The sequence below is a fragment of the Natrix helvetica genome (assembly GCF_964273705.1).
Source record: "Natrix helvetica genome assembly, chromosome: Z".
In the NCBI taxonomy this organism is placed as follows: Eukaryota; Metazoa; Chordata; class Lepidosauria; order Squamata; family Natricidae; genus Natrix; species Natrix helvetica.
Window position 1 is genome coordinate 121,523,015 of NC_138554.1, and position 144,179 is coordinate 121,667,193.

General features: G+C 38.7%; 2 protein-coding genes and 1 long non-coding RNA gene across 7 annotated transcripts; 1 reads left to right on the top strand and 2 right to left on the bottom strand.

Annotated features, from left to right (window-relative positions):
- Window positions 1-1,812: 1,812 nt before the first annotated feature.
- Window positions 1,813-27,549, bottom strand: LOC309402022 (uncharacterized protein). The gene is made up of 6 exons (XM_081971497.1): window positions 27,438-27,549; window positions 25,321-25,455; window positions 21,783-21,896; window positions 5,194-5,359; window positions 3,420-3,677; window positions 1,813-2,190 (listed from the first exon to the last, which is right to left on the bottom strand). The coding sequence occupies exons 2-4, from the start codon at window positions 25,425-25,427 to the stop codon at window positions 5,227-5,229; spliced, it is 354 nt and encodes a 117-aa protein (XP_081827623.1). The 5' UTR covers window positions 25,428-25,455; window positions 27,438-27,549; the 3' UTR covers window positions 1,813-2,190; window positions 3,420-3,677; window positions 5,194-5,226.
- Window positions 27,550-27,710: 161 nt separating this feature from the next.
- Window positions 27,711-115,738, top strand: ZEB1 (zinc finger E-box binding homeobox 1). 5 transcript variants are annotated; one of them, XM_081971492.1, is made up of 9 exons: window positions 27,711-27,805; window positions 80,700-80,900; window positions 85,029-85,091; window positions 87,528-87,686; window positions 90,762-90,964; window positions 99,920-100,025; window positions 100,988-102,789; window positions 105,201-105,381; window positions 106,649-115,738. In XM_081971492.1, exons 1-9 carry the CDS (start codon window positions 27,748-27,750, stop codon window positions 107,191-107,193), a joined length of 3,318 nt encoding a protein of 1,105 aa, XP_081827618.1. In that variant the 5' UTR covers window positions 27,711-27,747; the 3' UTR covers window positions 107,194-115,738. The 5 variants fall into 5 exon arrangements, with proteins under 5 accessions (XP_081827618.1, XP_081827619.1, XP_081827621.1 ...); XM_081971493.1 differs by having other exon boundaries at window positions 87,555-87,686; XM_081971495.1 differs by lacking the exon at window positions 27,711-27,805 and adding an exon at window positions 29,472-29,533.
- On the bottom strand, window positions 35,720-77,652 carry LOC309381240. Its single transcript, XR_014173526.1, has 3 exons — window positions 77,452-77,652; window positions 75,932-76,032; window positions 35,720-38,265 (listed from the first exon to the last, which is right to left on the bottom strand). It is a non-coding gene; the product is annotated as an uncharacterized lncRNA (long non-coding RNA).
- Window positions 115,739-144,179: the final 28,441 nt, after the last annotated feature.

Genomic DNA, 144,179 nt, shown 5'->3' on the forward strand with positions numbered 1-144,179 from the left:
TACCATATTTTTAGACAAATGGCCTTAATTGGAAACTGTACGTGCTGCAGCCCAATACACTCATAGGACACAGTTTATGGAAAGTTATATTAAATTAATTCTCAAATTCTGTTATAATTTTAAACGATCACAGAAATTATCCTAATTGATAGAAGTTAGGAATCCTTAGCCATTAAAAATTAATTGTCAAATCCTTTAATAATTTGAAATAGTTACATAAAATAATTTTGGAAATTTAGGGATTCTTTGCAATATATTTTTTAAAAAACCCTCAACCATTAATCTGTCTGGAGATAGATATAACTTATCTAAAGCAGACTGACGATGTTGTGGGCCAGTGTTCCACTTAGATCAAGTTGTGGACACTTACAGTAAATCATTGCCTATTCATATAGTGTCTAACACTTTGAGTATGACCAGTAATAAAAAACCTATTTTACTACTAGTGACAGAAGACGAACATGTTATTGTTCTCCCGTCCAATATTCCTTACCAACCTGAAAAAGGTGTATCCCATGTCAAGTTTTTCAACTGAAAACAAAGTCAGGTGAAACAGGAGCCTCGATGGCTTATAAGGAGGGATATATTGGTGCCCATAAGTATCAGTTTGTATACTTTTGATATAAGTGCCATATTTCTGAATTCTAGTTTATGACTTATATGCTACTTCTTTCAGAGATTATATGCTATTAACATCTTTTCAAGCTATTTTTACAAACAGCTCAATATGCACTGAAATCCCAAGAGTAAATGCAGGTAGTTTTTGACTTATGACCACAATTGAGCCCCAAATTATTGTTGCTAAGTGAAACATTTGTTAAGTGAGTTTTGCCCCATTTTACTATCTTTCTTGTCACAGTTGTTAAGTGATTTACTGTAGTTGTTAAGTTAGTAACACAGTTGTTAAGTGAATGTGGTTTCCCCATTGACTTGGCTTGTCAAAAAACAGCAAAAGCTGATCACATGAATATGTCAGTTGCCAAGCATCTGAATTTTGATCACATGAGCATGGGGATGCTGCAATGGTCGTAAGTGTGAAAAGTGGTCATAAGTCACATTTTTCAGTGCCATTGTAACTTCAGTCACTATATGAACTGTTGAGGACTACCTGTATATGACATGAGATATTTTTCATTCTGTTCAGCATTCTGTGCCTTCTGAGCATGTTCAGGGTTCTTCTGGACAATTTCCAGAAGCTTTTAGGGAATTTGTAACTTTAGGCTGTTACACAGGTTGAACTATGACTTTCCCCCCCAACATATAGTTTGACATATGTAGTTCATTATTAACAGACAATAATTTTGCACAACTCCTAACTTGATGATATAATAATTGAGATGATGAGAAATGAAGTCCAGCTTATCTGCTAGGCAGTTGGATTAGATGACCTCCAAAATCCCTCCCAACTCTGTTGTTTTTTTATTCTATGTGCTATGTTCATCTAGAATGGTCCAGATTGGGGAAAGATGATATAATGGAATTTCACAAACCCCCTCAAAGGATTTTTCCAGTTAAAAAATGAAGAAATGAAAAAAAGAAATTATGAATCTGTATTCACTCCTACTGTGAAATAATCTACACATTTGTCCAGCTAAGATGAGGCAGAGGCTTAGCAAGAACAAACTTTTGTGACAAGGTCCCAATGCTATGGAAGGTCTCTCTACTCCCATCATCCTTTTGGTTTCATCATGTAGATAACATATGATTTGTGGGAGGCAACCTTTTTCCAAGGGAGTTGATTACCATTTGTGAAATTATACTATATTTATAATATCATTTATTTCATTTTCTGTACTTCTCTCCTTTATTGTGATAGGTTATTTTATTGTGATCTTTCTTTCTTTGCTATTAACATAATTCTGCTTGTTGGTAATGAATAAAATAAAGCACATGGGAAAACTTTTACCAGGATGTACTTATTTGTTTTAACAGCACCATAACCACCATACATTTTCAAGTTATCCTGTTTTTCATGCAGACAAAGCTACAAAGAATTCATTTACCTCCTACTGAAAGTATTTGTTTTTCCTACAGGAAGTTACCTGGTCCAATAGTTCTAAGCAATCACGGATAAGCACTAGCATTCTAATTTTCATTTTTGCTTTGTTAAGATTTTCCTTTCATACGATCTTATTTTTGCTCAATACACTATTATTTCCATTATGCTATGCCGTTGTGGATCAATAAATCCTGGTAGAAAGAAATGGAAAGAAGCATATAAGATTTTATAGCAAGTTATAGAACTTTAATTTAGAACAAACTGGTCTTGCCAAGAGTTGTCTCCAATAGATGTTTACTGAAAAGCAGTGTCTATTTCCTGTTCTTAGAGCCTATTCTCCAGAGATTCCTGTACTTGGACACAAACTTTTGAAAGTAACATTTTTATTCCTCTATTGGTGTTGCAATTTTAGAAACTAGCACTGACATTATGGTTGTCCCAAAAATTGTTGTGAAAGCAGTCAGCTGAATAGACTATACCTTTCTTTCACCTAAGCCCCTTTGACAGTGCTGACAGTAGTATACCACTTCTCGGTGGCTCCTGGCTGGCAGCTATTATTTTCATTTCCCAAAATTGTGTCTGAATAATATGTGGAACATCACTCTCCTAATGAATGACACTATACTGCACATAAAGCTATTCCTAGAATACTGGAATACTCTCTACTCATTTCTACCATCTTTACAAGCACAGGATATCTCTGACAAACATAACTACTGAAAGTGCTACCACTGGAGTAGACATTCCAATGTTCCAAATAAATTGCATTATATTTATTAATTAAATGATCATGAGTGGCATTCAGGCAAGTGCATGGAATTCCCTAGAGATTACAGGTAGTTGTTAGGTTACCACCACAATTGATATCAGAATTTTGGTGGCTAAGCAAGGAGGTTGGTTAAGTAAATCACACTCAATTTTACCCCTTTTTTCTCACAGTTATTAAACAAATCACTACAGATAAGTGAATCATATGGTTGTTAAGCAAGCTTGGCTTCCCCCATTGACTTTGCTGGCTGGAAGCCATCCGGGAAGATCGCAAATAGCAATCACACAACTCCAGGATGCTGCAACCATTATAAATACATGCTGGTTGCCAAGCTCTCAAATTTTGATCATGGGGATGCTGTGATGGTCATAAGTGTGAGGAACAGTTGTAAGTCACTTTTTCAAGCGCTGTTGTAACTTCAAATGGTCAGGAAACAATTAGTTGTAAATTGATGACTACTTGCATGAGAAAAAAAGTCAGTTGCTATAATAGAAAAGGCACATGGTGAATAGAAATTATGCTCCCATCAGTTCCCTGCTTATTCCCCAGGTGAGCCTCATCTTAAAGATAGCTGTTGGGAACACACTTAATTTTTAATCCATACATTTTTAAATACAGAATCAATGATTAAGTTTTCACAAAGCGACTCACCTTTTAACCATAGTGATTCAGTAACCATAACCCTGTCCTGGGTTATGACTTGAGCCACTGCCACTACTGCTGAGAAAGAGCCCTGGCAGCTTCCAGTGCAGGGCTGGCAATTTGACAAACAGTTTGAGAAACCACATCACAGAAGGTGGTATGTCTGCCATGGAGGATGCAATCTTTATCAATCTGGATAAGGGAGGCTGATGGACTGTCAATCACTTGCCAGGGAGGCAACAGGTGGGGCATATCCATTATAATTTGCTGTTTAATAATAACATAATACAACAGAGAGAGAGAGAGATACATATACACATACTATTAGTCTATGTGTGAATTTTCAGACTTTGTGAAAATTACTTTCCAAAATTCTTTTACGAATTGCTAGCAAACTATGATTATGTGACAGACTTACCAACCAAAGATTCTCTTAACAAAGAATTCTATAATGAATAATTCTGAGTAAATATTTTCTGAAATATTTTAGAACTATTGAATAAAACTATTTTATTACTTGAGCCAATGGTTAAATAAATCATGGGCTAAGAAATGGATAGAGGCAACTGTCAAGGGGAGATTTCCACCTTGAATTAAGGAGGCGAGGATCTTGGCATTCCTTGTAGCATATTTCTGAAGACAAGCAAAATAAAACCAGAAGCATGATCTAATAAAAACACTTTAATATAAAAGAAAATAAAAATACAAAAGTTGCTAACTCAATTAACTACATTTTGGGAGAGTTATGTGCCTGCGTCCTTCGGCAGGCGAAGGAAGATCAGAAAAGAAAGTAAAGAATGTGTGACGTATTATGTGACATGCGCACTAATCATTGTCAGATAAGAAATAGTTCATTCTGCTGCATAGCTCAGAATATAAGCACAAGCTGGCAAACCAACTAACGCAGTGACAGCAACAAACACTGCTTCTGACAATATTAAATAACTTTAAAGTGACTGTCCATTCCAACCTACTTTGGTGGGGGGGAGATATTTTGCTCAATATTTTCTAATTCTCCAACTCTTGGAAGAAAAACAAACAACCTAGATTATTCTTTTTTGAAACAGGAGTTCATTTGAGTGTTGGATTTTTTCCCTATATATATGCTAGATTTTTCAAGTCACTTACTAAACTGAAACAGTGTAGTATCTCAAGCAAGCTAGCTCATCATTTAAGTAGCATTAACCCATTTCAGGTACTATTCAAATGAAATATCCATAATGTAATGTAACCACTTCTTACAGATGTTCATATATGAATTTTAACTAAATTAAAAACCTCTGGCAGCAAAGAGATGGCAGCAAAGAGATGGCGAAAACTGAAGCTGAAATTTGGTAGCCCCACAGCAGATGTGTGCATCACTGCCCACATTAACTGGATCTTACAGAAATTATGATCTAAAGGGATTCAGACAGCCTATACATGGCCCTTAGGCAAGATTCCCAAGAGATGCCCAGACAAAGCTTCTCCAAGCTTAAAGAGGGTGGGGAAGCCTGGAAGCTAGGCTGCCTTTAAGAAAACAATATATAATTAATTTACAGTATTTGAACACAGAACAAGCTTTCATAATTGGCTTCAGTCAATAGTTTTGCCACAGCAACTAAATCTGGTGCTGGAACCAAATGCTTGAAGGCTTTAGCCATATTTATTTCAAGAATCCTTAACTTGAACTTAATGAGGAGATGAAAGGTCAGTTGCCATCCTGTGCATGTTTACATGATAGTAAACCCAAATGAACTTTTAATACGTAAACATATATAGGATTTCATACCGTAATCCATACCTTACAAAGCAGCAATTCATTTTTTTATTCTATTCATCTAGTCACTTCAGAGGCAAATAAGTTGCTGATGTTCTGATCTGATTGCCTTCTTTGCCGAGAAGAAAAATAAGTGATTCTTCTCATAGCCTTGACCAAAGGAGCATATTTCTTTTGATCCCACTTGTGGCTGAAAGGCAAGTTAGAAATCTGTTTGATAAATAAAACAAAATGAACAGTTTCTGTCTAAGAAAGTGAAACAGTTGTTCCTTAGTTCGGAAATATTGAATTGTCTCTTTTGGAAATGTTGGATGAAATAGTAGTAAATTACTGTTAGATTTCCCTAGCAGGAATTAAACACCTTGTTGTCGCAGAATGACAAGGTAAAAAGAAAAAAATAGGTTATCAATTAAAAGCTGTTCTACAGATAGTCCTTGACTTATGACAGAATTTCCATTGATAAGCAAGGGGTTGTTAAATTAGTGGTGTCTGATCTTACGACTTTTGCCATGGTTGTTAAGTAAATACAAGATTAAGCAAATCTAGCTTCCCCATTGACTTTGCTCATCAGAAGCCGACAGGGAAAGTCACAAATGAAGATCATATGATCCTGGGATGCTGCAATCATTGTAAATATATGCCATTGGCTAAGTTCCTGAATTTTGATCATGTGACGGGGTGGTGTCACATGATCAAAATTTGGACTCCTGGCAACTGGCATTTAAAACAGTTGTAAGTGTGAGAATTTAGACCATTGTAGCTTTGAACAGTTGCTAAATGAATTATTGTAAATCAAGGACTACCTGTATATTACTAATATTTCACCCACTGACTCTGTCAGGTTTCTCAATTTTTTGGTTGCATTCAGACCTTGGAGACACAACATTTATATTTTAAAAAATACACAGAGATAATAATACACATGGACTCTTTAAAAAGCAGGCAATATTATTTCAAAAGTGAGCATTTTCAAGCCAATTTCCTGAATTAGCCATCTAGTAATTTCTATCCTTGGAACTTTTCCTAGGCAACTCAATTTAATAGTCATAAACAAGGAGTGAATAACCATAATGAGAAGAGTTTTTATTTAACTGTCGAGCTCTCACAATATGCCATATCACAGTTAAGCATGGTCTACTGAATAAACCATGCAGTTTATAGTTGGTCAGAACTCCTGATTTGTAAAACATAGTGGCTAGGGTATCACAATACAGTAACCCAAAGTCAAATAAGCAAAAGGATATGGCATGATATATGAATTTAGCCATTCTTTTCATTGTTCTCACTACTTGAAAATAATGATAATTTTACTGTATTGGTTGAAGCTACACCACACGTTTATATAGGATGACAATGGAATTGGGAATGAGATGGTTCAGAGGAATCTATATAAGCAAGGGTTTGCACTTAATACAATTCAATACAATAGCAGAGTTGGAAGGTACCTTGGAGATCTTCTAGTCCAACCCCTTGCCTAGGCAGGAAATCCTATACTGTTTCAAACAAGTAGCTATCCAACATCTTCTTAAAGACTTCCAGTGTTGGGGCATTCACAACTTCTGGAGGCAAGCTGTTCCACTGATTAATTGTTCTAACTGTCAGGAAATTTCTCCTTAATTCTAAGTTGCTTCTCTCCTTGATTAGTTTCCACCCATTGCTTCTTGTCCTATCTTCAGGTGCTTTGGAGAATAGCTTGTCTCCCTCTTCTTTGTGGCACCCCTGAGATATTGGAACACTGCTATCATGGTTCTTCTAGTCCTTCTTTTCATTAAACTAGACATACCCAATTCCTGCAACCGTTCTTTATGTTTTAGCCTCCAGGCCCCTAATCATCTTTGTTGCTCTTCTCTACTCTTCTCTTTGTAATCACATCTTCTGCCATCTAATCTCTAAGCCATTTGGCATCAGCAAAATTGTACCATTAACATTTTATAGATGTTATTATTTCTGCCCCCAAAGTCTTTCCTCTCCTTTTTACTTTACAATTTCAAGCTTCCTCTATAATTTACAAACTTACAAATTTACAGGATTTAGAGCTAGACTGTGATATAGTTCAAAACTGATGGTTCAAAAAAATATTGAAAGGTCTGTTCTATTCTGTGCTATTCTGTTTCACTCCATTCCATTCCATTTCTGCATGAAAGTGTATTGCTATCTTCTAAGAAGTACTTCCTAAAAGTACAATTGATGCTCTGAAAATCCAAAATACTTTTGCAGTGTAAAACAATAGAGCCAAATTGACTAGAACAGATGAATGACATCTTCAGTGACATGTGGTTACAATAAAACTATAAACATGAAAAAGAATCCTGTTTGCTAAAATAATTAAAGAAATCTTGTTAAGAGTTACAGAGCAGAGTGAGCCAGCTGTATAGAGACTGTTACTAAGAGAAAAATCTCCAAATGAACACGAAATGAGCAAGAACAAAATATTCAGGGAAAGCATAAAGTGTACGAGAGCAAACTTAAAACAGCACATACACTACCAAAGGCAACAAAATACACCATATGGAAGAAAACAGCCATTCTCAACAAATTAGTGTTTAATAACAAGGAAATAGCAATCATAGCAAACAAAAAAACAAAAACATTTGTTATGCATCAGGAAACCTATTTGGATAATAATTTGTCTCAGGCGTATTAAGGTATTTGTTATAATATACAGTTTTAATCCATGAGAAGGCTTACTCTGAGGTATGGGACATCAGACGCTCTTTTGCACTGTGGAAAAATAAAACCAAGAAGGCTGGAAGGGAAACATTATTTTCATTCCTAAACTATGATACATTAAAGACTCATTATTTTCTTCTGGCATGATTTTTTTGTAGGCAAAACCCTATTTCAGAGCTGAACAATCTGCACTCCCAGGGTTCCAGGATTCCAATATAAATTCTACATACACAGAAGCAACATTGGTAGTGTTCTTGCCATAAGTAAATGCTGAAATAGGGTGCACTGAGGGTAAAGGGGATGGCTTTAGCAATCCTGGACTCAAAACCATTCTACTTCTCCTATAACTTTTCGGATGGTCTTTCTCATTTAAGTCAGCCTGGAAGGCAGGTTGTTTATTACCAAGTTCACACATGACACTACACTGTATGTGATTTGTTTTGTTTAGGCTGGTCATCATCAACTGTGGTTTAACATAATGAACCAGATCATTTCCTCTCTCATTCAATTAAAGTAGAAGAGAAAGGAGGGGAAAAAAACCCTGCTGGGGTCAAGGGGCTCGGACATGCCACCTGTCTACTTTGAGCTAGCAAAGCCCTGGATCTTTATAGCTGCTCTACTATTTCCCTAGTTGCAATGCTCCATGGACTCCCATAGCTTACTTTTCACTGAACTAAATGGGGATAACGTAGTAGGTATATATGGATCACATTGTATAAAATTTAAAATGTTCTTCAAGTTATTTTTAGCACTTGTATTTTTATAATAGAGAAAGGTGATAGGAATCTAGGAGCAGACCATACACAGCACGAAGTATTTTATACCAATTCTACTTTCTCATTCTCAGTCTCATCCCTGCTGCAAAGTCACCAGATCCTCAGTGGCCTTTATCTCCAGCAGGTATTGTCAAATGACACATTGCTTTGTAGCAAGACAAAGATCCATGATCTTATTATGGATGATACAGTCAACCTGGCAAGTGTTACTGAGACTTATCCATATATGCACTCCTGGATTCTATTCATCAGCTATAATTTCAGAACAAGAGAATGTGTTGGCAATTGTCATTTGGGAAACCTTAGCAGGTTCCTGAAAACCAGATATGAGACCATACGGTGAAAGTTGAATTCTAAGGAGTAGTTGATCGATGTATAAGCTGACCAATTCCATCATATAGCTGGTAGTGAAGTCTCCAAAACTGATAGTTCTGGGAGAGTTACAGTTGCCCAGTTGTAAAGTATTGTGGAGCTCAGAAGATCACAACCATCAAGTCAAGTGTCAGCCCCACTGGGTAGACCAGATCAGGAAAACAACTCTATAGCTCCATCAAAGTAATATTATTTACTCTCAACATCAGGAATGGATGTGACCCAGATTATAGAAGGTCCAATACATATATGGCATCAGATATAAAACAGATTTTATATCTGTTTTCTGTTTAAATCTCAGGGACGTTGAAATATAAACTAAAGGCAGAGAACATTACCATTATGTCATGATAAAGTCACTCTCTGGTTGCTTTTTGGCTTGTTGACACTATCTTTGTACTTCCCCCACCCCCAACAGTTCTATTTGATCAATCTGCTGTAGCACCTTGATGAATTTGAATTGATTTCAGAGTGTTTGAGGTTTTTCTTGGGATCTGGTAAACATCAATCCCTGCCTGAATGAGTGCATAATCAGATCCCCTCCCCCCCCCCCATGCAGCCTCTCTTGTTCATTGATCCCACACAGGATTCTGATTTTTCATGGCACTTCAGAAGATGAAGCAGCAAAAATACACCATTGGAGAAATCCAAACAGCCAATTCAACCAAGCACAGGTAAGAGTCCATATCAATGATTGTACTGTAGCAATAAGAACAGCTAAACATAGCTTCTCATCCACTCTTATCACATACACAAATAGCTAGCAGCCCTATTTAAAGTGATCCATTCTCAAGCTGGGGAGAGATAGGTCACAATAATATTTACAGGGCTGCTATGAATAATACTCTAGGAATCTTGATTTTATTTATTGTTAAAGTTTTTAATAGATTTGACATTTTTATTATTAATTGTACACTGCTCAGAATCATATTCAGTGAAATGAGCAGCCTTGTTTATTTGTTAAATAAAAAATAAAATAAATTCGATGAATCAACTTATTTAGATCACTTTTGAATTAGAGCAGGCACTGTTGAATCAGCAGGATCATGTGCTGTTTACTTGATAAATGCTTGATACTCTAACTCCTGAGAAAATTGACAGGCTCTTTGTATAACTCAGTTAGTTGCTCATTAGATTTATGTATCTATAGGTGAACTGTGCAAAATCCATCTGGTGGATTTTCACTCCACTTAAGGTAAATTCATCCATGAGCGGAGATGGGTCTGTCTATCTCAAAGGAGAGGATAGTATACCCTCTGCTTGTGAAATCATTGCTGAAACCAACAATTCTGGGCAATTTTTATCTAGTTTTCAACCTTCTCCTTTAGGATACATTTATTGAGAGGATGATTAAACTACAGCTCCAGCAGAGCCCGGAAACAAATCATCTGTATCCCTTTAGTACTGTTTCATGCCACGTTGCAGTATACAAAGAACCATTTTTATATTTATTTATGTCCTTTGCAGAATCAGGATGTGGCTCATGAAATTGTCCTGGTTCTTCTTGCCAGTAGCTTTCAATATTATTGATTATGATATCCTTCTAGACTGTCTGTAGGATTTGGGAGGGTTCTCTTCATGATCAGCTTTAGCCAATGTTGGCAAATGAAGAAAAGCCCATATCAAAAAAACCCAGTTTGAAGAGTGTCTCACAAGACACTGCCAACCAAGTGCTGCTGCCAAAGTCTGGTCCTAGTGCTTGGAGACTGTCTGTATCTAAATGTAAAGGATCAAGCTTAAACTCAATCCTGACCAGACCAAGTCACTACGCATTCATGGTTCTCCATCTCTGGTTTTTATGGGATGGCACTTACCCATACAGTATTTTGTAGTTTTGGCAGTGGGGGTGGAGTCCTTCTTGATTACAGCTTCTGTAATCAAGAAGGCGTTTGCACAGGTTATTTAATGCACCAATTGTTCTCCTTCCAGGACTATCTCTTTAAATCACTCATACCTTAGCCACCTTGAGTGAGGATGACTGCAATGTGCTCTGCATGGTGTCAAACCTGAAGAACACTCAGAATGCAGTGACACAAGCCATAATGGCCACACTTTAGTACACCCATGTAACCCATCTGCTATATGAGATGTACTGGTTACTAGAAATTTAAGATGCTGATTATCATCTATGAAGCCATTTGTGGCAAAAGGGCTGAGGGACTGCCTCTTCCTATTATCTCTGCCTACCCCAGAAGATCAAACAGAATTTGGCATGCCTCATGCCCCACCCATTAGGCTTGATCATTCTCCCTGCTTGAAAGGGCACATTGGTACAATCCCAATGTGTAAGGACAATCTATCAAGCACCCTTCTGCATCTCTATGATGTGATGTGTCATGAAGCCAGTTTATCTAACTGGAATATATTATTGGATACATTTTTCCTATTGGATTAAGTTACTATTCTTTCCAGCCAGTCTGGCTCCTCTAATCGTTGTGGAAAACTAATTCTTTTTGAAGTCAGTTATTTTACAAGAAATTACAAATCGTCAGCTTTTTTAGGGCTGCAGTGTCCCTGATGGTCTATGAATGCTGTACTTATTGCTATCAACTAACATGTCTTGCCTAGAAACATTTTCTTGAGTACCACATAAGAACAACACAGTGTCCTACTAAATCGGATCCTGCCGCATCTATTCCACTAGTCTATATTTGCAGTGGCCAACTAATGGCACAAGGAAGTCTGTTAGTCTCCCTGGAAATGCCCTTCAGAAGCAGTCACATTGTTGTCAAGACTAATAGCTATCGATCCCCATGACTTCCATGAATTGATTCAAATCTTCTTTGAAGAAGCTGTTAGCTCTTCTCACCCATTTCAATCAGCAAGGTATCTCAACCAAAATGTAAAAGGGCCTTAGGTTTGGCTAGACTCAACGCTTCCCAACCTGTTACTGAGGAGAGATATCAATTTCCTCTGTGTGTGTATGTGTGTGTGTGTGTTGTGCATGTGTGCACATCCTGTGACCTGATTTTTTGGACTTTTTTTTGTGGAAATCGTTAAATGAATCATTTTTTTCTATGAGCTATTTGTTTTGTGCCAGAAACTGGAAGTACACGCTGAAAACCGGCAAAAATGTCACAAATCATGGTCATGTGACCGCAAGTCACCACAAATGGCCATAAAGAACCCAGGTGCTAAGTGCCCAAAAAGCAATCACATGACTGCAGGGGTGTATGCCGCTATTATAACATTGAAAATGGCCATTCTATAATTTTAAAGATTTTAATAACAATTAAAATACTTGTATATTTTGTATACTTGTACTTGTGATTGGCAGTGGTTAGTACTGCAGGCTCCTTGTGCTGCCTGCCGGCTGCCTGCCAGCTGCCTGCAATTTGGCAGTTTGATTCTGACCGGCTAAATACTGACTCAGGCTTTCATCCTGTGTAAAATGAGGGCCCAGATTGTTGGGAGCAATTGTTGCTGTCTCTGTAAATGGCTTAGAGACGGCTGTAAAACACTGTGAAGTGGTCTATGAAATCTATGGAGATTCTCTGTCAGCCAGGTCATGGTTGTCCCAAAGGTGTTTTTTCAAGAGGCAACTGGACTTTCTGGTTTTTCTTTGAAGACACTTTGAAGAAACAGAAAGTCCAGTTGCCTCTTGAAAAAAGCACCTTTGGGATAAATCTAAGTGATATTGCTACATTTTGTTTTTAACTTTGTTTTATGCCATCCAGAATCAATTGTCTACGAAATGAATGACCACATAAATATGACAAATAAAATGTAATTTATTTTTTTAAAATCTATAAGTAGAGATAATGTTCCTGCAATGGACAGGCCGCCCGTAACATGTTGACATTTAGCAAGAACTGCTCTCTCATTTCTAGCTAAAATTTGGTTGCTTTAACTCCTATCTTAAGTTCTGTTATCAGATCAATCTGACCATATTTCTGAGAATGTTGCTAAATATTACTCTAAAAATACGTTGTAAAATAAAATCTAGCAACTTATATTTCTACTCCAGTTTTTCTGATGACCACATCCAGATAAAGTTCTTATCTACCTGATTATCTATAATATGTAGCTGCAACTTAATGTATATTTCAATTGTGTACCTTGTGTGTACAGATCTTGGAGATATGATAAATCAGGATAATTTTATATCAAAAAAGGAATCTCATATACAACAGTAAAACTTATTTACTTCCTTTTTACTACTTTGGGTGTTGAGTAAAACTGTTATAACTAAAGTCTAGGATAATACTTACAATTATGTTATATATTAAACTATTTGTGAATGTTGTTCATTTACCACATAATCTAATCCACACAAATAGAATTCATGGGCTAAGAAAATATTTCTCTATTTAAGTCTTTAAAAATGAAGGGGAGGAAACAAACAACAGATATGAAATATTTCAAGCAATTTTTTCTGTATTCATTTTTTCATTATTTTCATTAAAATGTTAATTTTACATACAGGCAGACATATCTATTTACTAAAATACAAGCAATAGCAATAGCATTTAGACTTATATATCGCTTTACAGTGCTTTCCAGTCATCTCTAAGCAGTTTATAAAGTCAGCATATTGTCCCCAACAATTTGGGTTCTCATTTTACCCACCTCGGAAGGATGGAAGGATGAGTCAACTTTCAGCCTGGTGAGATTCAAATTGCCAAATTGCAGGCAGCTGACAGTCATTTGAAGTAGCCTGCAGTACTGACTCTAACCATAGTGCCGCCCCAACTCAAGTAAGATTCCATACTTCCATACATGCCTATAAAGTTAAATTTCAATTTTGCGCTGAATGAAAGTAGGTGAACAAGAAAAACTAAGGTCGCTGTTGTTGCCAAAGGAAAGTTATATTTAACATACAAAATAATATTTTAATAGTTCTTTTCTCACTTAGTTCTATTAACAAAATATCTAGGTAAGTGCATGATCAGGATAGAACCAAATGATTATTATATTAATTCCCTGCTATTCTAGAGGGTTTGTGATAGTCTCCTACAGAAGTTTCTTCATTAGTTTCAAAATTCCACATCATTTACTGAGCCACTTATTAAGTAGAAGACATAACCTAAAGTTGCCCAAGCCCTATTTATTGGTAAATATGTTCCATGAAAGTATATATTTCTTTTTTGTTTGCATTACTCTTTTAAATTACCATGTACACATTTTCTCAGCACAACTCACTTGACAGGATAGCTGTTATGGGGATAATAGGAGGAAGAAGGAGCATTAGGAATGTTTATTATCTTGAGTTACTTATAAAAATAAAGATGGTATATAAATAAATTAGTGTACTAATGCTATTCATGCTTTATCTATCTTTTTAAAGACCTGTTTAAATTTAACTACATATTATAACATTAAACAATTCCAAGAGTATAAATGTAGGTATGCCTAAGGCATTAATTTTACATTTGGGCCAATGTAATTTACATTTTATTTCACGTGTATTGCTTTTCGCAAAGAATATTCCTACATATATATTTGTGTTCATTGCACTTGTGTATATTAAAGCCCAGAGCTTGCTCCTTTCTTAGGTTGTATAGCACATTTTGGAAAATGCATTTGAGTGTAATCCAGCTAATGCACAAGATGAGCATCAGATTTACATTACAGATTTTCATTTACATGGGCTCTATTAAAATGTAAAAACATAGGATAGACAGATTGATCTCTAGCTTTTTCTAGGATCATACTTGAAGAGACAAGGTGGGAATAGTGGACATGGCTGTAAAGATCTAGAACTTCAAAATTTCCTTGAAAACAGGCAGAGCTTATTTTCAGAAAAGAATTGTCCTTATTTATTTATTTATTTATTTAAACTTATTAGTCGCCCCCTCTCCCCACAGGGACTCGGGGCGACGTACACAAGCAACAGTTAGCACAGTGTCATACAGAGGAGGTAAAAAATAAATAAATAATTACAATAAATAACATTAATAGTTTAAAAACTAAAATTGACAATTAAAAATGACCTAGGGGTGGAAAAGTTGTCGAATTATGCCAGGCCGGCTAGCCGAAACAGGTGGGTCTTCAGTTTACTGTGGAAGGAGCGGAGATCGGTTGTTGTTCTAATGTCTGGGGGGAGGTCGTTCCAAAGGGTGGGGCCCGCCACAGAGAAGGACCTACTCCTGGGCACCGCCCTCTGACAATCTCTAGAGGATGGCACCCGGAGACCCTCTCTGTGTGAGCGAATGGGTCGCAGGGATGTATGGGGCAGGACACGATCCTGCAGGTAACTAGGCCCTGTGCCATGGAGCGCTTTGAAGATGGTAACTAACACCTTGAAGCGCACCCGGTAGGCCACAGGAAGCCAGTGCAGCTCGCGCAGGAGCGGTGTTATATGGGAGAACCGCGATCTCCCCATAATTACCCACGCGGCTGCATTCTGGACCAACTGCAGTCTCCGGGTGCACCTCAAGGGGAGCCCCATGTAGAGAGCATTACAGTAGTCCAGGCGAGACGTCACCAGCGCGTCAGTGACTGTGTGCAGGGCCTCCCGGTCCAAAAGGGGTCGCAATTGGCGCACCAGGCGAACCTGGTGGAATGTCCCCCTTGCCACGGCTGCCACATGATCTTCCATAGCCAGCCGGGCATCAAGGAGGACACCCAAATTGCGTGCCCGTTCCACCGGGGCTAATTGTTCATCCCCGATGGCCAGCGATGGAATGTGCTGGTTGTACCGGGGTGCCGGAAGCCACAGCTACTCTGTCTTGGAGGGGTTGAGCTTGAGCCTGTTGTCACCCATCCAGATCCGCACGGCTTCCAGACAACGGGACATCACTTCAACAGCCTCGTTGGGGTGGTTTGGGGTGGGAAAATACAGCTGAGTGTCATCAGCGTACAGATGATATCTCACCCCAAAACCACGGATGATCTCGCCCAGCGGTTTCATATATGTGTTGAACAGGAGAGGCGAGAGGATCGACCCCTGTGGGACCCCACAAGTGAGGGGCCTCGGGGTCGACCTCTGCTCCCCTGTCAACACACATTGCGTCCGGCCAGAGAGGTAGGAGCGGAACCACCGCAATACGGTACCCCCGATCCCCAACCCCTCCAGACGGCGCAATAGGATACCATGGTCGATGGTATCGAAAGCCGCCGAGAGGTCTAATAGGACAAGGATGGAGGAACAACCCCCATCCTTTGCCCTCCAGAGATCATCCACCAACGCGACCAAGGCCGTCTCCGTGCTGTGGCCGGGTCGGAAGCCGGACTGGCGCGGGTCTAGATAATCATCTTCCTCCAGGTGACGCGGGAACTGCTGAGCCACCACACTCTCAACAACCTTCGCTAAAAAAGGAAGGTTGGAGACAGGATGATAATTTGTTAGCTCCATTGGGTCCAGAGAAGGCTTCTTGAGCAGGGGTCTCACCACCGCCTCTTTCAAGGCGGTTGGTAAAAGGCCCTCACCCAACGAAGCGTTCACCAGTCCCAGTAGCCAGCCACGTGAACCCTCCCAGGAAGCCAGTACCAACCAGGAGGGGCACGGGTCCAATAAACATGTGGTGGCTCGCAGTCGCCCGTGCAACCTGTCCAAATCTTCGGTGACAACAGGGTCAAACTCCTCCCAGCGTGGAATCTCAAGACTAGCCTCGGACGCCCCCCCTGGAGCACTGGAGTGGGTCCACCCCCTCCGGATCTGATCAATTTTATCCTGCAGGTATTCCCCAAACTCCTCTGCCCTGCCCTGCAATGGGGAGTCCCATTGTCCCTGCGACAGCAGGGAGCGGGTCACCCGAAACAGGGCGGCAGGGCGGTTCTCTGCGGACGCTATAAGGGTGTCACAATATTGACGTTTGGCGTCCTTCCTGTTCTCAGGAAATAACAATATCATGAAGCTTTGGCATTTGTCCATTTCCAAAGTTAAGTATTCACAGGCATTTCCAAGTTGCAATTGTATCACCCCCAAATTTACCAAAAGCAATTTGAAAATCATCCATAATCATCTTCACTTCTCCCAACTTTGAAATATAGAGAACAGGAAATACAGAATATTGTGAAATCATTGCCCTGTCTAAGCTGCCATTGGTCCTAGAATTAAAAAGAAAAAGAAAAAAGAACCACCTTATGTCCTTCAACATGAAAAAAGAAAATAAATTACTTGCACTTTCATGTCCTCACTTAATGTTATGTGCATTTCTCTGATCACATGCAAAAAAGAAAGTTTCCTGAACCATGAGATACTGTGAGGTTCTTAACTCACTTTAGGGAGTCTATAGCTCAGAAGGTGGAAATCATAGAGAAGCAAAGGTTATTCCAAATGGGGAAGTCACGAGTTTCAGACTAGTTGTTCTGCACTCTACTGCAGCTGAGCCAGAAATAAATCAATTCAACTGCCAAATAGAAGAGATGACAGTGTAAGATCATACAGGCAGAACTGATTCAGCAGCAGTACAGTGATTCAGAGCACATGGGGGATCGTATAGCACCTGTTGACAACTATTTAAACCAGTAGGGTCTTTGCTTGAGATCGTATGGTTACCCTCCGCAGCTATTGCGGTTCATATCATTTGAACCTTCCTGAAGCTGGGATTGGAGCTGCTGGATAGAAGGGGGGTGAGTCAGAGAGACAAAGCGACTGAGGTGGGGGCCCTTAAACTCCATATCATTTGAACCTTCCTGAAGCTGGGATTGGAGCTGCTGGATAGAAGGGGGGTGAGTCAGAGAGACAAAGAGACTGAGGTGGGGGCCCTTAAACTCCATATCATTTGAACCTTCCTGAAGCTGGGATTGGAGCTGCTGGATAGAAGGGGGGTGAGTCAGAGAGACAAAGAAACTGAGGTGGGGGCCCGTAAACTCCATATCATTTGAACCTTCCTGAAGCTGGGATTGGAGCTGCTGGATAGAAGGGGGGTGAGTCAGAGAGACAAAGAGACTGAGGTGGGGGCCCTTAAACTCCATATCATTTGAACCTTCCTGAAGCTGGGATTGGAACTGCTGGATAGAAGGGGGGTGAGTCAGAGAGACAAAGAGACTGAGGTGGGGGCCCTTAAACTCCATATCATTTGAACCTTCCTGAAGCTGGGATTGGAGCTGCTGGATAGAAGGGGGGTGAGTCAGAGAGACAAAGAGACTGAGGTGGGGGCCCTTAAACTCCATATCATTTGAAGCTTTCTGAAGCTGGGATTGGAGCTGCTGGATAGAAGGGGGGTGAGTCAGAGAGACAAAGAGACTGAGGTGGGGGCCCTTAAACTCCATATCATTTGAACCTTCCTGAAGCTGGGATTGGAGCTGCTGGATAGAAGGGGGGTGAGTCAGAGAGACAAAGAAACTGAGGTGGGGGCCCGTAAACTCCATATCATTTGAACCTTCCTGAAGCTGGGATTGGAGCTGCTGGATAGAAGGGGGGTGAGTCAGAGAGACAAAGAGACTGAGGTGGGGGCCCTTAAACTCCATATCATTTGAACCCTCCTGAAGCTGGGATTGGAACTGCTGGATAGAAGGTGGGTGAGTCAGAGAGAGAAAGAGACTGAGGTGGGGGCCCGCGCTGAAACAAAACTCAAAGACAAAAAAGATAAGTATAAAAAGTGGAAGGAGGGGGACATAACTAAGGCAGAATATCAGCAAATAGCCCGAGCCTGTAAAGATGAAGTGAGGAAAGCTAAGGCTCACAATGAAGAAAGGCTTGCCACAAAAGTAAAAATTAACAAAAAAAGCTTCTTCCAACATGTTAAAAACAAGAAAAAAGTTAAGGAAACAATTGGTCCATTGCTAGGAGAAAGTGGCAAGAAGGTGACAAGCAACAGGGAGAAAGCAGAACTATTTAACTAAAGTTTTGCATCTGTCTTTACACAAAGGGATAAAACAGTCCAATCTATCAAAAGCAGCACCACAAAAATCAGATTAGGAACACAAATTGAAATAGGGAAGAAAATGGTAAGTGAGCACCTGTCTACCCTAGACGAGTTCAAATCACCAGGACCGGATGGATTACACCCCAGGGTTCTGAAAGAACCAGCAGATGAGATCTCAGAACCACTGAATTATATCTTTCAGAGATCCTGGAACTCCGGGGAACTACCAGAGGACTGGAAAAGAGCTGATGTGGTTCCCATCTTCAAAAAAGGGAAAAAATAGATCCAGGAAACTACAGACCCATCAGCCTGACCTCAATACCAGGAAAGATTCTGGAAAAAATAATCAAGCAACGAATTTGCGAACACCTAGAAGCAAACAAAGTAATAGCCAAAAGCCAACATGGATTTGTCAAAAACAGATCATGCCAGACTAATCTTATTGCATTCTTTGATAATGTGACAAAATTAGTGGACCAGAGGAATGCCGTCGATATAGTTTACTTGGACTTCAGTAAGGCTTTTGATAAGGTAGACCATAACCTACTACTAGATAAAGTAGAAGAATGTGGGTTAGACAGCATCACCACCAGATGGATTCGTAACTGGCTGACCAACCGCACTCAACGTGTAGTCCTCAATGGAACTGCATCTACATGGAGGGAAGTATGCAGTGGAGTACCCCAAGGCTCTGTTTTAGGCCCAGTACTCTTCAACATCTTCATCAATGATTTGGATGAGGGAATAAATGGGGAACTCATCAAATTTGCAGATGACACCAAGCTGGCAGGAATAGCCAACACTCCAGAAGATAGGCTTAAGATACAGAAGGATCTTGACAAACTTGAACATTGGGCACTATCTAATGAAATGAAATTCAATGGTGAAAAGAGTAGGGTTCTGCATTTAGGCACCAAAAACGGAATGCATAGGTACAGTATAGATGATATCTTGCTCAGTAGTAGTAACTTTGAAAGGGATCTTGGAGTCCTAGTGGACAACCATTTAAATATGAGCCAGCAGTGTGCAGCAGCTGCCAAAAAAGCCAACACAGTTCTAGGCTGCATAAATAGAGGGATAGAATCAAGATCACGTGAAGTGTTAATACCACTTTATAATGCCTTGGTAAGGCCACACTTGGAATACTGCATTCATTTCTGGTCGCCACGATGTAAAAAAGATGTGGAGACTCTAGAAAGAATGCAGAGAAGAGCAACAAAGATGATTAGGGGACTGGAGACTAAAACATATGAAGAACGGTTGCAGGAACTGGGTATGTTTAGCTTAAGAGAAAGAAGGACTAGGGGAGACATGATAGCAGTGTTCCAATATCTCAGGGGTTGCCACAAAGAAGAGGGATTCAAACTATTCTCCAAGGCACCTGAGGGTAGAACAAGAAGCAATGGGTGGAAATTAATCAAGGAGAGAAGCAACTTAGAACTGAGGAGAAATTTCCTGACAGTTAGAACAATTAATCAGTGGAACAGCTTGCCTCCAGAAGTTGTGAATGCCCCAACACTGGAAGTCTTTAAGATGTTGAAACGGTATAGGGTTTCCTCCCTAGGCAGGGGGTTGGACTAGAAGACCTCCAAGGTCCCTTCCAAATCTACTATTGTATTGTATTATTGCTCTCTAGAAAAGACACATGTGATTTAAGGAAATACTGACAAGTGCCTCATGGGTTGCCTATGTTCAAAGCACTGCCCACAAAATAACCCTTTGGCAATACTTACAGCATCTATCCTATAATATAGTGAGAAATATTTTGCAGTCTTGTCTAATCCAAAAATTGTGGGTTTTACTTGTGTTGCCATAATTTGTAGTATTTGTCATCTCCAAATGCTATATTTATATGATTACCAGATTATTTTTAAGATGTGATTTCAAGTATTATACATACATTAACAAATCTACATAGCAGTATTCTGTAATCCCATGCAATATCATTTTATGTGTATTCTTACAATAGCAAAAATATTTTATCTATAGTGCACCACAGATGGGATTAATTTAGTTTGTGTTATAAACAAGTATATTTGTTATTGAGGATTCCCAAACTCCCAAATGGTACTTGAAATTTTTCAGAAGTCTGAGTCAAAAGGCTAATTTAGCCTTTTATTCAAATGAACAAAATGCTTCATGTATAGTATTTTTTTTCTTCTGTTCAATCATGTCTGATTCTCAGAGGCAAAATTTGGACAAAAATTTTCAGAAGTGGTTTGCCACTGTCTTCTTCCTAGGCTAGGAAAAGGTCCCTGGCGCAAAATCACTCAGTTGACATTGTGCCCAAGGCAGGAGCAGAACTCACAATCCCTGGTTTGTAACCTTATATTTTAACCACTATACCAAACTGACTTTCAACCAGGAGAGTATACTTCAAGAGCAGCAAACATTATTCAAGAGCTTTGAATGATAGTCACTCTATTATTTTTTAACTGTGAAGTGTAACCTTTAGATAGTGTCCGCTATAGAACTTTTCCAATAGATAGCCCTACTATTTTGTCAGGAGCCATGACTGAGAATTCTAGGAAATCACACATTTAACACATCTGATGCCAGAAGAAATTGAGAAAGATAGTTCTATAACTTGCATTGAAATCCTCTATTCATTCACCTGGGAATACATTTAGTAAACTTGTGTTCAGAGTATACTACTGTATAAGGCTGCATTTGACTTATGGTAAAACATTTAGTAGAAATTTTTCAAATTTGAAGTCAAATTTAACCATAATCCTATACTTTTTAAAAATATATTACAGAATTAATGTTTCACTGTATTGAAAATGTCTAAGGCTAGTTACAGCATCTGTATAAGTGGAGGAAGTGATTATACCAGTCAGCAGTTCATCCATTTAGGTAATCGACATATAACATCCTCTCCTTAATAATACATTTTTTAAAACAATCTAAAGAAAACTAAACATATATACTGTACATTATAAATGAGGTTTTTAGGAACGAGGTTGTTTTGAAGTAAATAAAATATTTTATGTTTTTCTGTGTGTGTGTGTGTGTGTGTGTTTGTGTGTATCTAACATACCTGCAGTTTTCATTTAGTGACTCTTCACGCTTATGATGGTGATGAAAAAGTAACTTTGCGATCAATCCTCGCATGTACTGTACAATCTCTGCAGGTATATAAAACCAAGGAAAGCTGAAGATAGTAAACATAGTCATAGGTTCACTTAGTGACTGCTATACTTAATGACTAAGTTGCTAGTTACATATGAGATCGCCAAACCCAACGTGGTTTGTCATTATACAATAAACATTAGATAGACAGATAAAGAATATGTAAAAAGCCCTCTCTGAGGATGTGCCAACCATCACCCCAACCAAATGCCACCGTGCATGAGCGCACACCTCCTGCCGTCAGCTGGTCTTCAAATTATCTGTCATGCATGTGTGGAGGCACAAGTGGGGATGCGCGCACATGGGCAGGAGGAGGGGCACATGCACAGCGTACTCACATTGCATTTTGGGGCCTTGCACAGCACTCCCGCTCCCCGTTTTGGCTTACAGGTTGGTGCAGGAGGCAACCTGGAACCAAATCAGGGCGCGGTGGCAGGCACATATGCAGCGGGGGGAAGGGGAGTGCGTGGGCATTACTTGTGCATGTGCGGAGCACGCAGATGGGAGACACATGCACATTGCATTATGGGTGCGGGCATGTGCCCATGCTTTTGGTACACAATGACAAAAAGGTTAGCCATCACTGGCATAGGTGATTGAAATCCTCTTTAGATTGTATGTGTTGTTTTCGTTATTGTTACCCTGATTTCTCATCAATACTTTATTTTTTCTCTCTTTATTGTTTTAACAATGTTTTTCCCTTTATTGTTTTAACAATTTGTAATCTGCTCAAATATTTTTCTTGACCCCAAACTTTGTTTATATAGATTATTGGGTTTTTCAATATTATTTTGTTTTAGTTCTTCTATGCTGCTGTCAGCCCCAAAAATAGAACAGATGAGTGTCCCCCAGAGAGCTTTTTTTAAGCAAAGAAATGGTGCGAAGCTAGACTGATGGACTTATATTAAATAATAACTTTTAGTGTTCCTATCTTCAAGTTTAAGGAAGAGGTAGAATCAGAAAGACATGTCTGCCACTGGTCTACATATTTACAACTAGAAGAAAGATTTAAATTAGACAAAAATAGCTATGGGTTTTACTCTGTTAAAAATGAATTGACAATCTTACTGTGTGGTAGTGATGAACATATTATTGCTAAAGTCTACAAAATGTTACTGAATTTGAATTTGGAAAGTAAATATGTAAAGCATTGTGTGATTCAATGAGCAAGGAACTTTGGGTGCAATGTAAAGCTTGAACAATGGGAGAATATGTGGACAAAAGGTTTAAATTTACATTAAATTACGATTTAAAAGAAATTTTTTATAAGATGACATATCAATGGAATTTAACTTATTAAGAATGTATAATTTCAAATGAATGTTGGAAATGCAAATATAAAGAAGGGACTTTTTATAATTTATGGTGGATATGTGATAAAGCAAAGAAATAATAGAGTAGGATTCATATTCTACGGTAAAAGTCCTTGTGCGCCAAGGCACCCTTGAATCCAAATGCAGCTGAGTGGGCTTGTCTGGGCCAGTGGTCTGCAGCTTCCTTCTCATGGCAGAAATGGCTCTTTGGGCAGCAAAGATTTTTGCTATACCGAGGAAAGCCCTTGCACAGATAGCAAACAGTAGAACCATAGAGCAAATGGTTTAGGGTTTCCTGCTCGAGCAGGGGGCTGGACTAGAAGACCTAACATCCTATGATTCAATGTTCTATGTAATACAGAAGATTCTAAAATTGAATATAAAGATAAAGCCAGAAACTTTTCTCTTGGGTTTAATGGAAAAAGACCTGGAAAAAAATGGAACATTGATGTTGTATATGTTGATGGCAGCAAGATTACTTTATGAACAAACATGGAAGGACACTTTGATTCCACAAATGGATGCATGGTTGCGAAAGCTGATTGAGTTAGCAGAGATGGCTAAATTGATAAAAGAAAAAAAACACATACTTTTGTTTCCACTTGGAAAGAGCTTCTGAACATTGCGCTTGAGGTGGGTGGAAAAAATGAAACCTTGATTTTTGGATTTTACTGATTAGATTTGTTGTTACAGAAATAGCTAATTAATACTGTTATGTAAAAATAAAAAGTTGAGATTCGATGTCACTTCTTATTCTACTGCCCCAAAGTGAGTCAGAGGTCAATGTCTTTTCTTTCTTTTTCCCTTCTTCTCTACACTTTTTCTTGCCTTTTCTTTCCACTATTTTCCTATTATTTGCTTTTGTATTTTATATTATAAACTAATAAAAAGGATACGAAAGAAAAAATAGGCAGAATCCCGAGTTTCATTTTCTACAGTAACTTGAGATCCTTTACCTATGAATATATAGTATATATGTTTATATCATCTGTTACTTATGCATTAGTTTCTCCCATCTTTCTGAGATTCTTTGGAGACAGTTCCACCAGCAGATGCTGTCTAATATATACTGCAGTAAGCCATGATTATTTGCTTTGGGTCCTATGTTTGATTACACAATAGGTAGGCTAAAGTATGCTTACTGAGATTGGCTATAATCACAGACTTTTGCAAATCTGATTGTGCTCTACCTCCTCCTCTTCCTCCCCATCATACTTCAGAGAATTATCGAGGGACTAAGCTGTTCTCAAATGTTATCTTGCTGTTCAGGACTCAAAAAGCTTTTGGAATTGTTCCTGCATGTTTCCATGAAGGTCATCTTTCCCATTCTCTACAATCATTGCATTAGTTAGGGTTGCAATTAGATGGGTGGCCCTGTAAATTGCTTAAATGAATAAGTAAAAGGTCATTGTGACACAAACTCTGCTTCTTACATCTGACCCAAAAGCAAGAGTGCAGAGCTCATATCATCAAATGACAGTGCATATTTATTGTTTTGAAAAAGAAATGCGTTATTTTGACATAATCAAGGTTAACTGTCTGTGAGTCTGGCAAAAATAACGAATAATCAGATTTACTAAAGACACAGAAATATGTAGAATAATAAAATACTAGGGGAAAGAACACTGTCTTTAAAGAAATTGAAGAACATGGACTTAAATGTATATGAGCTTTTATATTCAGCTACTAAACTATATTATAATTCATTTCAAAACTCTTGTAGGGTAATAATTAGTATTGACTATGCAAATTATTCTGTGGTATAACCTATTTTTAAGTACATGAAAAATAAATTGCTGTCACTAATCTGTAGAGGGGCTGGAGCTAACTATTATAATTAGACAAAATGAAGATGTAAAGTATTACAGATCTGGAAAAGGAATTGCATTCTAATGCATAGCTTTTTAATCTGAACTCTATTATCATTCTTGTAAATAGATGAATTTCATTACCCTTGTACATTATAATTTTACCAGTTTATTCTGAACTACTTCAGTAGAATTTAAGTTTTCAAAGTGTGTTTTCTGTTTAAGATCTCAATTTCCAAAATTCCAGGTAATCTAGCAACCATAGTTTTCAATACCATTCAAGCATGAAAACAGTGGCTGTCTCTTTTGGTAAAGATATACTTACTTATACATTAGTGTTTGGAAATCTGTAATAATTGATGTCCTAGACAGAAGTATGCCAGCTTTTTTTTTAATTCGAAGATTTCGGTAATCTCCGAAAATGTTCTCCATTTTCTTTTCTTGGGCCCAAAGACTCTCACTGTAAAAAAAAGATTATTTTTCACTACTAGGAATTTAATAGTTTTCTTTAATATTAAGATCATTATCATATTCAGCATTATTTTGCATTATATTGGTCACCGCAAATAAAGAAAAGGGAAAAATAACTTCATACAGGTTCAAGTTAGTTGTGTGTGTGTGTGTGTGTGTGTGTACATCTTAACATTCATCTTGAAAAATAGCTTGAAAAAGCAAACCATCCCACTTTCACCTAGAATATCTGACATGCTACTTCCTGTATCAATCTCTTCATAGTTTGGGATCCATTCTAGATAATTTTTGTATCTTTTACCAGCAAGAAACTGGTTGACAGGGAAAGATCTTTTCAGTATATTTTCCTGATTGCAAACTTTTCTCATTCAAAAGATTAAAGCTGGCTAATTCTTTTTTTAGTTTTAGATAATTTAGTAGACTTTTAAAAAAATTCTTCTATTTAAAGTGAATTTTACTTGGTTTAATCTCTTATGTCTTTAACTGCAATTAAATCGTAATTGTAAATTTCTATTGTTATTAAAATTTATTGTAGATGCCCACTCCTGTAGACTCTGGGTAGCTTATAATACAATAACATAACACAATAATAAAAGCAGTTAAATTGTTGTACTCTTTTAAATTCATATGCATTTAATACTTGTATACTTGCATAAAACATATACAACTTTTAATTTATAGGAACTCATTTGAAGAATTTGTGCAACTGCAACTAGTCCTAGTTATGACAATAGAGCCCAAAAGTCTCTGTTGCTAAGTGAGGTAGTTAATTGAAGTTTTCCCTATTTTATGACCTTTCTTCCACAATTGTTAAGTAAATCACTGCAATTGGTAAGTTAATAACATGGTTGTTAAGTGAATCTGACTCCCCAATTGACTTTGTTTGTCAGGTCATAAAGGGGGATCACATGACCATGGGATATTGCAGTCACCATAAATATTGTCAAGCATCTGAATTTTGATCACATGACCATGGAGATGCTGTAATGGTCATGTGAAAAACAGTCATAAATTGCTTTTTTCAGTGTTCCTGTAACTTTAAGCCATCAGTAAATTAATGGTTGAGTCAAGGAAAACTTGTATTATCCATATTAATTAGAATTAAAACCCATTACTTCAGAAAGATTTTCTTCTAAATTTGTATGTATTATCAGAAGAAATTGACCAATCATATAAAATTATTTGATAGTATTAAATATTAATAATATTAAACATATTATGATAGTATATACCAGGGCACTGACTGAAATTGCACCACAGGTAAGACTTGGATCCACTGCTAATACTGGATAGTGATGGTCTGGGAAGTGAATTCTATTTACCTGCAGGAAATACTATTTTCCCTTTCCTTTATCATTTCAAACACCAGAATCCACCCTGTTGATGACATGACAAAAGAAACAGGTAAAAGGTTATGTGTGTTTTTCCTTCAGGAAAAACTTCACTCTATACATTTTTACTAATATGTAGTAATTGGTATACTATACTAATATAGGGGGCCGTGGTGATGTTGGTATTTTGGCAGGGTAAACGCATCCCATGGCTGGAAGTTGTGGCATAGGGCAGTTCGTGCCGTTATAAATCTTCGCAAGAGCGCTCTTTTAGAATGTGTTTCTTTTCATTTTTGCCTTCCTTTTAACTTTTTCCCGCGTTCTTTTCCGTCACGCGCTAGAGTTCCGTATTATTACAAAAAGAAAATAAAGTGAGAAAAGAAGGAAAACTTCGATAACGGAGTTTCGGGTGGCCGTCTGCCGCCTCCCCCCCCCCCTTTTCGGTCCGTCCTGCTCGGCGGCAACGCCACACGGGCCATTCCCGCGCGGAGCCTGGCTTGGTGCGCCTGAGGAGACTCTCCGTTCTTCGCCCCTCCCCTTGGGTATCCCTCCTGTGAAAGGAAACTCCTCTGTGTCCCTTCGATCCCACCCCACTCCCTGAGGGGTGTCCCGCCCCCTCCCCCCCCGCAATAAACAGTACCTGCCTACTGGCGAGCTGAGAGAAACTTTTCCCTCCTGCCGGTTCAAACGCGCTGCCGTAAAGCGGGCGTCTCCCCTGGCAACAAGGTTCCGGCGGCCGAGCACTAGGTGTAGGAAGGTGATGTAAAAAAGTAAAAAAAAAAAAAGCACCACGCGCGCACGCATACACACACACACACAGACAGACACACTCACACCAAACCTCCCAGTGTCGTAAACCAGGTCCGGGCGGGGGCTGAGGGGGGGGGGGAAGAGAGCAGGGGGAGGGGGGGAGGTGGTGACTGGAGCATTTAGACACAAGCGAGAGGATCATGGCGGATGGCCCCAGGTGTAAGCGCAGGAAGCAGGCGAACCCGAGGCGCAATAACGGTCAGTCAGCTTCGCCGGGCAGCGGCCCGAGCTTGGCTGGGGCCGCTCAAGGCGCCGGGCCGGATCGGGCTGAGCTGGGGTGGAATGGGAAAGAAGGAGGGAAGAGAGAAGGGAAGGAGGCGAGAAGTAGAAAGTAATTGCCCGGGAGCTCGTCCCTAGGAGCCCGGTCCCTCTGCACCGTTAGATCCGCTACCTGCTGCCTGCCCGGCCGCCTGTCTCTCTGCGCTCCTTCCCCGCCTGGCTGCTGTTTCTTCTCCGCCTAGCGGTGCCTCCTCGCTCAGCCGGCTGCTGCTGCCCGGATGCCTCTCTTCTGCCCGGGGACCGTTATTCGCCGTCCGCAGCCACCTTGCCTCCCCTTCCTCTGCTTCGCAGGCTCCCCTCGCCCCGCTTTTCCCTCTTCCCGGGGCCAGAACTGAAGGGCTGCCCGGGGAGCTCCGATCTCCCACGAGGGGCGGCCGAGGCCGCTGCTTCTCCTCCCGTTCACCTTCGCAGCCCCAAACTTGCAAACTTATTACCTGGGCTGAGGCGGGTCTCGGCGGCTCCGAAAAAAAGGGGGAGGCCGCGCCGCCCCGCTCCCCAAACTTTTCCGGGCGAGGGCTGCTGGAGGAAAAGGGGGGAGTCGCTCCCGACTCTTCCTCTCACCCCGGGAAAGTCGGGGGGAGAGGCGCAGTGCTTTGTATGGGGGGGCGATCGCCCCCTTTAGCACTGCCCTTGCTCTCCCTCCCTCCCCCAACGCCCCTTCCTCTCACATTTTGGGGTGCTTGGGAGGGGACGGGGAGGACCGGTGGGTTTTGGGCACTTTTTGAGCGGAAGGTGGGAAGGAGTGCGCGCTTAACTAAGCAGAAACTCTTCGGGGCAGCGAAACGTCGGAGGAGGCAGGAGGACTGTGTAATGGGGATTCGGGTGTCCGGGAGGGTGGCGTGTTTTGGCCCCGGCGGAGGAGGAGCAGGAGATGGAAGCACTGTTGCTTGCTGCAGTGTGTATCGATTTTATTTTATTTTATTTTTCTCTTTGCAAGGGAAACGCGCCACATGCGCACCCCCTGACATCGCCTTGAAAGGGGGACCCCCCTCCCCCTTCGCTCTCACTTTCTTCCCCCTCCCTCTTCTGCTTTTTTCTCTTCCCCCCCCACCCCGCCACTCTTTCGCCTCCGCCTCTTTTAGTGCCTGCAGTGCATGTTGATTTATCTCCGTGGCCATTGAACATATTGTTTCTCCTCTTTACACCCCGCCAACCTCCGAGATCTTGGCAGAACTATTAGAAGTGGGCTCCCCCTCCCTCTCCCCTCTTCTTCCTTTTCTCCCCCCCCCCTTTTTTTTGCCTAATATCTCCTTTATCAACGCGATGGGAAAGAAAAAGCTCTCTTCGCTGTGGGTTAGGGAGGGAGCGTGAATCAGCCAAGTTTCTCTTTCACTCGCCCTCTTCTTGGATTTCGAGGTACCTGTTTGTATAATAATCATAATAACGGGTGGTAACGATTTGGCCGATGCGAGCCCTCCCCCTCTCCCTTTCTCCTTCCCCCGCTTCTTCGCAATGAACTGTTAACAGCCTATATAAGGAATGGGGCTTTACTTCTCCCATTTGTCTCTTTTTGTTTCTTTTCTTTTAAGAAACGACTTGAAAAGGGGGAAATAAGCACACCAAAGTTCCGCGTTGTTTGATCCACTCCTTTATTTCTTCTAGAAAATAACGGGAAAGCTGGTGATTTCATAGGATGTCAAACGGGAGGTTTTGTAACCTTTCTTGGCAGTTTTTTTTGTGTGTGTGTGTTCGTCTGGCATTTCCTGTATACGGTTATGGATAGGAAGGTTTTTAGCGGTTGGTCCAAGATCATGACGTTTAGCATGGGATTTTGATATCCCGGAGAAGGAATTATCGTTCCCTGGGCGGGAGGGCGCCATTGGTTATGAATCTTAACGTGCGAAATGCACATATAAACACCGGCCTTCCAACCGACTAGCAAGTTGACCTGGTGTTGGTTCTGAAGTAGTAGTTTCTTGCTCCGTTGTGGGTGGGTTTATTTATAGCACAAGTGTATATGTATGTGTGTGTAGCTATTTTCCTGTTTTAGACCTGTGTATATTTCATGTTGAGTCTATATTATAGGTAAGTTTGGAAAGAGCCGCTCTGTTGTTACCTTATTTAAAATGTTAATGATAGAGAAAAGGGGGGTTTTCTTGCTGACGACATGCCTGTGACATGCAAGTCTGAACCACCCAGTCTCTGGGCAGGATCTGTAAACATGTTTACCTGAGCAGGAAAGAAAATGCATTTTCTATTAAAAATAGTCTTGTTGGAATATTATACTTGTAAAGCTTATCAACAGATGCCTTGAGAAGTGCCTGAATATTTTGCTTTTGAGACCAGCTGGGAAAAAACGATTCTGAGGGCTGCAGCAAATGGCAACTTGTGCAGGTAGAAAAAAATGGTGTGTGAGGTTTCTCTTGCATGCATGTCAGCCCTCTTCTGTCTGCTGCTTTCATTCTCAAGGGAGGGATTTATTTACCATGCTTGTTGTCAGTGTTTTTCCTTTGTGCTTAATACTAGAAAACCAGATTTGAGGTTGTTTAGCGCAAATGATTTGTCTGCAGCATGCATGATTTGTAGAAAACAAAAGATGTGTAGGATATGTGCTATTCCAGGTATTTTAAATGTGATTTTGATTGAAAACCTCTCACCTGGTGTTCAGGAGCAAAACCTTTGATCTATCGTTGCTTCTAATTATAATATTTTAAAATAAATAACTTAAGCTTCTATACATTAATCATCACTGGAAAAGACTAGATAATAGATGCTGGATACTAGAGATTTCTCAGCAGTAGAATCCTGTTTGACTTGCAAATGTTTACTGATCAAAATTACTGGGAGAAGTTAACCCTTAATCCTTTCTTTAAAATAGGCAGTTGAAATTATTTCCATTCTTTGTGTCTTTTATAAAGATGCCATTAATGGGTACTTTGTCTATTGCTAATCTTGTGTTTTATTTTTCTTTCATTCGTATTAAGGCATACAGACTTACCAAAGTACATTTATTAGCTGCATCACAGATTAAAAATAATCATTGTTTAATGGACTTGAGTGTTATTTTAAAGATGATGTTCATCATTGCCTCTATTGATGATAAATTGATGCTTCAACTTTTTTATTACTCCTTCCTTGACAGTTAAGAGAGTATAACCTTTTGTGCATTAACTTAAGTATATATTCACTACCTTCCATTTTAATTTCTAAATATAATTGCTGTAATATTTTCTTCTTGATTGGTATGCAGAGCATGTTAATAAAATACTTTAATACCACCAGAGGTCAATTAAATTGTCTGATTTTTTCTATCAAAGTAAATTAATTACATATTCTTGATAAAAAATATAACTCCTTATAGTTATAATATAAGACCATAACTATATGCAATGTAGAAAGTTCTTAACCAAACTTGTTTTGAAAGTCATAAATTTCATTCAGATGGAAGAAATTCTGTAGAAGTTTCAATGAAATTTTAACAAATTTGTTTGCTTGCTTGAATTTCTCTCACATTGTAGCTTGATGTGTTGTTTAATAGAATATGTACCTGTAGTTGTATATTTAAGTACTAAAATATTAAATAGATTTTTATAGACTATATATAAGAATGGATAAATTCTTTAGATATTGCTGACTAACTAAAAGTTGCTTTATGTAATTTTTTCTAACAGATATAGTGTATGCATAACTAAAGAAAAAGATCTGAAATTGCTGAACCAAATTTGTTATCTACATTTTTCTTTAATAATTCCAAATACTTATAAATAGTAGTCTTAAATATGAACATTGGAAATGTGACCACTTGAATTAGAAAATTTGCATAATCTGAGAAGTGGGTTTCATATTAGACTTTATATGTACCTCGACGAAATAAAAATAGCATCAAAGTATGACTTTTTAATTCATTTGATAAGAAAGTCACTTTTATAAAATATTAAACTTTATCTCCTGTTGAGTCCTTGATCTTTCTAATAGGGATGGACTAGAATCACTTTATTCATCTAGTACAAGTTCAGATATGTTGTTATGGTCATTAAACTTCCAAATATAGCTATATTGCTCTTGTCCCCAAGGGAGCTGTCTAATGTCTACAGAGGTTCTAGTCAGACTGTCTTGGCCTTAGTAATGGAGCAAGGCATGTCCTCCTTTTAGACTTATCTCACTTTTCTCAGCCAAATTTAGTACTAGAACTGATGCCGTGTTTAAATTTGTACTACTTCTAACAGAAAGTTCTTTCTATAGATAGCTTTATAGCAGTAATGTTTATTATTTATTTTATTATATTTTTATCCTGCATTTATTACTAAGCAACCCAAGTGATGAACATATATGTCTGCATATATGTTTATTAATCATAATAGAAATCTAAATAACAACTTCAGCCATAATGTCGGACCTGATGTCATAGTATAGTTTATATAAACCATCTGGAGTATTTGAGTACTTAATTAGCATGTACTAGGCCCACATAGAAGATGAAGTCTTGGGGTCTGAGTAAACTTCAACAAGATTTTAGGAGACTTCCTAGGCCAAAGGAGAAACAACTATATATTTATTTGCATGTAAATCAGTATAATTTTTACTCTACCTGACCTCCCTGAGTCCTTATCAAATGACTACTCGCCTATCTCAACTATGCATTTTGATATGATCTATATAACAGTAAAAACTTATTTTGTACCATATATTCACTATCTAATCTCAAGCAAATCGCAAGTCACTCTAATTCCTCTTATCTGAATTTGGCCCAAGGGGAATTTCAGTTTGACTCAGTTTATATGGGAAATAATATTAACAAATACATTAATAATAATCTGGTATAATACTGAAGGTACAAAAATGAGTGCTTTAATTTGGGCAACTATAACATTAACACCTCACAGCCAAGTATTCAGATGAAAGAATGTTATGAGCCTAAAAACAAATGACAAGGAGTCAAGAACTCCTTTCCAAAAGAGATCTTATTCTACTGAAAATCTTTGCCTTTTATCTTCATCTATCTCACTGTTGATTGCTACAGGGCTCCAAGGGAGAATTTTAAGATTATGACTACATTTATTATGAGAAGGTGTTTTAAAGACTGAGGCTAAAGTCACGGGAACCAGCGGTTCTCAGGTTGTAAATGGCTTTTATATAAGCATGTTGCAACAGCCTGGCTTCAAGGCCACCAAGCAATGTGTCAATTATAGTTAATTTGAAAGTATGGGAGGAAAAATCCAAGCTTGCAAAAGATATAGAAGTTTCTGATGGCATTGCATTGCAGTGGAGTGCCAGTTTGTAGCTTCATTCTTGTCTGCAGTAATGATTCTAATCTAGCCAGGATGTGTCTGTGAATCTTTTGCCAGGACAAGCTGAGAAGTTGAGCTAAGGATGAAGTGTTAGGAGATTGATCTTTTATTGTCAAGCCCATGGGTACAATGTGGCAGGCAACATTGACAGCATAGGGTATTAAGTAATGGGGGGAAATATCAAAATGATGTTTGGTAGGATTAACTGTATTACCTAAAGAATTTTTGCTGATTAAATTCTTTAGCTATTATTAATATACATGACTTAATATGTTACAATTTGCTCATATGTAAGATTTTGGAGGCATTCAGCTGTTCTGTGGATATGGCCTAATATGCATACACAGTAATTTGGGATTGACTTTCTGTGGTTATGTTCACCCTCACATTACATCATTATATATGGAAACACAATCAATCATCATGGTTTATAAGTTATGGTTTATGGCTTAGTGCTGCAAATTCTGGCAACAATATCTTGTTAGAGAAACCAAAGCTTAGCACATTATTTGGGATCAGGCAGATCTATGGAAATGAACTGTTTATTTGAGAGCGTTGAACAGCTGGGTTACTAGACCACACTAATAATTACAATTGTCCTTCAGAACTTAAATTGATAACCTTCAGTGGGATAGTAATTTCTTAGGTAGTAATTTTCTAGGTAGATAAATAGATGACACTCTTAGGAATTCTTTAAAAAAATCATTACATGTAGTCTTTCACTTACAACATTTCGTTTAGTGACCTTTTGAAGTTACAACAGCACTGAAAAAAGTGACGTGCCCATTTTTCACACTTACAACTATTGCAGCAACACCCTGGTCATGTGATCAAAATGCAGATGCTTAGTAATTGACATGTATTTATGTGGGGCCATGTGATCAGCTTTTGCAATCTCCTGACAAGAAAAATAATGGAGAAGCCAGATGCATTTAACAATTGTGTTACTAAACAACTGCAGTGATTCACTTAACAAGAATGGTCTTAAAATTGGGCAAAACTGATTTAACAGCTGTCTTGTTTAGTAAAAGAAATTTTGGGCCCAGTTGTAGTTGTAAATTGAGGCCTTTATTATTATTCCTTGTAGAAAAGCAGCATGCAAACTTTTTCATGGTAAGAGCCATACTTGCTCTTTGGTGATTTAGGAATTGTACTCCGCAAATGGACAAAAGCAAGGGGGAGAATTAAATTATGTTGTAATCATATTTTGACCATACATGAACCTCATTCTATTACATAAATATTTATAATTTCATAGTGGCTTTTATACAAGATTTAAAAAGTGGAGATTATAGTTCCGCTGTGTAGAATGTAAAGTTACATACAGGTGAAACTCGAAAAATTAGAATATTGTGCAAAAGTTCATTTATTTCAGTAATGCAAGTTAAAAGGTGAAACTAATATATGAGATAAGACTCATTACGTGCAAAGCAAGATAGTTCAAGCCATGATTTGTCATAATTGTGATGATTATGGCGTACAGCTCATGAAAACCCCAAATCCACCATCTCAGAAAATTAAATTATTACATGTAATCAATAAAATATGGATTGTACATAGAACAATATCGGTCCAAAGTCCTCTTTTCTGATGACAGCAACTTTTGCCAAAAGCACCAAAAACTGGTTCAGTGACCATGGGATTACTGTGCTTGATTGGCCTCTCCATTCTTCCTCCATACTCTGGGTCCTTGGTTTCCAAATGAGATGCAGAAGTTGCTCTCATCAGAAAAGAGGACTTTGGACCACTGTGCTTCATTAAGACCATGGTCAATGCAGCCGTCTACCAGGAGATTTTGGAGCACTTCATGCTTCCTTCTGCAGATGAGATTTATGGGGATGCTGATTTCATTTTCCAGCTGCCCACACTGCCAAAAGCACCAAAACCTGGTTCAATGACTGTGAGATTACTGTGCTTGATTGGCCAGCAAACTCGTCTGATTTGAACCCCATAGAGAATCTATGGGGCATTGCCAAGAGAAAGATGAGAGACATGAGACCGAACAATGCAGAAGAGCTGAAGGCCGGTATTGAAGCAACCTGGTCTTCCATAACACCTCAGCAGTGCCACAGGCTGTGATAGCTTCCATGCACCTCATTGAGGCAGTAATTGCTGCAAAAGAGGCCCAAACCACGTACTGAGTACATATGCATGCTTATACTTTTCAGAAGTCCGATATTGTTCTATGTACAATCCTTGTTTTATTGATTGCATGTAATATTCTAATTTTGTGAGATGGTGGATTTTGGGTTTTCATGAGCTGTAAGTCATAATCATCACAATTATGACAAATCACGGCTTGAACTATCTTGCTTTGCATGTAATGAGTCTATCTCATATATTAGTTTCATCTTTTAAGTTGCATTACTAAAATAAATGAACTTTTGCACGATATTCTAATTTTTTGAGTTTCACCTGTATATACATCATAACACAAATTTTGATTTCCCATTTTAGATTTCTGTATTAATTTGTTAAACAAATGGATAATTGACAGTTTCTAATACTGCTTGAGGTAGAGATTTGTCCTTTTTCTTGTTCCAGTTTTCATTTCATTGGAAAACATATGATTAATTGTAAGGCATTCCAAATGCACAGCTTTGTCTGAACTTGCATTGTACTGAATTCAGTGACATCCTTCAAGTTAGTACTTTAATAACGTTTTATTGAAAATCTCCATATCATTTTAAGATTTCTTAGGTGTATCATGAAGGAAATACAATTAATAGTCTCAAAATAGTCAATTATCCACTTCTAATTCTTTCATTGGTGCACTCTGTATATTTAGATGCCAATCTGAAATAATTAGTTCTGGGAATTTAGTCAAAAGAAATTTAAATTGCTCACATCATTCCAACTATATTCCAATAGCAATATCTGTAGAATACTCTAGGTAATTACTTTTTATTTTCTAGATAATTACTTTTTATTTTCAAACATTTAAAAACAGTGCAATGTTTACCACTAGCAAACAAAAAACTCAAGATTACATTGTTGTAGTTATACAGGCTGATGTTTTCCCTTCACTTGATAAAACAGGTAGAAAGTTGTTAAACATAAATGAAATCCTGTGCAATATATTAGCACATAGGAAATCTATATATAATACATAGTACTGACCATAAAGTATATGAACTATGACCCTAATATTTTATTGATACTTATAGGGCTTATATAACTCCATTCAGTATTTAGTAGCATACATATTATATTCTTCCTGGAAGTTTTTTATCCCACATCTCTAGTCTTTCCAGAAGGAAGGGCAATCCTTCATCCAAGCTTTGTGCAGGTGCATATAGATACAGATAATGAACCCAATGTCCACATAAAAGATAGGGTTCCCAAAAGATAAACTATTACATAATGGTAGTAATTTTACCTTCAAAAATAAACCTAAAATACCACCGAATGATTTGCATCTTCACATTTCAGCATGCAGAAATCTTGCTTGCACTGTAGAAGAAATTCATCTAATACAGTTTTCTCCTTTCCAAAGTGCCTCATATTTGGGCAAATTCTTCTTACCAATCAATAGTTTTTTTGACTCTTGGGTCCTTCTAAATTTTGGTAGAATTGAAAACATTATTAGGAACCCGATTGGCTAGTCAGATTGGAAGCAGGCAGGTAGATTGACGGCAGAAATGTTTTGCTGTAGCTAGATTTATTACTGTTGCTGTTTCAAAAGTATATCTGACATAGCTTGAATCACATTTTTTTTCATGCAGTAAATAGAACAAGATCAAAAGGGAAAACCTTCGTTAAAACTCTTCTAGATGTGAGCTCTCAAGAAAAAGAAATGGATACTAATTTTATAGTTACATTCATTCTTACTGAAGATAAACTATAATCAATCAGGTTGACTATTGCATCAAGTTTGCAATTAAGTGAAAAATATCAAAAGGAAAATCGTCTCAAACTATATGGTTTGGTGACATTTGCACATCAGATAGAACACTTTCAAGATTTGCCAGAATTAGTGGATTTTGGAAGAACATCTTTAGAATCTGGTGTACATTATGAGCATTGCTTCAGCGTCTCGTGAATACTCTAAAAATTACAAATTTATTTATCACTAGATCATTTGGACCTGGTGATGTGGGTTAAGACCTTTCAACTTAATGAAGGATTACTATATCTGGATAGAGTTTATTCTGCATGAGCAGATGCTAAATATCATAGGAAAAAGCTATAATATTTTTCTTTATGTGCTTTTTCACACAGGACCACGAAATAGGCTATATAAAAGTTTAGCATATAAAAATGTATTTTGTTAGCTGGATACTGTAAAATTTTCAATTTAAATAAAAATTTAAAAATATACAAAATGTATATAATAATTGCATTATACTTGTTACTATACCCACCTCACAGCATGCAGATTAAAATTCTGCTTCCAAAATATTACACAAAATATATTTGTTGAGCAGACAGACCATCAAAATTTAGAGGAAACATTGGAAGAGGTATGGTTGTGTTGTGTATGATAGTTTGTTTAAAGAGAGTAATTCTTATTAACCCTATATAATATTCCTTTTTTTTTTGTTTACTCTCCTACATATTATATAAGTAAAATTTCAGGTATTCTTTGAATATTTTTCATTTCAGTCTGGTATTATGACTCTTACCTTTTGGTCCTTTGGCTTATGACCATTGTAGCATCCACAGGGCAGTGTGATCAATATTCAAGTACTTGGCAACTGGAATGCATTTACAATAGTTGCAGCATTTTAGGCTCATATGATAGCCATTTGCTATCTTCACAACCAGCTTTCGACAAGCAAAGTCATTGGGGAAGTCGGATTCATTTAATGATTATGTGATTCATTCAACAATTGCAGTTATTCATTTAACAACTGTGGCAAAAAAAACTTATAAAGTCAGGCACAACTCACTTAACTGCTTTGCTTAGAATCAGAAATTCTGGTTCCAGTTGTGAGTGTAAGTAAAGGACCACACGTAGCCAGCTCTCTACTAGTTTCCTGAATTCATTCAATCAATCAATCAATCAATGACATCAGAATGGAAACCATCTGGACCTTTGGGGAAAAGGGATGTGGGTGGGGAGAGGGACAACACAGAAGATCTGCTCCTTGGATCCTGCTGGATGAAAATGCTTGAACAATGGAATGTGAACACCCAGTCAGCACACTCCTATATCAGATTGAAAGAGAAATTATCTATTATTTTATTAATTATACACATGTAATTTGTTGCCATAATAAAAATGTAAAGTGTTAGAATACTATTCAGATGTAGAGGTTCTTGTTCACAAAAGTACTGTTTGAATAGATCAATAAAAGCAAAGCTTGATTTTGATGTAAGGTTTATTGTCTTTAACTAGAGGCTATTACTTTTAACATGATAAAAGAAAGTGGAAAATATTTCCAAGCAGTAGAAACAGTGATGATCACAGCTATGACTTACCCTGAAATGGCTCATCCTGCATCGAACTAGAGAGAGGTCATATATGGAAGATTGATCTCAGGGGTCTGAAGAGCTTGCAGTTGGCTCCCTGAAGTTTATTGTCTAACCACTAACCATTTAAGTAGAAGCAATTTTACTTAAGTTGGTTTGCATATATTTATATAATTATGGGCAAGTCTAACAATTACTATTGTTTCCCTTGCATCTTCATTCTTCCTACAAATGGCTTATATTCTCCATGAATTTGGAAAAATAGACTGACTTGAGATACATTATGATGCCCATTATTTTCTTCAAAAAAATAATTGGCAGGACTTTCCCAGTAGCTATTACATAATAATAAACATCCTTCAACTACTCGAAATGGTATTTAGATCCTAAATCCACTTATCTAAATTATGACAGCTACTTTAAAGGGAAAGAAACCAATTCACATGGCAAATAATGGCACTTGTAAATTAACTAATCAGTGAAAAACAGCAACAAAAATGAATGTGGAATTTATAAAGTTTACCAGAAGTGACTTAGTTTGAGTTATTTCTTTTTTAAAAGCAACTAGATACCGACTTGCAGAAAGCTGCTAGTTATGGGGCTCTTGCTTAGCTGAGAATGGTAACTAAGGAAGAATGCTACTGTTTGCCTGGATTTGGGATTATTTAAACTATTAGCATGCTTTTCTGATTTCAGACTGTCAATACTGTGGTATTGTAAGTTTTAGGCTATTTTCCTTTGGTCAAATTATGAATTTTTTTGTTGAGGTACTGTATTTTTTGGAGTATAAGACGTACCAAGATTTTGAAGAGGCAAATTAAAAAAAAAGTTTTTGCACTCTGCAGACCTCCCAAAAATGGCCCGCTTTTTGCAAAAATGGGCCTGTTTTTGTCAAAAAAAGAGAGCATGCATAGCCTTTAGGGGGCTTATAGATTGCCCTTGGGGGCGGGGGGGGTCATAATTGAGTAAAATATGCCCATTTTTTGCTCATTTCTGCCCTCCGCAGCCTTCAGCAGCACTCTGGAAGCCTCCTAAAGGCTATGCACAGCCATTTTGGTGAAGGGGCGGAGTTTCGGGAGGCCAAAAATGCTGTATTCAGTGTATAGGATGCACCCAGATTTTCACCCTCTTGAGAGAAAAGGTTCATCTGATACTCCGAAAAATACGGTAATTCATTCATTCAACTATTTTTTTTTCTTTTTAAGTAGCAGTATCTTTTACATTTTTAATGTATGCATCTTTTTCTTCATTTAATAAAATCCCTAATGTTTAACAAGGCTACAGTTAGCCTCAGCATGTCAATAAGCTTAAGTATATGTGATTATGTAAGGATGACTACGCAATACAATAATAGATGTGTAGTCGTGGATATATTGGAACTATCCATCTATAACTATTGCTAGTTACACTATTGGGATATCCCTTAGCTATGGTGCTCCAAAACCTTATTTCTGTCATCAATACTACTTTTTAGCACTAGGCTACTAGTTTCTAGCACTAGGCTAGAAAGTAGGACACTATGAGTTCTAATGCCGCCTTAGGCACGAGAACCAGCTGGGTGACTTGAGCCAATCACTCTCTCTTAGCCCCACACACCTCCCAGGTTGTTGTGAGAAAAATAAGAAGGAGAAGTAGATAAATTCATCATCTTGATTTTTTAATAAAAATAGAAAAGGTGGATTTACATTTTTTAAGATCTATATCTTATCAAGGTAAAAAGATAAGTTGTTTAAATATCCATATTACATCTACTTTGAGGAGTTTTTTATATCTATAGAATGAGAAGATATGCTCAATATTAGAAATAGTTAAGAAAATATCTGAGGTTGTATTTACTTTAATACAGGTATATAATTTTTTTTCCAGCTGAAAGATGTGCATGGATTTTAAAGGCATCGTACTCCCAACATTTTAAAGACTATATGGGACTAGGACAAAAATGGAACCTGGGCAAAGTAAAAACTTAACACTGAGCTTATATCTAAAGCTTTTGGAAATTTCATATTACTTTTTGGTTTCTGGTTCTGTATTCCTGCTTAAGAGGTGTTCTAAATTACCGGTACTTGTGAGTTAATGGGATAATTAGGAATATATTACAAAAAGCTATAGCCCTAGAAAAATCAGTATGTGTTAGAATCTTTTGCTGCTGCTTAAATAGAACTAATTAACATAAGGATTAGAGCTGGTTAGTTTACTTTTCTCTATTTGAACTATGAAAAATAATAGAAAAGCTGGAATTGAATAGTAGTCTTTACATGATGGAATTATACTGGTTTATTTGAACATTAAGTTATAACTGCATTTGCACATTGACAAATCCATTAAAATTAAATATAAAAAACATTTAGGACTAAAATCAGTAAAACTAGTTTGTTTGTTTATTTTGCATAACACCTAACTGAACTATGGTTTTCACTTGCTCTCAAATGTGATGTTTGCTACTAATATTAAACATTTTAAAGAAAACTGGATAAATGTATGTGGCTATCAGTTGCTACTAATCTTGATTAGCTCCTTAGCTCTTGAATTGCAAGTAGCACACATTAAGTACCAGACTGCTAGTTCTGTTATGCTGCCTCATTATGGCTGGGAAGAGGGGGGAGCAAAGAAAACAGGGAATGTTCTTGGCAAAAGTATATACTCTCAGCATGACCACCCAAGGTGTGAAGATAATCTCAAATGCCCAACTAAAGCAAGCAGGCACTATATTGGATAGAGCAATATAGGAAGATGATCGTTTTAGTGACCATGGCAAAGACACCATTTTATACTGTGCAGGAAAAGACGATAAGCCCTACCAAAGGAAATCACATAAACAGATAGTATAAAATGATACAAGATATAATGCTAGATGATGGGTCCCTCAGGTTATACGGCACTCAACATGCTATTAAGGAAGAGCTCAGTATCTTTGCAGTACTAATGGTGTTTAAAGCCTTTGGGATGTCCTTTCCTGTTGCCATACAAATAAAGAAAATCCAAAACTGCAAGGAAAGAATTATAATGGGAACTTGGAATGTACGAAGTTGAGTTAAGTGAAAAATGAAATGAATTAACTACACATTGATATCTTAGGCATCAGTAAATTAAAATAGACTGGAACTGGAGATTTGTCCAGAGTCATAAGAACATACTGTTTAATATTCAGGACAAGAAAAACAAAGAATGAAGGATGATGCTTTCATAGCAAGAAATATATTTAGTACAACTATTCTTTAATATGACAATTACCCAAGTTTATGCTCCAACAATGGATGCATAAGAAGAGGACAGTGATGGGTTTTATAGTCAGATTTAATCTGAAGCCAACAAAATATGAAAGCAAGGTAGACTTGTGATTGGACACTGGAATACCAAAGCCAGAAATATCGAGGAAAACAGTTGTACTATTTGGCCTAAATATCTGGTAGGAAGCAAGAAAATCATCTATAGTTTTTTGCCAATTCAATTATTTCTACATTCCAACAATTCCAACTGTCTAGGTTTCAGAGATCATTACCAGATGAAGTTTTAAAAAATCAAACTGATCATATTATTGATACAAGGGGTGGAAGAGAAAATATCTACCCAGGATCTAACAATGGAACAGATCACAAATTTCCCATATACAAATTCCAAGTCAAGCTAAACTGGAGGAATTTTAGCCAACTAGTTTTCACACACAGTGCATATAGCTGTCATTTCAAGGAAAGCACCAGGAATCACATTTGACTCCTGAACCACATTTATAAGGAATCAGAGGTATTATTGAAGTTGCTCAGGGTGAATCTAAAAAAGGGAGCCAAAAATCGAAGCAACCAAAAAAAGCCAACTGAATCTCAGAACAAACAGTGGAAATTGCCAAGAAGAGAAAAGAAGCCAAGCCAAGAAAGATCTTGGAAGCAATATCGAGATTTCAGAGAACTGTTAGAAGAAGGAGTATTACAACATCTGTAAAGGGCTGTATATAGAAAGAGACTGAAGATAGAAAAAAAAGAAAAGCCTTTCAAAGCATTTCTGAATTCAGAATTCAGAACCTCAAATTAATATGCTAAAGGATGTCAGTGGACAGATAGTAATTGATTGAAAGATCAAACAGACATAGAAGGAATATACATGTCAACATCCAAGAGCCTTCAAAAAATATTTACTAAGTACAAGAAGTTCCAGTATTAGAAGATAAAGTTAAACCAACATTCCAGCCCAAGCCTGACATTAGAAGAATTTATGATATATCTACACAAAGATTGTAAGCAACAGATTTATAGAACCTATGAATATATTAATTTATAAATGATGTCAGCAAACATGCAGTATGACCTAGTAGCCAACAGATTGGAAGAAATGAATTTGCATAACAATATCAAAAGAAAAAAGGCTTAACTGAGTAAGCAAGCTATTGTACAATAGCCTTAATTTTATATGTCATTATGCCAATAAATAATGTTTAGAATTATCTGATGCAGTTTATAACCATGCATGGAAAAGGAGATGGATTTAGAAAAAGCTGGGGAACAACACAGAATATCAAAAGAAAATAATCTGATTCAATGGGTGTAGATAGGTATCCATATGACAAACTAGGATGTGCTTATGAAAATGAGAATTCCAGAATATTACATTGTCCTCATTCAAAATCTATACACAGGTCTAAAAGTATAATTCACACACAGCTGTGTGAAGTAAATAATAAAACAGACTGGACCCCGGTCCTCAAAGAAATGAATTGAGTCTGTATATTCTTATTTATTCAACTTATATCAGAATATATATTGAGGAAATTTGGAAAGAGATGAGTGCTTTAAAATTGGAGGAAGAAACATCAAACCTGAGCTATGCTGATGACACTACTCTGCCAGTTGAAAATGATTTGGAAACGTAGTGAAAATCAAAAAGTACAGTGAAAAAGTGAGACTAAGACTAAATATAAAGAAGATTAAATTAGTAACGATAAATACAGCAACAAATTTAAGATTAACAGAGCTTCTGCCTTTTAAGATCAAGTCAACATTAACAAAATCAACGGTCAAGAAATATGTTGCAGAGTAGAACTTGCTAGAGTAGTAAATAAGTTATCAGAAAAGATATTGAGATGCAAGGATGTGTCTATACCTACCAAGATCAAAATTGTACAGGTGGTTGTTTTCTTTGTAACATCCTACAGCAACAAAAAAAGGACTGAAGAAGCAACATAGAGTATTTATGCTTTTGAATTTTGGTGTTGGAGAAAATGTCTGAGAATACTATGGATAGCCCAGAAAACAAACGAATCCTGGAACAAGCAGTCCAGAATTTTTATTCAAGGTACAAATGTTCAAATTTTAATTACATTTTGGACACATTATGGAAAGGCCTAATTCTCTTGAATAGTCAATTAAGCTGTTAAAGACGGAAGAAAGAGAAAAGGAGAACAACAGCAAGGTAAATTGACTTATTTACGTTTATGTTTGTAATGGGTCAGTGTTACAAGCACTTTTATCTATCTGGACACAAATTTGATAGATGATGTTATCATCATTATCCATCAAAGAGAAATAGCGAAGGAAGAGATTTATCACCTTCCTAAGTTTGTAAAGTTCTTGTATCTCTTTGTTGTCCACTGTGAATAGAATTACTAAACTAAATGGGCCATTGGTCTAATCCAATGTAGCTATATTATTGTAATTATTATTTATATTAATTTAATAACAGTGGTAGTGCCATCTAACATTTTAAATCAAACAAATAAAATTTATTTTGATTCATTGTGATGTCTAAGCCCAAAGTGTCTTCTCTGTGCCTATTAAAAATGAAATTAATTCCATAGTTTGTTCTTAGGAATATAGTATATCGATAATAGTCAGAAAGGTAACACTGTTTTAATTAAAAGAAACACACTTTTTAATCTGCGCAGAAGTAGAGCGTGTTTTTTTAAACATTTCTTCTACTTGCTATATTTCAGATCTGATACGTACATTTATATAGTTGATGTGATCATGGCTAGATAAGTTTCCTTACTAAAAAAGAGGGGGGAAATCACATATATGCAAGAGATTTGCCTATTACAGAATATTGAAATCTACCTATTTACTTAGCTATTTACTTATCTGTCTTTATTTCTGTCCAGCTTATTTTAATTTGCAGGAGAAACTGATGACTATGGTGTAAGTTTCTTATGAACTACTATTGCCGCATAATATATAAATCAGGATAAATAAAATGTTAGTTCATTAATCCATATTGAAATAAGAGAGAACAAATGTAATAATGGCTCCTAGCTTGAATGATTTTTGAAGAAAATCCAATGCATCCATGGAGGATAAGTTATCAATGACCTCTGAGTCACCCCAAATCTTAAATTTTAATATAGCTTGCTTGGTTTGACTTACATGACCTTAGTTATTATATAAATCACAGGTAAGCCAATCATAACATAGTATGTTGTATGAATCCAGCTACTGTGCAATTAGTTACATTATAATTTACAATAGAGGTTGACACAAAATGAAAAAAAAAAATTTTTTTATTTCAAACTTTAAAACAAACCAATGCCTCTCAAAAGTTTTGTTGAGCCATTTCAGCCTAGCTGAGATTTGGCAGAAAGAAAACCTGAAATGATTTACCAATTAAATGTTGGAGTAGAAATAAATACCTAAACAATTCAGATATTTTGGTCATGGGAAATAAGATTCAGAGTAAGTTCTTACATTACATGTGTATGAACAAACACCAGATGGCAGTAAAGAGATAGAGAAAATGTAAACTTTTTATTGCCATCCAATGAACATATGTATTTTTGCAGCCAAACTTTCTATAGCCTCCCTAGAATTCGAGATTATTATCAGAGTAAGCACTAAACCTGAGTTGAAGCCAATAGACCCTCAGAGCAATTGCTTCTTCTATTGTTCACTTTGTAGTCATTTTATCTTCAGGTAGGTGCAGAATGGTTCCATATCCCAATTGCAAGAAATTCCAATCATAGCAGCTAAAACAGAATGGAATGGAACACCTGAAACACTTGTACCCAGATAATCAGAGAATAAACCAGGCTGTATTTCAGTCCATGTCTGGAACAGACCATCCAAAACACACATATTTCTGTTTGGCTATGGACTATTTGAAATCTTCTGTTCCATGCAAAAGAATGTGTGTTCATCAAACATTTTGGACATTCTTAACTTCTAGTATTACAGTGCTGAAGAAAATATGTAGGGGAATGGTGTTACAGCTTTGTTCTCAACTTGATATAAACATCTGTGTGGCGATGCAGTCCCTTTTTGGGAGAGGGGCGGTCTAAAAATCTAAGAAATAAATAAATAAATAATAAATATACGATGGGCTAAATTTTCTTTTAATGTATAGAAGTTCTTACTTGTGTTAATGAGTAGTTACTTAAAATGGTGTGAGATTATTTGTGTAGTAGAAAACGTAAGTGGTTCTCACACATTGCTTTCCAGATAAATTCTACATCCAATGAAACATAAGCATAGTATATAATCTCTATATAAAGAATCCAATATACTTAAGAGTAACATTGTATGAGTATGAGACGCAACTTTTTCCCTCAAAAAAGAGGCTGAAAATCTGGGTGCGTGTTATACACTGAATACAGCATTTTTTGCTTCCTGAAACCCTGTCCCCTTTGCCCAAATGGCCATGCATAGCTTTTAGGAGCCTTGCAGAGTGCTCCTGGGGGCTGGGGAAGGAAGAAATTAGCGAAAAACGGGCAATTTTTGCTTAATTTTACAAGCCTCCTAAAGGCTATTCTTGCCCCTTTTTGACAAAAAACAGGCCCATTTTTGCAGGGGAAAAGGGCCATTTTTTGCTCGGCTTTGCCTCCCCCCTTCCAAGAGCACTCTACAAGGCTCCTAAAGGCTATTCATGCCCTTTTTTAAAAAAAAAAAAGATGGGCCCGTTTTCATGAAAAATGAGCCGTTTTTGGGAGGTCTGCAGAGTGCAAAAACTTTTTTTTTTAATTTGCCTCTTCAAAACTTTGGTGCGCTGTATACTCCAAAAAATAAGTTACATTCCTTGTTTTGTAACTGACACAGTGCTCATAAGTATTAATCCACTGGGATATGGACTGAAATAAAGACTTGCTTATAGACACTCTGTAATGTCTTCCAATCACAGTAAACTTAAATGTTATATCTTGCTTATGGGCTTATCTTCTAAGATTACTATTATTTCCTTTTAGTATGCTTTTGGGCCACAATACATCCTTCATATAAATATCATATAAAAGAGGCGAACAATTATTGAATAGTATCAATCTATCTCCCTATCATAACTCTATTAATTAGACAATAGGCTAAAATCTGCTATAGTTAAATAACTAATAAAATATATTTGATGTCAAAGATAACTGTGAAGAGATCATTTCTCTCTTATACAAGCCTATCCCTGAGTACTCTATCCTTTACTATATGGGTGATTTGATATAATTGAGTATAATGTAAGTGGTAGATGGGAAGATCTTTTGATAGAGTGTGATGCAGATAGAGGTCATAGCTTTTTAAATCTGCTTTTCCTAATTGTTTTAGCTTTCTTTGAACTTGAGATTTTCCATAAAGCAGTAATATGAGTATAAAGTTTTATAAACTTTCCTTGTTGCTTTAGAACTTTTATTTTTATACTTTTCTGAAAACATCCACAAAGTCAATTGAGTAGCAATGAACAGCACACTAACTAGATATCACAAATCATAAGAAAATAATTTTTTAATATAACTAGAAACTTCAGGAAACTGAATATTGCCAAAGAAAGACAACTGATGGGAAAGTATTGAGTGAGCTAGTTGGGTTACTATCAGCTTAATGTATTGAAGTTATATCTGGAAAGGCTGTAGCAATGCACATTATGCTTCAGAAAGCGATAACTATAATTCCATTGAATTGTTGCCATATGATAGCAATTGGTGTTACTATAATTCAAAGTTACTGTGATTTGCAGTAAAAATAGAGTAAAAATGTCCATAAAAAGAACAAAATGTATATTTTGGGCTTAAAAATTTAAGAGTAAAACAAAAAAAAATTGTAGGAAAAAACAAACGAGTGCATCTTTGAAATTTCTACCAAAAGGAAGGCAGCAGAAAGTGACTTTGCAAGAGATCCAAAATAGCATTTAGACTTATATACCACTTCACAGTGCTTTACAGCCCTCTATAAGCAGTTTGCAGAGTAAGCATATTGCCCCAACAATCTGGGTCCTCATTTTACCCACCTCAAAAGGATGGAAGGATGAGTCAACCTTGAACCTGGTGAGATTTGAACTGTCAATTGCAGGCAGCCGGCAGGCAGCAGAAATAGCCTGCAATACAGCACTCTAACCACTGTGCCACCATGGCTCCTATTTAGAGCTGGCCTATGTCAGACCATACTTTCTACAACCCAATTAATGGATGCTCCTCCAGGGCCAGGAATAAAAGAAAGACCACAGGTTTATCATTTCTCCTCCACTAAGGCTATGGAGATTTTCAGTGATCCTGATGATAAGGTTAGAAGGGAAGAGTGGAAGAATTGTCATTTTCACATAATTAAAAAAAACATCCTCGCAACATTAATGCACTTAGAAAGTGAGGGAGGGACAGTGGGTGGATGGGTGAGGTAGTGGTAGGGTTTAGCAAAGGATTTGCTTATGAGGAACTGTAGAACAGTATGCAAACTTAACATCAGGGCTTGAGACAGGGAAAATTAGAAACTTGTTTTTGGAAGTAAACCTGAAAACCTGCACAGAGAGATTGCATTGGAATGAGAATGACATCAGATATTCCTGCCTTCTAGAAGTGATGGGTAGCTTGTGATTGCACTGGAATAAGCTGGAAACAAATCTCTCCTAAGAAATATTCAAAATAAATATTGGATTTAGGTCCTACTAGAAATAGTTTCTCCAAAATTGAAAAACAAGAATTGGTGATAGTAAAGCATCCCTGAGAAGAGATTGATAGTGTGGCAGTCTGATTTTAAGTTTGGTTGACGTGGTTCTCTATTTATCCAATTTATATAGCCATCCATCTCACAAGCAACGGACTCAGATAAGTGTACAACAAGCTAAAACAATGTTGCTAACACTGATATACATAAATATAAAATATAAAGTACATAGTCTAGTTTGAATAACTTTTCCTTACTATGCAAATGTTATGATCAGAAGAACATTCAGTTTTAAATTTTTAAAACAAAACAGTCCGAGTTACTTGGGGGATCTGAAAAGAAATATTTTTTTCTGAAAAGTGATCGATGCAATGTTGTAGATAAAGATATGGCTGCATTTTAGACTTGGTTTTGAGGGGATGGTCAGTAAGAAATTTGTAAACTAGAAACTCCAGAATGAAACTTTTAAAAAATTGCATTCCTATACAGGTAGTCCTCGATTTATAACCATTCATTTAGTCACCACTCAAAATTACAATAGTATTGAAAAAATAATTTCATATGTTGCAACTCCCCTATGGTCAATTGACCCTATTTTGGTCATTTTGCAACTGGCATGAATTTATGCAGTTGTACTATTCAAAGTTATTTGATCAACATTTATAACCTTCTCAGCCAACTTCAGACGGGGGGGGGGGGAGAGGAGTGATTTGTTTGCCACTGTGGCAACAAAGGTCTTAAAATGAGCACAACTCAATTACCAAGGAGAACAATAAAGAAGCTCAAGTTTGAAATGAGGGCTGCTTGGTGCTCTCTGAGCTTGACTGTTTTATTGTAGGTGTTTCTTTAACCAAGCTAGGCAACATTGTCAAGAGGACTAAGGACCCCTCACAACTCACTTAACTGCCTTGCTTAGCGACAAATATTTGGGGCTCAATTGTGATTATAGGTTGAGGGCTAGCTGTACAGCATCCACTCTAAATGGAGATTAATACTCAAGTACACATTACATGCTTCATATTCATGTATTTTATATCTAATCATTGGTATTTCTACTTTCCTATTTTTTTAAGGGAGAGGTGAGATTATAGCTGTACAAGTTAAAACTTTCTCATGATTTGCATATTGATAGTAAAATATTGCATAAATAACTAACATTTAAATTGCAAAAATATTGATCTTACTGTATTACATGTATTTGTTTTGCACATATTCCTCCTGGTTGCGGACAGTTTTTGAAAGCAGAATTTGTTTGGGATATACATGAATTATAAATAGGAAACTTTATATTTATTGGCTTGATATAGACTGATATTGTGACTAGACAATACTAATCTAGGTATACTTCAAATAATACTTTGTTCTTTGCATTTCTTGTTCCTTGCATTTTGCTGATAACTTGAATATGACTACCCTTCAATCTCTTTTGTGGAAAGCCTCTAATGTTTGCAAATATACAAATTACACTTTTTCCCAGCAATTCACAGAGAGTTAATGTACAGTTCTCTTCCAGTCAACTGCAGAAAGATGAGAGGTCCCTACAACATAGACCTATTGAAATCCTCTATCTCTTTCCTCCCCCTGTTGTATGTGAACCGAAATGGGAAAGAAATGTGTCTCTCTTCCCCCGTGTGTCTTCAGCCTGAATGGGATACCATGGATTTTTGTTTTTCCTGAAGAGATTACAAAGAAAATGACAGATCATCTCTGAAACATAGACAAAGATGGTTTTCCTACTATAAGTCAGTACAACACACGGTAATGTACTTATCTGTAGCCCAGCCTATTCAAAATCTCTTTCCAGATTTAGTTTGACTCAGAGATTCCAATCTAATAAAGTTTAGAAAGTAAAAGAGGAAATGCAACAAAAAAGTATTAGAGATGTTTAAAAAGAGCAACCTTAAGCAGGGCAGGTGAAGAAGAAAAAAAATCAGATGAGCATAGCATATCTCCCATTTTTTGTGTGCATCTTTGTTCCAATTTAGATTTCTCCTGTTGTTTTTTTCTGCCGGTGCAATCACTTATTTTTGAATGGATATTTTCTCATGGTAATCTTTTATATATTTGCCCATGGAACTCTTCAAACAATTTCAAACAAACCCAAAAATGTTTAGGAACTTCTGAGACAATTAGCTTATATGAGAGTTTTAGATTTATTTTTTTCATTCTTCTTTGAGATACCGAGGCAATTTTTTTTATCCTGTCTTGGAGCTTAAAAAAACCTGAAGAATGAGAAGTCTTAAAGTTTTGAATATCAATGATAATTAGAAGCAAAGCGGTGGGTATTGTTATTATCACTTGATTATGCCATATTAATAATTGGGAATAAGTTTGCATTTATTTTTAGAAAAAGTTTCTATTTTTCATACCAAGACATGAATAGTTCGTCCCATTCATTTCAGATCTTTTCTGATAGAGATATTTCTTAAATTCAGACATGTATCTGGCACATGCGTTGAATTTTTTATGTCACTTTTATTTAATATCACATACATACTAATGTGTTTGTCTTATCCCATTAATCCTTAAAAGTGCAGTACATACATGTTGCTTATTTGGGGGATAAATAGAATGCATGGCAAATAGGATGGAAGTAAAAGAGGAAATTATCCAAGATAATGAAGAAATCCTGTTGCATTCCAAAGCAAACCTGTGTAGAACTCTGTCTCCATGATGGAATGTGGTTCTTCAGAATTTGTGTATTGGAATATGGTCCCTCAGCAAAACCTCTCCCAGGTTTTATAACCTAATCTAAGAGCTACATTTAAATTTATTTTTCTTTTAAAATGTAATAGCTACTTGGAACTGTTTGAAAGCATAACAGCTGCCACATACCTTAGAAAAAGGGCTGCAAATACCTCTGGGAAAAACAGATTCTCTCTCTCCTCCCCCCCTCCCTCCCTTCCAATTAGACTTCCACATGCTATTGCAATTCTTAATTGTTTGTTTCACTCCACTCTAATATATCAGATGTCAGGTGTATGTGGATGTAGAGTTTACATTAAACTAATTATTATGCAAAACTTGATATACAAATCATCAGAAGTGTTATATCATATATGATGCTAGTTTTATAAATTCACCAGTTTTTTAGTTATGTTCCTAAATTCCAGAAAAAGTCTTTAGCTGAATTAAAAAAATAATTCAAATATAAATTTAAAACAATTTCTAATTACAAGGTCAAGTTTGAATTTAACTTTGTTTAAATAAGTAAAATTCCAGGCGATATGATTGTTCGCACTATTAATGTATTAGATCATACCCTCCTTTGCATTTGTAAGTAAAATAAACTGCTATTCAGTTATCGAATAGATTCCATATTAGTCCACAAGGGGGCCCCAGGAAACAGCAAAATCCTTGGTAAGTTGTATGTAAGAGAAGGTGGCTTTTTAATATAATAACCAGAAAGTTACTTTTTATGGTAACAGCAATTTTGATATTTTTTTACAAATTTAAAATGGAAGGACATTTATATTTACAAAATGTAATGAAAAAAGATTAACATTTGAAATATGTAGGAAATTCCCGGAGATATTTGATGCAGAATAAACATTTATTCTGAATTTATTAACTTTCTAACAGGTATTTTAAAGAAATTAGCCTTATTTCCTGTCCAAATATATTTCAGTTTAAAGCCTGGATTGAGATTCATGCCATAGTAGTAATAAAAGTACAGGTATTATTTTAAAACATACTATGCAGACTAAAAAGAGCAATTATCCCAATAGCACAGATTTAAATCGGCATGTAGTTCTTATTTATCAACGGCCTTACATATAACCATTCACAATTATGACAGTGATGAAAAAGTAATTTGCCACTAATCCTCGCATTTATGGCCTTCACAAGTCTGTAAAGCAAACGAAGCTGAAGTAAGATCATAAGTATAGTCATAATTTCAGTTTAAAAAGACTACATTTAATGACCAAGTTGCCAGTCCCAATTGTGATTGCTGAACAAGGACTACTTGTATATGAAAATGCTTTTCAGCAATTGGTCTATACCTGTTCCTAAGCCAATCTGCCTCTCCTTAGGATTCAAATCCAAACATAAGTGGAATTTCTTTGAAGGACTTTGCAAACTCTTCAGTTTACTCAATTTCTATAAAATAGATTATATGAGATTTATAAAGAATTTAAAAAAATATTTATACAGAAATTGCTATGTGTATATAACATAAGTAGGGGTGACCTCCATATGGTGGCAACATAAAATGACTGGGACTAATGTATATAAAGTGGCAAAGGTAGAATTGAAACAGTAAAGGAAATATATGTTAAATGGAAAATACAATGGAAAATAAAACGTGTGGCAAAGTTAGGGCCAAAAGATAATAAGGCTCATACCTGTGTGTGGCCAAAAGATTCTCAGAGCAGTTCACTGGTTTTAAATAAGTTATAATCACACAAAACATCTATCTTAAATGATAGCTTCTATTTATGTACACTTAGAAGAGCATCTTAAATTAATGGTGCTATAAATCTTGATCTTTCCTGCACATCTTTTGGGCAAGTGACTGAAAGTGCTTGAATAGTACGGTAGGTTGGAGTTCTAAAGCGGACTTATTTTATTTATTTGTATTCCATCTTTATTATTTTTGCTAATAATTCAAAGCAATGAACATATCTATTTTCCTCACAGTAACAATCCTATGACAGGTTAGGTTAAGACTGGTCCAAAGCAGAGGTGGGTTGCCAATTTTTCTACTACCAGTTCGGGTGCGCACTCATGTGCATGATGCTTCTGCGCATGCACAGAAGCATTCAGGTGGGTAAGCAGAGCCCCCCCACCGGTGCTACTACTGGTTTGTCCTATCCGGGCTGAACCAGCAGCAAGACTCTAGTCCAAATTTATCTGGCTTTCATGGCTAAGGGAGAACTTGAACTCACAATCTGCCGTTTTCTAGCCTGGTACCTTGTCTTTGTAGTATAAAAAAGTAGATTTTGCAATTTATTTTTATTTTTTGCCTTTTTTCTTTGTAAATTGTGAGTTGAATTTCTGCTTCATTGCTTGAGAATGTGCCTGTCCCCCCTCCAGTGCCCCGTTTTTTGTTCCGGGAGGCTTGCCAGTGCCAAAATGGGGGTGGGGTGCACTCCAGTCCCCCAACCCCCATTTTGATGCTAGCATCCCTCCCTGAAGCCTCCTGGGACAAGAAAATGGGGTGGGGGTGTGGCATGTCCCTCTACACCCTGTTTTTGGGCCCAGGAGGCTTCAGGGAGGCCTGCTAGCACCAAAATGGGGGGGCGCACGCATATGTGGTGATGGGAGGAACGCGGGGAGGTCATGCGCAGGGCGGGCCTGTGGGGGTGACATTAGATTATAGGTGTTGGCGCTGAGGAAAAAAAGGTTCGCCATCACTGCCCTATACCATTTCAGGCAAATGGTTATCCGGTCTCTTCTTATAAACTTCCAGTGTTAGAGCATTCCCAACTTCTGGAGGCAAGTTGTTTCACTGATTTAATTGTTCTAACTGTCAGGAAATTTGTTCTTAGTTCTAGGTTGCTTGCTCCTCTCCTCAATTAGTTCCATCCATTGCTTCTTTTGTCCTACCCTCAGGTGCTTTGGAGAATAACTTCACTCCCTCATCTTTGTGGCAACCTTGAGATATTGGAACACTAATTTCTATATAGAAGAATCCAAGTGGTATAATGTAACTAGTTAACATAATAGTCATGTAAATTTGAAAGTTACAGTTTGTATTTAAAGTACTTCTTATGTATGTATCTTGGTAATATTTCCCTTCATCATATGCAAATCATATTTTGTCTTATTAACCTGCACTGTATACTTTGACATTCAGAAATCTCAATATCAGGGATGGGCAACCTCAAAATTCCTTTGACTATAATTGGTGGTTTCTGCCATTTTGAGGCAGGAAGTCTGTGGAAAGTGTGGTATAAGCCTTAACCAAAAGCAAAGATTTCAAAGCAACGCTGTTAAAAGCATGTATCTGGGAGGGCAAAATTTACCATCTATTTATATCTTTATCTTGTCTACTATGGCTTAGCTTACTAAGTTAAATATAAAATAGAGAGACCAAAAAATTATCCACAAGATAAAGTAAAAAATTCAAACTTCAAAAATCATTTACATTTAAACATCCTGTAGAAAAACACGTCTAGATGTTTCAGCTAGCCTTTATATTTTTATAATTTTTATACACTTTGTAGGATGAACTATGAAGATGAGTAGTAATGACAATTTGGAGTAAATAATAAATCTCCATAATAGTATATAATTGTTAATATCTGAATAGCAGTTAGATGAAAGTAACTCAGCTGTTCTACTCAGTGCAATTGATATTCTCTCTTCTGCATTCAAGAATGTTTTCATTCTAATTGACTATTAAAATATTTTGTATTTTTCAAAGATCTTGAATAAAATTGCTTAATGTAATTCAATGGCATGTAAATTTCATAACAAAGCTATCGTATTTTTCAGAGTATAAGATGCTCCGTAGTATAAGGCGCACCCTAGTTTTTGGGGAGGAAAATAAGAAAAAAAATATGCCTTTACCTACCAGGTATTCATCTGGTTAGCATCCTTAGCCTGGTCAGCTTCAGCACATTAGTTTGCTGGTTGTGAGCCTCATTGGGGCTGATACGCAGCTTCAAAAGCACAGCAGATCGTCGCAAGGAGCTCCAGTGAGTAAAGCAGGCAAAGTGTGGAAGCAATAAGACAAGACAGCAACTGTTCCAGGTTGCCATTTTGGCCTCCAGGCCTTGTGCTTTCAGCCTCCAAATGCTCTGTTTGAGATTTGTTCAAGGTTGGGGGATATCACCACTGATCACCATCCGAAAACATGAGTCTCAAATGGAGCGTACAGAGGCCAAAAACGTAAGCCACGGAGGAGGCGATGGTCTGTGGCAATCCCTGCAGCCTGGAACAGGTCTAAAACGCGATGCATGGTGGCCAAAGGGTGGTGGTGCTACATTCAGAGTTTAAGACGCACCTAAATTTTTACCCTCTTTTTGGGGGGGGGGGTGTTCCAAAAAATATGGTATATCATTTGGCAAACAAGAATAATAGATTTTGTTCCACTATTCAGTTCTGTTTCATTCTGTAGCAAAGAATATTGGTGCTTGTCTGATTTTATAATCTGAAAATAGTTTTCTTGCGTGTCTGCCCCATTGGTGGATGAAAAGATCCAGAGCAATGAAGCCCCAATGCCCTAAAGATCAGGTAATATTTGCCACAGGATAGACCCTGCTCCAAATAAGGAAGAATAGTCCTAAACTGTAAAAGAGGATAGATATCACGGTCATTATTAGGGTATTTTAGTTTCTATTAATGAAACTCTTTCAAAAATTTTAAAAACCCTTAAAGATAATATGAATTGGCTAAAAAAATTGTGTAGAGGTAGTCCTTGAATTACGACCTCAATTGAGCCCAACATTTCTATTGGTAAGTGAGACATTTATTAAGTGAATTTTTTCCCATTTTACGACTTTTTTTTTTGCCACACCTGTTAAGTGAATACCTGCGTAGTTATTGAGGGAATCCGGCTTTCCCCATTGACTTTGCTTGTATGAAGATTGGAAAAGGAGGTCATGTGACTGACCCTGGGATGCTGCAATCGCCATAAACATGAAGCAGTTGCCAAGCATCTGAATTTTGATCATGTGACCATGGGGATGCTTACAATATTAAGTTGCTAGTTGTGAGGACCCCGATTCTGAATGATGTAATAAATTATATGTGGTGTGCTACACAGTAAAAAAACTCAGGTTGTAGCCTTCTACTTTTTCCAAAGAATGTCTCTGGCTCTTCCTTAGCACGGTGTTAATGTGTTTTCCTCAGGACTGTTAGGCAATAGAAATGTATATCAGCCTATCTTTGTACTTCCTTTAGTGCTGAGCCCTATTCTGCCTCAGCGGTGAAGCCAGCAGTTGCTGTTTTCCTCACATATTTAATGCAAGACAACTTAAGGAAAGTGATTGGTGCATTTCCCTGGCATAAGTTGCTCATGGGAGAAGCATTCATCATTCAGCCTAAGAGAGCGGGCGGGTTTTGACAGATTTCTAGACCATCTATCAGATGGTACGTCTCTATGGCAGATTCTGCTTAGTAAAATACTCAGGTCTCTACTGTAGGTAAAACCTGCCTGGAGTCATGAAAAGGCTTTCTTGTAACTTATTCATGTCTTTTGCTAAAGGGAGGTTTTTTAAATCAAATTATGTCTATCAAATTATGAGAATATTTATGACATTTCTAAAATTATGTCTGTGTTTAATGGGGTCCTCTAATATCAGTTATTGCCTTTCAGAAATAAGTTAATTATTTTCATTAACTTACTGATTTTTAGATGGATTAACATTAACAATTTAGTCATTTCATAGCGTTTATTGTTAAAATAGAAGAGAATAACAGAGTTGGAAGGGACCTTGGAGGTCTTCTAGTCCAATCCCCTGCTTAGGCAGGAAAGCCTGCATCACTTCAGACAAATGATTCAAATAAAAGATACTGAATATACTTGCAGATAAATGGAGAATGTTAGATTCCAATATACACCCCAAATTACATTTGGTTTATTTACAGTGGACTTATGTTCAAGTATATATAGTAATATATAGTCACACACATATACACATACGAAACGTCCCTTCGAGGAGATGATGGGCATGGGCCACCTGTGGATGTGGTAGGGGCTTGAGGCCCGGGATTGGTGCCCAGAAGAAAGAGACAGTCTCCGGACCCTTTCATTTTGTGGCGGCTCCAGCAACTACCCTTACCGTAGGTCCAAGTGACCACCAATGGGATCCTCCCATTGGTGGACGTCTCCAACTTTGCGCTGCTTGATGGGAGTTGACCCACGGACACCTGGGTCCTCAATACGATCAGACAGGGACTCACCCTGGAGTTCCTGTCTTCCTCCGAGGACCTTCATCCATTGCCCTGTCCCCGTCTCCCTCCCTCAAAAAATTATGCATGCATGCAAAGATCCAACATCTCCTACAGATAAATGCCATAGAGCCAGTCCCTGTAGAGCAGGAGAAACGGGGTTTTTACTCCATTCTAGTCTTCGTCCCAAAAAGCTCCGGGGGCGTGGACGGCCATACTGGACCTCAAAAATCTCAATCAGCATCTGGCCTACAAGCTTTTCAAAGTGCAGTCCTTACAGACTACATCAGACAAGGGGACAAGTTGACCTCCATCAACCTGAAGGAGGCATACCTGTATATTCCAATCCGCAGGTCCCACAGGAAGTTCCTCGAGTTCCACTATGATGGCAAGCATTACCAGTACCGAGCTCTGCCATTCGGTCTGTCATCAGCACCGAGGACTTTCACAAAGATATTGGCGATTGTAGCTGCCCACCTGCGCTTCCATCCAATATGCCTTCTTTGTTATCTAGACGACATATTGATTCTATCTGAATCCGCCAACCAAGCTCTCAGAGATCTCCGCATCACCATCTCCACCCTGCAGCATCAAGGGTTTTCGGTGAATCGGGAAAAGAGTCAGCTGACACCGTCGACTTGCATCTTGCACCTGGGAGCACTCATAGACTCAGACAGTTGCTGGGTATTCCTATCCCTGGACCGCAGACGCAATCTCATGACCCGTGCGCTGCAGGTGAGAGTAAATCCAGTTGCATCTATTGTGTCTCTATTGCAACTTCTGGGACTCATGATTTCATGCATAAACATAGTTCCCTGGGCATGTCTTCACGCAAGGGAATTGCAATGGTTCCTCCTTCAGCGTGCCAAAGCCAGCAACTCTCCCAGGCATGTCAGACTGCCCCAAAGGTGAAACAGTCTCTCCGGTGGTGGGACTCTTACTCCCTGACGAAGGGATGCCTCTTTAAGGAACCGGACCGACTAGTAGTCACAAGAGCCTCCAGGGTTGGGGCGCCCACTTCCAGGAGCAAGTGGCACAAGGCAAGTGGTCACACAGAGAGGCATGCTCACAACATAAACTGGATAGAATTGAGGGCTGCCAGGCTAGCCTTACATCAGTTCCGGCGGGATATTGTCGGTCGCCATGTTCTGGTGCTCACAAACAACATAGCGACAAAGGCCCACATCAACCGCCAGGGGTACACCAAGTTCAGATCATTGATGGCGGAAGCAGAGGCTCTAGGGAGTTGGGTGGAACATCATCTGGTCTCCTTACGTGCATACCATATCTCGGGAGCGAACAATGTGAGAGCAGACTCGCTGAGCCGGACGACCATCGACAACACAGAATGCCGTCTTCATCTGTCAACCTTTCATCAACTGATTATCAAGTTCGGCCTACTGGTGGTCGATCTGTTCGCCAGTCCAGCCAACGCCCAACTCCCGAGGTTCTTCTTGAGATACGCCTATCTGCAGGCAGAAGGAATTGACGCTCTGCACTGCCAATGGCCCAAGGGCCTTCTGTATGCTTTTCCACCCCTGCCGCTCATCCCACTGTTGGTTCGCAAGATCTTGTTGGAGGAAGGTTCTCTTAATAGCACCTCACTGGCCCAGGAGATCCTGGTAGGCGGATCTGGTCAGCCTTTCCATTTTCAGACCATGGAACATACCTCAGGAGTTTCTCTCCCTCAGCCAGGGGGCCATAGTTCATCCAGATCCCAGTTGGCTCCAGTTGGCCGCCTGGCTGAGGGGGAACTCCTGAGGAAGGACAATTTTTCGGACTGTCATCTGCACCATCCAGGCATCTCGCCATCCATCCACGACTAGGATTTACAGTGTCACTTGGGCCACCTTCACTACTTGGTGCAGGGCTCATAATGTCGACTGCTAGACTTTTTGCAGGAAGGATTGGATAAGGGGTTATCCAACACGCTTCGTCGCCAGGTTGCAGCTCTACCGTTTTGATGAGACATTCATCAATATCTTTGGCTCAGCATTCTCAGGTGAAAAGCTTCATCAAGGGTGCGGCCAATCTGCATCCGCCTGTAATTCACAGGTTTCCTTCATGGGATCTTCCCCTTGTCCTTCAGGCGCTGACCAAGTCATCGTTTGAGCCCATATGTTCCGTCAGCCTTTGACATCTCACTCTGAAAATGGTTTTTCTTATAGCCATTACATTGGCTAGGAGGGTGTCGGAGTTGGCGGCTCTCTCAGTCCGTGAAGACCTGTGCATTTTTCACGCTGACCGGGTTGTCCTTCGGTTAGATCCAGCCTTTTTGCCTAAAATTAACTCCCTATTTCACCAGGACTCAAAAAGTGATACTTCCCAATTTTTGCCCTTGTCCTCGCCATCCCCAAGAACGAACCTGGCACAAGTTGGATGTGCAGTGGACCATCCGCAGATACATCAAGAGGACAGAAGAGTTTTGCCGCTCCGAATCACTCTTTGTTTTTTTTTCAGCCGGGCTCCATGGACGCAAAGTGTAACCGTCAACCATTGGGTGGTGGTTGAGGGCATGCATTAAGCTGGCTTACCAGCATCAGGGCAAAACGATACCTCCAAGAATTACAGCTCACTCCACGAGGAGCGTCGCTACTACGGCCGCATGGATAAAGCAAGCTCCAATGGAGAAAATTTGTAGGGCGGCCACCTGGTCATGCCCGACACTGTTTATTAGACACTATTGCATTGACTCTTATGCTGCAGCCGAGGCTTCCTTTGGGAGGAGAGTTTTACAACGGGTCGTTGCGGCTCTGCACACCCTGGACAATTCTGCTTCCCTCCCTGGGACTTCATAGCTTGGGTATGTCCCTTGCTTGGACTCTCCAAGCAGCGCACAGGAGAATGACCATTGGCTTCCCTGAACAGTCGTTCTCTGGGCGCTGCAGGATAGTCCAATCCCGCCCTAGGCTTCTCTTCTTCTCTACAGATCACCTCAGGCTGTGAGGAGCAATGACTTTCTTGACTGAACAGACATCGTGGACAAGTCTGTCACGGACTACCGCCTTCATTTTTTAACTGACCTCAATGAGGAGAGGAGGCATGGTTAAGAAAATTAACTCAGTCCTTGGGCGAATTGACTGAATTTAACACTTGCTTGGACTCTCCTGCAGCGCCCAGAGAACAACCGTTCAGGTAAACCAACGGTCATTTTCTTTATCAAGAAGATAAGTGTAATAGGAGGTAATGCTAAATATTGTTGGAACTTAAAGATTATTATCTACATCTTTAATAATAATAATAATAATAATTTTTAATTTATTAGCCGCTCCCTCTCCAAAAAGGACTCGGGGCGGCGTACAATAAAACATATAAAACATAAAAACATATGTGCAAACACATAAACAGCAAATCCACACATATACAAAGACATACATGCACGGAGGAGGTAACAATTACATCACATTAAGAATGTTAAAAATCAGCCTTTAAAATACCCTTAATAATAACACAATTTAAAATTTAAAAAGGACTGTCAGGAGGAATAACCCTCTACTTTTTCCAGTGCCACTACAAAACAATCTGAAGGTTTTGTTCCTATGTAAATTCAATGTTTGGTCTGCACCCCAAATGGTCCAAAGTATATCAGTTTATGAAAATACAAAATGAAATTTTAATCAGATATCAATCACCAAATAGACATAGCATAAATTAAGTGATTTTTAAAAACTTAATAAATTGGTATTTTACACTGGCTCTGGTTCCCTAGAGTTTCACCTAACCCCATTGAAGCCTTTTTATACTTCAGAGTACAACTATAATCTGGTTTAAATGCAGTTCGATGATTGGTCCAAAGTTATTCAGAGATTTTCCAATGCTGAGAATGGAATTGGACCTGGATCTTTCTGGGCTTGGCTCAAAATCTCTACACCATACTGGATCTCTATGTACATGGGCTACATAGAAAAATAAGCTTCTATGTTCTTGCTTTCCCATTCCTTTCTTCTATCTCTTCTGTATTAAGTCTTTATTTAGACTTGTACGCTAGATTGAATATTGTTCGTATTATTGGTTTATGGAACACAGATTATTGTTTCCTGAAAATAGCATTTGGTTTGTTTTAATAATTACATCACTATGCATAAACTATTTATATCATTTAATTTAATTTCTGCCCATAGGGCAACTCTGGGCAGTTTACAATCATAAAAATATGTCTATACATATACAATTAAAACATAAATTAAGATCAAGCATTAAAACCTAAAGACACATGGGGAGAAGAGTGGGAGGTGGGTGAGGTGGGATCTGTTATTAATCAACCATCACTACTGTGCTATTCTCCCAGTGGAGTCCCAAGCCAATTGTCATAGCCATGTCGTTAGGCCCCTACAAAAGAATAGGGGGGTAGTAGCCAACCTCACATTGGGGGGGGGGAGATGTTCTAAAGGGCATGAGAAACAGCAGAGGAGGCTCCTAAATCCCGTCAGCCAGAATAATTAGGCTGACCCACAACAGGCCTCCTCTGCCAACATGAGACATGAGTGGGGTGGGCTAATCCTAGTGGGTGAGACAGTCTCACTAGTAACCTGGACCCAGGCCATTAAGGACTTTAAAGGTGATCACAGACGCCTTGAATTGCACCCAGAAGCAGATCAGGAACCAATGCAGCTTGCAGTAGTGTTATGGGGCCATTCTTCAGGACCCTAAAACTGCTCCTGCTGCACCAGCTGTAGCTTCCAAATGCTCTTCAAGGATAGCCCATTTTAGAGCACAATAGTCCAATTATGGGATGACCAGGGATTGAACAACAGCACAAGGAATCCTGATCCAAGAAAGGCTGAATGTGATAACACGAAGTTGTGCAAATGCTTTCCTAACCACAATGCCACCTGCTCCTCGAGCAGGAGTCGCAAGTCCAGGAGAACCCTCACGTTTCTTCATTCCTTCTGAATGAAGTTTGATTAACTATCATTATATTGGGATGGCTAATTTACTTTCTAGATTAAATTTCATGCTGATGTTTTAATTTGAATATTTATACAGAAGAGAATTATTGGAAAATATTCTTAGCCTTTACATACTTTATAAGCAATATTTTGTAGATATGTATTAGAGTTCTATAAAATAGGTTTACAATGTGTATTTTACTCTCCTTATTGTGGCTGGATCGAGTCACCAAAGCAGTAGGCGCAGGGGTGAAATGGTCTGAAGTCTGCTACCGGTTCGGTTTGCTACTGGTTTACTTTGTGCCCACAGGCACACTGATGCACCCCAGGCACTAATGCCCAGCGCTGAAAAAGGAAGATTCAGAAGCCTTTTCTGAGTCTGCAAAGGTAAGAACAGCGGGGGGAGGGGACAGCTGTGCCACGCGATTTAGATTCTCTAGAAAGTAGGATTTCCTGCTTTAAAGCGAATATAAATCGTGTGGCACAGCTGATTGTCACACAGTTGATCATCTGAACTACCGGTTCACCTAAACTGGTAGTAAAAAAAATGCTAATGGTTCGTGCGAACCAGTAGTTCTGACAATCAGCTGTGCAACAATCAGCTGTGCCACTCGATTTCTAAATCGCGCGACACAGCTGGTTGTCTTATAGCTGATCATCGGAACTACCGGTTCGCCTGAACCAGTAGCATTTTTTACTATCAGTTTGGGCAAATCAGTAGTTCTGACGATCAGCAGTGCGACAATCAGCTGTGCCATTCGATTTCTAAATTGTGCAATACAGCTGATTGCCGCACAGCTTATGGTCGGAACTACAGGTTCACCAAACCGGTAGCATTTTTTACTACAGGTTCAGGCGAAGCGGTCCAAACCGGTAGCATTTCAACCCTGAGTATGTGTGACCTTAAATGGACTGAAGATCGTAGAGGACAGGAAGTCCTGGTCCATGGAGTTGCGATGGGTTGGACACAATTTCACAACTAATAACAGCAATCAATACCCTAGTTTCAAACTTCATATATTCCTCAGAAATGTTCAGGTGATTATTAGATAAAGGTAGATAAAGATAAAATAGATACAAGTTGTCTCAGCACAAAGTACCAGGTAGTCTTCCAGGTAGTTCATTTAGTGACCATTCAAAGTTGCAATAGTACTGAAAAAAGGAACTTATGACCATTTTTCACATTACAACCACGGCATCATCCCCATGGTCACGTGATCAGAATTCAGACACTTGGCAACTGATTTATGACCGTTGCCATGTCTTGAGATCATGTTTATCCCCTTTGTGACCTCCTGATAAGCAAGTCAACAGGAAAGCCAGATTCTCTTAACAACTGTGGCAAGAAAGATTGTAAAGTGGGGCAAAACTCACTTAACAAATGTCCTGGATGATTGCAAATCTCCGTAGACGTTCACTTAACAGATGTTTCGCTTAGCAACAATTTTTTTTGACTCAGTTGTGATTGTAAGTTGAGGACTGCCTATAATTATATTTTAATCTTCAACAATTTTCTTTCATATATTGCCAATGCTGTATCTTTATTAGCAAGTGAGAATGTGGCTATTCACAATGATCACTTGGACGTATAGAGTAAGCACCTGCTCAGCCTGTATTAGCCACTTTCTGTTTGTAGTATTTGTCATAGTTCCTTCTAATACTGTAAATGATGCTGGGTGATTTAGTAGGTGTGCATTAACAAAATGGCTTCTAACAATATTTGTAACCCTAAATTAAGAATTAATAAAGGAATATCTACACTGCCCTCCACTGTTCACTCCTGCTAGTTCAGATCTGCATATAACTAATACATTTCTGATTCAGTCACTTTATACATTAGATTAATGGGAAATACAATCCACTGCATATAATCTGTATAATCTATTGAACATACTCTTCAAGATGTATGAAGTATCGGTTTTATTTAGAAATGTTTGTAAATAACCTTTCTATCCTAGATTTCTATTGACTCAAAATTTACCAATGTGTTTCCAAAGTAATTATTTCTTAAATATAATTAAGAATTGGGTGACTATTATTACAAATTCTTCATTCAAATTCCATTTTTAAAAATTACATATAATATATAAAATGATTTTATACAATGCCCATGCATGACAGACCCAAAAACCAGCTGGCCAGCAGGAGGCACGCATGCATGAACAGTGTAGCTGAGCTGGGAGGACGGCTTGCGTGCCTGCAGAGAAGGCTCTCTGTGCCACCTGTGGCATGTGTGCCATAGATTCGCCATCACGAGTATAAATTATTAACTTATTTGAAGTCTTTATCAATTAATTCTTTTAAAATCTATACAGTAATTTTTCTACAAGCTTCACTAGTGCAATTACGGATGTTGATTCATGTTCATTTCTTAAGAGCTTCAGCATAGATAGAGATCAGCTTGCCTAACATTCTACCTAGTTTAGTCAGTCACGAGTGTCCAGGAGGAGGAATGGGTAAAAGGACAATAACAAAATGAGTATTGTAGTCCCATGATGCAAACTCCTCCCTTTGAATCACTTGAAATCCATGAGACCCACTGTCAGAATTAATCTTTTAATTACATTAAAAGAATCAAACCTGCAGATTTTAAGAGTGACAACATCTTAGCAATTCTGTTTTACTTTTGTTTTAATCTGAATCATTTACTTTTTTTCTTTAAAATATTCAGTTTCCTGCATTTTTAAACTTGATTTTTTAATATTAATATTTACTATCATTGTTTTATTTCAGAATGACCTTATTTTCAAATGTATGAGGCTATTTATAATTGACTGTGGCAGTGATTAAAGAGGTGTGAATAATAGGTTAGAAAATGTTGACAGCTCCTTGTTTGCTAGTCTGCCGTTAGTACATTTATGATGCTCAATCCTACCTCATTTATTGTAAGACAATATCTGCATTTGGCATCTGCTTACTAATGTTATGTATTCTTGAGAGGCGGCTGAGTTTTGAGTTAGTAAATTACTCATAAATCATTCTATATGAGCATTTCACAATCATACATCATTTATGAGTTGACAGGTAATATTTGTTGATTTATTCAATTTCTATAGTAGCCCATCTCAAACAGGTGACCCTGGATACCCATCAGTTCTAATTATGTATTTATCAGAAATATTCTGAGTAAAATTTATGTATTCAAGTATGAAACCAATATTTTGATATCAGAATTTGTATCGAAGCACTTAAAACTATGGTAAAAATCCAAATCCGTTTTTTAAACAATACGTTATTTGTTAAGAAATACTTTATTTTTTAGATATGTTACTACATATCTAGCTATATAGGAAGTAAAGTTTTGAATACATGATGAAAGTAAGAGGTAGTGACAGGCTCTGAAAATTAGGGAAACTATCATAATTGAATGCATGTTTTCAAATAATTTAATTGGGCTTACTTGTCGATAAATGAATATCAAATCGCACTGCTTAATAAATAATGGAATACGAAATATTCTGGTGAGTTTTTCGGGGGTTTTTTTTTTTTTGACAATAGCAACTGCTATATGAAGAGAGCAGACTCATTGGGTATATGTTCCAGTTGAATGGATTTTGAAACAACTATGTTCTTAGAACTCTCACACATGCTTTTTGCTTACATCTCCTGATCACTGTAGGTGTGTCTATGCTAAGGTACAGATTACAAAATCAATATCACAGTTAAGTGGTATTTTTTTCCTGATTGTGCAATATCATCTTATAAACTGGATATTGCTATCGATGTTTTTCCTATGTAAAGAACTTTGTCCTTTATAGCAAAATATAAAGGGAGAAATAGATTTTTTTTCCTTTTTAGCATTATTTTTTATTTAGACAGAAATGTTTTAAAATGCAAGAGTACCATTTTTGAGTGGTAAGAATAGACACACGACTAAAATACTACAAAAGATCCATTTACATCTGATCTCTATTAAGAGGTATAATTTTAAACAATGTTGTTCTTACCATAGAAACTCAGGATTATATTTCTTTACCCTCTCTTTTTCATAGACATATTCAAAGAGATAAATATGTCTCTCTTGTGTTTTTTAGCTATTCGGGAAGCATTGATTGCTACTTAATATTTTTCCTAAGTAAAGGAAGATAACCAGTGAAGTTTCTGACCAGGAAAATCCCCAGCCCTTTCACAGTCTATTATTGTATCTACCTTTTTCCTAAAATAGGGAGTGTCTGGCTAATCTTTATTGAATATTAAGTAGGTGATGTTTAATTTATGGTAATTGTTCAGCCATACATAGAATAGCAAAATACTGTATAAAGATAAAGGTTCCCCTCGCACATATGTGCTAGTCGTTCCTGCCGCTCTAGGGAGCGGTACTTATCTCTGTTTCAAAGCCGAAGAGCGAGCGCTGTCTAACAACTTCTCCATGGTCATGTGGCTGGCATGATTAAACGCCGAAGGTGCATGGAACGCTGTTACCTTCCCACCAAAATGGTCCCTATTTTTCTACTTGCATTTTTATGTGCTTTCGAACTGCTAGGTTGGCAGAAGCTGGGACAAGTAACGCGCACTCACTCCATTACACGGCTCTAGGGATTCAAACTGCCGACCGTTCTGATCAAAAAGCTCAGCGTCTTAGACACTGAGCCACCACATCCCTCAAAATACCATATATCAGATATTAAAAGTAAATGTTGATTTTTAGACCATGTATCACAAGTAATACAGAGAAATACCACAGCTCTTCTGATCTATTTTTATTCTAAAGCAGGGCAATATTTCTTGCAGCAAACATTTTTTTTGAAGCAAAAGCAATGGCAAAGTTACTATATAACTTCCAAACGGGTTCTTCACCTCAGCAGAGGGAAAGTGCTACCTAAATTTCTGGGATCAGTTTTGCAAGTCCCTAAACGTACTTTCATTGCAGTTCTAAAATCAGAATTGGGAATCTTGGATCTGGATTGCTATTCATAGCTATTTCCCTATTTTATCCAATCGTAGAATTTGGAATATAGGTATTTAATGTACATTTTTGCTGACTATGTTCAGGAGACTGGGCAGCAATGCAGGCTTTATTATAGATTGGCACAATAATTGCCATTGCTCAGTCTTTCAGAATATGAGCCAAATTGTCAGGAAAGGCGAAGTGTGCTGCCAGTGTGGAGTCGACCAGTTACTGCACAGGTAGTCCTCAACTTACAACAGTTCACTTAGTGACCTTTGAATTTACAATGGCACTGAAAAAAGTGACTTATGACCATTTTTCACACTTATGACAATTGCAGCATCTCCAGGGTCATGTGATTTATATTCCGCTGCTTGACAACTGACTCACATTTATGATGGTTGAAATGTCCTGGGGTCAAGTGTTCACTTTTTGCAATCTTCTGACAAGAAAAGTCAATGGGGAAACTGGATTAATTTAACAACTGTGTTACTAATTGCTGCCGTAATCCACTTAAGAAATGTGGCAAGAAAAGTTGTAAAATCAGAGAAAATTAATTTAACAAATTTCTTACTTAGCAACATACATTTTGAGCTCATTTGTGGTTGTTAAGGTGAGGACTACCTGTACTTTTTAAATATCTCAGCAAGTCATTACCAAGGGTTTTATTGCTTTTCGGATGATTTATTAGTTGTTGCACCTTCCTTACAAAACCTTTTTGCCATCTTGAAAGTAGGGAACCTTGCTAGCCTCCTGCGCATTTACCTCCCACCCCCTATCAAAATCAGCCAGCTTGTTGTTCTCATTAAATCCATTAAAGTCGAACAAATTTGCTAAACTGATTAGAATGCAACAAATGAGTGATTATCTTAATCAGGCATTCTGTCCATTTAGCTCTCCTGTCTCTCTCTCCCTTCCTAAATGAACGATGAAATTTGTCAATATGGGTGTATGTTTCAGGAAACATAAGAAACAATTTAAAGTAATAGGGGATGATTACTATCTGGAATTCTTATTGTTACCTGAAATTAGGCTACTAAATTAAACACATTTTTTCATACAGTAATATAGTTAAGTGTTCCAAATTGTTTAGGGAAATTGCCTTCTGTTGTTCCATTAGGGGTGCTCCAATTTAAGCAGTAGATTAGTTGGGGTAAGCAGAAGGGGAAGCCAGAAAATGTGGAAATTCTACCTTTACATTTGCTTTTTATGTATGAATACTAATTTTGCAGACACTGATGGAAACTTGCATACAAGGAGCACAATTTGGCATTGAAATCTTCACCAATTACAAGAATAAATGCCAAAGGAAACTATATCTTTACCAGTAGAATTTTGGTGAAGTTCACCAATAGAATTTATCGCACAAGTGATAAAGATTGACAGACATTGAAAATGAAAAGACTAACAGACAGCACCAACATTAATAACAATAGTCAGTCATTATTGAGTGTCTGCAAGATGGGAGGGGATGGAGCTTAGCATGTAAAGCTGTAGATACCGTTATGCCCAGCTCTCACTTGGTCTTCTTTTTTTCTGGTTGACATTACCTTTAAGATAAATTTAATATAGTAAACCCGTGAAACAGGATATTTTTAATGGGTTTACTATATGCAATATAACTAAATCCAATATAATCAAAAGACAAGATTACTGCAAGAGAATTATATTATACTTTGTTGGAGCATCTGCAAATGCAGCATTGTTTCTCTTTTTATTCCATCCAATGATATTCCAAAAGATAAGTAATAGGGCCCTTGTCAAGTTAAATGTCAATCTCAACAGATTATATGATTTCCTGTTACTAGTTCCTCTTTTGATATTAGGCCCATGCCTGAAGACACTATAGTGAAATCCAATTGATTACATTCTTTATTTGCTTACTCCTGTCATTGTTCATTCGCTAAGTCATGTCCAAATCTTCAGAATCTTATGGAGCATAGCATGTCGTTGCTTTTCCTGTGCACTGCTTGGAGAATCCAAGCAATGGGTTAAATCAGTCTGGTTGCCCTAGGACTGAGGAATCTTTTTCCTTGGCCACGCCTCCTGGTGTTGCTTGGCCCCAGAATTTTGACAAGGTCTGGAACCCGAGAACTCTGGAAGCGTGATGAAGCATTAAAGGAAAGTCCAAGTTGACACGATGGTCACGAATCCCTGGACGGAGGAGCCAGTGTAGGTTGGACTCTCCCACAGTGCACAGAAAAGGACCCTTCAGGTAAGCCAATGGTCATTTTCCTGTGCATTGCTTGGAGAGTCCAAGCAATGGGACATACCCAAGTTATATGTCACTAGGGCAGGCAGAAGTTCAGTCCCAGGATCCGGTCGTGGAAACAACCGACTGGAGAACCCACCTGCCGAACGAAGCTTCAGCCGATGCATACATGTCCAATTTATAGTTCCTGACAAAGCAATGGTGAAGACCAGGTAGCTGCTCTGCAGATGTAGTCAATGGTAGCCTGGATAGCCCAGGCCACGGGGGTGGCAGCACTCCTTGTGGAATGAGCAGTAATGTGTCGAGGTACTGCCCTGGACTGATATTCATATGCAGCTGCAATGCATGCTCACAGCCACCTGCCGACCATAAAAGATGTCATCTTCTTACCCAAGGAGCCTGGTTGGAACAACACAAAGAGGGTCTCTGACCTGCGGAAGTCTGCAGAACGTTTGATGTATATCCGCAGGGCCTGTCTGACGTCCAACGTACGCCAAGCAGGTTCCCTTGGGTGGTTGGGGCACAGGCAAAAGTTTGGTGTTGATCTTTGGGATGAAGGCAGGGTCCAGACACAGTACAACCCTGTCCGGATGAATGACACAAAGGTCCTCCTGGACCGATAAGAGCCGCCAGCTCTGATATGCACCTCGCAGATGGTATTGCGACAAGGCAGTCTTTAAGGTGAAGTTCTACGTAGAGGCTCGAGGGCAGTGAAGTAAGCACCTGTAGGACCATGGATAACTGCCAGGTGGGATAACAGTGAACCACCGGAGGGTGTAAGTTGGAGCCACCCTTTAGGAAACAGCGAACCCTTGATATTTTGCTGAGGGGCTGGGTCGGATCACCAGACCAAATGATGGTTAGTGCTGTCACCTGATGACGAAGGGTGTTGGGGGCGAGACCCTTGTCTAGGCCCTCCTGTAGAAAGTCCAGTACGCGGGAAACAGGTGCAGTGATTGGATCAAGCTGGAGGTTGTCACACCACTTGGCGAAGGTGGACAAGGTGGAGTCGTATATCCTGGTCGTTGAAGGGTGCCTAGATGCCTAGATGGTACATACCACCTCCTCCAACACTCTCCCGCAGTGCACAGAAAAGCCAATGGTCATTTCATTTAATGTACAGAAACTTCCAACTAAAGCTATAGCCCTCTGCCCTAATACGTATATCTTCGACAAACTCTAGGTGTGGCTACCCTGAACCTCTTCCCTCATCCTTCATCCATCCAGGGACTGCACAGCCTCTTATTTGGACTTCTCTCTGGAATGAACTACCGAATCTCTGGGAAAACTCTATGCTGCTAAGACTTTTCTCGAATGCTTCACCAATGGTGCAATACATCACATCTGGTTCCTCCAAATTCCAGTTAAATTAGATCTTAGATGTTCTTGCCCTGTCAGCTCTAGCACACATGCGCGCGCTGGCCAGCTGTCTTCAGCCTTCTTTTAAGGCAGTTTTTGCCCTCCAGAGGGTGAAAAACAGCCCTCCGGACAAACTGGGAGTCACCATTCCTAAACTTCCGGGTTGCCTGTAGGGCCATTTTTCACCCTCTGGAGGCTTCAGAGAAGCTCCTGAAGCCTCTGGAGGGCCTCCGGGGGAGCAGGGGAGGTTGTTTTCACCCTTCCCAGGCTCCTAGAAAGCCTCTGGAGCCTGGGGAGGGCAAAAAAGGTGCACCAAAAGCAGGGAGGGCAATGGTCGCATGCGTGCAGGGGAAGTGTGCATAGCATTATGGATGTGGGTACGTCCGTGCACAACCCCCCTGCGCTCTCCCCACTTTTGGCACGCGATCCAAAAAAGGTTAGCCATCACTGCAATAGGCCAGAGGTCTGACCCTGACTATCCCAGTCAAAATGTTCATATAGCAAGTAATTTGGAGAAACTTCATCACAGGTTTTGAAAACTTTCATCATGAGAGTTTAATATTCTGTGTCTTGAGGCCTCTTAAATGGTATTGTGATTAAAAATTTAAAAATCATAAAATTTGTTCAGTACTATGAAGTTTGAAGAGGGCAATCTACTCAAAAATCTATATAGTCTAGTTTACAATCAATGCTTGTTGGGTTGAAGAACATCTCTAAAATTAACAACTAAAGGAGCAGTAATAACAGGAAGTTTGGCTGGAAGATAAAGTTTGCCCTTTACAGAGAGTTCTTGATGATGTATCAGGCTTTCTTTTCTATATTATACAATACAATACAATACAATAGTAGAGTTGGAAGGGACCTTGGAGGTCTTCTAGTCCAACCCCCTGCCTAGGCAGGAAACCCTATACCGTTCCAGACAAATGGCTATCCAACATCTTCTTAAAGACTTCCAGTGTTGGGGCATTCACAACTTCTGGAGGCAAACTGTTCCACTGATTAATTGTTCTAACTGTCAGGAAGTTTCTCCTCAGTTCTAAGTTGCTTCTCTCCTTGATTAGTTTCCACTCATTGCTTCTTGTTCTGTCCTCAGGTGCCTTGGAGAATAGTTTGACTCCCTCTTCTTTGTGGCAACCCCTGAGATATTGGAACACTGCTATCATGTCTCCCCTAGTCCTTCTTTCTATTAAACTAGACATACCTAGTTCCTGCAACCGTTCTTCATATGTTTTAGTCTCCAGTCCCCTAATCATCTTTGTTGCTCTTCTCTGCACTCTTTCTAGAGTCTCCACATCTTTTTTACATCATGGCGACCAGAACTGAATGCAGTATTCCAAGTGTGGCCTTACCAAGGCCTTATAAAGTGGTATTAACACTTCACGTGATCTTGATTCTATCCCTCTGTTGATGCAGCCAAGAACTGTGTTGGCTTTTTTGGCAGCTGCTGCACACTGCTGGCTTTCCTTTCTTTCCTTATCTTTCCTTTCCTGTCAACAAGAAATCTGTCATATAGCAGATTAACTATTATTGACTGACTCAAAGTTCCTCTATTATTTAGATTAGGATCCTATAGCTTGTGCTGCAGGGTCCTATAGCTTGTGGAGCTATTAGGATCCTATAGCTTGTGGAGCAGCTTGTGCTGCTCCACAATAGAAATAACCAGGTTTTAATACCCTCCATAGGAAGTTATGCCTGATCTCTATTTCTACTGAGATCCTGAAGAGATTGAAAAAGAAGAACAGGCTGCAGTTGATAAGGCGGTTACCAAGGAAGAGTTCCAGGTTGAATGGACAGCATCTACCCCTGAATTCACTGCACCTCCACAACCGGAGGTGTCTGATTGGTCTGAATGGGTACAAGTGCCTTCTGTCCCAATTCAACCTTACCCCACTGAGGACTGGAGTTCATAGACTGCCACTGAAAACTGGTCTGCGGCTCCCACAGCTCAGATTACTGAGTGGGTTGGTACTACCACAGAATGGTCCTGTTTAAGCAATAGAAATTCAAGAATTACAATTGAAGAATAAAATATCTTCCTTATTAACTAAAAAAGAAAGAAAAAAATAACCACATGAAACAAACTTATTAAAACAATCCATGTTAAAAGGCATAGTTGTATTACGGTATTTGACAGATGTTATTCAAATAATTATTTGAGGATACTTCTCTCAAATAACTTGTCTTGAGACAATTTATGTAGATAGCAATAGGAAGGTCATGTTCTGACTGAAACCTTAAAATGGATTGTCTGGTAAACATGACCTTGGTAACTTTTCAGTTCAGTTACACTTCAAGAAGTTGGTGAAAAATGTGGTATCTAGATTGCTGAGAGATAAAATTAAAGAGAAAGTATTATTCTTCTACTGAAGGATCTGTACTAGTTGCACAATTTAAAATACTGGCATTAATGTACCCATCTAAAAGATTGCCTTTTCTGTTACGAATCTATTCCATTAAGATGCTTTGGAGAGGTCTTGGGAAAGCATCTCCATTGTCAGTTCCATATTTCTGATTCAATTAAAGAGCCTTTTTTTGTTGCAGTCTATGGATCTAATTTGCTCATAATTGTATTTGATTGCCACTTTGTCAACATTTGGAAAACCTAAAAAGATCCATAATATTCACCATACATTTTACTTTTTGATTTTTTTTAAGCCTTGATCAGTTTTTAACTTTTAATACTCTGCTTTTAAGTTTTTTTGGTGGAATGCTCACCACCATGGAAAGATATGGTGACAAACCTGAAGTAAATATGACCCCTGCGCTAACTGATCAGATCACATATATCCATGTCCATGAAGACTGGACAGATTGCTAGGAGGAGGCAGACTCTAAACAATTAACATACTGGAGCTTGTTTTGTAGAAAGACATTGATCTCTCATAGTTCAGGAACTTAAGCCTTGATAAAGGCTGGTGGGGGAAAGGCGGATTCAACCTACCTGAAGGACAAGGTTTGGACCGAACTGTTTCAACAACTGCTTAAGAAATATAAAATGAGCTTTGCTCAAGTCTATAAAATGTAGCAATAAGCAATAAGACTTTACATGATTGCATCACTTAGCAACCACAATCCCAGCACTTCCCATTGCTATCGTTAACTGACAATCATGGATTCTTAAGCAAGTATCCACCCCAATCCAAGCCATTCTGGGCTTGGTGCCTTCTAGCCTAGAATGGCTTGGATTGGGGAGGCAAACATCTCAGACGGCCCTGAATCTGTTTGCCACACCCCAGGAGTATATAGCTGCCCCAGCCCAGTCCCTGCCATAGTCAAGTCTTGCCAGCCTGTATGCTGTCTTGCCATCCCTGCCACCCTGTACTTTCAGCCTCCAGCTGACCTTCATTGTCTTAGTAGTCCTGTTGATGATGAGGCATGCCCAGTTTGGGGCATGTGAAACAAAAACACAAAAGCAGCGCCTCAGCCAGAGTGTAATAAAAAATCCCCTTTGCAAAAAGCTTCTAGTTGAGGTGGATTTTGACCTGCAGGAAGGCTGTGGACCAAAAGGGCATAGGTGGGTGGGGGGAATTGAAGCGCACCTGCGGTAATAAGTGGTGGTGGGTTGCCAATGAATTTTAATTGTGTGACATGGGACTGTAACAACTGTAACTTCAGGCATGCTGAATGGACCCGGGGGTGGGGGGTGGGCGTACTGAACAACCATCTTATTTATCACATTTCTATATCTCACCTGAGTGACAGTGGGTGGTTTACAACAAACTTACTGGGTGATTGCCATAAGTTGACGACTAATGTACATATGACTCAGAGGAAAGTTGCTATGTGAAAGAACATTGGCTACAATGCAAGGTTCAAATTAGAAGGATGGAAGAAATACTTCCCCAGTTAGAGTAAAAATATTTGACTTGGAGCAGTTTATTTGGCTAAAATTTATGTTGCCACTTGGAAAATTTAAAAGCACAGAAGGAGGCTTCTGAGTTTGTCAATCACTTAGAGGTTTGAGGTAGAAATAATACCAAAATCAAAATGTAAAAATCTAAGCTTTTTACAGGGCGGTGCCAGAAAAAGAGCAAGTAAAATCCCCAAAAATGAAGCAGAATGGCAAGAACAATGTGAGTAAAGATTGCCTGTTATAGCCTGCCGTCCAAAAGAGATCTAACCCCACTAATTCAATGCTACAGCAAAATTCCCTCTTAAAAAGGAATTGTAATTGTAGAGGTTAAAAAACAGAAGAATTTTTATATTCTGGCAATAGGACTTTATTTAATTCAAAGGCCATCATTAATATTTTTCAAGAAACTAGAGAAGTCTTCTGATTAAAATCTGGATTCAGGTCTGAAAGTAAAAAAACAACAACAACCCACTGATGGTATTTTTGAAGAATTGCCCTACGAAATAATTATTGGTGTTGACTTGCCAGTTTATGAACAACTGATTCATAAAACTCTGCACTGCAAAACAAGAAGAAGGAATAACTACAATGGCCACAAGAGCTGAAGATAGCTTCAGAAACTGGATCAAGAGAAATAGAAAAAGAAAGCAAAAAAAGATTCTGATATTTTTCCCTTCACCCAGGCCTAACGCCAGGAACAACACCAAGGAAAGAATCTGCTATTAACAAAGTAAGCAAGAGCCAAAAGACTAAACACAAAACTGGGATATTGATATTAAAAGTTTTCAAGAAAAAGGAAAATTGCGAAAGAGCAGTAACTGAAAAGAGGATGACAAATAGAAAAATGGGCAGGGATCTTATGCAAACTTTGTAGCAATCGCCATTATGAAGTTGTTCTACTCTACAGCTTTACTGGCATATGTCCATAAAAATCTATTCTCAGATCACACAAGACAAGAAAATGTTTTAATGATGTTCAGGGACAGATTCATTTACTATATTTTTTATTTTTACTCTATTTTCTAGAATTGTAATGGATACTTTTTGCAAATAAGCCAAAGAATATCATTATGTAGTTCTGATTTCTCATTATATTACTAGTAATAACTACTAATTGTACAAAAGTGATTTGCTGCACACAATCATAGCAAAAATTATGCCAGTTGATTTCTTAATGTTGTTCAATAGAGTAAGAATCTCTAATGAGATTCTCACAGATCAAGCTTCCTGCTTTTAATCTGCTTTCTGAAGCATTTGTACACAAATTTGGGAATATTTATGCTTGATAGAGTTAAGATATTGGCTGTGATATCATTGATTTAAATCAAATTCATGTATATTTAATCAGAATAATAAGGAACTATAAATAAATTATTTCTGGAAAAATCCCACTTTAACAGTGAAGCTAAAACAAAACAAAACTGAATTAATGCTGTAGATTTTATCTTTGTATTTTAAAGGTGTTTTTTTTTAATGATATTCACTTTTCTGTTCAACTGTAATTTCATATACACACTCACACAGAAATACCTTTTGTGATAGAAGCCAGGAGCTCTGCACAACAATCAGTGGTCCAATGTAGCCTACATGTGGAAATGTAAGGAGCTCATCCATCTCAGCCATGTAATACACTGTTCGAAAGAGAATAATTAAATAACCCTTATTATTTATCCAGATGAAATTGTATATTTTCTGCAATATTACATGCTGAAAACCCTGTAGTACTGATTTATACAATACTACTGAAATACTAAGCTGTACAATTTCCTTACACATGAGGTACAACGATATTTTAACCAGGTATATATTTTTTGATAACATAATGGAACGTTACCCACCTAGTACATGGACAGATACAGCAGTTCATAAAAAGAATTAGAAAAATGTTATCCTTTATTAGGAAAATTGATTCTAGATCTGTATTTCTAATTCACATTAAATCTTCCTCTGAATATAGACTGAACTTTATAGATGTGTTAAGTCCAGAAGCTTCTAATAGTGTCTAGTTCTTCTTTTAAAAGATGTATGGTTCTGAAGAATCGTTCTGTAAGGTATTACATCAATCAGGTCAATGTGTATATCCCTGAACTGAAAGACAGTATTTCAAAAACAAAAATATAAAGATATATTGTTGTTGTAAGCATTCTTCACTACTTTTAGTATTTACACAATATGTGTGTTATTTCTCATAAAATATGAATTAATCAACAGGCAAATTACTTGTCACATAGGTAACTAACTGTTTCTGAATATATATACAAACAGATACCATTTTAATTATCTGAAAATGGGTTTTGCAATTCTGATGATTTGGTTTTTTTTACAATTGTAATTCAAAAATGTTCTGGTGATATATAAGTCATTAAATCATTTTAATAAATACAATATAGCAGTATAATAAACAGCAGGAAGTCTGAGGAATTAAAGACACTAGAACTGTTTTACTTGGGTCAGGATAAGTAGAGTTCCCTCTTGTGGAATATTATATTTGAGTTTCTGAGGACTAGTTAATTGTTTTATTTCTATTTACTTGCTTCTTCTTCTTTTTTTTGCATTTTTATTTTTTATTTTTGCATTTATTTAATTATTTTTCTACACCAGAGTTGTATTGTTCAAATTAAGAGACCATAGAAATGCTTTAAATAAATAAAAGGCATGGTGTTCTTTGCTTTACAAGGAATGGATTCGCCACAGTGTAGCAAATCTATACACCATGCTGTACTACAACACACACACCTTCCTCCCAACAATAGGCTAACGCTTTAACTTAACTTTACCTTTCTAGATTTTGCAAGTTGTTGAGACTATGTTATTATGTCTTTAATACTAAATTTGTTAATACTCCATTCAAAGAAAACTTCTCAAAGTTTTAAAGTAGCTTTCCCCCTCCCCCCAACACTCTTACACTAGATGGGATGAAGTGCTATTTTAGTGTGGTTGCTCCTTTTTCGGTTGCTGCTGAGCTCCAGACAAAGCTCCAAACAACTGTTACCCAGATATGCTGGTCACCATATATTTTTGCCCTGGCAGTTGAATGAAAGTCCTCTTACCTACTTGTAATTTCTGCCAGATGTTGCTTCCACTTTCTCCTCTGTAAGCTGTTTGCTTTTACTTTTCCTACTACATATACCCTCTTTTCCCCTTTGATTTAGCTTTTGCTTTGTAAGGTTAAAGATTGGGTGGGATGAAGCTGCCTCTAGATTTCAGCAGGTGCTTGCAAACACAAGGGTGTGGCTTAATTAGCCAGCAGCTGAAACACCTACTGGAATACATGTGAGTGCAGTTGATGGATGGAATGCTTTAGGAAGGGGCAGGGCAAAATTTGCCTCAGTGCAACTTTTGAAAAGAGCAGACAGCAACCCCAACTTCATTACCTCAAACCAGGCAATTAAAAATATTTTGACCCAGTATTGAAAAGATTGCTGTGAAGTTGCCTGTCCAAATTCCTTAAAGAATACAGTGTATTCCAGCTGAGGTCCACCACAGAAGAGGCCTTTTGCTTTATGCATACATAATGCGCTTCTATTGCTGGCTGACTCAAAGCATCATTAAAAGATCTTAATCCCAGGCATCAAAAGAGGTTACTGGAATCTCAGGACTTCCCAGGGGTTTAATTCAAGGATTACTACATTAAATAGAATGTAGGGTAGATACCATACATGTAACTCTGATATTGCTAATTGCAGTTTCTAACATGGCTAATGGTGATGGATCCTGAGAGTTGCAGTTTAATAACTGTATGGCTGCTGGATAGTCAGTGGTTGTCCATTGCTGCTGCACGTGAAGTTTCACTTAGCTAACCCGGGGCTTGAATTTTGCATTTCTCTACTTCCAGTATCTTACAAGTGGCCCTCATGCAGTCCAACCATATCAAAGGAATCAGCAACAATAATAAAGCTTGTCACTATATCAGGGGTGTCAAACTCGATTTCATTGAGGGTTGCATGTATTTGACCTCAAGTTGCCAGGGTGGGTGTGGCCAGCATGACATCACTCATGTCGGGGGGGGAAAATCTGTGGTGGCCCAAGTGTTCTGCTAGAAAAAATGAACTCCCGAGCTGTTTTCGGCTGGAAAAGCCTCCTGCAATGCCAGCAAAAACAGAGTTCTGGGGGACTGTGTGCGGCCCTTGCAAGCTCAATTTTTGCTGGCTGAGGCGCCGCTGGCCAGTCCTTTGCTGTTTCCAGGGTGGCCCCGTGGGCCAGATCTAAGCACCCCGCAGGCCGGATCTTGCCTGCAGGCCTTGACTTTGACACCCATGCACTGTATGGTAGCAATTAGCAAAATAGTCAAAACTGATAAGAGATGATAGCATATGTACTATAGTTTGAGATCAAAGATATGGTGCTCCAAAATAGTTTTAACAGCTGTTTCCAAGAACTAATAAGAACACTGACAGAGTTTTTCTGTCTTCTCAAAATTCAGCTTCTACAATATGAGTTGAGCTTCATCCAACTCTTTTCTACAAACAGACATTCAACATTTGTATTGCCAATAGTAAAGACAAATAGAGCTGGACATATTAGATCCATCTCATCCTGGGCACCCTTTTTTGAACTTTTACCATCTGGCAGACGGTACAGGATAATAAAAACAAGGACAAATAGGCTGAATAACAGCTTCTATTCCAGGGCAGTAACTATATTGAATTCTACTGTATAGTGCAATACTAATACTGAGAACCTATGTTTGAAACCTGAATACTGCGCAATGGGGCGAGCTCCCATTCTTGCCCCAGCTCTTCACCACCTAGAAGTTTGAAAGCATTCAAAATTAAGTAAATAAATAGGTCCCATTTTGGTGGGAAGGTAAGATCGTTCCGTCCACCTTTGGCATATAGCCATGCTGACCACATGACTATGGAAAATATCTTAACACAATGTTGGCTCCCTTGGCTAAAAAACAGAGGTTGAGCACTGCACCCTAGAGCTGGACATGACTGGACAGGAAAACCTTTACCTTTTACTTTTTTTTTTTTTTAATAAAGTTGTTGTGATATCAGGTTTTATCTATCATATTCCTTTCTTAGAATATGATAATATATGTGTGTGGCTGCTGAGAAGAGGAATACAGAATCACAGAATATCCAGGGGAATAGAAATATTACTCACTATGTTTGGTATTTCCAATTTAGAATTGATATCTCTGTTTACTGTATGTAGACATTGATCAATTTGTCCGATATAACTACAGCCATATCTCAGTACTTGTTAATTGGTTCCAAGAGGCGTGATGAGTACCAAAAATGATGCGTACTAAACCATTTTTCCCATAAGGAATAATGTAGTCAGCCAACATGACAAGTTCTAGTTTGTTCATTGAGTACCAAAAAAACAATGAATACCGGGACAAAATTTTCACACCAAAATGCATTGAGTACCAAATTCAACGAGTTTCAAAGAGGTTGAGTACCAAGGCTTCAGTGTATGGCGGAACATTGCTGACTGATTGTAGCATATAGTGGAGTACGTTATGGAATGAATAGGTGCAAGTTTTGATAGAAGAGAATATTTATAGCTGAGGATTGAACTGTGAAGTTCTTGGTGCTCTCTGAGCTTAATAGTTTTCTTGCAGACATTTTGTTACCAAAGTAAGTAATATCATCAATGCTACAAAGTGGAAGTTTCCTTGATTAGTGATGCAGTCAAATCCCAGGCTTTGAGTGGAAGAACGGGTGTATTTCTATTACCAAATTGTTTTTAGTCTGGGTTGTCTGTATTTACGATTAACTGCAGTTGTAAACTACTCAGAATGTACTGGATAGAGTCATTTTAAAAAGTAAAATAAACAAAATATAATCCTGTAATGATGTTTCCAGAGTAAACTCACAAACAAAGTTGAGTGTATTTTATTTTTTCTAGTTGATTAAACAAATATTATTTTCTGGAGTTCATATAGCAAATTATGAACTTAGAAGAAGCATATATTAACAAAGGACAGATTATAAGAATTTTCCCAAATTCTCCCCAAGAAGATAGTTGGTATGGAGCTATGTTTGAATGAATGGTCTCATCTCTAGACAAAATGACAAAATTATTTATTTATTTATTTATTTATTTACTTGCTTACTTACTTACTTACTTACTAGACCTGTAAGACATTAAACTACTGTACATCACACCTGTAGGAAGATTATACTATATTTACTTGCCTCAGTAAGAGTTACAGTATGTTTCAATATTTTTAAAAATGAGGGCTGAATTCAGTGTAGTAGTTATACTTTATTATCAGTATTTTTATTAGCAATGAATCATTCCTGAACTGTAGATGCATTGATCTTTTCTCCTTATATCTCCGCAGTTACCAGTTACAATAATGTTGTAGAAACAAATTCAGATTCGGATGATGAAGACAAATTGCACATTGTTGAAGAAGAAAGTGTAGTAGATGGAACCGATTGTGATAATAGCGTGCCAGACGATGATTTGCCAAAAGACCATGCAGTATTACCAGAACATAATGAAAAAGAAGGAAGTACAAACAGTTGCTGGGAAGATGAAGGTGGGTATCAAGAAATGTATCTCTTCATAAACTTAGAAATAAAGCATTAACCTCTTTTAGAAACAGTGTAGCACAGGCATTTATGCCCTACTATAAATTGTCATTTAATCTTTCAAACTCTTACAGTTCATAAATTGATAGCACAAGCTTTGTTTATAGATCTTTTATCATTCAGCTTAATGATATTTGTTCCTCAAAACACATTCACAAATATTATAATATCAGTAATCAATAGTGAGAATATGAAACTCACTGAATATGCAAGTGTACCTCTGTTCCAACTAATACTACAGTGGAAAGAAAGGTGGCAAAATGCAGCTCCTATGAAGTTTTCTCACTGTCCTTATTCATCGCATTGTCCTTCCTTATTCATAGAACTTCAGTATTCTCCATGATAGGGAGCGGGAGGTGCTACCATAGGGCTGTTATCAATCCTGATTTGTCCATAGACTGAGAAAAAAAGTGTTGCAGCCATGCCTCTACTCGTTTTGCCCAGTTTCCTCTAAGTCTATGGTCCAATTAGTCTGGGAAATCTCGTAAGAAGATTAAAATTGTGCATTTGGGAAGAATTGGCCTTGAAGGTTATTATCATTAGATATTTTGGTAAGGGTAAAAGTAAAGGTTCCCTTTACCTTTGGAATGTGATGGCTCAGTAACTAAAATGCTGAGCTTGTCGATTAGAAAGGTCGGCAGTTCGAATCCCTAGTACTGCGTAATGGAGTGAGTTCATGTTACTTCTCCCAGCTTCTGCCAACCTAGCAGTTCGAAAGCATGTAAAAATGCAAGTAAAAAAATAGGGACCACTTTGGTGGGAAGGTAACAGTGTTCTGTGCGCCTTCAGCGTTAGTCATGCCGGCCACATGACCACACAGACATCTTCAGAGAGCACTGGCTCTTCAGCTTTGAAATGGAGATGAGTACCGCCCCCTAGAGTTGGGAATGACTAGCACATATGTGCGAGGGGAACCTTTACCTTTACCTTATTTTTTTTAATCAAATTTTTAGGTACCATAGGCCTTCTATTCTCAGTGAATGCATATATACTGTATTTACCAAGTAGCCACCCTTTGCAAAGATAATGATCTCTTTGAGATAATAGTTGCTTAATCACACTAGGAACTACGTTGGAATAATAAGAAAATTGTGGCCCTCAGCCTGATCCTAGTAATAACTATACAAAAGTAAGCACTACTTTCTCTATCTGTTTATTATCTCAAAAAAGCCCTTATATTGGGGAAAAGACTTCTTTTGCAGAAAGGAAATTAGTAACAAATGGAAATTAGCAACAAGCACCGAAGAAAGGGTGCCTAATATGTTAATCTATCTTTCTCAGAGAGAACTCCCCTCGTTTTGTCTCAGTATACATCTTATCCTTTGTTTCTCCTGTTCTACTTATTGCTTTCTTATTAGATTTTTTTGGGGTTGTGTAGTTATAACAAATATAATAATGAGCTTACTGCAAGAGAATTGGACTCTTTATAAAATTGCTGAATAAAGCAAATTTTCGCAGAAACAAACTCTTCATACTGAAGTACCCTTATTCCCATTACTATTTTCAGATACAATTTTAAATTACTATAGATCAGTAATGTCAGATGTGTTATATATAACTGAAGCAAATGCTTCTTTATGTGTTTAAAGAAGCTTCCTGTAGAGAAGTCAGATGTTCCTTTTTTAAAATTTGATTTTCTGTGAATAATATTTCAGTACTGGTTTGTGCTGCTTATATGCCATTTACCAGCAGTGAATCCTTCCTTACAATCCTAGGGTTTTTTAAAGACTCTTTTCTTTTTAGAGTTAAGGATCCTAAAGACCCCAGTCAAATGGAACATGTGAATCATTTATCTGTGTAGGATCTCATTTGCAACCATCTCTTTTTTAATTGGCTATCATTTATACATACATACATATATATATACATACATACATACATACATACATACATACATACATACATATTATGTATCAATATCTATTAATGTACAAATTGCCAAAATGTAGTATATTTACATGAAAATACAGTGGGGCAAAAAAGTATTTAGTCAGCCGCCAATTGTGCAAGTTCTCCCACTTAAAAAGATGAGAGAGGCCTGTAATTGGCATCATAGGTAGACCTCAACTATGAGAGACAAAATGTAAAAAAAAAACCAAACAATCATATTGGCTGATTTGGAAAGAATTTATTTGCAAATTATGGTGGAAAATAAGTATTTGGTCACCTACAAACAAGCAAGATTTCTGGCTCTCACAGACCTGTACCTTCTTCTTTAAGAGGCTCCTCTGTCCTGCACTCATTACCTGTATCAACAGCAACTGTTTGAAATTGTTATCGGTATAAAAGACACCTGTCCACAACCTCAAACAGTCACACTCCAAACTCCACTATGGTGAAGACCAAAGAGCTGTCGAAGGACACCAGAAACAAAATTGTAGACCTGCACCAGGCTGGGAAGACTGAATCTGCAATAGGCAAGCAGCTTGGTGTGAACAAATCAACTGTGGGAGCAGTAATTAGAAAATGGAACACATAAAAGACCACTGATAATCTCCCTTGATCTGGGACTCCATGCAAGATCTCACCCCGTGGGGTCAAAATGATCACAAGAACGGTGAGCAAAAATCCCAGGACCACACGGGGGGACCTAGTGAATGACCTGCAAAAAGCTGGGACCAACGTAACAAAGGCTACCATCAGTAACACACTACGCCGCCAGGGACTCAGATCCTGCAGTGCCAGACATGTCCCCCTGCTTAAGCCAGTACATGTCCGGGCCCATCTGAAGTTTGCTAGAGAGCATTTGGATGATCCAGAAGAGGATTGGGAGAATGTCATATGGTCAGATGAAACCAAAATACAACTGTTTGGTAGAAACACAACTCGTCATGTTTGGAGGAGAGAGAATGCTGAGTTGCATCCAAAGAACACCATACCTACTGTGAAGCATGGGGGTGGCAACATCATGCTTTGGGGCAGTTTCTCTGCAAAGGGACCAGGACGACTGATCCATGTACAGGACAGAATGAATGGGGCCATGTATCGTGAGATTTTGGGTGCAAACCTCCTTCCATCAGCAAGGGCATTGAAGATGAAACGTGGCTGGGTCTTTCAACATGACAATGGTCCCAAACATACCATCCGGGCAATGAAGGAGTGGCTTCGTAAGAAGCATTTCAAGGTCCTGGAGAGGCCTAGCCAGTCTCCAGATCTCAACCCCATAGAAAACTTTTGGAGGGAGTTGAAAGTCCGTGTTGCCCAGTGGCAGCCCCAAAACATCACTGCTCTAAAGGAGATCTGCATGGAAGAATGGGCCAACATACCAGCAACAGTGTGTGCCAACCTTGTGAAGACTTACAGGAAACGTTTGACCTTCGTCATTGCCAACAAAGGATATATAACACATTATTGAGAGGAACTTTTGATATTGACCAAATACTTATTTTCCACCATAATTTGCAAATAAATTCTTTTCAAATCAGCCAATGTGATTGTTTGGGGGTTTTTTTACATTTTGTCTCTCATAGTTGAGGTCTACCTATGATGCCAATTACAGGCCTCTCTCATCTTTTTAAGTGGGAGAACTTGCACAATTGGTGGCTGACTAAATACTTTTTTGCCCCACTGTATCTTTCATGATTTTTTTTCAGAGTTTAATAGGGAGGCTATCAACTAGTACTGACAGAGAATAGAGAGTACCAAAACTTAAATATTTGGATTCAATTTATAAGCCAAATTACTTTGATTTCTAAGAGACTTGAAAGTTAGGAATAGCTGAAGGAAAATCTATGAATGTAGCTAATTATTATGATTTTCATCAGAAGCTTTCACCATGATATTTCCTCTTGAAGTGAGATAAGTAAGTTACATAAGATAGGCATTTTTCAATGTTATTTCATTCTCTAGCAATTCTGTAAAATATGTTCACGTGTTTTTGTTATTTATTCATATAATACAGAAAAATGATATTGGTGTGTGTGTGTCATTTTTCTACAATGTGGTTGTGGAAATTCAATTAAAAGCAACAATGTCATATTACAGTATTATGAATATTTATTTGTGTGACTCGGATGATTTCAAGTAAATAAGTTAAGTAAAGGATTGGTCTTCATTTGTATCCTATTATATTGCAGGTAAAAAAGAAGCAAAGGAAATCCTGGGGCCTGAAGCTCAGATAGATGAATCTGGATGTCCAGGTATTGTCATCAGATTCCTTAATTTTGTTTTGAGTATTTACAATATTTTTTGGCTTAGTACAACTATGCATTTTCAAAAAAGGAAATTACTTATTTTCCACTATTGTATCTTCTCCTCCCCATCTTTTTTTCTGTCTGGCACCTTTCTACATGCACTGCACTTAATGCTTTAAACTATGGATATACAGTTACTGAAAATGACCAGATTAGGCTCCCAATAGTGCAATTTAAAAGTGTTGCTGATAAATTATGCACAGCAGCTACTTCCCCTGACTGCAGTGCCTCTGCAATTTCTTGGCTGTTATTCTTAGCAAAACAGCGGATAAAGAATTGATTTGGGTTCTGTTGTAAGATTATAATGCAAGATTATGAGCCAAAGCAAGGGTAACAGTTACCCTTCTTATTTAGACTTGTCTTCAGCCATGTACTTAAAATCAGTTGATTTTAAATCAACAGCATATCATAGCTCTGGAGTAAGTGACATACAGTATGTCTTTGATTTATGTTATCATCTAGAATTTCTGTGCATCTTGAAACCTCTTGCAAAAAATATATATTCATGCCAATATAGATTATGTCTATATTACAATATAGATGACATCTTGGGGAATTCAAAAGAAACTCTCAGATGGCAAATTTAAAAGTTTGTTTTTAGTTTGTGCTACTATAAGCAAGGGATCCCTGTTTCCAGGATGGAGGCAGAAAGAAGACAGTTCATTGTTCCTGTAGAAATCCCCTTTGATGCTGGTGATGCCTCACTTGTACATATATGTGTGTGAGTGTGTGTATAAGTGAGGCATCACCAGTATCAAATGGGATTTCTACAGGGACAATGTCTTCTTCATATATTTATACTTAGAGATCATGGTGGGGCAAGAGAATTTGCTTTCCTTTTGAAAGGTCGATTTTCCATAGTCTAGAGATTTTTCCCACTTGACTGATACCTTCAAGAACAAAAATCCTCTCCATCAAATCGGCTCATGGATTTAATTAGGTCCTTTTGCAATTTTCACTATGTCCAAACAAATGATTTTTAAAAATAATTCTACCCTCTGGAAGTGCAATTTAAAGGAAAAACCCTGTTTAATTCAAATATAAATATTTTAAAAATGGATAATACACTGAATCTTTCATTTCAAAATGAAATTATGAATACTATAATACATGTCTAATATACAGATCTTGCTGAATGTTGTTTAAATTTTGAAGACAAATACTATACTTTGGAACAGCCTAAAATAATTTCTCACTGATTTCCATTTTTTTTATTATATCCTCAGCCATGTACTACATCCAGGTGCTACTTTGACTTTAAAAAAAAAAACTTAAATCACATTGCTGGAAAATGTGGTAAAATTTTGACATATCTAATTAAATTTGGTGGGTGATAATAATGTTATCAAATAAAGCCCTATTCAGAGTGAGGCAAACTAGTCATGAAGCACAGTTCTATGAAAATATGCTTTTTATACATAATTGATAAAGCAATTATTTTCCTGCCCAGTTTGGCATCAATTTTAGTTAGTTTTCAACATTAACTAGGATCTTTCTTCAATCTCCCCTCCTTTTCCTTTTCTTTCTTTCTTTCTTTCTTTCTTTCTTTCTTTCTTTCTTTCTTTCTTTCTTTCTTTTTTTTCTCTAAATTTATGCTACTGAGTCATTTTGTGTTTTTCTATTCTTTTTGACATGTTCTTGTTTATAAAGCTAAAATAAGAATTTAAACTCAGACTTTTTATTTCTTTTCATCTGGAATTTCACCTAATTACTCTCTGAAATAGTTTGGAATACCACGTACCATTGAATATTTGCAAAATATAAGTTATTTGGGGTAAAAGGATCATATTTGTCAAAAAATAAAAGGTTTTTTTGGATGGGGAACTTCGTCCAGAGCTCTACATATATTATTGCATCTGTGTTTCTTAAAATATTTCAAATGTCAAAGGAAAGATTAAGATGGTATAAGTAGAGAATATGATGGAGATTGTTTAGAAGTGATCTGTATATCCAACTATAGCATGCTAAAATAAACCTTGGTAAAATACTGAAATCTTAACACTGGTTACCAGAATCCACCTCTGTATTTTCATCTCAGTGTTTACACGTATCAAACTTGTCCGAGGTTGGTAAAAGCTATCATATTTGCTGGGGGTATCCACAATGGAGGTAAAAAGTCAAGATGTCAGCCACAACCATGCAAGTGAAGCCCCTCCCCTTTTTAACATGTGTTGGGTATAATTAAAAAGGGACATCGCTTTGATTGCATTATTATGGCCACTATCTTGATTTTTTTTTACACACAACACACAGCCACTCTTGCTCAATGTTAAAACCTATTTTGTTGCTACTTTACCCTAATTTTTATTCATCATCTTGAGCACTCCACTTATAAAGACATAATACAAATAATTACAGAATATTATCAATCCTCGTTTCTAGTAAAAGATGAATGTGATTCTGATGCAGAAAATGAACAAAATCATGACCCGAATGTTGAAGAGTTTTTGCAACAAGAAGATACAGCAGTTATTTACCCTGAAGCTCCTGAGGAGGAACAACATCAAGGTACACCTGAGGCTTGTGGTCAGGATGAAAATGGTAAGCCCTGTTTGGCTTTATGCAAATTTTTAAGATTGTGTAATTAGAAGCAAGTCTGTAATTTTTAAAATGATGGAAATTAGAAGCAAGAGCTGAATAAGTTGCATCTAAAGCAGTGGTTTTTCAAACTTAGCTGTTTTAAAATGTCTGCACCTCAACCCCCAGAATTCCCACACAAACCAGCATGTCACACATGTTGCCAAGTTTGAAAAAAAAGCTATATAAGCCATCTGTGAGAGCATTGTATCTCTATAATATCTAACAAGCAATCCTTTGAGGTCATGTTTTCAATTCCAGCAACAATCAACACTGTAGAGAAAAGAAGTTTCTGTAAAATTATACATAAATTAGTGAAAATAAGTGAACATACACAGACATGAATAAAATTCCCCTTTATATGCACACACGCGCGCACACACATACCTGTTTGAAATATATATATACTGTTTCTATTACAGTGCTCATTCCAGAAAAGAAAAGAAAAAAAAGCAGCTAGCTTTGGGGAAAAAACATACTTTACACATGCCTAAAATATTGAAGTCATAGAATCCCCAGAGGACTCAAAATTTTCCTTAAACAAAAAACACTGAAGAAAGAATTGATGAGAAATTCAGTTAGTGAAAATTGGATAGAGTAAAATCAGATGGAAATGATCCGGTAAGTATCTGGAAAAGAAAAAGATCTTTTTTTGAAAAGCAAGAATCAAGTTTGATAGAAGGAGAAATGGCAAAAAGAAAATTTCCACCACATTTACTAGAACACTCTATTTCTGCCCATTCCACTCCCATTTTCTTCTTGTTTAATATCCAACTTTGTGATAAAACAAGTATAAAGTAGAAAATTAATAATCACAACTTTTCAGATTTTTTTTCTCAGTCTATCATGAACTAGCATTCTCGCTTCAGTGCTTAACTCTTTACTTGCACCAACTGCTTAACTGATTTGCTTTACACTCCACTGAATAATAAATTTCAGATTTGATATATATTTTAATTTGAGAAATTAGCTTTGGAAACTCTATGTCTATCAATGCCAATATTTTGGTGAAAATTAGGGCCCTGTTTCCCTTGGTTAATTTAAGGAGAGAGGTTATTAGGTTCTTATAAGTTATAGGCATATAACTTATAGGCCTATAACTTATATAGTCAAATACTATATTTTGGGTATTGTTAAAATTAATGATTTGTACATTTCACTAAAAATTCAGCACTTGTATGGATGTGATAATGAAATAGTAATAAATTGTCATGAGGTATTATGAAAATAACATTACATAAAGAAACATTATATAAGAGCAACACAGATAGTTTAATAATGGTAACTGAGACTGCAGTGTTGCTAAGTGACATGGTCATAAAGCATATCATGACTACAGTTCTTAGTAACAATCAATTCCAGCACTCCTCATTGCCATCATTAGAGCGAGAATTGTTGTTAAGTAACAGGCTTAACAATATGTTGTTAAGCCCCAGGCAGTTTGCAAGCAGGCTAAGAGGTAGGTGCCTATTACCAGACAGGGGAGAATGCATGTTGGACCCTCAAGGCACTTCACAAGTACATCAGGGCAGGGATAGGGAAGAATGCAAGCAACGTATCAGATCACTTGCAATCTTGCCTGCCGGTTCCCATTCACTGACAATCATGTGAGTGGGGCGCTGCAATCATCATAAGCATGAGTCAGTTGCCAAACAGCTGGATCACAATCTCATGACCACATGAGCTGAACTCCAAAGACCAGTCATAGATGCCACTCATTCAGTGTTGTAACTTCAAACAGCTGAAAAGGTCACCATTAACTAAGAACTACCTGTGGTAAATTACTTGAAACCTACTTTAAGAGCAGTGGTGGTGCAGTGGTTAGAATGCAGTACTGCAGGCTACTTCTGCTGACTGCCAGCTGACTGCAATTTGGCATTTCAAATCTCACCGCCTCAAGGTTGATTCAGCCTTCCATCTTTCTGTGGAAGTAAAACGAGAACCCAGATTGTTGGGGGAAATATGCTGACTCTATAAACCACTTAGAGAGGGCTGTAAAGCACTGTAAAGTGGTATATAAGTCTAAGTTCTATTGCTATAGCTTATGTAGATAAACTTTTCAAAAGAAAATTTTTCTTAATATTTTTCTTAACCTAGTATCTTTTCCCACTATTGATTTAAATACTCATCCATGAAGCAGAAAATTATATAGACATGACATTTGTGTTCCCCACAACTGAAATCTCTTCTGGTTCCCTAGCTTTGATTCTAAATCACTGTAGAATGGAGCTGTTCTAACAGGCAAAGTAGGTGATTGGGTTCTTTAGTTTTGTTGTCCTCACATTTAAACACCTTATTAGCCATTCATAAAAACATCTGCCTATCCAGGCATTGCAGCAGGAGCCAGAGTAGGTTCGTCACCAGGCCCTATCAGGCAGGAGTTTTGCCCCAAGTATATCTTGCTAAGTAACACGTTAAGTCAATTTTGACCATAATGCCAATAGCACTTAGACTTATATACCACTTTATAGAGCTTTATAGTCCTCTCCAAGCGGTTTACAGAGTCAGCATATTGCCCCCAACAATCTGGGTCCTCATTTTACTGACCTTGGAAGGACAGAAGGCTACGTCAATCTTGAGCCTATGAGATTCAAACTGCTGGCAGTGAGCATAATTAGCCTGCAATAATTCATTCTAACCACTGTGCCACCACAATGCTTCAATAAGGTGTCCTTATAGTTTTTCTTCACAACAGCTTGAAAGTGTGATAGTAGTTGAAATCAATGTATCCAGCTGTTAGAGAAGAAATACAGAATAGAGAATGGTATAAGAAGGTGACCAGGTAGTTATTCAGCTGTCATCACTCCTGCAGACATAGACTATCTGTAATTTTTCTATTTGACCCGCAAAAGATTGTTTTATGCTTTTAAACAGAGTTAAATGACAGGAAACTTGAATATATCTGTGCAGCATAGATAGATACGTTTTACCATCACTTAGTCCTGACTAAAAGTGAACTGATGAAAATAAAAAGCCAATTTTGAAATAGAATGACTGTAATAATGATCAACAAAATAATACTTTGTTATTCTCATTCAGGCACACCAGATGCATTTTCGCAGCTACTCACATGCCCTTATTGTGATAGAGGGTATAAACGTTTTACCTCTCTGAAAGAACACATAAAATATCGCCATGAAAAAAATGAAGATAACTTTAGTTGTTCCTTATGCAGTTACACATTTGCATACAGAACACAACTTGAACGCCATATGACATCACATAAATCAGGAAGAGATCAAGTGAGTAATGAATTCCGCGCTCATTCTGTTCCATATTAGTAATTGCTTTAGATGGATTTCATGTTTGTTTGAATTTGAATCTGACTTTGTGCATAAATGTTTTTCCTTGCAGTATTTTATGCTTCATGCACAGGTTTTTCAGTCAGTGTTATTACTAACTTTTTCAGCTGTCAAGCTTTGTAAATAGTCCCCTTGCTTTCTGTAAATCTGTATCCTACAATTGATCATTTTCATCAAAGATTTGCTTTAGGCAAAAAAATGTTTTTTTTTACTATTGTGTGATTTATGCCAGCTTAATCAATTAGTATTAAAGATCTGGAAACATTCCAGTATTTCTTGTGATCAAAACTGTACTTGAAATAGTTATCGCTGCTACTATGATGCTAAAATAACCATCAAGATCTTGTCCAATCTTCTTATTCAAAAGGAAAAAGACCTCCTAACAGTAGAAACAAATAACGCTCATATTATGTTGTACTGAGACTAGTGAAGTGCTAGAATAATTAAGTTGGAAACATCCTTATTATTTGCAACATTACAAAGAATGCTAAATTTTGTAGTGCTATAGTACCTTCTACCTCTTTGTCTGTGATAATACTATAAATCCAGTTGTAGAAAATGTTGTCACTGTTCATATAAAGGACATGAAACAAGGAAGAAAACATGTTTGAATATGTAGTGTTTCAGAGTAAGACTCTAAAAATGTATGAGCACATTTGTCAAAGCATTTAGATTATAAAATTTGGCACTATACCCCAAAACTTCCTTTTTTCCATTGGATCAGTGACTTGCTTTATTTGAATTCTCTTCATGCAAATTTTCAGGGAATATTTCTCTAGCATAAAACAAGACAAATCTGTATTTTGGCACTTCCCATAACTTTAAATATTGCATTTTGTATTTACTTATTGATGAAATATTTTGGAACAATTATTTCATGTTTCATTTTAAGTATTGATACATTTTATTTTTCAGTTAGAAGTTTACACTCTGTAAAGCCAAAATGATATGTTCTACTTCATGCACCGAAAACTGCAAGATAAGAATAACTAGATTATAATGGCCCATAATATTTCTTGTAATTATGAGCATAGAATTTCAGACCTGTTACAGAAGTCCAATCATCTACGTGTATTTAATAGTTGTTCCAAACTATTAGGTTTTTGAAGGGAAATGTACCCTAAAGAGGCTTTGCCTTTTAAAATATGATGGTATATAAACAGGTAAAATGTTGAGCAGATATCAGTGTGCATAAGTTTATATAATCTGAATAATGTATATTGTTTCTATAATGATATGTTAACCGAGCATGTCTAAAATGCAATACATGGATATGGCATGGCTTTCTCCATACTGGTATGGAAAGGGCAAGAAAGTAGCAAAGTGGCTGATGATTTAGTGACTTGTCTCTGCTTCTTTGTCACTTTCAGTTGGCTTGCTGGATGTATAGGTTATTTCAGAGTTCAAGGGGAATTATGGTCCATAAATGGAACTGACCCAAAATATTGGTATGCAGGTTTTTATAAAGGCACCTGTAGTAGTGATTGTTGATTTGGAAGCCTTGACTTGCTCTCAGCCATAGAGTTTTTATGATAAATCTAAGTGTGCTATAGATGTCTTATTATAACCAATCACAATAAAAATAGTTTCAGCATTTCTGTGGAATTGATTTTCTGATCTGGTCTTTCTAGAGCATGGTGTCAAACTCGTGGCGTCATATTGCTGTCATGTGATGTATCGCGACGATTTTCCCCTTTGTGAAACTGGGGTGGGCGTGGCCTGCGTATGTTGCATCCGGCCTGCAGTCCACCAGTTTGACACCCCTGATCTAGAGTAACTGAAACTCACTGAGGATACAGATTTGCAATAAAGCCAGTGCATGACTCAGATCTGATACAAGGCAATAGTCCAGGCTGTAGTCATCCAAACTTTCATTAAGATCCTTTTGGACCACAGGGTGCCTCTAGCCATTAACCAGTATTTGTCTGTCCAAATGGTTAGGCTCTGACTGCTCACTTCCCCCCATACAATTATGCTCCAAGATAAAGTCACTTCCAAAAACCACATTTGTATGCATTTACCTCTAACCTTGTTTCTCCTTCATTACTGTACCCCTCACTACACTGCCCCATTTATTCCAATGAATCCTACACCCCACTCTTCCTATACTACTTCCTACAGTATACTACAGTTTGCAAAACTTTTTTCCATATTCCTCCATCTATTTGTTTTCCTGCTCCAACTTCATACTTATTTTTTCCTAAATTCCCCGCTTCAGTGTTCCTTATTCATTCTACCACAGCCTCCCCTTGAGTATCTGAACCTTGACTTCCAAATTCCAGCCTCATCCTCATTTCTTTCCCACCAGTCTCCAAAGCTTCTGTGTTCCTGTTCCATTTCACTGCTTCACATTCTTCTTCTGCCTTACCACAGTGTATCCTTGCCACTGACCTCTAGCCCCAATGTCCAAATTTGTATACAAATCCTACATTGGTGGGATTCAAAAAAATTTACTACTGGTTCTGTGGGCGTGGCTTGATGGGCATGGCAGGGGAAGGATATTGCAAAAATCCCCATTCCCTCCCCACTCCAGGGGAAGGATACTGTAAAATATCTATTCCCACCCCACTTCAGGGGAAGGAAACTGCAAAATCCCCATTCTGGGACTCGGGAGCCAGAGAATAGATGGAGGCAGGGCCAGTCAAAGGTGGTATTTACCAGTTCTCCAAACTACTCAAAATTCTAAACTTTGAAATCCTAGCCAGGACTGGAAGAAGCAAATGCCCAGCTTCACATGTAGAATTATTCAAAATATGATCCATAGTTGGAAATCATCAGATGGATTGACAAGTTTTATTCAGGAGAATAACTAATCAGTTAACATGTTGTATTAATTTGAACTTCTACAAAATATTAACTAGATTAACTTAATTTATCTGCAAAATAAAAGTAACTACTGTAACCAACACTTACTTATCCATATTATTTCCCTTTATGAACACAATCTGTTTCTGAATACTGACATGAATTGAACAGCTTTTATTTATGTAGTACTCCATTACTTTCTTCTGTTCCACAAATAGATTTTTTTTTAATATAACCTGCAGTTGGAATGTAATTAATTGTCATACACTGGAAAATAAAACTGCATCCAATGCATAGACAGAATTTCATGCAGTCCTTCATTCTAAATACAATCAGACCATAAAAATGCCTATCTGATCCCTGGGGATCTTTGAATTTGGAGAAATGCTAAGTTTATTGATTCAGATAATGATGAACTATTGAGCTGGAAAGCCACTTGATGCATGGTTGTTGTTATTTTCTTCAGATACTAAGAATCAAGATGGTTTATGGAATAATTCTTAGAATACAATACAATTTAGTTAAATATAGTCCAATATATGTTTAAAGAAATGTCTTGAAGCATAAGATAATTACATTTTCACATGAAATTATGACCAGCCCCGGGCCCAGGGAAGGGGCGGTGGGGTGGCAGCAATTATTCGGGAGGACTTAGAGCCGAGGGAGTCTACTGTGCCACAGACGTCCGGATGTGAATCCCTTGTTGTGAAATGGGGGCCTGGGAGACAGTTGGGCCTGCTGATAGTATACCTGGCTCCTCGCTATACATCAGCGGCCCTGCCCGAACTCCTCGAGCTGATCGCATCGGTGGCGGTTGAGACCCCCAAACTTTTAGTGATGGGGGATTTTAACCTGCCATCGATGGGAGAAGCATCAGAGGGGGTTTGGGAGTTCATGGCTTCCATGACAGCCATGGACCTGACTCAAATGATTCAGGGCCCAACACACGAGGGAGGACATACTCTGGACCTTGTTTTTGTCTCTGGCCAGTGGCTGAGTGATCTGGGAGGAGGGGACTTAACCATCACTCTCCTGTCATGGTCAGATTACTCACTCCTTCGTCTTGACTTCCCTGGTGCTACCTCCCGCTGCGGGGAGGCGGAACCGGAAAGTTCCAGATGGTTCCGCCCCAGGTGCCTGATGGAACCTGATAGGTTCCAGACGGAGCTTGGGCCACCTCCTGTAACCTTGACCCGCCCCCGGGTAGAGAACCTGGTAGTTGCGTGGAATAATGCAACTACCGGGGCCTTGAACCGGGTGGCGCCTTTGCGGCCTCTCCGGTGGCAACGATCCACCCTAGCCCCTTGGTTTACCGAGGAGCTGAGGGTGATGAAATGCCGCAAGAGACGTCTAGAGAGTCGTTGGAGATCCTCTCGCTCCGAATTTGATCGAACACAGGCACGAGCCCATTTAAGGACGTACCTTGTGGCATTGAGAGTGGCCAAACGCCAATATTGTGCCACTCTCATTGCATCCGCGGAGAACCGCCCTGCCGCCCTGTTTCGGGTGTCCCGCTCCCTCTTGTTTCAGAGGCCGCGGGAGGCCCCCCTACAGGGCAGGTCAGAGGAATTTGGTAAATATCTGCAGGATAAAATCGCTCAAATCCGGAGAGATTGGGTTCCTGTCAGTGATCCAATGGAGACGTCCATGGCGAGTCTTGAGGAATCGATCTGGGAGGAGTTTGACTTGGTTGCCATCGAGGATTTGGACAGATTGCGTGGACGACTGCGACCCACCACATGTTTATTGGACCCGTGCCCCTCCTGGCTTGTACTGGCATCCTGGGAGGTTACACGAGACTGGCTCCTGGGCCTAGTGAATGCTTCGCTGAGCGAGGGGTCTCTCCCGGCCGCCTTGAAAGAGGCGGTGGTGAGACCCTTGCTCAAGAAGCCTTCCCTGGACCCTTTGGAGCTGGCCAATTATCGTCCTGTCTCCAACCTTCCCTTTTTGGCAAAGGTTGTAGAGAGTGTGGTGGCCTACCAGTTTCCACGACATCTGGAGGAAAATGATTATCTAGACCCGCGCCAGTCCGGCTTCCGCCCCGGTCACAGCACGGAGACGGCCTTGGTCGCGTTGGTGGATGATCTCTGGAGGGCCAGAGATAGAGGTTGTTCCTCTATCCTGGTCCTATTAGACCTCTCGGCGGCTTTTGATACCATCAACCATGGTATCCTGCTGCGCCGGCTGGAGGGGTTGGGGGTCCAGGGCACCGTTTTGCGGTGGTTCGGCTCCTACCTTTCTGACCGGACGCAGCGTGTGTTGGCAGGAGAAGAGAGGTCAACCCTACGCCCCCTTACTTGTGGGGTGCCACAGGGGTCGGTCCTCTCGCCACTCCTGTTCAACACATATATGAAGCCGCTGGGTGAGATCATCCGTGGTTTCGGGGTGGGATACCATCTGTACGCTGATGATACTCAGCTGTACTTTTCCACCCCGAACCACCCCAACGAGGCCATCGAAGTGATGTCCCGGTGTGTGGAAGCCGTACGGATCTGGATGGATGACAACCGACTCAAGCTCAACCCCTCCAAGACGGAGTGGCTGTGGGTACCAGCTCCCCGGTTCAGCCAATTAACTCCATCATTGGCCATTGGGGGCATTCAACTTGCCCCCGTGGAGCGGGCGCGCAATTTGGGCGTCCTCCTGGATGCCCGGCTGTCCATGGATGACCATGTGACAGCCGTGGCAAGGGGGGCGTTCCACCAGGTTCGCCTGGTGCGCCAATTGCGCCCCCTACTGGACCGGGACGCCTTACGCACAGTCACTCATGCGCTGGTGACGTCTCGCTTGGACTACTGTAACGCTCTCTACATGGGGCTTCCCTTGAAATGCACCCGGAGGCTACGGTTGGTCCAGAACGCAGCCGCGCGGGTAATTATGGGGAGTACTAGGTACTCCCATGTGACACCGTTCCTGCGCGAGCTGCACTGGCTTCCGGTGGTCTATCGGGTGCGTTTCAAGGTTTTGATAACAATCTTTAAAGCGCTCCATGGCTCAGGACCTAGTTACTTGCGGGATCGTATTCTGCCCCATACATCCCTGCGACCAATCCGCTCGCACAGAGAGGGCCTCCTCCAGGTGCCGTCCACTAGACAGTGTCGGGGGGCGGCGCCTAGGAGTAGAGCCTTCTCTGTGGCGGGCCCAGCCCTGTGGAATGACCTCCCTCCGGATATTAGGAATACCTCTGACCTCCGCTCCTTTCGTATTAAGCTTAAGACCCACCTATTCCAAGCAGCTGGCCTGGCTCATCTTTGATCTAACCATATCGCTCCTGACGGGTTTTTAACTGGGTATTTTAATTATATTTAATTATCTAGGGGTTTTTAAATACTGTATTTTAATTGTTTTTATTTATCAGCCGACCTCCTCCTTGTGTGTGTCTCGGTATATGTCTCTGTTATATGTTTGTTTTGTCCACATATTTATTTCATATGTTTCATTGTACGCCGCCCCGAGTCCTTCGGGAGAGGGTGCGGCTAAGAAATAAATATTTATTATTATTATTATTATTATTATTATTATTATTATTATTATTATTATTATTATTATTATTATTATTATTATTATAATAAAAAGTATGTTAAATATCAATATGTATATTCATATGAGTCAGTCAGTACACATACTGTATGAATATGGGGGACATGATAAATCCATTCTAAAACTGAATATTAATGGTAGACATTTTCAGCCTTACCTGTCAAAGTCTGCTGAGAAATCATTTTAGATATTCTATGGGAAATAAATTAGGAAAGCTCTTGCTCAATAGCTGTAATCAATCAACTGTTGCTAATTTTGAAGAGACGTTTATTCATCTGTACACCCTAGTACACTTTCTAATACGTCATGTTAATCTGTACCCCAAAATGTCTAGGACAGGGTAAGAGTTATGTAGAACTTAAGTCAGACAATCTAGAAATGGCAAACAGTAAAAGATTTAGTGATATTATTACTAATATACGTATCTAGTGAATTGAGAGAGCAAGCTAAGATCTGCAAAACCAATTTGCACTATGGAATCTGTTTTATTTCAAGAACTGCAATCTAGGCTGGGAGAGTTGTTCTCACATACATTGTGTTTTTGGGAAATCCTGGTTTTAATGGAGCAGCTTCTGAATGGAGATCTAAGATCATCCTCTTGAAAAAGTAGTTCGTTTATTTTTCCTTTTGAAAAAAATGTTCAATGTTACTGTGATGTACCACAGATTTCAATTCTTAATGAGGTAGTGGTCTCAATTCTGATTCTGGCTAAGGGATTGGCATTTAATCTCCTGGTAAATCAGTAGCAGAGAGGAGTTTTCACAAGTGAAGTAGCTGATAGCAACCTCTCTAGTCAACTTGCCCCACAAGCTTGGGGAGCCAGGGTAAGTGTCGCCAGGGTAGGCGTGGTCACCTCAATATCACTCGTATTGGGGTGACCCGAACGCTCTTCGGCTGTGATGGCCTCCTGCAACCCTCTGCCAGCAAAACCAGAACTTGGAAGTGCTGCCCATGATCCTCAGAAGTTCAGTTTTGGCTACGATGGCCTCTTGCAACCCTCCGCCAGGAAAACAGAGCATGGGAGGGTCACACACAGCCCTCCCAACTCCATTTTCGCTGCGAGAGACACTGCAGGCCAGTCCTTTGCTGTTTCCAGGGCGGCCGAGCCTTCAGTTTAACACCCCTGTTTTAGGAGGAGGGTTTGGCAATTCCTGGGAAAACTAGCAGGATTAGCAAGACATCAAACTACTAGATTCAATTCAATTCAATTCAATTTATTTGTGCTTCTAGACCGCCCCCTCTCCCAGAAGGGACTCGGGGCGGTGTACAGTCCATAGAGAATATCACAAAAATACAATAAAAATTAAATATGTACAGTTTGGAGGAGGTTAAAATGCAATTAAAAGAACTGTACAAAGCTGATAAATATAATTTTTTAAAATCCCTAAAACAGACACAACAGATTAAAAAACCCTAAAATAACCAGATAATAATACATTTGCCAGGAGGGACAGTTGTAATTATGCCAGGCCTGCTAATCGGAACAGGTGAGTCTTCAATTTTTGCCGGAAGGAGCGGAGGTCAGAAGTGGTTCTAATGTCGGGGGGGAGGTCATTCCAGAGGGTTGGGCCCATCACAGAGAAGGCCCTACTCCTTGGTGTCGCCCGTTGGCATTGCCTAGTGGACGGCACCAGGAGAAGTCCCTCCCTGTGTGAGCGAATTGGCCGCAGGGATGTATGTGGGAGGATGCGATCCCGCAAGTAACTAGGTCCCGTGCCATGGAGCGCTTTAAAGATGGTAATCAGCACCTTGAAAATTCCCTCTAAGCAGGTTTGTTTCTGATCACTACTGCCTGCAAGTCTTTTTTTGCATTTATGACATAAGGGGCAGTTTAGCCACATCAGTGTAAATGGGTAATACTTTATGTAATAGTTTTTTTAAAAAAACTTTTTCTATGTGATTTTCCCATTTCCTGCATCAGACAGGAAGGTCACGAAAACCTACATTCTATATATTTCAGAAAAGTTATTTTAAAAATTACAGCAATTATAGTAACTATAAAATTATAGTAATTTTATTTTAATGTTGTTTAGGAATATTGATTATTACATTTTGAATTGTGCTAACTTTTGAAATAAGATTTACTTGGAGAATAATTTGTGACTGAGTATATTTGTGACTGGACCATCTTCTCTAGAACAGTCGGATGATGCAAATGCATAAAGGAGTTCAAGGCCAAGAGTAAGAACAAGAAGCATGCAAATGGAAAAATCAACTCCAATAATTAAAAATAATGTTTCTATAATATTTATAATGTTTCTTTATTCAGATTCTTTATTGATAACAGAATGCCTTACGGAATTTCGATTGTTACTCTGCATGAAATTCAGATAGAGGATAAAGTGATTTTAGTGGCTTCTTTATCTAATATGGCTCACTTGCTTTCCTTGTTGTCCTTTTTCACAAGCAATATCCTCAATCATCTAATGATTTTTTTAACTCTGTTAAAATTCACTGTATTTTATTATAAATAAGAGATTTCTCACACATACAAACTTCATCATTCCTCCATAATCGTCTTCTGATTAATTTTCATATTTTGTCTGACAGAGACATGTGACACAATCTAGTGGTAATCGAAAATTCAAGTGCACTGAATGTGGAAAAGCTTTCAAATATAAACATCACTTAAAGGAACACTTAAGAATCCACAGTGGTAAATATCCTGGTATTTTGTTTGTCACAGTACATATTTTTAACTTTTGTGCCATAGCATGAATGTTGTCTGTTTTGAATATGATTTTTCAGTGAATAGTTAAAATGTAATAACATTGTATAAATAAAATTAAATAGGCAGCAGTTAGTGTTCAAATAATAATGAAGTAGTTTAATCTTATCACCTTATGGGTTAAGCTCTTATTGCTTTTACATTTAATAATTTAATTGAATCAAAATATATTGTCTATGCATGGGATATTTTACATTTCCTCTGTAATCTGCTGCAAGAACAGTTATATTAATTCACAGAAATTTCATATACACCAGTTTGCTTACCTTCTTGTCCAAATGATTAGAATTACTCCATGTATATGCATTTACATGATGTAAAATGCTTTGACATAATTTTCCTTCCAACGAGTTCTTTGCCTCCAGCACAGAATGGGCACTATGTCTGCTTTGTATCATTCATTTGTCTTAGATATTACCATTTAAAATGTTTTGACACATGTGCTGTTTACGATACTATATTAGTAGTTCATTTGAACTACTTGCATTCAAAAAGCCAGTGAATAAAATGTTGTTTTTGAAAGCATTTTATGCAATGTACATATTGTATAAATGCAAGAAACAGAGATCCTTTGCAGAAAAATTGGGAATATTTTCATTATCAGTGGAAAGAAGATGAACTGTGAGTGTGTAAATATCATTCCTTTTAGAGAGTAGGAATTGTGTTGCATCCATCACAAAGTTTGAATTACGTATCAATCAAGTTACATTAATTCTATATCTGGAAATCTGAAGGTATTGCTATATAGGTATCAGGAAGATTCTTTCCCCATCTGGAATGCATCTTTTATTCGTAAAACTATTTAAGTATTGATTTTGTAAATCCATCCTATAACTCTAAGTAACATTTCTGCATTATAATATTTCTTTTTTATATATGTATGTACCCAGGAGAGAAGCCATATGAATGCCCAAACTGCAAGAAACGTTTTTCCCATTCTGGTTCCTACAGCTCTCATATAAGCAGTAAGAAATGTATTGGAATGGTGCCTGTGAATGGCCGAGCACGATCAGGGATCAAGACATCTCAGTGCTCTTCTCCTTCTCTTTCTGCATCCCCGGGTAGCCCAACAAGACCACAAGTACGACAAAAGATAGAAAATAAGCCCTTACAAGAACAACTCCCTGTAAACCAAATTAAAACTGAACCTGTGGATTATGAATTCAAACCTATAGTAGTTGCATCAGGAATCAACTGTTCAGCCCCTTTGCAAAATGGGGTATTTAGTAGTGGTAGCCAATTGCAGGCAACCAGTTCTACTCAGGGCGTGGTGCAAGCTGTTGTTTTGCCAACTGTTGGTCTGGTATCTCCAATAAGCATCAACTTAAGTGACATTCAAAATGTACTTAAAGTTGCAGTCGATGGTAATGTGATAAGGCAAGTATTGGAGAATAGTCACACCAATCTTACATCCAAAGAACAAGAAACAATCAACACTGCACCCTTACAACAAGCTGGACATTCCCTTATTTCAGCTATCAGTCTTCCTTTGGTTGATCAAGATGGGACAACCAAAATTATTATTAATTACAGTTTGGAGCAACCTAGCCCTCTTCAGGTTATACCACAGAATCTGAAAAAAGAAACCTCTGCCCCAAATAACAACTGCAAAACTGAGAAACTACCAGAAGATCTCAGAGTGAAGTCTGAAAAAGAAAAAAGTTTTGAAAGAGAAACCAATGATAGCACTTCCCTTTTTCATGATGACTGTCCAGAGAAACCTAATGCACTTCAAGAATCAAAGCACTATGATGTCAAAAATTCCACTCAACCATCTCAGCTCAGTGGTGCAGAAGTTGAAAAATCTGAATCCTCTGCTTTATCAGAAACAGGGGAGGTTAACCCATCTCCTGGTCAACCTCCTTTAAAAAACCTTTTATCCCTCCTTAAAGCCTATTATGCGTTAAATGCACAACCAAGCTCAGATGAGCTCTCCAAAATTGCTGATTCAGTCAATTTGCCATTGGATGTTGTTAAAAAGTGGTTTGAAAAAATGCAAGCTGGCCAGATTTCTTTACCAGTATCCGGCCAGTCTTCCCCTGAACCTGATAAATTAAAAATCTCTGTTAATAATGATGACCACAGTGGACCTACAGCTGAAAATGAACACGAGGACAGCCAATCTAATGCTGTAAGTCCTCTTAAAACCAATAAACCACAGACTATATCAACAGGATCAGCTCATAATGGCTCTCAGCATAACACACCATCCCCGTCACCCCTTAATCTTTCTTCATCTAGAAATGCACAGGGTTTCTTGTACCTTAACGAGAGTGCCCAGGAAGAGCCACAAATAGAACCTCTTGACCTTTCATTACCAAAGCAACATGGAGAATCATTGGAACGATCCACTAGTGTTTACCAGAACAGTGCATATTCTGTTCAGGAAGAACCCTTGAACTTAACTTGTGCAAAAAAAGAACCACAAAAAGACAGCAGTATTACAGACTCTGAACCAGTTGTAAATGTAATCCCACCAAGTGCCAATCCCATTAATATTACTATCCCTACAGTTACTGCCCAGCTACCTACAATTGTTGCCATTGCTGACCAGAACAGTGTTCCATGCTTAAGAGCTCTTGCTGCTAATAAGCAAACCATTCTTATCCCCCAGGTAGCTTATACTTATTCAACCACAGTTAACCCTACAGTTCAAGAAACACCAAAACAGATGCAGGCCAACGGAAATCAGGTACCTAAATATATACCCATTTATATCTGAATGTTTCCGTTTATTAGCAATGTTATAAAAAAAATACCAGACAGGATATAGAAAATGTAATCTTAGTTTTGCTAATATTATATGCTACTATCATGTGGCTGATAGAGTTCAAAACATTTTTTTACTTCCTATGTAAGTACTTTATGCTGAATAATGTATAAACAAGGATCTTTTATATCACTTCCTGGATGTTCTTTAATTATATCACATAGCCTACAACCAAGAGTGGACAGCTCAAATCAAAACTTCGTGAGTGATGCTGCCATTGTTTCGGTTTTCTCTATGAACCTGGCTAAACTGTGATGTTTAATAGTGTAAGACACATGTCTAGCATGCATTTTTACATTATAATATATTTCTGAAAAGATATAACTAAAATTTTGAAGAGACATGCTATGGTTTTTGAATCTATGAAAGCGATGGACATGTTCATACTATGTCAAATATTTCGGAAGATGGATATTTATCAAAAGTATTGCTTATTTGGCCTATTGGAATAAATGATTGAAAAAATGTTTCCATTTGAATAGTTGCAGTATATTCATTTTTTGGGTACTGTAATAATCCTTTAGTTGATTTTTTTGTCTACCTAGAGTTCTACTCTTCATCTCCCCTTTTGTTGTTCTCTGCTTCAGTTGTTATATGCATCATGTATTTCCCTTTAATAGTTTTCAGCACGCCTCATTATTGAACATTAAAAGTATTCCTGAAGTTTTCACAGTAGGTATAGCATTCTGACTTTATCCACAACATTGATGTGGCAAGATGATTGGTAAGATGTGCCTTAGACATCCCAATATGGAGTAAGTTGGTGAAGTCTCCATTAATATGCCTCCCCCCCCCCCGGTCTCCTTTTAGACCGACTTATGGGTACCGTTAAGCTGCTGCTTACATTAAATCTCTATAGCATGGTGAGAAATCTATGGCCTTTCAAATGCTGAGAACTAAATTGGCTTGCTATCTCATGGCAATGGAAATTTGGGTCCACCTGTTTCTCAAATCTGTTCTGCTGTATAAAAACAAAGCAGACATAGTCTATACCAGGAGTGTCAAACTCAAGGCCCTGGGGGCAGATCCGGCCTGTGGGGTGCTTAGATTTGGCACACGGGACTGCCCTGGAAACAGTGAAGGACTAGCCCATGGTGCCTCTGCCAGCAGAAACGGAGCTCGGGAGAGCTGCATGCTTTGTTTTCACTGGCAGAGGGTTGCAGGAGGCAGTCCTAGCTGAAAACGGAGCTCAGGTCACCACAGGTGTCCCAGACACAAGTGACATCAAGCTGGCCATGCCCATCCTGGTCATGCCCACTCCCCCCCCCCCGAGGTCAAACACAACTCTGACACAGCTCTCAGTGAAATTGAGTTTGACACCCTGTTCTATACAGAAGCCACCCCAGAAGACTCTTGTTTTGCTGAAAGGCAAAGGTATCTATTTCGATATAATGGTTTGATTACAAACTCTTGGCCTTTTCTATATACATGGAGCTGTTGACTCTTGTTCTTCATGTAAAATGTGAAACATTCCTAATGACTTTATATTTCACGTTGCACTGATTGGGGAATTCTTAATGTCATAGCAAAATTACTCAGATTTTCCACCTATCGAGACATAGTGCAACTATAATTATGTAATTGATACAAATCTAAATGTAAACTTAATTACTAAGGAAAATCCACTTTATAAATTGCTGTGGTCATATTATTTTAAAAACTGTTACGAAGTTCTTTTTTAAGCTTTTTGGTATTGTTAGAACAGAGCAGACAATCAAAATTGGTTCTGGAAAAAGTAAGTAGCATGGTAGCTAAGCAAACCATGTGATGGAAGGCCACAAAGATGTTTGATTTAGATAAAGTTCTTTAAACCATCTTATTTAGATGAAGTTCTATTGTGCAGCAGCACTAGCATTACTCTTACTCTGGTATGCATTGTCAGGCACAAATTTGAACATAATTGCACATATTGGGGGGGGGGATTATTATCATTTATCACCATGATATTTGTTAATAGTTGTTTAAAAGGGAATTACTAAATGAGGACTACCTGTCATACTAGTGATCTTTATAGCATAAATATGAATGTTTACAAAATACTAATGAAACTGCTTCCAGCATTTTTCAATCTACATTTTTTTTCTTACAAAACCTTTATTTTACACTAGCATTCCCTAGATTAAGCAAATCTATTGGGCTAGTCTTGAATATAAATATTTCTTATTCGAAGATGCATAAATTCAGGGCCTTCCAGCTATTAACAGAACAGTATTTATGGTTATGTCATAGTTGAGATAAAATTAGTTACGAAAGTGCAGTAGACATTGATTCTGCTTTTTATTGTATAGCCTATTACAAATATTATATTTTAACACTGTCCCATGGTTTTTTAGGATGAAAGACAAGACACTAGCTCAGAAGGAATATCAAATGTAGAGGATCAAAACGATTCTGATTCTACACCACCGAAGAAGAAGATGAGAAAAACAGAAAATGGAATGTATGCATGTGATTTGTGTGACAAAATATTCCAGAAGAGTAGCTCACTTTTAAGACATAAATATGAACATACAGGTATGAAGTTACCACATTTTTTAATTCGGGACTTTACCAGATACCCATTGGTACTGATCATAGATTCAGAGGATTGCAAGGACATTTTCATTGCTAGTATGAAACATTTTTGAAAAATGGAACAAGTTATAACTAATTCATTAATTTAAATTATACTTCAGAGATAGAATATTATAAATACTTTCTCCATTAAGGAGGCTAAAACAGAGGAAGTAACTTTGAAGTTGTTGTAGATAATTGAGATGTGATTGGGATATCCACATTAGTGGCTCACGTGTCTGAGCCATTCACATCTAGAGCAAGGAAAGGATTAGGAAAATGAAATAAAAATGTCAGAAGCAGCAAAAAAAAAAAGTGAAAAAATAAGTTCTCGCTAACATAAACTTCCTTTTGTAAAAGATGGATCATGCACAACTCTAATTTATTTTTGAATCCTGCACAGGAATAAAAGATGTAGTGTAATTTCCAGTTTCATATAGTAGCATAGCTTTATCATTAGTTCCAAATAATTAGTTTATTTATATATTTATTTAATTAATTTTTATTCCACCCATTTCCCCTATCAGGTAACTCTATGCAGGTTATAGATAAATAAAAAGACAAACAAAAAAATAATTAAAATATTAAAACCATGCACATTAAAAATTTAAAACTATATGAAAAACCAGAGTGAGAAGGGCAGCATGGGGCTGAAGTTTATGCCAATATTAATTATAAAAGGTTATTTGTCAGCTATTTATACATGGAATCCTTAACTTAGTAAATCTGTAGACTTGTCTGAAAACAGAGTCAATAACTTGCTAACAGTTGTCTGATTTTATGAATTAATATTTTCCATCATTATTATTATCTCCTCACTACTAAGATGCCATAAAATGCCATTAATTTTCCATTTAAAAACCCATACTTTTTTCCTTAGGAATTATATATTTGTTTATATAACATAAGCATCATCACAGATCCTTATTTAGAACTTTTGGAAAACTTAAGAGCCTGCAAACCTATGATACTATGATAGTACCAACTCCTACTTACATTCTATAAGAACAAATCCAACAATTCTCACTCTCTCCTGATGCTTGTGATGAGAAGTCAGGAATGGGCCTCTTGTAATGGTTATTGAGAACGGTACCCCACTTTTGACTTCTGATGACCTAATTTTTGTTTGAAATTCCCTTAAGAAAATTCAGCAGTACTGGTGCAATGAGCAAGTCCACATTCAAGCAAAATATACTCCAGAGAAATAATTTCATTTTTATATTTTCAGGTAAAAGACCTCATGAGTGCGGAATCTGCAAAAAGGCATTTAAACATAAGCATCATTTAATTGAACATATGCGACTGCACTCTGGAGAGAAGCCCTATCAATGTGACAAATGTGGCAAACGTTTTTCTCACTCGGGGTCTTACTCTCAGCACATGAATCATCGCTACTCCTATTGTAAAAGGGAAGCTGAGGAACGTGACAGCACAGAACTAGAAGGAGCCGCACAGGAGCACCTGGGGAATGAGAATACAGAGGCAGGAGCTTCTCCCTCACAGCTTGACTTTGATGAGAGAGAAAGCTTGACAAGAGAGGAAGAAGACAGTGAAAAAGAGGAAGAAGATGAAGACAAAGAGATGGAAGAAAAAGAATGTGGAAAATTACAAGTGGAGGAGGAGGAAGAAGAGGAAGAAGAAGAGGAGGAGGAGGAAGAAATAACTGAAGAAAGCATGAAGGACGAAGAAGCCGTAGATGAAGGAAACAGTATTAAACCAGAAGTTATATTAAAAGAGGAGCTAATGTCCGAGGCAGCAACAAGTAAAGTTTAACTGATGAGATTTTGTACACAGAGAAAGAATCTCAATTAATAATGAAAGTTGTTCTATACTCTACATGCTTTTTATGGAAGCACAGTAGTCTGTGCACTGTGATTCCTGTTCACTACTGTGTAACAAAAATTAAAAAAAAACAGAAAATATAAAAAATATATATATATCCAGGTGTGCCTGAATCTCAAAATCTCGTAATTTTTCACAGTTTTCAAATTTAGAAACAAGTTTGTGACCCGAAACAGATTGGAAGAAAATGATGACTCTGGAAGCAAATAGGTTAACATGTTACAGGAAACATTCGGTATGTGTTGGACATCAATTTGTTACCATCAGTATTCTTTTTTTGTTTAATATTTTGATTGTACAATTGGGAGATATTTTATGTTCCTTTTTTTTTCTATCAGTGAAACAATTCTGCTAATTCCGCTTCAGTATTTTATTATATGTTTAAAATGTGAGAATTTCTGCACTACAGACTTCCCTTAAGCAGAAAGATATGACACAGTTCCAAACAGTGTTTGACTACCTTTGTAAATTCAGCTTAGAAGGTAGCAGTTTATAACATTTAGATATTGCTAGTAGAACATGTTCTCATTTAAAGTGTATTGTTAGCCTTAAGGGAGCAGCTGATAGAAGGACTGAAGTTTACTCATGTGGTTGAAAATATAGTTTGAAAAGAAAGATTGTGGTGGGTTTCTGATTGCAGGGACTAACAGTGTTAATACTGGTGAGGACAGCCAAGTTGTCAAAATCAGTGTTTGTAATTGTGTCTGGAGTGTGTAGTAAAAAATATGAAGGATATGACATGAAGCTTTGAATCTCTTTTGGCCTTATGCAAGACCCTGTGTGCTGTAAGTGCCATTTCTCAGTATTTTTAAAGGCTTTGACCAGCCTTTCTCCAATGTGTGGCCTACAATAACTAGCATTTGTTGATTTGTATTAAATTTCAGTAAACTCAATCATGGGACAAAAAAAAACCCAGCCATCAGAGAAGTAAAAGCACTGGTACATTTCATAAAGTAATTCTTCACTTTAGTTGTTGCTTTTTCATTACTTATCTGGAGAATTTCTCTACAATAATTATGAAGGGAAATTTCTAATCTATTATATTGGTTCACTTTATTTCAGACAAATACATGATATATTATTGGGCTCATATGTTTCCAAATGTTAGTTATTCTGGACCCCATTTATTGACAATGTTAGCTGATTTAACCTATCAGTATTATTTTCTTTCTTTTAGTTATAGATCTGTGCAACATTTTGTACTGTATATTTTCAAATCTGGCAGTATTAATACCCTTCTTACTGACATATGTACCTTTTAGGTTTAGAAAACTTTTATATTTATGTGTCTTATTTTTATATTTCTTTATTTATTACACAGTAGTGTATAATACAGTAGTTTGTATTAATACAATAATATATTTTAGTATGAAAATTTGGAAAGTTGATAAGATTTAAAGTAGAGAGGCAATTGGTTCTCTTGCATTGAGATTTGATTTAACAGTGTTATGTTAACATTTATACTTGCCTTGGACTGTAGAAGAGAAGAATTAAAATGGGAATGTATCAATTTACAATTGCAATCAATTCATTTCACCTTTTCCCAGTTTTTACTATAAAGCTCTTAAATTTTGAAATTCACTGTATGACTAAATAGCATGATACTCTGCAGTTTTATTAACCTTACCATAAAACACTCATTTCTTTAAGGAAACCAAACTAGAGTAATCTTCTAAACAGTGTGGGAACAATGTTTAACATTTCTGTGCCAATTTGTTCCTGTATTCATATATGTGAGTTACAAATCTGAAGCTTCATTTTTTTAAGTTCCTTGTTATATCATGGTCATTTTCTAGTTTTTTACCAGACTCCCCATCTCACAATAAAAAGCATCAATAAGCCTGATTTACTGTCATTATTGTGGTAATGAAGTTTATCCTTTGATATATTTCTATGGGATATTGCTGAGGTTTTATCCAAACAATAATCACCAAATTTCTTTTCCCTTTACTGCTCTCAAAGTACTCTCCTGCCTAACCCTAGGGGCTACCATGGCTATAGAGAAGGTGTCCTGAGAGAAAAGCATTAGATTATCTTCCTAATGAGAACATTTTCACTGAATTCCACAAAAGTAAGTCAAATGATGACGTGGTGGCTCAGTGGCTAAGATGCTGAGCTTGTCGATCAGAAAGGTTGGCAGTTCGGCAGTTCACATCCCTAGTGCCGGGTAATGGAGTGAGCGCCTGTTACTTGTTACAGTTTCTTGCCAACCTAGCAGTTCGAAAGCATGTAAAAATGCAAGTAGAAAAATAGGGATCACCTTTGGTGGGAAGGTAACAGCGTTCCGTGCACCTTCGTTGTTTAGTCATGCTGTCCACATGACCACGGAGACGTCTTCGGACAGCGCTGGCTCTTCGGCTTTGAAACAGATGAGTACTGCCCCTAGAGTTGGGAACGACTAGCACATATGTGCAAGGGGAGCCTTTACCTTTAAGTTAAGTGTATAATCACCCAACCTGGTTTATACCAGAGGAAATATAGTGTGTGTGCACATTGCTATAAATTAAAAAGAGTATGGTGGTGTCTTATCTTATTTAGAAGTAGAATTAAAAGGCATGCTTTTTTTTGAAATTTTATTTGGAGCTACAGCTTATTCCTTTTCAAACATTTTATTAGTTAGAGAATTTGCTACTAGTCATCCTGATTTTTGCCATCCTAGAATAACAAAGCTGTCCTTTAGAACATGCAGTTATGGATCATTCATATTTTGAAATAGTAAAAAAACAATTCCTTAGGTGCTGCAGAGATGGGGCTTACATTGCCAGGAATTCTGCAACTTCCAAAAATGTATATTATAGAGTCTCCTATGCTCTCTGAATTTGGATGTTTTCTTGCAGATGTTTCATTACCCAACTAACTAACATTTTCAATAATAGAAGGAAGTGCGGTTTGGTCCCTGTTTATATACAAAATGGCTTTCCCTATCAGTATTGGTAGGAATCTTCTTGGTAATTTCTTTATTAGGCAGTAGTTTACAGTTTAATTGTTTGTCTGGGTATCTTTGACATCTATAAACAGAAAGCAAACTTCACTCCCTTCTAGCACTGATGATATTACCTAGTTAGATAATGAAACAACCGAGCTCAGTGTACAGCAAGGATCCCACATCCAATCCTGAGCTACATATATTCTCTTCCATTGGAATGTATATTATCCTCTATTAGCTGACTTTGCATCCTTCAGAAATTTTGTTATTTCAAATTCTAAGAGTATTCGAGATTTATTAACAATTAGTGATACATAAAAGAAGGCACTACTGATCCTGCCAGAAACATCACCATTACAGAATTGTTCAGAATTCAAAACAGTACTACTTCAAACATTAAGGAATTGCTTCAAGCATAGTCAAAACAATCAGTGAGGCTGAAGCCACTGCTTTGAACTTGAAATGGAGTGCTACGTGTAAAAAGCCTTTCAAGCTCATAACAGTTTGCACACAGCTGCTAAAATCATGACAGTCAAGAATCTATGCATTAATAATAAAGGAAATACAGCAAAACATGGCTAAGATTTCACTGTCCTGAAGGATACAATTAGCTAAGCTGAACTAGAAGGGGACCTAATTATTAGAAAATATATATGCTGTACAGTTGGAGTATCTGGGTTTTATGAGGCTATGTAGAGTAATAATTACAGATCCCTGAAATTCAGGTGGTACCTCATAGTTGCCCAGCCTAGTTTCAATACTACATGCTAGATCTATCCATCCACACAATATATTATGGATGGAAACAGTCTTATTGAGAGCAGACATGCTATATATCAAGAGCAGCCTAAGTCCATGATGTTCCAGAATTGGGCCAATAGGGCTTAAGATAGCCACACTAACACTTGGTGTCCCTTTCCTGGAATGCCAAACTAAGCCCACTGTACTTTCCCAGTCTCAATAAAAACCTTCACTAGTCCATCCCTAAAATCTCATCATTGGACGTCGCCATTCATCCTTTTCACCAGCACTAACTGTTGCATGTATATCATTTCAGTGGGTACTTCCAAAGCATTCTTTTATAACTGTTTATACATAATCCTCAACCACAACGGGCAATTGGGACTGGAGTTTCTATAGCCATGCAATGTAGCCATGAGGCACAATCACAATCGCTGTATTCTGGTTGCAGTTGTTAACTGAATTCCACAGTAATTAGGTGAGGCAACTTCCTGCCAGCTTCCTACAATCAAATCCATAGGGAAACCAGTAGGAATCTGCAAGTTCCAGGTAGTTTGCAAGCAGTCTGTCAAGCAGATAAGCAGCTATTGATGGGTGTGGGGAGGAAAATCGTATTTCCAAGGGTTAAGAGGATACAAGGGGATGTATGAGGATATGAGGAAGGTCCAACAAGGGGATAGTATAATGGGCTGGTGGAAGATGTGCTGGTGGGGGGCAGACTGACTCCAATGACATACAAACTTCCCTGCCAGCTTCCCCATTGATTTTCTGGAGAAGCCTTCAAGGAAATTTGCAAACAGTGATTATGTGATCATGGCGAACTGCAATGAGTCATGACTGTGAGCCAGTTGCCAAGTCCTCAGTTCATGATCATGTGACCATTGGACAGCCAGAACTGTCATAACCACCATTCATTCAAACCATCATTACTTCAAATGGTTGAACAAATGTTTGTAAGCCAAGGACTACCTGTAGGTCACTCCCTATCACCTGTACTTTCAGAACATAAAACATGCAATCATTCTTCACTCCCAAGCACCAATATCATAAAACTATTCAGCCTGATATATCCATCAGACTTCTAGTTTCCCACACCACTGCACTGCCGATGTACCAAGACAAATCCAAGAGAAAGAAATTAACATTCCTTCATTCATCCTGTCCAGTTCAAACACAGCTTATTATTCACCATGCCTACAGTCTCAGTGCCCAATCCTGATTGCTTGGTTATTCCAAACTCTGGCTTCTGGTGCACTGGTTTCCATAGTAGCCTCTCCAGTTCACCCAAATCCCTCACTTATATTTTGCTTCAATTTATTTTTGCCACCACTTTGCAAAACTCCATTTCCATATCATTGCCTCTGCTTCCACCTCCCTTTTCCTGGGGACCACAACTATTGACTTAAATGTAAGCTTCTCTATCTCATCATCTTTTCATTAATAGTCACCTGTGCTATAATGGTGGCCTCCTCATTGCTTCATTGTCCTACTATGACAAACCAGCAGCTCTTCCCCATCTTTTACTGCAGCACCCCAGTATCTTATTTTCAGGAGCAAAGCAAAATCTAGTAGAAGTCACCTTCCTCCTCCTCCTCCTTCACATCCTCCTCCTCTAAAAATAACAAGCACTAATCCAAAAACTCCAGTTTACTTTTCCTAGCACGTCTTATCAAAGTTCTGAAGAAAAGCAAGATGTCTTCAAGAAAAAGTCTAGTTGCCTTTTGGGAAAAAAGCACTTTGGGACAACCATGATTGAGAATCTCCATAAACGGATAACGTTGATGTTTTCCCACCCATACCAAAAAGTAATATGCAATACCCATTTAAGGTACAATCACAATTAGCATGTATTTAGATCAGCACCCATGGTCATGTGATACTAATAGCATTATTATAATTATATAATTATAATATAATTGCTCAATAATTGCACAATTTGCTTAAAATCTGCAGTAATTCGCTAACAACCGCCTTGCTTAGCAATGAAATTTTTTAGTCCCAACTGTAGTTGTAAATCACAGACTATCTATTTCTAGCACTGGTTTTTTTTTAAGTGTTTTAATTAAAAATGTTTGTTTTTATTAAAAACAAAAACAATGATTGGTATTATTTTTAAATAAAACCAACATTTTCCACAAAAATCAGGTTCACAATCTTTTGGCTAGAAATTATTTCATATTATGGTTTACGCCAATGCTGTAACTTGAAAATGTGTTATCAATGCATTCTAAAGAATTTGGCTAAATCGACTGTTTCCTTTAGAGTATTTATATTCATTGTTAAGTCTCCTGTGTTCAGTTGCCTTTTATGGGTTTTCTTGAATATTTGGAATAAAACTGTCAAATGCTAGCTATAATTCTTGGCATATACTTCCCTGGTGGGATTATCCTCAGAGATCAATGTTTCTGTTGAGCCAAAGGATTCAGAATAGAAGCATTTGATGGACTTGCATGTTTGGATTTTGAATTAATTTCTTCCGATCAAATCATTTGGTTGATGTATCATCCTACAACTATGCGGCCCATCCAAACTAGACCTTAATGTCAACTATTTTAGCATTTGAGATTAAAAAGAGCAGTGAACTCAATAGTTACAAGTTTTCCTTGCCTTCAGATAAAAACATATTTTCCTCTTCTCCCCAACATCACAGGTTAAAGGAGAATAGCAATCCAATAGTTTGGATTGATTGATTGATTGATTGATTCATTCATTCATTCATTCATTCATTCCTGCAATAGAATAATAACAGAGTTGAAAAGAACCTTGGTCTTGTACTCCAGCCTCCTGCTCAGGCAAGAAACCCTATTTCAGAGAAATGGTTGCCCAATCTTTTCTTAAAAACCTCCAGTATTGGAGCATTCACAATTTCTGGAGGCAAGTTGTTCCACTGATTAATTGTTCTAACTGTCAGGGAATTTCTCCTTAGTTCTAGGCTTCTCCTCTTGATTAGTTTCCATTCATTGGTTCTTGTTCTGTCCTCGGGTGCTTTGGAGAATAGCTTGACTCCCTCTTCTTTGTGGCAGCCCTGAGATATTGGAAAACTGCTGTCATGTCACCCTTAGATCTTCTTTTCATCTTTTTTTCCTGTTTTACCATTCTGTTTTAAAGAGTGTTTTGCCATTCCATTTCTTTATTCAAATGCAATGTTTATTGAAACACACCATAATGTGATTTAATAAGCTAATTTGTCTATCACGTTTGTTATTACAATCACACTTAAAATGCAAAATCTTACGGCTGTGAATTCTCTCTCATATGAGTAATCAAATCCTGCTAAAAAAAAAAAAAGACTACCGAGCTTGTTGCTTTCTCAGTTGCAATTTGCCAGCCATCCACATTGCATTTAACAGATACAAGTTGGTTTTGCCCCCTTTCAAATGCATTTTCCCCTCATTTGGTAGATACAGAATGCTCAAAATTCTGGATACATTGCAAGTTACAGAAAGGCATTGCATAACAGTACAATATCAATGTTACACTATCTGCCTACAGAAAAGGTGATTTTTCCAGCCTGGAAAGGAAATAGTACATTGACATTAATGCTCCAAAATATCTTTGATAGAGCATGCTCCCACATCTCATAACAGCAACTAATGCTTTTATTTGCTTATTCTTTGGAATTCTGTTCATGTTCCACAAAACAAGCTTTCACCCATCAAAAATAGGAGACATAATGATCAAGCACTTCCAAGGTCTCTCATATAGAAATTCTTATAATTGTAAGGAAGGATATTTATCCAATTTTACCGAGGTTGGAGTTTTATCAAAGCCATGCTGTTTTCTCAATGTCAATAGTTGCATCACATTAGAAGCATTACTCTTGTCATCACAAGAGAAGTCTATAAATCAAGGTTATGCTTGAATCCTTCACTATACCTTTTTATATTAAATTAAATTAATTTTAATTAGTTGCACTGTCCAATGGTAGCATATGCATGGCAATATTTCATCTGCACAGAAGAAATATTATGGAGCTTGGAAATGTTAGTAAACCAATGGAACACACTCCTCCTATAAAGAGGAAGATTCCATAGGCTCCATCCTTTCAGGGCTGCAAATGCAGTGATAAAAAATTCAATTTGCAATAACCAGATAGGATGTAGGCTGGGTTAATTGTAGAGTGTTCTAATCTTGGCTACCGGTTTAAAACTGGGTGTGTGTGCGCGCGCGCTTCCTTCGCTCACATGCATGTGCAGAGCATCTTTCATGACATCTGGGCAGGTGGGCGGAGCTTCATGCCGCCACCACCACTACTGGTTCACCCAAACCAGGGCAAACCAGCAGAATACCACCTCTGGTGTAACCAGTGAGAAGATAAATAATTGCTTCTAACTGCATTGTTATTTGTTTGGGATTATTTCTATAACATCCTTCTGATGATTCCTAAATTTAAAAAATTAGCATTGCATCTTTGCCCAAGGACTTTGATATCATTTTAATGTATTAACAGTAAAGGCTGCTTCTCCAGGCAATGGTGTTCACCCCAGATGCAACGTACCTAAAAACAGAGTTTTAATTGCATCTTTTAAACTCTGTCAAGTAATTTTACCATTCCCCCAGGCTAAATGCATGGATATTACAGCTAAATGCATAAAACCTGAAAAATACTGACTGAAACAAATACATTCCGGAGTGAAAGCCACAGACGTGGTAATTTTCATAGCAAAGTCTTCAACATAGTTTCGTCATGTTAAATCAGAATTTATTGGGTGGTTTTAAAAGATGCAGCCTCAATAATACCACAATTCAGCTGCCAACCCTGAATTTTTTAAATGAACCCCCCCCCCCCCCCAAGAAATATACTTTTTTTTTTAAATCCTTATTGAATTCCAAGGAAATTAGCTGCAATTATACTTTATAAAGTTAGGAATGCATATGATCTATAGAATTTTTGCAGCTTGTTAATGAAAACTAAATGAGATTGTGTTTATTAGCTGCATTTAATGATTTCCATCATGAGCTCTGTAACTTCTGAATGTATCCATTTGTTACTTAATTCAATAATACAGCAGAAAGAGATAGTTTGTAGTGATATCAGCACAAGTGCCTAAAAAGTTATTTAGATGGAGATGAGAAGAATGATTTATTTATCTTCAACAAACAGAAGCATCAAAACTACTGAGGGAGTCAAAATCAACCAGATGGTAGAGTGTAGCAATGCACACCCTACCCCTTTTGAACATCTTATCAACACATTTCAAAAGGGATGGAACTTAAATTGGAACACTGCATCTACCATCTGGCTGACTTTGATCTTTCTTGAAGACGCTGTAAGGGGACCCAGCTACTGAGATGATTTCAGTAACAGAATAACAGAGTTGTAGGTTATCTAATCCAATCCCACCCAAGCAGGAGACCCTTCACCATTTCTGACAGGTGGCAATCCAGTCTCTTCTTGAATGCTTTCGGTGATGAAGCTCCCAAAACTTTTGAAGGCAAGCTGTTCCATTGGTTGATTGTTCTGTTAGGAATTTTTCCCTTATTCCTAAGTTGAATCTCTCCTTGATCAGTTTCCATCCATTATTTCTTGTCTGGCTTTCAGGTGCTTTGGAAAATAGGTTGACTCCCTCCTCTCTGTGGCAGCCCCTCAAATATTGGAACACTTCTATTATGTCTTCCCTGGTTCTTCTGTTCACTAGACTAGCTATGCCCAGTTTCTCTAACCATTCTTCATGTTTTGGCCTCCAGTCCCCTAATCATCTTTGTTTCTCTTCTCTGCACTCTTTCTAGAGTCTCAACATCTTTTTTATAGTATGCTGACCAAACTGGATGCAGTATTCTAGGTGTGGTCTTACTAAGGCTTTATAGTGTGGTATTAGTACCTCACGTGATCTTGATTGAATCCCTCTTTTAATGCAATTTAGGATTGGCTTTTTTGGCTGTTGCTGCATATTGTTGGTTATATTTAATTGGTTGTTCCACTAAGACTCAAGATTCCTCTCACAGTTATTGCTATCAAGCCTGGTTTCTCCCAATCTATATGTTTTCACTTAAATATAGGCAGTGATCAGTGTTTCCCAATCTTGGAAACTTTAAGGTTTGTGGACATCAACTTAAAATTCTTGAGCCAGCAATACTCGATGGGGAATTCTGAGAGCTGAAGTCCACACTTTTAAAAATTCCCAAATTTGAGAAACACTGTTCCAGACCATTCAGATACATGTCTGTCACTCCTATGGTTTATCCTGATGGAAGAATAAGTTTTACAATCTTGCCCTAATCTCTGTTGCAATTTTCAGAGATTATATTATTGACCGAATCATAAATTAAACACACTGCCTGGGTTAACCCATCATGTTTTCAATGAACTGTATATCTTGAGTCAGAATTTTCTAACTTCGTATCTACCTAAGAATTACCTACATTTATCTGCTTCACACAAGTCACTCATCTTAAGATAAAGAGTATGAGAAATAATGGTGACATGGTGACTTTTATGACGGTGAAAAAATATGAATTCTTCAAAGAAATCTTTTCTTGGGGGAACTACACTCAGATTCTCAATGAGAGAAAACAGGTGGGAAATAGAACTAGTACTTCAAAAAATATTTTTTAAGATGCTATTTCTTTTAAGCGATGCCAGGCCTGGGATTTATGTGGGTGTGATTTATTGTTTTCTGCATTTTTGTTCTATGTAATTGTTTTAGTTCAGGCTGCCTATATTTTGTGGGCTTTAATTGTTTTACTCTTTTTATGGATTTTGTAAGCCACCCAAGTTTTCCATACTTGGGAGGGGAGGCATAATTAATTAATTCATGATTAGCTTGAGATCTGCTTATTGAATCTACTGAGATCAATGATACTTAAGTCAATAAATATTCCAATGGATCTATTTTGACTATATTTAAAGCAGGATCCAATCTGCTATTTTCATCTCACACTTTCCTGTTTCTCTGATATTTGTTAGGTTTTCTTGAACGCAATATAAAAATAATAATTCAACTCTATTTACTGTGGTGGATAATATTATAAAATTACCAAAAGCAGGAAATCTTGCAATCGGGTGATATCTGGGTAGAATTTATGGAGTTACAATCTTTTATTACATATATAATGTTGTCATTATTTTTTTAATTGTCTCTTGGCCTTTCATGAAGTTGTACCAAAATCAACAATGAAGCCACAGCCATCCAGTAGGGAAGTTATGTCACCAGGCTTGAAATTTTGGGCTTGGTCAATCTGGAGCTGCGCCACCTGCGGTTCGATCTAAGCATAGTACATGAAATTGTCTGCTATAACATCTTGCCTGTCAACGACTTCTTCAGCTTCAACCACAGTAACACACAGGCAAACAACTCAAGGTAAACCACTCCAAACTCAATTGCAGAAAATATGATTTCAACAACAGAGTGGTCAACGCCTGGAATGCTCTACCCGACTCCATTGTTACAGCCTCAATCCCGCACAGCTTCAACCTCAAACTGTGTACCATGGATCTAACCCCATTCCTAAGAGGTCCATAAAGGGGGCGTACATAAGCGCATCAGCGTGCCTACCATCTCTCTCTTACTGTCCCCATTTATCTGTATTTACTTCCTTTATTCATGTTTATGTTCATATCTATACTTGTTATCTTGTACATGTTTGACAACTAACTAACTAAATAAATAAGTTTAAAAGCATTAAAACGGCAATTGAAAACCTGTCCTTATTTTCCCCATACCTTTCACACATGCAATAGACATTACAAAAAGTTCTCAACTTATGACCACAATGGGGAGAAGTGCTACTGGTAAGCAAGGCAGTTGTTAAGTGAGTTGCACCCAATTTTATGACCAAACAATTGCCATTACAGTCGTTAAGTGACCCAGATGGTCATTAAGCAAATTTGGTTTCACCCATTGATCTTATTTGTTGAAAAGGTTTCAAATGGTGATCACATGATTTGAGGATACTGCAATAATTAAAAATACATGCCTATTGCCGTGCACTCGAATTTTGTTCATGTGACTATGGGGATGTCAGTTATAAGTGCAAGAACTTGTTATAAGTCACTTTTTCCAATGCATTGTAGTTTTGAATGGTCATTAAATTAATAGTTGTATGTCAAATACTACTGTACAAAGTTATTATCCTAATTTTTTGACACATACAGGCATGCACACAATGAATGCTCCTGTGTGAAGCACATATTTATCTGCAGATCAGTATCCTCCTCAGATAAGTGCTTTTGAGGATGTGTGTATATATCTACTTTAAAATCGGATGCTGAATAAACTGACTCACGCCTCACCATGCAATGGAGCAGTTAAGACAACACTGCTTAGTTTGCCTTTTTTCTGAATTAAACCCAAAGGCGTTGTTCTACCCCAAGGGTGTCAAACTCCTAGTGTCACATTGACGTCACGTGATGTAACATGTCTTTTTTTTTCCTCCTTCGCTAAACCGGGGGGGGGTGGGTATGTATGACGCATCTGGCCCGTGGGCCATGAGTTTGACAGTCCTCTCTACCCCATCACTTGTCCAAATTGCTTTCCTGTAGGGACCATGGAAGGCAAAATAAAATATATATTTGATAGATTATACTCACAGGAAAACACGACAGTAGGCTGATATTGCTATATCAGGGTAGCTGATTGGCATTTCTATGTTTTGCAACGTTCATCATAAGACGTATTCTAATTTATTTGAAACCATCCAGAAGAATGTTTAAACAGAGCACAGTACGTATTCACTGTCCTACAACATGCCAAGAATGGATGGGGTCAGAATCATCACACTCTTCCATTTCTCAGTCCTTCTTTTACAAACATAAGTAGTCTTCATGTCACAACCATAATGGAACCCATCCATTATGGTCATAAGTCATAACTGTCGTAAAACAGATCAGTTACGTTATCAACCCAATTTTATAATGTTGTTTGCAGAGATTGTTAAGTGAATGCAGTGGAAACCCATTGCTTATTATGGGTGCAGTTCTGGCATAAACTGGAAGTGCAGTTTTTTAGCAAAACTATTGTAAAACCTGATCATGTGACTGTGGGACGCTGTAAAAGGATGTAAATGTAGCCATGACATGCAGGAGCAGTCATAAGTCCCTTTTTTTCAGATATATTGTAACTTTGAATGGTTGCTAAGCAAGCAGTCATAAATCAAGAACTATCTGTATGTGTGCATATATTCCCAGGGAATTTCTATACATCAGCATTATTGTTCTCCAAAGTTGTTCTCACTTCAATCTGTGCTTTGACACAACTCCTAGAATAACAAAAATCTTTTCTCCTTCCCAGCCTTTTCGTATAGAAAGGGGAAGGGAAGGCACTAGTCACATTATCCATATTTTCTTTTACTATAAGTTGTAAACATTTCTTTGGCTGTTTGCAAAGCAACTGGAGCAGTTGCAGAAAGGGAAGTGACCTTGTTGCAAACAGGCCACTCCTCCAGTTTCTATTTAAAGGCACTGGCTGCAAGCTGTGAAACCAACAGGAAAGCTGCCAGGTGCCTTCCACAATTGTACTAACCAGAAATGGAGCTGAAACATTTGCAGATCTTTGCATATCATTCTGGAAGCATCGTAGAATAAAGAGAATCAAAGAGGTGTGCAATTTTTATCTGGCTCCTGATTCTTTTTGGAAGGACCCCTGCAAATGGAAAGAGACACTTCCATTGTCTCTTTCCAAATGGAAACTCCAATGGCAAAAGAAGAGAAGAAGAAAAGTTTGGAGTCAAGAAAATCAAGAGGGTCAGTCATTCTGGACCCCCGGAAAGGGAGGTAGGGAAGAAGGAGATTATAATGAGAGGGAGGGAGGGTCTGAGGGAAATCCTGTCTTAACACGGCCACCACAGGTGCCCCTGACACGTGACATCGAGCTGACCATGCCCATCCTGCCCCTCCTGAGGTCAAATACAATCCTGATGCGGCCCTCAATGAAATCGAGTTTGACACCCCTGATTTAACTGATCAGTCAAGCGCAACACAATTTTATCCAGTTCACACTCAAAAAACATTTACGTATTTCCATGAAAGAGTCTTTTTTGACCTGGTCCCTTCCACATGGATTGGCTTCCAAATTCCAGGATCACAGCCATTTGCTCTGGTTGTTATAAACCAAGATATCAAAGCTGGAGAAAGTGCTTAAAGAAGCCCTTCTACATAGCCATTAGGTTACAGAGAGTTTTCCTGCTGATCCTTGACATATCTGAAACAACTGGGCCCAGGAAAAGTTACAAATAAAACATGCAGGATAAAATTAAGCCCTGGAAGATGCTTGAGTGCTAGGACCCGCAATCAAATTACTATTGGCTCTATGTTGTCCCTCCACACACTGATAATTCATTACCTACAGCTAAACTGCAATCAAGAAAATGCAGTGCTCTTTCTTGTCTGGGGATGTGTGTGAAATCAAGTTATAAACTCTTTTCTTTTTCTCCAGAGAAAGCCCCTGTGGATTTTATATATATATATATAAATAAAGGGTGAGTGCATCTTAACCCAGGAGCGCAAGCTTTTAGAAAATAAGGCATAATCCATTAGACACTATAGCAGCCCCTGAAAGCAATGGAAATTGAGTGCCTCTCTCTGGCAAGCAGGAAGGATGTACATTAAGGAAGAAAGATTTGTACCTAGACACCATCCCTGTAGATAAAGGCAGAACATAACCATCTTGCTTTTGTGAAATACGGTGCAGCTAATATCATCCTTCCATTCACAATGCGAGCATCATCTGCCTCCTAAAACAAAATAACAGTAAAAACAGAATTCCGAACAATTCCAATTACAAAGAGAAAAAGAAATCCGTCAAAACTTGACTTAAAGCATAGCGCCTTTTGAAGGTTGACAAAGGAAAGATGACATGTTGGCAATGAAGTATAGAGGTAGCATAGGGCAGTGGAGCAGGGGTGGGTTGCTGCCAGCATTACTTCCGGCTCGCGCGCACACCAAACACATGCTCCATGCGCGTGCACATTTGCACCTGAAAAGGTCTGCGCATGCACACAATGTTAGAAAAGGGGGGGAAATTACATTTCTTCAATGAAGATTGTTCTGCGCATGGGCATAATCCCAAAAATCAAGATGATGCCAACGCCAATAGAACTGGTTCAGGGCATGGCAGGCCGAGTTACTACCTACTCGGTTGAACGGGTCCGAACTGGTAGGAACTCACCTCTGTAGTGGAGGCTTACACTCAAACAACAAAAAACGTTACTCATACAATAAGAACCAATTGGTGAAACAACCGAAAAAAAGCTTTTTTAAAGTGTATTTGACACACAGGGAAAATGAAAAAATGCAATCTTCCAGATATGAAGGGTTCCATGAAAAGGAAACCCTACAAATTTTGCAGAGTATACCAAGCTGGAAGGATCAACCAAAGCAGTTCAAGTGGTCCTCGACTTACAACCATTCATTTACCAACCTTTCAAAGTTACAACGGCACTGACATGACTTTTTTTCACATGGTCTTTGCAGCTTCCCTATGGTCATGTGATCAAAATTTGGAAGCTTGGCAACTGACTCATAGTTATGACAGCTGTAGTGGCCTGGGGTTATGTGATCACCTTTTGAGACCTGCTGGCAAGCAAAGTCAATGGGGAAGCCAGGTTCACTTAAGAACTGTGTTACTAACTTAGCAACTGCAGGGATTCACTTAACAACAGTGGCAAGAAAGTTCGTAAAATGGGACAAAATTCACTCAACAACTGCCTTGCTTAGCAACATAAATTTTGGGCTCAATTGTGGTCGTAAGATGACGACTATCCATAGATCCAAGAGAGAAGATTCTAAAAGTTCTCAAAGGCTCAAGAAGGGTGAAAGGAGTAGGATGGAATTTAACAGGAAGAAAATATTACGTTCTGCATCTGGATAGAAACAATGCAAGCACAAGTACAGGCTGGAGAAGTCTTGGCTAAGTAGCCGTGTACGTGAAAGGGATCTGGGTGTCCTTGCTAAAGTTAGACATCAGGTAATCAGAGTGATGCAGCTGCTAAAAGGGCAAATGCTATTTTGGGGCAGATTAACAAGAATATAGAGTTCAGGGGGAGTATTTCTGTTAATCTCCGTGTTGACACTTAATTTAGAATTGCAGGATGGGATACCAAAGAAGGAGAACCAAGAGAGACGCCAGAACTTGAATAAAGCTTTAAAAAGTTTTATTAAGGAATTACTCATAAATACTTACAATGTCAGAAGATACAACCCCAATCATCTGGGTGAGTCTGAACACTGGGGAAGGTTCATGTTCCAGAACTCGACCCCGGAAGAAGCTGAGTAAGGCGGCAAATCTTACAGCCCATTTACCCACTCCTTCACCCTTCAGAACCATTACCTTGGTTTTGAACAATTGGCAAGGGAAATCAATGTCTGTTTTTACACTCAGGGAAAGGAAGATATTACAAGAGAGTTAGCAAGCACATAATGGAGAACACACACTGAAAGAATCCCTTGGCCCCTGTTCCCAGCCCTCTCTTTGGCAGCTATGGGTTCCTACTGGTTCAAACCAATTCGGATGAACCAATAGTAACTTGGCAGCCTAGGTCGTTGGAACCGGCAGCAATCTAGTCCTGCCACGGCCACGAATCGGTTCTCTAAGGGTGGCGCCATCTTGATTTTTGGTTCTGCGTATGCGCAGAACAATTTTCATTGCAGAACTTTAATTCCACCCCACCCCTTTTTTAACATTTTGCACATGCGCAGACTTAATATGCAAATGCACACATGCAAAAGGTGCCGAACCAACAGTAATGCCGGCAGCAACCCCCCCCCCCGCCCTTTGGGGTGAAATTGATTAAGATCTGCCAATTTCGGAGAGCAGGGCAAGCTGAGTCTGGGTGCTAATGAACTAAGCAAAGTTGCAGAAATGAGCTCACTTGCAGTTAAAACCTTTTGAAAAGAAGAAAAGCAAAGAAAAGCAGGTTAGGAAGAGATACTTTGCCCAAGCCATCTTTCCTCCTGTAAGGGAAGAAACTGTGGGATTGTGGGAAAGAGAGGAGAAAATACAAGGGGGAAAAAAACAAACTAGGCAGGCACAGGCAGAGAGTAACTATTTACTCTGCCCTGCTCAGCCCCCAGTTAAAGTGTAGGTAGCCCTTGACTTACGATCATTCATTTAATGGCCATTCAAAATTAAAACGGCGCTGAAAAAAGTGATTTATGACCTGTTCTCATACTTATGACCGTTGCAACATCCTCACGATCAGGTGATCAGGCTTCAGGTGCTTGTCAACCAGCATATTTTTTACAATACTTGCAGCATCCCAAGGCCCTGGGGTTGCCATTTACAAATTAGCAGTCTGAAAAGCAGTCAATGGGAGAGGGGGAGCCGGACTCACTTAACGACCGCATTATTCACTTAAGAACTTTGGTGATTTCCTCAGCAAACTATGGCAAAACATATTGGAAAATGGGGCAAACTCGCTTAACAACCGACTTTCTTAGCAACAGAAATGTTGGATTCAATTGTGGTCATAGATTGAGAATTACCTGTAGAGAACTACCAGTAGAGAATTAATCTTAATCTCTCCCTGGTATGGCCACCAAAGCAAGGAGAGCCATGGCCTAGAGGTTAATACATCTACCTCATGCAAGTAGCCCAGGTTCAAATCCCAGTAAGGGTATGGTTAGCTGATGAGAGCTAATAGCTTGAAACAGATATTTACTAGCATCTGGCCTTCTCAATTCCTGGCAAATAGATGGGGAAGAAATGGGTAGTGACAGTTTTTATTTTCCTGGGTTCCAAGATCACCGCAGATGATCTTTCCTGGGTTCCAAGATCACTGCAGCCAAGAATAAGACGCTTGCAGCCAATTAAAAGACGCTTGCTCCTGGGGAGGAAAGCTATGGCAAATACTAAAAAGCAGAAAATTACCCTGCCAACAAAAGTGTGTATAGTCAAGCTATGGTTTTTCCAGTTGCAATATGTGGCTGTTAAGGTTGGACCATAAGAAAGGCTGAGCACCAAAGAATTGAGGCCTTTGAACTCTGGTGTGGAGAAGACTCCTGCGAGTCCCTTGGACTGCAAGGTGATCAAACCAGTCAGTCATAGATGAGATCAACCATGACTGCTCTTTAGAAGGCCAGATCCTAAAGATGAAACTCAAATACTTTGGCCACCTAATAAGAAGGAGGGACGGAGAAGAGCCTAATGCCAGGAAAAATTGAGGGCAAAAGAAGAAAGGGACGACAGAGAATGAGGTGGTTAGATGGAGTCATTGAAGCAGTAGGTGTGAGATTAAATGGACTCCAGAGGATGGTAGAGGACAGGAAGGTCTGGAAAAACATTGTCCATGGGGTCGCAATCAGTGGTGGGTTCCTAACCAGTTTACTACCGGTTTGTTCATGCGTACACCAGTTCTGCACATGTGCAGAAGCTTCCAGGTGGGTGGGCAGAGCCTCCTGCTGCCGCTACTACCAATTCGGCCAAACCTGACCAAACCAGGAGCAACCTACCTCTGGTCACGATGTGTCAGATACACCTTTACAACTAACAACAACAGCCTCCATTTATTTCTTTGTCGGAAAAATATAAATTCAACACAAATATAGCTTTTTGCAAAAAATGACTACCTGGGAAGGCTCTTGGATTGGGGCTGAAAGGCGAAAGCGGAAGCAGTTTGCTACATCCCATATTTGAGTAGACAAGGTTGCCCTGATAGATCGGTCTCACCTGAAAAAAGCACTTACCTGTAGAGAACTAACTGCAGTGCCTAATTCAAACCAGACAGTCAGAAATTAGGCCAACTGAGGAGAAGGAAAGAGTTTAGAAACCAACCCCTATGAAGAATGCTTAAAGGACCTGGGAATATTTAATCTACAGAAAAGATGATGAGGAGAAATATAATCATCTTCAAAGGTTCCTTTATTACATTTTTATATATAGAAACATTTAGTTGTATGGTACAGAATAACAGAATTGGAGGGGACCTTGGAGGTCTCCTCAAATAGGACACCTTATACTAGTGATGGAGAAATTTTTTGACATCGAACACGTGTGCATGTGTGTGCATTTGCGTATGCTGGAGCATTGGAAACCTGAAAGCCAGCTGGCTGGTGCACCACATGCCTGTGTTTTGGCCAGTTTTGGGGCCATTTTCAGGCCATTTTTGGAGACTCTTTCAGGCCATTTTTAAACTGTTTTTAGCCCATAAAACGGCCTGAAAATGGCTCAGAAAATGGCCTGAAAACAGCACAAAAAACGGCCGCATGCACAGAAGAGTAGCGGGCGACAGCACATGTGCCCACAGAGAGAGCTCTGTGTGCCACCTCTGGCACTCATGCCATAGGTTCTCCGTCACAGCCTTATACCATTCCAGACAAGTGGCTGTTCCGTCTCTTCTTAAATGCCTCTTGTGATGCAGTACCCACAACTTCTGAAGGCGAGATGTTCCACTGTTAATTGTTCTCTCTGTCTCTCTCCTTATTTCTAGGTTGCTTCTCTCGTTTATTAGTTTCCATCAATTTTTGGAAACTAACAAGTTCAAAAATGCTTTACCATGGCATTTAAAAAGTTCATTTCTCACTTCTCCATTTTGAGAAGCTGCTTTAGATTCAACCTTACTGACAAAGAGCTGATCTGCACTTTTCATAAAGGCGACAGGACATACTAAAGCCATACATATATCATCAGGGTTTGACAGAAAAACTGTATGCCAGAGTTAAATGACTAGATTTTTGCTTAGCTTGTTCTGGGCATTCAGCCAATCATTACGCTATGAATTGGACTGAAACTAATACTATCAGTTGTTGACCGGTTGGATATTCTGTGCAGAAAACACAAACTCTTGCTACATATTCTCAAATCCCAGTTGCATGGCATTGGTTATTTCCTCGGTGGTAGCAATGCTGTAGGAAATGTCACCAAGACGTTTGACATGGTCCCTCTGCTTTGCAGTTGCCAATCGTATGTCAGCTTCACATAGCTTCCAATCTTTGCCTGTCTATTTGAAGGACGGTCTGCTGGTCACCTCAGTTGTCCACTGAGCTCAAAGAGGGTCATAGAGAGAAGCTTTTCAAATCACTCCGGGTGAGTTTCCTACAGGACAAGCAAGATTATATTTTCAGCTGGGGATTGCTAAGATCTCCAGTGGATTTTCTACAGGAGAGTTTTATAAGAGATTGCCAAATACAGCAGAGCACTTTTTTCCCCTCTGAGACAGATTTTTCAGACACACTTATTTTAGTCCTTGACTTACGACTATTTGTTTAGTGACTATTTGAAGTTACAATGGCGTTGAAAAAGTGACTTAAAACATCCTTTTGGGAAGTTTTGGTCAGTAACTATTTCTAAATGAATGGGTCTCCTTCTCTTGTAGATCTAACTAAAGATCTCATTTAAAAAAAAATTCTATTATATGCAAAGAAATACTCCCTAACAGAAAGCCTACAAAAGTATATACAATAATACAATAGTAGAGTTGGAAGGGACCTTGGAGGTCTTCTAGTCCAACCCCCTGCCTAGGCAGGAAACCCTATACCGTTTCAACATCTTCTTAAAGACTTCCAGTGTTGGGGCATTCACAACTTCTGGAGGCAAACTGTTCCACTGATTAATTGTTCTAACTGTCAGGAAATTTCTTCTCAGTTCTAAGTTACTTCTCTCCTTGATTAGTTTCCACCCGTTGCTTCTTGTTCTACCCTCAGGTGCCTTGGAGAATAGTTTGACTCCCTCTTCTTTGTGGCAACCCCTGAGATATTGGAACACTGCTATTATGTCTCCCCTAGTCCTTCTTTCTCTTAAGCTAAACATACCCAGTTCCTGCAACCGTTCTTCATATGTTTTAGTCTCCAGTCCTCTAATCATCTTTGTTGCTCTTCTCTGCATTCTTTCTAGAGTCTCCACATCTTTTTTACATCGTGGCAACCAGAAATGAATGCAGTATTCCAAGTGTGGCCTTACCAAGGCATTATAAAGTGGTATTAACACTTCACGTGATCTTGATTCTATCCCTCTATTTATGCAGCCTAGAACTGTGTTGGCTTTTTTGGCAGCTGCTGCACACTGCTGGCTCATATTTAAATGGTTGTCCACTAGGACTCCAAGATCCCTTTCAAAGTTACTACTACTGAGCAAGATATCATCTATACTGTACCTATGCATTCCGTTTTTGGTGCCTAAATGCAGAACCCTACTCTTTTCACCATTGAATTTCATTTCATTAGATAGTGCCCAATGTTCAAGTTTGTCAAGATCCTTCTGTATCTTAAGCCTATCTTCTGGAGTGTTGGCTATTCCTGCCAGCTTGGTGTCATCTGCAAATTTGATGAGTTCCCCATTTATTCCCTCATCCAAATCATTGATGAAGATGTTGAAGAGTACTGGGCCTAAAACAGAGCCTTGGGGTACTCCACTGCATACTTCCCTCCATGTAGATGCAGTTCCATTGAGGACTACACGTTGAGTGCGGTTGGTCAGCCAGTTACGAATCCATCTGGTGGTGATGCTGTCTAACTCACATTCTTCTACTTTATCTAGTAGTAGGTTATGGTCTACCTTATCAAAAGCCTTACTGAAGTCCAAGTAAACTATATCGACGGCATTCCTCTGGTCCACTAATTTTGTCACATTATCAAAGAATGCAATAAGATTAGTCTGGCATGATCTGTTTTTGACAAATCCACATTGGCTTTTGGCTATTACTTTGTTTGCTTCTAGGTGTTCGCAAATTCGTTGCTTGATTATTTTTTCCAGAATCTTTCCTGGTATTGAGGTCAGGCTGATAGGTCTGTAGTTTCCTGGATCTATTTTTTCCCTTTTTTGAAGATGGGAACCACATCAGCTCTTTTCCAGTCCTCTGGTAGTTCCCCAGTGTTCCAGGATCTCTGAAAGATATAATTCAGTGGTTCTGAGATCTCGTCTGCTAGTTCTTTCAGAACCCTGGGGTATAATCCATCCGGTCCTGGTGATTTGAACTCGTCTAGGGTAGACAGGTGCTCACTTATCATTTTCTTCCCTATTTCAATTTGTGTTCCTAATCTGATTTTTGTGGTGCTGTTTTTGATAAGTTGGACTGTTTAATCCCTTTGTGTAAAGACGGGTGCAAAACATGAGTTAAATAGTTCAGCTTTTTCCCTGTTGCTTGTTACCTTCTTGTCACTTTCTCCTAGCAATGGACCAATTGTTTTCTTAACTTTTTTCTTGTTTTTAACATGTTGGAAAAAGTTTTTGTTAATTTTTACTTTTGTGGCAAGCCTTTCTTCATTGTGAGCCTTAGCTTTCCTCACTTCATCTTTATAGGCTCGGGCTATTTGCTGATATTCTGCCTTTGTTATGTCCCCCTCTTTCCACTTTTTATACTTACCTTTTTTGTCTTTCAGTTTGTCAGATAGTTCTTTATGCAGCCATGCTGGTTTCTTTTGGGAGCTGTTATTTTTCATATATTACATGAATGTTCATGTCATATACGTAAGCATGTGCATTAGTATTTGGAGTCCACATTTCAAAACAATCCTCAAAACAGGACTTCTTAAAATTAAAACCCTCTTTGGATATAATAATGAAGTGAGTTCTTTAGACACAATTCATGACAGAATTTCAGGGCAATTTTTTGCAACTATAAAACTGTGCAGTATACACTTCCACTGCCTTCCCCTGGTAGTATTGGTATATTATATACCAATTTCCAAACCATTGGTATATAGTATAATACCAAAGCATCTTCAAAGTTCAGTGTGTGTTTTCCTAAATAAAAACTAATAGTGAAATTACTGCATTCCAACGAAAGACACTAAAGCATTCATCTTATGGTGAATATTGAATTTCAAACACCATATTTCCAACATTTAGATGAACGCATTAATTTCTTGCTAAATTAGAGGTGCGTACAGTCAGTAGACATGAAATATTTTGTTGATTCAGTTTTAATATTTAGAAATTAGAAATACGTCATTTCAGTAATCAGATTATCTTCCATTATTTATTTCCATTACTTGAATACTGCCACCTCTAGTTGGCACAGAGACTACATAAAGTTTTGTTCTAACAATTTTTCAAATGATCAGTAAAAATTTACAATAGCACCCTGCAGATGATAACAAAACTGATATATTTATCTCTAATGATGTGTTTAAACAGCTGTCACTAGACAGACCAGACGAGGAATCAATTCCACCTGAAGATTAGAATTTATTTTATTGACGTTGGCTATAATAACTGATATAACTGTGAAGGTTGGACCATAAGAAAGGCTGAGCGCCAAAGAATTGAGGCCTTTGAACTATGGTGCTGAAAAATCTTGCGAGTCCCCTGGACTGCAAGGCCATCAAACCGGTCAGTCCTAGAGGAGATCCACCCTGAGTGCTCTTTAGAAGACCAGATCCTGAAGATGAAACTCAAATACTTTGGCCACCTAATGAGAAGGAAGAACTCACTGGAGAAGAGCCTAACGTTGGGAAAGATTGAGGGCAAAAGAAGAAGGGAACGACGGGGAATGAGATAGCTGGGTGGAGTCACCAAAACAGTACGCATGAGCTTAAATGGACTCCAGGGAACGGGAGAGGAAGGAAGGTCTGAAGGAATGGGTCAGACACGACTTTGCAACTAACAACAACAAATAACAACATAATCTTGCAAATGTGATGATGCCCCCCTCCCCTAATTATGCTCATATGAATTAGAGGAGTGTTTGATTTCTGTATATTTTCTGATTCTTCAGAACTTGAAGGAACTGTGCTCTGCTTCTGGGCCCTTATTTCTTTCATCACCCAAACTCAGTGTATCCAGAACATCCACTTACAGGCAAAATAAAGAGGCTGGGCACAATGAACTTGGAAGAATTAGCTCCTTAGCTAGCTTGGATATCTATAGGATTTCATAAGTTAAACCCAGCACTACAATTTGAATTTTTCATAACTTTTCTAAGGGGTGGCTACTGGAGCAGCTCCTGAAAAATTTAACATGATGAGCTTTATATTTAAGCACTAATAGCATTAATGTGTGTGTGTGTGTGTGTGTGTGTGTTCAAAATAGTCATAGATAGAAAATAAGTTAGGGAGTAATGACCCATAAAAGTAATCCTTTTTGGTAATGTTTGGGGGGATCAGCTGTCATGTGATGGGAAAAGCACAAAATGTTGGAGATTTTGACATTCTGTGTATGAGGGTTAGTAATCCCAAAGACTAGAACACAATCAGACCAATGATAATTAAAGCTAAGTTTATAATTATCACTGAAGGGAAATGTCTTTACAGAAAATACATTATGGGAACACGCAAAGCCTAGCACCCAGACATCTAGATCCTGCAAGAAGGAAAATGAAGAGTATGCAGTGTGTGTATTTGGGAAGCAAGACAGAAGGGCGCAAAGCAGTGGTGGTTTACTACTAACTGGTTTACTACTGGTTCACTGAGAGGCATTTTGCATGGCAAGCTGCGAAGCAAGCAGCACTCACATGCCGAGCATTGCTGCAGATGCACAGTTGACTGAAAACTGTTCTGCACATACGCAGAAAGATGTTGGCGATGGGAGAAGAGACTTGGGAACTGGTTTGGGGGCATGGCAGGCCTGGGTTGCTGCCAGTTCCAGTGACCCAGGCCACTATATCACTACCGGTTTGGCCGAACTGGACCGAACCAGTAGGAACCCACCACTGGAGCAAAGGTACTCTTTGATTGGGAGCAGAATTTCCATCAAAGGCGTCATTAAGTGTGCCCAGTGTTATAACTTTTTTAGCCAAAATTGTTAAGCAAATTACTCCAGTTGTTAAATAACTCATTAAGCAAATCTGGCTTTTCTCGTTGACTCTGCTTGTCAGAAGTTGGTTGGGAAGGTTGCAAATGCAGTCACATGACCTCAGGACACTGCAACTATCATAAATACATGCGGGTTGCCAAGTGCTCAAATTGTGACCGTGAGTATGGTGCGCTGATCATCATTAAGGTCACTTAACAAATAGCTGTAAATCAAGGGCTCCTTGAAGAAAAGCCACATTAATCTACAGTAGTCAAAATCAAAAGGTTTCTAAAAATATCTTTTTTCAAACCAGCATATTTTATTAAAAACATACATTCTTGGGAAGTACAGATGACTTCATCAGATGCTTGGAATGAGTAAATTGATACAGGATCCCTGCTTCAACCTCATTAAACCCCAATTTAAATCCTAGTCCCTTGGAATTCTTGAGACAAAGTGATTTCTTCCCAAGTTACCCCCTCCTGGTCATTCTTTCAGTCATCATAATTAACTCATCTATAGAGTCCATTTCTAGAAACAGTATAGAGAACATTGTTAAACCTCTCCCTCCTTAGGCTTCACAAGTCTATTCTGCATTGATAGAGTTGCTTGCATTTAATACTTTAGAGGCAATGCCAAACTAGAAGTAAAAAATGTTATCTATTTATTTATAATTGTGAAGGGTATAATTCTGAGATAAGATTTATCTCTGCTCTGAATTTCCTAATTTGGCTTAGACAAGCGAGTATCCCTTAGTCTTACAAGCAATAGAAAGAGATGGTTCTAAGGATTAATTGGGTTAAGAGCTTAAATAAATTGTATTATAGTTTTGCAATTCTTAGAGGTTGAGCCAAATGTTCAACATCATCAAATATCAGATTCATTCCAAGTAACTTTCTAAAATCTGCTCTTTTGCAAAAAAAAAAAAAAAAAAAAATCTGATGAAAATAAAACAGACTTCAGCTCTTTGACTATATTTTCATTCAGGGAAGGAGAAAAGAGGCCTAACATTGCATTTTATCCAAGGGGAAAGATGGAGGATAAAATAACGTCTGTGTGTCTGCAAACTTTGTGTGTGTTTGCAAGTCTGCTTACGCATTCCGAAATTTAAACTCTCCAATAGCTTCTTGCTTTGTGTCAAAGCATCCAGAGTTCAGATAAAGGTGAACTCTCCTTCACCCCTTTATGATATTAAGCCACAGCTGCATTGGGGATTTTTTTTTCTTTGATCAGATGCCACCAGATTATCCCACACAACCTAGAAGCCTAGTCAGAATGGAAAAGAGAATAAAGGAGCAGGAGAAAGAGGAGGAATGGGATGGGGAGTGCGGGGAGGTAGGGCAATGATGCTGCATAAAAATAATTAATTTTGAAGTTCTTTCAAACTTGCACTTCACTGGGAGGCCATGGGCTTTTGAGTGGAGAAACTTTCTAAAGCTTATTGGTTTTGTTTAGAGCTGACAAGAGAGCCTCTATGTCATGTGGCCGAGGGGAATTTCTCTTAGGCTGATGCAATTTGGAGCTGATTTTACCCTATTACAACCTTGACTGTTTAATGCGGAGCTTTTTAAACATATGCACTAAAAGGGCAAGCAACGGTAATTATTTGTTCGCAGTTTGCCACACCTCATAGCCGATGTCTCTAGGAGTAAAACTGCAAGGAAATAAAGAGAGAGAAGATTAAGAAATAGTGAAGGGGAGATCAAATAGCATTAGCTCAGTAAAGCAGATCTCTTGGGATCAGTGCAGTGAAAAAGACTGGTGGAAATCTGGAGTGTTTGTGCTGGCTCCAATAGAAGAGAATAGTGGTAGCTTTTTGAGTTTGGTTGGTTTTTTGCAGACGTTTCATTACCCAACTAGATAACATCATCAATACAAGTGAGTACTTGCTCTCCAAATAGCTTGTCCTGTCAGTTTTGGCAAGGGTATAATTTTATCCTATGTAGTTCTTTAATTAAGATATTGTTTTTTTTATTATTTCTTTAATCTGGTCCTAATTCATGCTTATCTAGATGTTGGCAGTTGTGCTTTGATATTTTTGTTTCCTTCTTAGCTTCAGTTAAACTTTCCTTCTTCGTGCATTGCATTTCATTTTAATAGGTAGTAGTAAGTGATGATCTCATCTGTTATGAACTTATATTTGGCAGATCCTAGAAGGCAGGCCTAGCTGTTTAATGAAACATCTACAAGAAAACCAACCAAACTTGGAGAGCACCAAGAACCTAACAGTATTTATTGTGGCTTGGAGAGACCCAGTTTAAAATGGGTCCCTAAGAATTGTTGTTCCTATTGAAGTCAGAGAACTCTTCTACATACAAACCATCGCTGCAAATTTATATGCATAAATCAGACTGATTTTATTTGGTTTTTTAAAAAGTATGTTTATATACATTTCCCTTTGAAAAAAAATCTTTGAATTGTTTTACATCTACACAAGAAAGAGCAAATAAATTCTGGATGAAGTAAAGCTACAGATTCTGTTACAGAAGGATATCTATCAACAGGATTTTCAAGGCTAACTGCTGGGATAAAGCAGAGGTGGAATCAGCTGGCTTTATTATAAGGCCCCAGCATGTGATTTCATGCAAAGTTGCAAAGACAGACAGTTGAAAATTATCATTTTAAAGTTTGGGGGGAGGGGGAGGAAATAAAAGAAATTAAAATAGCCAAAACGTCATGTGATAATACAGAAATATATATGTATTGAAATTTGGCTATTTTGTCTTATTCTCAAATGTATTTATTATTTGGGAGGAATAAAACACAGTTCTTGAGGGAAAGTATCAAATCAATCCCCATCCATGTGTTTATGAGACCAAAATATAAATAAATCACACAAGTTCCTTACCCCTTTTCTGCAACATGTCGAAAAGTAATAAAAAAATAAATAATGAAGTAAATTTTCTCTTAGTCTTTCATGAACTATCTCAAGAACTTACCTCTTTTGTCTTAAATAGAGGTTAACCTGGGGCTTTTGCATATTTGAATTGTCAAATTTCTTAGTGTGGAAAGAACATTTATATGGGGGTTTTATGTGCTGAGTTTCTACTATTGCACCCATAAAATTACATGGGCAATAACAATAATACAGCTATAAAAACACCATAATTTAGGTTGTTAAAATATAGATTTTAATTAAGTAAACAAACAGAAGTTAGCAGATGGGACGCATGGAAAACCAGCAGTTATTCCATCAGTTTCTGAGGGTAAAGACAAATAGAGAGAATCTGCTGTATTTTTGCAAATGACATATTCTGTAACTACAGATAGTCTTCAATTTAAAACAGTAATTGACTTGTAAGTCATGACAGTTGCTAAGCAGGTCATCAAATGTCCAATTGCAATCATAAAGTGAATGCTATGGTCATAAAGCAACTATCACAGTTGTTAAATGAACACCATGCTCGTTAAGCAAAATCCTTTGGCAATTTCCAGCAAAAACATTGCAAATTGTGGCTTTCTGACTATGAGGTGGTGCAAATAGCCCTAAATGTGGGCCCATTGCCATGTGCCCAAAATATGGTCATTTAAGTGCAAAAGAGGCCAGCTGCCAGAACTTCAAATCTAGTTCATGAGTAATTTTTCAGGATGGTCAAGCAACCAGTCGTAAATTAAGGACTACCTATATAACATGATTGAAGTAAAGGGTCCTTTAATGCCTGAAGCAGACCATTTTCTGCCTTTCATCTCTAAGTCAAGCAGTGACATATGCATAACTCTGCACCTGATTAAGCAGTTGAGACAGAAAATCCCTTGTTCTAGCTAATGATAGGGCAGACTTGGTAAAAGAGTCTCTCTCTCTCTCTCTCTCTCTCTCTCTCTCTCTCTCTCTCTCTCTCTCTCTCTCTCTCTCTCTCATTCTCTCTCTCTCTCTCTCTCATTTCAACCTGCAGATTTTTCAACAGAGCTTCTAGAGAGACCAAAAATGCTATGGGAGCAAGTAGTATTAACTAAAATAACTGGATTTAGAGGTTAGACCCACCATCATCTTCACAAGCAAACTGTGATGTCTGATCAATACTCTTGAATACCTATTCAAGATTATTTTGAAGTACCTTCTATGATGCCAGCGGTAATTTATTGCAGATATTTGTAGAGCGGAGTGGAATAGAATGGGGATGAGATGGGATAAGGGTGGGGTGGGGTGGGATAGGAATTTAGAATGGGATGGGATGGGTTGGAATGGGATAGGAATGGGATGAGACAGGACAGGACAGAACTTTATTTGGCCAATTGTGCTTGGACACAAAGAATTGGTCTCTGGTGCAGAGGTTCTCAGTGTACATGAAAAGCAACAGAGTAATCATAATCCTAATGATACCAATAAGAGGAATATATTGCCTTCCTTCTGACTTCTACAATATGCAGGTCTTCTATTGAAGGCAGGCTGGTTTCAATTGTTATTTCTGCAGTCTTAACTATTTGTTGGAGTCTGTACTTGCCCTGTTTCATTTCTGTACCAAACATTGTACCAAAAATGTACTTCAATTTGATTTTTATTTTGAGCCAAATTCATTCCATCCGGAACGGAAATTGATGCTGCCACATTATTTTCCTATTTCTCAGAACTTGACATCTTATTTTACAATAACTGGATTAGCTATTGCAAGTTTAGCTGTACTGCACATTAGCTGTTTTTTTCCCCATGCAGTTGTGCCCAGAAATTGTTAAACATGTGCACCATATGTTAGAATATAGAACATCCTTTGATATGAAAAACTTCAAAATTAAAAAAAAAATCCAGCATATTTATTTCTGTACTTTAAGTATTTTACCTACCTGCTCACTTCTTTCAGAAAAGAAATAAGTATATAAACAGAAAACAGAAAGATGTGTGAGGACAAAGTTGGGTGTAATGTTGAAAACAATGACAAGGGGGTGGGGTGGGGGGAAAACCAAAGAGAAAATGTGAGAGAAAACAAGACAAAAAATAAGGCAAGAATGTAGAACCTTTGGCATGGAAGAGCATACAGTGTATGTTTATTTTTTTTATCAAAAACCAGAAGTATGTTCCAGTTTGAAATGGATGAATCCACAGCTGTTTTAAAATCCCTCGGTACTTTGGAGACAAATGATCCACGTCAGACTGTGCTAATAAGGTCAGCCTTAAAGCCAAGGGAAGACTGTAAGTGATGCTGAATCACAGCTATTCCATCTCTTTTCACATCAATCACTATTGAGTAGATGTCCTGGGAGACCCTCAGAGTCGCAGACAAGACGATATACATTACCACAGGATGTAGAGCTCCATCAGAGATACTCCATGGCTGATGTTGGATTACAACTTAGGTTAACTGGCAAGCAGAGGTTATTATTACAATTATGGTAGGGCTAGAAAAAGACAGCAAACAGCCACTTTTTCCAGCCCTCATTTGGGAAAGAAAAAATACTGGCGTTCTATGAAAGAAGTGTGTGGTGTCATCTTCACAGGGCAAAAGTAATCTCTTCGTTAGTATGAAGAGGTTCAGCGGCTGTAACTGCTTGAGAGTTTGAATACATTTCTTCACAGTAGCCTTTTTAATTCATTTCTCCATACTATGTACCGTAAAGTGATATATTTTCTATTGGCAATATATCAGAGGATTTCTCCCCCTATGTCATCCTTTTAAAACATCTACCAGGTAAATATGCATAACCAAACACAGATGTGCTAAGATATGAATAGTGAAAATAGAATTGTATTCTAGTACTGCACAGTTAGTACATAGAGTAACTCACGCACTCATGCTTTTATTCATAGACACCTCCATGTCCTCAAACATCTCCTCTGGCACTTGCAGCATAACATACCTTGAGGATCTTTCTGAAATGTGTTTGCAGCCATCCAGAAAGCACCAATAAAAATTGGTGGCTCCTCAGAATCCCTTGACATTCAAACAGAAAAGGCAGATCCTATTATCTTGCCTTGCCTGGAGATGAAATGTCTTCACACAATGGGAATGAATCCATAGGGTGACAGGAAGAAGAACTAGGAGAAGAATAAATAAGCATTCTGATTCCACTTCTGCATATTATTAGATTATATTAGATTTTTTTATTTTATTTTATGTTGCCTTTATTACTTTTATAAGTAACTCGAGACCGCGAACATACATAATATTTCTTCCTCCTCTTTTTCTCCACAATAACAACAGTGAAGTGGTTTGGGTTGAAGGAGAGCGGTTGACCCAAAGTCACTCAGCTGGCTTTCATGCCTAAGGCAGAATTTAAAGTCAGTCTCCTGACTTCTAGACTAGTAACTCAACCCCAGAGGTGGGTTCCTACCGGTTCGGCCAAACCTGTATGGTATGCCGGATTGAGTCACAGAATCGGTAGTGACCGCTGGCTGGCCACGTCCCCAAACTGGTCCGCCGGCTCAGATGTTCATCCTGCTTCGCCTTCACCACATACATCCACTGCCTCCTCCTGCCTCTGCCAAAGGCTGCCTACCCTTCAGCCGGCTGCCTCTAATCTGCAGTTTACTCATGAGCACCATGCAAGGCCGCCGCTCTTGTCCCTGCCAAGCTAGCATCTCCCAAAGCCACTGGCATTGTGAAAGTGAGGCAGGGAAGGGGGGGACAGCAAATTTCCCAGCCAGCGGCTTTGGGAGATGTTAGCCTGCTGGGGAAGGGGATAACCCAACAAGCTTCATAGCCGATGAGTTTGGAAGACATTAGCCGGGCCGGGGAGGGGGAGCTGGCAAGCTTTGCAGCTGGTGCCTTTGGAAGACATTAGCCTGGCAGGGAGAGGCAGACAGCACAATAAGCTTCGCAGTCGCATGGCTGTGAAGCTTGTCTGACCACCGCCTCTGTCCCCGCAAAACTAGCATCTCCCAAAGCACCGGCATTGCAAAGGTGAAGCAAGGAGGGAGCGGCAAGCTTCACAGTCGTGTGACTGTGAAGATTGTTGGCCCAATGTCCCCGCCAAGCTAGCATCTCCCAAAGCTGTCGGTTTTGTGAAGGTGGGGCAGGGAGGAGGCGGCCAAGTTTCCCAGCTGGTGGCTTTGGGAGACATTTGCCTGGCTAGCAGCCTACTCCCTTCCTTACGGCCCTGCCATGCTTGCCTTTGACGTGGCTTTCCTGGCAGTCCCCCACACCTGCTTGCCTTCCGAAGTTGGGTCACACATCCAGCCCATGAAGGGAGATGCACTGCTTCCGGGCCAGCCCTCGGGGGAGACGTAACCGCTGCTTTGGGGCCAACAGGAGCAACAGCAGTGCTCTGGGAAGGCAGGAAGATGCATAATAAAGTATACTGTCTTCAAAGCTTGGATTTGCTCGAAGAGAAGTGGATGAAAATCCTTGTTATAGCTTGCTTAAAGAAGCACTGATTGAACTGTACCTTGGTAGTTAATGGACCCAAAATTAGGAATCTTTGACTTTTCAAAGTATGGAAGGGCCGATAGAGACGGTGGTGGCACTCCAGGAGGCGGGCGGATGTCACGGGGCTGCATCACAGTAGAGTAGCAGTCTCCGCTCCAGCGCAGCATGTCCCCCTTCACGTCAGCGCTGGTCAGCTGTTGAGAGCCCAGCTTGCAATCCGGAGGAGAAGGCGGAGAAAGAGGAGAAGGTGGCCATCCGGCGTGTCCCTGTTTCCCCTCCCAGGTGATGGCAAGCATTTAATCATTGCCTCCTTGTGATCATCATTAATTTAAATTTTTTATAATTTGATGAAGTTTTCGGAGCTCTGTTTTACATGTGACCTCAAACAATTTTGGAGGGAGGAAGGAAGAATTGCATGTGGCCCCAAATAATTTTTAGGAAGGGAGGGAGGGAGAAAGGAAATATTCTAATACATTATTACTTCTATATTTATTAAGACGATGCATTCAAATATTAAGAACTGAACACCTTTCTTTTCCTTCTTTCTTTCTTCTTTCTATTTCTCTTTCTTTCTCTACTATTGCTTTGCTCATTTCCACATTCTTTAAAAAAAACCTAAATTCTCTAAATTGGATCATTTATAGTCAAGTTAATGAATCTGAGTAAAGCTTTTGTCATGGAGCACAATCAGTTTTGAACAAGATTTCCTTTAGGTCCTTTAGATATTATTCCTAAAACATGAGAGAAAGAGAAAGAGAGAGGAGCGGAGAGGAGCAGAGCAGAGCGGAGAGGAGCGGAGTGGAGCGGAGAGGAGCGGAGAGGAGAGGAGAGGAAGGACCACAAACCTTGACACTAGACGTGGCTTCAGAAGCTGCTTTGAAACAGCACAGCAATCTAGGGCTGGAAGGAATCTCAGAGGTCATCTAGTCCAACCCCCTGCCCCAGCAGGAAACCTTATATCATCTGGATTATTTTGGTCCCTCTAACAAAGAGGAAAATTGCCAGAAAGGACAAGGAGTTTACTAGGACAAGGCTGTCATGCAGAGGAAGGCAGAGATAGTCCTTGATTTATGACCACAGTTAAGCCGAAAATCTTGATTGCTAAGCAAGAGCGTTGTTAAGAGAATTTCACCACATTTTCACCACATAACAGTCATGTGCAAGCTAGGGAATAACATCTGAAGGCATGTGCAATGTTCTAATGTACAGCGGTTATAGTTAAATGTGTGGCAGAAAGTGGACTCTGGATGTGTTTTTCCAAATGCGGTAAGTGAGGTTGTGTGTGTGTGTGTGTGTGTGTGTGTACACTATATATAGTAGATAATGTATCTTTTTGTGTGCCTATACACACTCTATACTATGTAATATGTATGTACACATATGGTATAATATAGGATTAAATAGTATATTTTGGATATTCAGAAGTAGTAAATAAATAGACAGAGAAATTGTATCTCGTTGAGGCCTTTGAGACGAGGATACGCCAGGCAAGGCGGCCCTTGATGTGAGTGATGTCAAGTTGGCCACATCCACCCAGTCACATGACCAACCAGCTATGCCCACCCAGTCACATGACCAACCAGTCACATGACCAACCAGTCACATGATCATGAAGCCACACCCACCCACTCACATGACCAACAAGCCACACCCACAAAACAAGCCATACCCACAGAACCATTAGTAAAAAAAAATTGAAACCCACCCCTACTTAACCCCTACACCAAATTGGCTTTCCAATTAAATGTTTAATATAGCAATAGCGCTTAGACTTATATACCACTTCATAATGCTTTACAGCCCTCTCTAAATGATTTACAGAGCCAGCATATTGCCCCCTACAATCTGGGTCCTCGTTTTACCCACCTCGGAAGGGTGGAAGGCTGAGTCAACCTTGAGCCTGGTGAGATTCGAACTGCCGAACTGCTGGCAGTTTTCAATCAGCAGCCTGCAATACTATATTCTAACCACTGCGCCATCATGGATCAATATATTAAGCATGTTAATATATTAAGCATGTTACTTTTCTTCCATGCAATATGGCAGATAGCTCTGTAGCTCAACTATAATTTCTACATCAGAACTATTCTGTTTTCTCTACAATAGGTTTATCATTACCTACTCTAGTCTAGTGGTTAAGGCTAGAAAGCAAGAGACCATGAGTCAAAACCTTAGCCGGCTGGGTGATCTCACTAATCCCAAATCACCTCACAGCTGTTGTGGAGAAAATAGGAGGAGAAAGGTGTGTGGGATTCATTCATTTCATTTCATTTATTAAATTTATAGACCGCCCGCTCTCCCCAAGGGGACTCGGGGTGGTGTACAGACAAAAGCTAAAACCGTATATACAATAACAATATTAAATACCCCTTATTAAAAACAAATTAAATATAGGGTCTGTACAGTGATAATAAAAATTAAAACAGGTTAAAAGGACAACCCCTTAAGATTTAAAATGCTGGCCAGGAGGATTGAAAGTTAAAACTACGATTGGGCCAGGCCAGCTAATTGGAACAGGTGGGTCTTGAGTTTCTTGCGGAAGGAGCGGAGATCGGTAGTAGTTCTGATGTCGGGGGGGAGATCATTCCAGAGGGTCGGGCCCATCATAGAGAAGGCCCTACTCCTGGGCGCCGCCCGCTGGCATTGCCTAGTGGATGGCACCCGGAGGAGTCCCTCCCTGTGAGAGCGAATTGGTCGCAGGGATGTATGGGGTAGGATGCGATCCCGCAGGTAACTAGGTCCTGTGCCATGGAGCGCTTTAAAGGTGATAAACAACATCTTGAAACGCACCCGAAAAGCCACAGGTAGCCAGTGCAGCTCGCGCAGGAGAGGTGTTATATGGGAGTACCTCGTACATCCCATGATTGCCCGCGCGGCCGCATTCTGGACCAGCTGCAGCCTTCGGGTGCATCTCAAGGGGAGCCCCATGTAGAAAGCATTGCAATAGTCCAGGTGGGACGTCACAAGCGCATGGGTGACTGTGTGAAGGGCGTCCCGGTCCAATAGGGGGCGCAATTGGTGCACCAGGTGAACCTGGTGGAATGCCCCCCTTGCCACAGCTGTCACATGGTCGTCCATCGACAGCCGAGCATCCAGGAGGACGCCCAAATTGCGCGCCCTTTCCACGGGAGCCAGTTGTTTGCCCCCGATGGCCAGTGATGGAACCCACTGGTTGAACTGGGGGGCCGGTATCCACAGCCACTCCGTCTTGGAGGGGTTGAGTTTGAGTCTGTTGCCTCCCATCCAGACCCGTACGGCCTCCAGGCACCGGGACATCACTTCGACGGCCTCGTTGGGGTGGTTTGGGGTGGAGAAGTACAGCTGTGTGTCATCAGCGTACAGATGGTACTCAACCCCAAAACCACAAATGATCTCACCCAGCGGCTTCATGTACATGTTGAACAGGAGAGGCGAGAGGACCGACCCCTGTGGCACCCCACAAGTGAGTGGCCTTAGGGTCGACCTCTGCTCCCCTGCCAGCACGCATTGCGTCCGACCAGAGAGGTAGGAGGAGAACCACCGCAAGACGGTGCCCCTCACCCCCAGCCCCTCCAGACGACGCAGTAGGATACCATGGTCGATGGTATCAAAAGCCGCTGAGAGATCTAATAGGACCAGGATGGAGGAGCAACCCCCATCCTTGGCCCTCCAGAGATCATCCACCAACGCGACCAAGGCTGTCTCCGTGCTGTGACCGGGCCGGAAACCGGACTGGCGCGGGTCTAGATAATCAATTTCCTCCAAGTGGCGTGGGAACTGTTGCGCCACCACACTCTCTACAACCTTTGCCAAAAAGCAAAGGTTGGAGACAGGACGATAGTATTGTTCCACGCGGCCACCAGGTCCTCCATCCGGGAGCGGGTCAGGGCTACAGGAAATGGCCCAGCTCCATCTGGAACCTTTCAGGTTCCATCAGGTGCCTGGGGCGGAACCATCTAGGACCTTCTGGTTCCACCTCCCCACGATGGGGAGTAGCGCCTGGGAAGTCGAGCCGGAGAAGTGAGTGATCTGACCATGACAGGGGTGTAACAGCTAAATCCCCTATTCCCAGATCACTCTTCCACTGGCCAGAGACAAAAATAAGGTCCAGCGTGTGGCCTCCCTCGTGTGTGGGGCCCTGAATTATTTGGGTCAGGTCCATGGCTGTCATGGAAGCCATGAACTCCCGAGCCGCCTCGGATGACTCGCCTATCGACGGCAGGTTGAAATCCCCCATAACCAATAGCTTGGGGGTCTCAACCGCCATCTTTGCAATCATCTCGAGGAGCTCAGGCAGGGCCGCTGATGCATAGCAAGGAGCCAAGTATAGAATCAGCAAGCCCAACTGTCTCCCTGGGCCCCACTTCACGCCTAGAGACTCACACCCGGATATCTGTGGCACAGTGAACTCTCTCGGCTCCAGATCCTCCCATATAATCACTGCTACCCCACCACCCCTACCCAGGGCCCGCGGCTGATGGAATGCACGGTATCCTGGTGGGCATATTTCCACGAGGGGTAAACCCCCCTCGTGGCCCAACCAGGTCTCCGTTATCCCTGCAAGGTCCGGCACCCCCTCTGAGATCAAATAATTAATGAGGGGGGCCTTATTGACAATGGACCTCGTGTTGCATAACATCAGCCTCAGGCCCTGGCTCTGTAGCTCCTGGCCACCTAGGGTGCGGGGGTTGGTACAAATGACCGGGCGTGTCCAACGGCCACGGTCTCCCAACCGACTGAAGAGTCTTCGTCTATCCTCGCACCCACCCCTCCCTACAATCGTTGAAATCAAAAGACCCTCCGATGGAACATTGGTCATTGTAAAAATAATAAAAGGCAGGATATAAACAAATAAATAAAAAAACAAATTTTGTTCATTGATAGTTATTTTGCTATGAAAGAGTTTTCATTTTCCTACTGTTGGAAGAAATGTCCTTCTGGGTTCGGCTCCAAGTGGGGAAAAAGACACTGGAGACATGGAGGCTGCTTGGAAAGATGGTTTTAATGGTGGACAGGACCACATGGCTTGAGGCCTGAACAGAAAAGGTGATCACATGCTTCAATGTTGGTGGAGAAGAAGAGAAGGGAAGAGAAGAGAGTGAAGAAGGGCTTGCAGGGCTTTTTATAATCTGTTCTGCCCCACCTATCTGTTTCCTGTTCCTGTGTAAGAAATGTATTCTGATTGGTTGTCAGACTCCCATGGGCCCGTGCAAGGGCAACCCTCTAGGCTGAGTTTTGAATCCAGGTTTGGTTGAGTTCTCAGATGCCATGTGGTCAGTTGAGTAAAAGGCAATATTATCCTGCCTTAATCCCATCACTCTGGAGTTGAAGAGGAGAACTCTTTATTATGTAAAGTGGACTAGCTTGGCC

Excerpts from the sequence above, each read along its gene's own strand:
- LOC309402022 (XM_081971497.1), bottom strand. The coding sequence starts at position 25,427 with ATGGAGAACATTTTCGGAGATTACCGAAATCTTCGAATTAAAAAAAAA. Across the intron at positions 21,897-25,320 it reads TTCCAAACACTAATGTATAA|CTTTCCTTGGTTTTATATAC; the intron begins GTAAGTATATCT and ends TACTATCTTCAG. Across the intron at positions 5,360-21,782 it reads TCACTAAATGAAAACTGCAG|CCACAAGTGGGATCAAAAGA; the intron begins GTATGTTAGATA and ends CTTGCCTTTCAG.
- ZEB1 (XM_081971492.1), top strand. The coding sequence starts at position 27,748 with ATGGCGGATGGCCCCAGGTGTAAGCGCAGGAAGCAGGCGAACCCGAGG. Across the intron at positions 27,806-80,699 it reads GAACCCGAGGCGCAATAACG|TTACCAGTTACAATAATGTT; the intron begins GTCAGTCAGCTT and ends ATATCTCCGCAG. Across the intron at positions 90,965-99,919 it reads ATAAATCAGGAAGAGATCAA|AGACATGTGACACAATCTAG; the intron begins GTGAGTAATGAA and ends TTTGTCTGACAG.